Genomic DNA, 144,179 nt, shown 5'->3' with positions numbered 1-144,179 from the left:
ACTTTGTCCATGTCAATGTTTATGTCCAACTCACAATGCAACAAAGTTTGCCCTCATCCATGCATAAACACAAATAGCTCTTAATGAGTCTCAGATGGCTGAAACTTTGTTCAGCACTGACATTGCTGATGTGGATAGTTTTGTAGATGCTGTAAAGAATGGTCAGATGTGTGCTTGATCCATGTCATTGGCAATGATTAATGCCAGGACATCATCAGTGATAAGATCTGTGTCTAACTTAGGAAAGAGTAAAATTCAACCGTCATCTGAGCATTTTATCTTCAGCATCAGGGTGCTTAAAGCTGTAAACAGTTTGACCATGTCATGTCTTTGAAATGAAAACTCCTCTAGCTATCTCGACTCTGCCTCATCTTATCTGAGTCATAGTAGTGTCAATGAGATCCAAAGCAGTCTTGATATCTAGTCACTATTTTTGCAGATAATTAGACAGATTATCTGCTATCTGGTCAATGGCCTCAAAATATCAATTAACTCTGGTTGGGGTTTGGCAGTGGAGATCTCCCTATTGACCTCCGTTTCAACCTAAGCTAGTTCAGTGATTGGCTCTTTCAATCCACTGCATGTTGTGTTTAGAGTGCAGCATGAAAAAGCTCTGGTCCTCTATTTACTAAGCATCTTAGAGTAGGAAATTGCTTCTAACTGGCCAAAACCGGTAAAACCTTGGATTGCAAGCATAATTCGGTCTGGAAGCATTCTTGTAAATCAAAGCACTTGTATATCAAATTTCCCAATGTGAATTAATGAAAACTCTGATCATTCTTCAACAACATAAAAATATTCATATAAAAATAATTAAAACAAAAATATGAAGTAAAATTAAAACAAATTAAAAAGTTTGGTGGAAATTATTTAAAGAAATCGGAGACTCAGTCTTGGTCACAATAAGAGAAGAAGATTTTATTAGATGTTTAAAAATTTCTGTTGCAATTATTTCAAAAAAATTTAATGACCCCTCCTGAGGATATAAAGCTTTTTTGATGTGTTTGAATAAAACAGATTTACCACAGCAAATAATAAACTATGCTATGTAAATAACCGAAGCAAACACCATGATTATGCCTCGTTTCGTTCAATGGGAACGTGGTTCACTTGGCTGCGGTCTATTATAAACCTGTGAAATGTTTCACTGTTTATGCTCACATAAGAACCATGTAATAAAAGTGAGTGAAATGTGAAAGTGATGTGTGGCCACTCAATGAGAACTAAACCAAAGATTTCGGTAACTACACTGAGTGTAACATCTGCATAGTGACACTAAACAGATGAACAACTTCACTTTTCTGTTTACCTCTGAGAAATAAAAACCTGTATTTTGTTTGTTTATATTTAGAATTTTTATAACAGTACAAAAAGGGCGCGCGCGCACACAAACACACCTCCCCTGAGCCCTTGGTAAACATCCAATCACAGACGGTATGCAAATGAGTCAAGACGTAGCCTAACGTAGTGTTGTGTCGGATTTCAGCGGTTACAAAGTGGAAAGACTTTGAAGCAGTCGCAGCGTTTTTTTCCGTTACTACAAGCACATCGATGAGTCTACGTTGTTTCACTGTTTATGACATAGTGACACTAAACAGCTGAACAACTTCACTTTTCTGAGAAAAATAGCTGTATTTTGTTTGTTTATATGTAAAATTTTTATAAGAGTACAAGAGTACAAGAAGGTAAGTGTACAAGAAGGTCTGTGTAGTTAGCGCCCTTGTAGAGAATAAATAAATGAATAACACCTTCATATCCCCTCTCAAGAAAGTGCCATAGTCTATTGTTAGTTTTAATGATTTGGCTGAAAGTAATTATCACTACATAAGTACCCTAACACCATTGGTCATGAGTTTCAGCTGAAACTAATTCTATACATGCAACAGAAAATGTAGATGCAAATTCCAAATAGAATTTAAAAAGAATGAACAAATTAATACATTTTCTCAAAACGATTTAAAATTAAGTAGAGCTTTCCTTTTTGTTATAGTACAAAGCCCCTATATGGGCAAATTTGGAGGAGAAAAAACGGCAGAAAAAAGTCATGCCAAAAACTTTGGGTTATAATGCAAAACATGACGTTTTTTTTTTTCTTCTGCCATTTTTTTACTCTTTCTTTGTCACCTTAGAGACTCTATAGTAGGTTTTCTCAGGTTTTCTCAGTTGAATATAAAAAAATATATACCGCTCATTATCAACGAGGGAATGAATGGCACATTGTCCAAGTGCAAGTTTATCTTGGAGCTAAACTATATGCTCTTGGTAAAAGCGCCATCCAGCGATCATTGTGTGTCAGCAACAGCTTCCCATTCAAACAATAGGTGGTCAAATGACCGCTGAACCACGTTATACAGTAGTTACCCAATTGGAATGATGTTACCGTCACACTCATCGCCGTGTAAAAACGTCAGTGGCCAAAATAAATCAGTTGCATTTCAAAGTCATTCGTAAAATGGCCGCCAGGTGGCGCAAAGTGACATTTTTGCTCGTTGCAGTGAATACAATAGTGACTGTTATATAGCGTATCTCTGTATCTGTTTATTGTTTTTTAAGTTCTGGTTTATTTCAGGTATTTTAAACACATTGTTGGGTTGCTCATGTTGGGTCATATGAGATGTAGTGGGTCATTAAAAAATGAACACCTGGTTGGGTTATTTTGACCCAACAACTGGTTTATTCATTATTCTCTCGTTTCTCCAAATGGCAGCTTGCAAAATGTTCGAAATATTACTGTTACTGTGTCACAGGTGTGGTTTTAAGAGTTGTTTTACACCTATACATTCAGAGAAATTTAAATGCACCTCTCCCCACTTTAAAAACCTTTTGAATCTGAGGCTCTTCTGAAGACTTTCAGTGATTAAGGCCTCTTTTTTATTCTGTGTAAATTTTAAGATTCTTAAAAGATTTTTAAAATCTGTGTAATTCTTAATTCTCTAAAGTTGACATTGTTACCGTTTTAAATCCTTGAAATGGGGCTATCTTGGTTTATTAATCCTCGTGCCTGGGCCAGCAGAACAAATCGTCATTAGCACGTCCCTCCCCCAAACAGCGCAACCATTTACTTTCTAGAACAGTGGTAGCTGGAACACCTAAAACAGATGCAGGATTATTTTTTTATAATCTAAATAAAAATGCTTTTTTAAACGTGGGCTATTGTTATTTACATGCAATATTTGTTAATTTAATTTAAATGGGGTTTGGTCTCCGGAATGTTGAGCATCAGGATCCTCTTCTTTACTTTCCTACGTAGAATCAGCGCTTAATCGCACGCATTAAGTTTTGTAAATTCGTTTAATGTTAAATAGTAAATAATGACCCCCGTTGCGCTGTACCACCGCTCGGAAAACCTTATGAAATATAAGTTTAGGACAATTATGATGATCTGTCACGGTGTGCGCCTGTGTCTGCATCTACTATTGCTACTCACTCCCCCCGTAGGCTCCCTGAATAGGCGGCAAAGGGACGAAGCCGCCTACTCGTTAATATGATCTCGGGCTTGCTCCGCATTATAAAAGCAAGGCACGGAGTTTAGTCCGAGGTCCGGGAAGTACAGTAGTTGATCAATTGGAATGGTTATTACCGTCGCGCTCACCGCCGCGTAAAAACGTCAGCGGCCAAAATAAATCAGTTGCATTTCAAAGTCATTCGTAAAATGGCCGCCAGGTGGCGCAAAGTGACATTTTCGCTCGTTGCCGTAAATACAACAGTGACCGTTATACGGCGTATCTCTGTATCGGTTTATTGTTATTTAAGTTCTGGATTATTTCAGGTACTTTAAACACATTGTTGGGTTGCTCATGTTGGCTCATATGAGATGTAGTTTACAAATGAACACCTGGTTGGGTTATTTTGACCCAACAACTGGTTTATTCATTATTCTTTCCTTTCTCCAAATATCAGCCTGCAGAATGTTTGAAATATTACTGTTTATTGTGTTACAGGTGTAGTTTTAAGAGTTGTTTAGGCAGGAATGCGTGTGTATACAGCTCAAAACCTCCATCAGTTATTAAAGATAGCGGCTATTTAGAAAACATGCCCAGTGATTTCTGAGCTTCAGGAAATCTCCCGGCGCTCTGCGCATAACACCGGGCCAGCTCATGTCGGAAAGAATTTATAAACGGTTTCTAAACATGGGCTATTGTTTTTTTACTTATAATATTTGTTAATTTAATTTAAATGAGGTTTGGGCTCAGGACTTCGACTCGGCATCGTGATTCTCCTCTTTAATTTACTAGTTTTAATCAGCGCTCAGCCGCATGCATGAAGTTTTCCAGAGCGCACCGGCAGAAGTAGAATAATGATTATGAACGCGTCGGGAAAACAGCAAGCAGACTGACTCTGACCATTTAAAAAAACGTTTGCGTTCATTTTCTGACGCTCTCAAGTTCACCAAAAACAATACAGAGCAGCGCAGCTTACAACACTTACAAAATCACAACACTTACAAAATCACAACGTTTTTTCGTTATTGTGAGTGCGCTTAAATAAAAGTTGAGTCTTATAAAGGCATGTAGTCTTATATAGTTTTATTATATAGTTTTTGCACATTAATCTGACACAGTTTTTTCAGCCTGTCACGGCGTGCGCTATCGTTGCTATCGTTGCCCGGGCTTGCACCCCGTGCTATAAAATACTCGGGGTTTGTTGGGCTACAGTGGATTTTACTACGCGCTGTGTATGCAGCGCGCGTGCAACAACGCGGAAGTGCGGCATGCAAGCAGGGCAAATGGAACGCGCCCCAGGGACTTCAAAGGAGCGAGAGGTGGGAGGGGGGCGGTGCGGCCATCCGCGGAGAGCAGAGTCAGCGCGAGCAGACGGATGGCCATTGCACTCACACCTTACACTCACACCTGATCTGCCACGGCGTGCGCGTGTGATGGGTGTACGCCCAAATCTACTATAACTACTCCCTCACTCCGTAGGCTCCCTGAATAGGCGGCACGGGGCCGTCTATTTGTGCCGGCTGGCGATAATTAACGTTAATATGATCTCGGGCTTGCTCCGCATTATAAAAGCAAGGCGCGGAGTTTTGTCTGAGGTCTGGAAAGTACGTGATGTAATGGAGAATATAAAAAAAAGCATGTCAGTGGGGAGATGTGACGCGCCCCAGGGACTTTAAACAAGGACACTAGAATTCTGCCCTTTGATCTCCGCGCTGAGGACAGTGCGAGAAAGAGCTGCGCGAGCTCCCGCGGCATCTACACTCCCGCACCGTGCCCGCCCTCGCAGCCCCGCTGCCGAAGAGGAAAAGTGTGGTTAGGTTTTTGCGTCAGCGAGAACTCGCGCCGGCCATCAACAGCGGGAGAAGCGCCGTCACGAGGGAGCGTGCAGGAGCGCTGCCTCCGCGTGCTCAGTTCTGCCACTCGCACCAACACTTAGCATCAGCTGTGTGCCCTCATGCCAGTGTGGCACAGCCCCCGGAACTGCACATGCACAACCTTTATCCCATTCTTTCCATTCTCCCTCCTTCAACACTTTCCTTCCCCCGTGCAACATGGGTCGAATCCGTTACAGATCATAACAGTCTACTGCATTTCATTCTTATAATAACGCACAAATACAAGCGGGGCTGAATGACCAACATCAGCTGATGCAGTAGAACGTCCTGACAATGTTATAATTTTTATGGTCATTTATTTTAGTTATTAAATCTACTATAAATTTAAAGAATACAAGATATAAGACGACACAAAACCCTACACCTGTCTTTTCTAATTATACGTGATAAAATTTAAAGGCTCACTGTGTTAACATTTATTTTGTTTAAATTTGATCCTAATAAGATTTAATTTAATTTAAATTCTACATTTGTATCGTCATTTTAGTTCTGTGATTTTAAATTTGTTTAACTACAATGTTTTACTTGATTTTATCCGCTACTACGTGCAGTTCTAAAACTCTGTGTCTCATTAATCCAGCAGAGAATGAACTAAGGCATGAGGCGTCAGCCTGTAGTTATATAGCGCCACTCAGCGGTAAAAGCCAGCAAACGCACAAAGCCAAACGGTACCGCCGAGCGCGGCGACGGTAGGACCTACATTCCAATTGATTAACCACTGTACATGATGTGATGGAGAATAGGAAAGTGGCATGTGATGGGGTGATGTGACGTGCCCCAGGGACTTTAAACAAGGACACTAGAATTCCCTTTGATCTCCGCGTGAAAAAAAGAGCTGCGCGAGCTCCTGCAGCATCTTCACTTCCGCACTGTGCACGCCTTCCCAGCCCCGCTGCCGAAGAGGAAAAGGCTGCGAGGACGTTTGTGTTAAGTTTTTACGTTAGCGAGGACTCGCGCTGCTCATCGACAACGGGAGAAGAGCCGTCACGAGAGGTTGCAGGAGCGCTGCCTCCGTGTGCTCCGTTCTACTTCTCCACCCACCGCCACTTAATGTCAGCTGTGTGCCCCCATGCCAGTGTGACACAGCCCCCGGAACTGCACATGCACAACCTTTATCCTATTTTTTCCATTCTCCCTCCTTCAACCCTTACCTTCCCCATTTTACCTAAATAAAATACCCTTTTCCCATAAGACCTCACCTCGTGGCCATGCTTTATGGTGCTTTTATGGTCATTTATTTCAGTTAATAAATCTACTACAAATTAAAAAACAAAAGATATAAGATGACACAAAACCCTACACGCGTCTTTTCTAATTACACGTAATAAAATCTAAAGGCTCACTGTGTTAACATTTATTTTGTTTAAATTTGATCCTAATAAGATTGCATTTTATTTGAGTTCTAAATTTGTACTGTAATTTTAGTACTATATTTATGAATTTGTTTAATTACAATGTTTTACTTAATTTTATCCGCTACTACGTGCAGCTCTAAAGAAGCGCGTCTCATTAATCCTGCAGAGAATGAACTAAGGCATGAGGCGTCAGTCTATAGTTATATGGCGCCACTCAGCGGTAAAAGACTGCAAACGCACAAAGCCAAATGCCGGCGCCGAGCGCCGCGACGGTAGAACCAACATTCCGATTAGGTAACCAGTGTACATGTGAATTACACGATACTAACCCTAAACATACTTAAATGTGTGGACTTCCGGGTTGGAGTTCTGAGATAAGAATTCTGTCATTAATTACTCACCCTCATGTAGTTCCAAGCCCGTAAGACCTCCGTTCATCTTCAGAACACAAATTAAGATATTTTGGATTTAATCTGAGTCTCCCACAGACAGTCAACACACTTCATGTTCAAAGCACAAAAAGACCAAAGAACATTGTCAAATAAGTCCATGTGGTCAGTCAGTGGTTCAATCATAATTGTATGAAGCTAGGAGAATACTTTGTGTGCAAAGAAGACAAAACTAAATTTGTTCTTTGAAGATGAACAGAGGTCTTACAGGGTTGGAACCAAATAAGGGGAAAGTAACTAATGACAGAATTTTCATTTTTAAATAAACTACCCCTTTAAAGCCCTCTTTGGTATTACACTCAAAATGAGCAACACTACACACAACTAAACAAGTCTGAAGTATAAATACATATGTTGAGTTGTTTAACATGTTTCATATGGAAGCGGGAGATATATACAGCTGAACAAACCCTCAACATATAACAGCATATAAATTTCAACATATGCTTAACATATGTAACAGCATAAAGTATAAATGTAAAGAAGCCCTTACTGACTTTGTTGTCTTTTCAACGCAGTAATTCTGTTATTGACATAAAATTTTATAGCAAAACAGTCTTCCCAGTGCCTGAGGTTCAGCCAAAAGGCATGAGACACAGTCGGCCTTCCCACGCACTCAACAGGTGCGTTTGTACAGTGGTTAATCAATCGGAATGTAGGTCCTACCGTCGCCGTGCTCGGCGGTACCGTTTGGCTTTGTGCGTTTGCTGGCTTTTACCGTTGAGTGGCGCTATATAACTACAGGCTGACGCCTCATGCCTTAGTTCATTCTCTGCTGGATTAATGAGACACAGAGTTTTAGAACAGCACGTAGTAGCGGATAAAATCAAGTAAAACATTGTAGTTAAACAAATTTATAATCACAGAACTAAAATGACGATACAAATGTAGAATTTAAATTAAATTAAATCTTATTAGGATCAAATTTAAACAAAATAAATGTTAACACAGTGAGCCTTTAAATTTTATCACGTGTAATTAGAAAAGACGCGTGTAGGGTTTTGTGTCGTCTTATATCTTGTGTTCTTTAAATTTATAGTAGATTTATTAACTAAAATAAATGACCATAAAAATTATAACATTGTCAGGACGTTCTACTGCGTCAGCTGATGTTGGTCATTCAGCCCCGCTTGTGTTTGTGCGTTATTATAAGAATGAAATGCAGTAGACTGTTATGATCTGTAACGGATTCGACCCATGTTGCACGGGCGGCACCATAAAGCACGGACACGAGGCGAGGTCTTACGGGAAAAGGGTAATTTATTTAGGTAAAATGGGGAAGGAAAGTGTTGAAGGAGGGAGAAAGGAAAGAAAGGGATAAAGATTGTGCATGTGCAGTTCCGGGGGCTGTGCCACACTGGCATGCGGGCACACAGCTGACGATAAGTGTTGGTGCGAGTGGCAGAACTGAGCACGCGGAGGCAGCGCTCCTGCACGCTCCCTCGTGACGGCGCTTCTCCCGCTGTCGATGGCCAGCGCGAGTTCTCGCTGACGCAAAAACCTAACCACACTTTTCCTCTTCGGCAGCGGGGCTGCGAGGGCGGGCACGGTGCGGAAGTGTAGATGCCGCGGGAGCTCGCGCAGCTCTTTCTCGCGCTGTCCTCAGCGCGGAGATCAAAGGGCGGAATTCTAGTGCCCTTGTTTAAAGCGCCTGGGCCGCGTCACATCTCCCCACTGACATGCTTCTTTTATATTCTCCATTACATCACGTACTTCCCAGACCTCAGACAAACCTCCGCGCCTTGCTTTTATAATGCGGAGCAAGCCCGAGATCATATTAACGTTAATTATCGCCAGCCGGCACAAATAGGCGGCTCCCGTCCCTTTGCCGCCTATTCAGGGAGCCTACGGAGTGAGGGAGTAGTTATAGTAGATTTGGGCGTACACCCATCACACGCGCACGCCGTGGCAGATCATCATAATTGTCCTAAACTTGTATTTTATAAGGTTTTCCGAGCGGTGGTACAGCGCAACGGGGGTCATTATTTACTATTAAACATTAAACGAATTTACAAAAATTAATGCGTGCGATTAAGCGCTGATTCTACGCAGGAAAGTAAAGAAGAGGATCCTGATGCTCAACATTACGGAGACCAAACCCCATTTAAATTAAATTAACAAATATTGCATGTAAATAACAATAGCCCACGTTTAAAAAAGCATTTTTATTTAGATTATAAAAAAATAATCCTGCATCTGTTTTAGGTGTTCCAGCTGCCACTGTTCTAAAATTCAAATTAAATTAAATCTTATTAGGATCAAATTTAAGCACAATAAATGTTAACACAGTGAGCCTTTAGATTTTATCACTTGTAATTAGAAAAAAAAGAGTGTATGGATTTGTGTCATCTTATTTTTTTGTGTTCTTTAAATTTATAGTAGATTTATTAACTGAAATAAATTACCATAAAATTGAAACAGTGTCTGGACGTTCTACTGCGTCAGCAGATGTCGGTCTTTCAGCCCCGCTTGTGTTTTTGCGTTATTATAAGAATGAAATGCAGTAGACTGTTATGATTTGTAACGGGTTCGACCCATGTTACTCAAACAACTCAGTTCAGGTGTAAGTAAATGGATGGAAAGTAATTGTCTGTGCTGTTTGGGGGAGGGACGTGCTAATGATTTGGTCGGCTCTGTGTGTGTGTGTGTGTGAGAGAGAGGGGTGTCGCGGTCGTTTTCAGTGAAACAAAGGCTCAGCTGAAAAATATTAGGCACATCAGTCACTTAACCCCCAATAAAAGGTATTTGAGTGTTATGATAGTTGTAATATAACAGATGCGCACTGAATACTAAACCTAAACCAGGCACGGAGATTATTGAACCAAGATAGCCCCCATACCTGTTTAAAAAAAAAATACCAAAGAATATTATTGTGTATAGACTGATTAAAAACAATGCAATTTATGCTATCATAAGGAAAATAACAAGTTCTTCCATTCCAATGATTAAAAAAGGTAACAATGTCAACTTTAGAATCTAGAATCCAGGAGATTAAAATTACACAAATTGAAATCACTGAAAGTCAGCCTCAGATTCAAGAGGTTTTTAAAGTGGGGAGAAGTGCATTTTAGTTCCTCTGAATGTATAGGTGAGAACAGCCGATTCACACCTGGGGAGGGTGAATAATTTGTATTTGAATGTTGTCTGGCATTGTAAAGCACTATAATGACACTAAAAGAACAACCCAGGATTAATAGGAATTCTTATACTGCATAAACATTATTTAGCACAAAAAAATTCCTCGCGCTCGGGAAAACTATGCGTGCGGTTGAGCGCTTTTTAGACTATAGGAAATTCAATCGGAGCGTTTTTATTTAGACTATTAAAAAAATAACCTGCGTCTATTTTTAGGCGTGCCAGCTGCCACTTTTTAGTTAGAAGTTTTCAATACAAAGCTTATAATGCCCACATGACATGACGGAATAAGGCACGGCTGGTGATGATTGGGGTTTGTTGGGTTACAGTGGATTTTACTACGCGGTGTGAGTGCAATGGCCATCCGTCCGCTCGCGCTGACTCTGCTCTCCGCGAATGGCCAGACCGCCCCCTCCCTCCTCTCGCTCCTTTGAAGTCCGTGGGGCGCGTTCCATTTGCCCTGCTTGCATGCCGCACTTCCGCGTTGTTGCACGCGCGCTGCATACACAGCGCGTAGTAAAATCCACTTTAACCCAACAAACCCCGAGTATTTTAAAGCGCGGGGTGCAAGCCCGGGCAACGATAGCAACGATAGCTCACCAGTCATGTGTAATTCTGCGGTCCCGCTGCTTCGCATGTCTGAAGGGGAGGCCGCCTAACTAGTGAGCGAGGAGCGATATTGATTTGGGCGCACGCCGTGACAGGCTGAAAAAACTATGTCAGATTAATGTGCAAAAACTATATAATAAAACTATATAAGACTACATGCCTTTATAAGACTCAACTTTTATTTAAGCGCACTCACAATAACGAAAAAACGTTGTGATTTTGTAAGTGTTGTGATTTTGTAAGTGTTGTAAGCTGCGCTGTTCTGTATTGTTTTTGGTGAACTTGAGCGCGTCAGAAAATGAACGCAAACGTTTTTTTAAATGGTCAGAGTCAGTCTGCTTGCTGTTTTCCCGACGCGTTCATAATCATTAGTCTACTTCTGCCGGTGCGTTCTGGAAAACTCAATGCATGCGGCTGAGCGCTGATTAAAACTATGGAGTAAATTAAAGAGGAGAATTATGATGCCGAATCGAAGTCCTGAGCCCAAACCTCATTTAAATTAAATTAACAAATATTATAAGTAAAAAAACAATAGCCCATGTTTAGGAACCGTTTATAAATTCTTTCCGACATGAGTTGGCCCGGTGTTATGAGCAGAGCGCCGGGAGATTTCCTGAAGCTCCGAAATCACTGGGCATGTTTTCTAAATAGCCGCTATCTTTAATAACTGAAGGAGGTTTTGAGCTGTATACACACGCATTCCTGCCTAAACAACTCTAAAAACTACACCTGTAACACAATAAACAGTAATATTTCAAACATTCTGCAGGCTGATATTTGGAGAAAGGAAAGAATAATGAATAAACCAGTTGTTGGGTCAAAATAACCCAACCAGGTGTTCATTTGTAAACTACATCTCATATGATCCAACATGAGCAACCCAACAATGTGTTTAAAGTACCTGAAATAATCCAGAACTTAAATAACAATAAACCGATACAGAGATACGCTGTATAACGGTCAATGTTGTATTTACGGCAACGAGCGAAAATGTCACTTTGCGCCACCTGGCGGCCATTTTACGAATTACTTTGAAATGCAACTGATTTATTTTGGCCGCTGACGTTTTTACGCGGCGGTGAGCGCGACGGTAATAACCATTCCAATTGATCAACTACTGTAGTTCATTATGTGCTTCTAAACAGCTTCAACCTCGTCTTCTGACCACTTCCGCTTTACATTGATTTTTGTGCCTAAAAACAAACATTGAATTAAATGTTATTCCTAAAACACAAAGCAAATCAAAGAGAGAACATAAAATATTGTTACATACCAATGCTATATATTAACAATGTTTTTTATGGAGTACCATGTCTCAAAAGGGCTCAAGACACTATATACAGTGGTGTGAAAAACTATTTTCCTGATTTCTTATTCTTTTGCATGTTTGTCACACCTAAATGTTTCTGCTCATCAAAACTGTTAACTATTAGTCAAAGATAACATAATTGAACACAAAATGCAGTTTTTAAATAAAGGTTTACGTTATTAAGGGGGAAAAAAACTTAAAATCTACATGGCCCTGAGTGAAAAAGTGATTGCCCCACTTGTTAAAAAATAACCTAACTGTGGTTTATCACACCTGAGTTCAATTTCTGTAGTCACCCCGAGGCCTGATTACTGCCACACCTGTTTCAATCAAGAAATCACTTAAATAGGAGCTACCTGACACAGAGAAGTAAACCAAAAGCACCTCAAAATCTAGACATCATGCCAAGATCCAAAGAAATTCAGGAACAAATGAGAACAAAAGTAATTGAGATCTATCAGTCTGGTAAAGGTTATAAAGCCATTTTTAAAGCTTTGGGACTGCAGCGAACCACAGTGAGAGCCATTATCCACAAATGGCAAAAACATGGAACAGTGGTGGACCTTCCCAGGAGTGGCCGGCCGACCAAAATTACCCCAAGAGCGCAGAGACAACTCATCCGAGAGGCCACAAAAGACCTCAGGACAACATCTAAAGAACTGCAGGCCTCACAGTGTTCACGACTCCACCATAAGAAAGAGACTGGGCAAAAACGGCCTGCATGACAGATTTCCAAGGCGCAAACCACTTTTAAGCAAAAGGAACATTAAGGCTTGTCTTAATTTTGCTAAAAAACATCTTAATGATTGCCAAGACTTTTGGGAAAATACCTTGTGGACCGACGAGACAAAAGTTGAACTTTTTGGAAGGTGCGTGTCCCGTTACATCTGGCGTAAAAGTAACACAGAAAAAGAACATCATACCAACAGTAAAATATGGTGGTGGTAGTGTGATGGTCTGGGGTTGTTTTGCTGCTTCAGGACCTGGAAGGCTTGCTGTGATAGATGGAACCATGAATTCTACTGTCTACCAAAACATCCTGAAGGAGAATGTCCGGCCATCTGTTCGTCAACTTAAGCTGAAGCGATCTTGAGTGCTGCAGCAGGACAATGACCCAAAACACACCAGCAAATCCACCTCTGAATGGCTGAAGGAAAACAAAATGAAGACTTTGGAGTGGCCTAGTCAAAGTCCTGACCTGAATCCTATTGAGATGTTCTGGCATGACCTTAAAAAGGCGGTTCATGCTAGAAAACCCTCAAATAAAGCAGAATTACAACAATTCTGCAAAGATGAGTGGGCCAAAATTCCTCCAGAGCGCTGTAAAAGACTCATTGCAAGTTATCGCTGCTAAGGGTGGCCCAACCAGTTATTAGGTTCAGGGGGCAATTACTTTTTCACACAGGGCGATGTAGGTTTGGATTTTTTTTTCTCCCTAAATAATAAAAACCATTATTTAAAAACTGCATTTTGTTTACTTGTGTTATCTTTGACTAATAGTTAAATGTGTTTGATGATTAAAAACATTTTGTGTGACAAGCATGCAAAAGAATAAGAAATCAGGAAGAGGGCAAATAGTTTTTCACACCACTGTATTTATGTAATATGCATATGTAATGCATCTACAGCAAGCAAATTTAACAACAACTTCAACTACACACACACATTGATGTCTAGATCATAATGTGGAATTAAAATGTAAAAACATTAAAGATCCACTGATCCTACATCAGGCACAGTGAAGAGGTTAGCATTGTCACCTTGCACCTCCAGGTTCCAGGTTCAATTCCCGGCCAGACTCGATTCTTGCCTCCATGTGCAGATTGGGTTAATTGGTGTTCCCAAACGCCTCTAGCCCTAAGCTTCCTGAGATAGGCTCCAGAATGAATGAGTGAGTGATCCCACATCCCAAAATTCAAAAAACTAAAGTGTACATCACATTTTAGAGGAAGCTGAATGATTCAGAGTTTCAAATTAGAGGTTTCTGCTAGTTCCTGTTCTCCATATCACAAATGAGACAAGCCATGGTGAATACCAAGTCCTGAACTACACACACTAATGTCTAAATCATACATATTGGGACCATTGTGAATACCAAGTCCTGAACTAGACACACACACACAAACTTATGTCTAAATCAATCCTACATATTGGGACCATGGTGAAAAGTGAATCCTAAAATAATCTCCTAATAAAACATGGCTACCTACCTTGTTTACGATGAGCATTGTCCAGGTCCACCATGGAGGGGAGTTTAGTCCTACCCACACATGCTTTCTGGGAGCCTATGATGAAACATTCCAATAATAATTTGGAATGATAAGCAATAATAAGTCTTTACCTAAATATTAAGAACATGCCAATGCTTTACTTATACGACTTTGCAAAGCTACAGTATGTTAAATATCTTAATATTGCACTTAGGTCTCTTTGAAATTAGTGTTGTATTTTTATGACTTTAACTTAAAAAGCAGACAAAGATTAGCAGAGGCAAAGACTTTGGTTAAGTGAGTTATGTTCTCTTTTACTCATTTTGGCCTTTTTTTTTTAAAGATACTTTGAGTCCTTCCTCTCGAGGTCCCTTGTCTTGCAGGTTGCCTGCTAACAATGGAAAAGGGAAGCAACAATTTTAAAGTAGATCACAGTGACTCATGTAATCGCTGAAATGTACAATAACTTTTTCGGCAGTAAAGGCAGAGCTGGAGAAAGGAAAATGTATATGGTGTAATAAACCCATATACCATTCACATGCTCCTTACACTCTTGACTTCTACAGCAAGTTTCCGGATCTGCCTCATCATCGGAACTGTCACTGGACACATCTATTTCACCTGATTAAGACAAAAGTATAAAGTTTTGAATGCCACCATTACACCATTTCTACTTACCTTGTCTTGATGCGGCCTGTTACAAAAAGCTGTGAAGCTAAACTTTTATATTGCTGCTATATTAAAATCCTGTGAATGTTTGATATTTTAGAAAATATTGACAACACTTCACAAAATTAACGTTATTATGAAATACAACTAATCATGATTACCTATTGTGTTAAAAGTTATATTACACAATTATATTTACCTTGTGGGTCTATTGTTATAGCATTCAATCATTTACCCTGGAGTTCTGGCAGTTTCCCTTTCTCCATTGCAATCAGGAGTTTACTGATCTTTGCCAGCTTTAGCGTGTTTTCAGCAAGGTGGTAGAACTCCCGATGAACCCTGATTTCATGTTCAAGGAAGGTGGCTAATTGATCCATCTCATTGTCTTTAAGGTTTAATACTGTGGACAATGTAGCTACTTGCTTGCGCAGCTTTGTTGAACAACGGGCATCTGGATGCTTTGCTCCACTGGCTTGGGCATACAGTCTGCACCACGACAATAAGACAGAGCACCTGGACGGGCAAACAAATGCTGGTTTTTAACAGGAACTAGACACTTTTTTTCTTATATTTACAAGGAGATCTATGGCCACAACCATATCAGGGGTCAGCAACTCTGGTACCTTCCTTCCCCTCTTACCACGTATTTCCACCCTTTGGAAGTACCCACAAAGCTTTTTCTTAAAGTCACTGAGTCCCACAGCGATATCTTTGTGTATTTGTGTCTGATCTCTAGACATGTACAATTAAATATTCATCTTGAAAACTTCACTCTCACTTCATCTATTAAAAATAACAATCTTTGTTAACATGACTTTGCAAAGATTGGCAAAGTTTTTGCCATTTGGGTTTTCTGTAGGACATCCACATAATCCTGCTGTTTTAAGTTAAAAAATGAGTGCAGTGTTTTAACATCCTCTGTAAATGGTAGGACTTGTGGCTTATTCTATTTAGCTTCACACAGAGTAGTCAGAGCTGCTGCAGACACTACCTAATTCCATTTGCTTTCATACAAACGTCTGAAGTTTCGCGCAGACTCTGCAACCACTTCACGTCCTGACATCAGTGCATTGCATTCAACGAAGTTGGCAATCTTCAACAAGCTGTGGCCAAGCTTCAGTGCCAGTGATAGAATCTTGTAGGTGTTTGTCTCCTCATTGAATCCTGCCACTGCTCTTACTGCTTTTATAACGTGAGGAAAGTTGCAGGGTTGGATGAAGTCCTCCATATGATAAATAGGTGTCAGTGATCTGGCAGTAATGAGAAACCTTGCTACTTCCCTCATTTTCTGCTTAATATAGTTATTTTTTCCTTAATGTGACTTCAGCCTGTTGTACATCTGCTCCCCTAAAAGAAGAATATATCTATCATTTTTGACGACATCTGAAACTTCATCAGTCACAATCTCATAAGTAATGGTCCATACACTTTTGCTAATATCCACTGGAGGAGGAAGGGCCAAGCTGTTGACTGAAAGAACTCTCTCCTGACCAATTACGTGGTTTTCATTTGTGGTGTTCTGTGGGCATGTTCGAATGTGTCTCCATAGTGTCTTTCTGTTGTACAGACCTTGACAGTGGATACAGTGAATGAAGTCTGAGGTAGATTTTACTTCTTTTGGGCGCCTGCAAGCAATCATTTCCCCAATACCGATTAACAAATGCGATTAACAAACTCCAAGTGATGTGCGCTTTTAAAAAATGGCTTCTCACAAATAAACACAATATTTTTACTGTTGTTATTAGCATCAGATGAAGAGGAGTCTCTGTTCATATTAGCATCAGATGAAGAGGAGTCTCTGTTCATATTAGCATCAGACGAAGAGGAGTCTCTGTTCATATTAGCATCAGACAAAGAGGAGTCTCAGTTCTTAGCATCGGACAAAGAGGAGTCTCAGTTCTTAGCATCGGACGAAGAGGAGTCTCGGTTTCTAGCATCGGACGAAGTGGAGTCTCGGTTTCTAGCATCGGACGAAGAGTAGTCTCGGTTCTTCGCATCGGACGAAGAGGAGTCTCGGATTCTAGCATCAGACGAAGAGGAGTCTCGGTTCTTAGCATCAGATGAAGAGGAGTCTTGGTTCTTAGCATCAGATGAAGAGGAGTCTTGGTTCTTAGCATCAGATGAAGAGGAGTCTCAGGTCTTAGCATCAAATGAAGAGGAGTCTCAAGTCTGAGCATAGGATGAATATGCTCTGGTCCCATTCCCATGAGACGTGGCGACATAGCTTACAGCAAGTTATGGTCGCTGAACTGCTGGATGTCCAGGTGGTGCGTCAAAAACAATGTGGGCTTCATAGATAATTGGAAGATCTTTGCGGGCAAAGCTGGCCTGTTAGGGCGGGATGGTGTCCATCCCACTCGGGAAGGTGCTGCTCTCATTTCTTGTAGTATAGCTTATAGTCTCAGAAGAGGCCTAGTTAATCTGTGACAATCCATAGCCCAGGCCAGGGAGCAGACAGACAGGCTAAACCAACCATCTGCTAGCTGCATAGAGTCGTCACCCAGGGTTTATCATATTAAGACTGTGTCTATTCCCTGAGCTAAGCAAAAATGTAGAAAGACCCAGAAAGTCTGTTTTAGTAACTTAATTAACATAGATACCACAAACTCAGATCACACTGAATGCGCAGCCGGCACTTCTGATCTGAAGCTAGGACTGTTAAATATTAGATCTCTTGCATCTAAAGCAGTTATAGTTAATGAAATTATCACAGATCAGGAATTTGATAAACTCTGTTTACAGTAACAGAAACCTGGATTAACACTAGAAGCGCCGAGCACCGGTCATTTAACCGCAATGAGGTAAAAAAAAAAATACTTCACACTCGATCAAATTCCAGGACCCTCCTTTCATGACTTTTCCTAGATCTGTGAGCTTATGTATGCTTACATTTTCAAAATCGAACCAGTAAAAGCCAGTATAAAGCTATTTTGCTCTTATTTACGTGAAATCGCTGACAGCTGCGCACCGGTCATGCTGTTTCCTGCCTTTTCCAACCTGCGATTCTCATTTCCCTCAGCAGATGGTGCAAGGGATCGCGCCAACTATCTATGCGTCATTCAGTGCGGAATGAATATAGTCAAATTTACCTCGTGTATTCTACTATAAGATTACGGATTATCAGTTACAGATCATTTCGACACTGAAATCATTTTTGTCTTTTTAAAACCTAGAGAAGGTCATTCATGCTTTTATCACCTCTCGTCTTGATTACTGTAACTCATTATATTTGGGTCTTCCCCAGTCATTCATTGCACGTTTATAGTTGGTACAAAATGCTGCTGCAAGGCTTTTGACCAGGGCAAAGAAAACTGATCATGTTACATCAATTTTAGCTTCTCTTCATTGGCTTCCTGTCCATTTTAGAATTCAATTTAAAATGTTGTTGTTTGTTTTTAAAGCTCTTAATGGTCAAGCCCCTTCTTATCTCACAGATCTACTTACTCCTTTTTCATCTTCCAGATCTTTAAGATCTTCTGACAGGGCTTTTTTAGTTGTCCCTCGATCACGATTGAAAACAAAGGGTGATAGGGCTTTTTTAGTCGCCGCTCCCGATTTTTGGAATAAATTGCCACTGGACATCCGCCTTGCACCATCTATTACAACTTTTAAAACGATGTTGAAAACACACCTTTACTCCCAGGCTTTCTGATTGGATTTTATTTAGGTTTTACTGTTTTATTGTTTTATTATTTTGTTTTATTTGTTTGTTTTATGTTTTTATCTCTTGATTTTGTTAAGCACTTTGGTAGGCTTGCTAAAAGAAATGTGCTATATAAATAAACTTAACTTACTTACTTACTTACTATACGTATACAGTACGTATACATTTTTTTTAATCATATTGGCGTTTCGTCCACACGGATCCGGTGTTTTAGGAGACTGAAACCGCTATTTTTTTAAACCGGGTCCCAAAGTGGATAAATCTGAAAACGACACCCTTGCAGTTTGGTGTGTACAGCCAATCCGTATATTTTGTGAAACGATGATGTCATTACATCACGTGTCGGCTGCGTCACACGTAACAGCAACAACAATAATGGCGGACTACATGATTGTGTTTGTGTTGCTACAAAGCCTACTATCTTTATTACAGCAAAATCTATTGCTTCTATCCAACTGCTATGAGCAACAAGCGATAATGGACAACACCATATGCCACATGCTCTTAGATCCACCACAGAAAACAACCAGGAGAGCAATCAGGAGAAAATTTTTGATAAGACCAGGTAGAACTAGCAGTTAGTGGGACAACTTTATCAATGGCGTTGTTGTGAAAGATGAATGGAGGGAGAATTCCCGCATGTCCAAAGCATCTCTCATCGCCCTGAGCGAGAAACTTAGTACATATATTGAAGGGCAAACAACAAACATGAGGGCACCAATTACTACACTCAAAAGGGTTGCGTTAACTCTGTATTATTTGAGCGACGAGGGACGGCTAAGGAAGACTGCTAACGCCTTCAGCGTGTCGCGACAGGCTTTGTCTGTTGTTGTCAGGCAAACATGTAAAGCGATCGCTGTCCATCTGGGTCCAAAGTACATCAAGTTGCCTTTTACGGAGTCCGAGGCCAAGCATCTGGTTTTGCGTTTCCATCGTGCTCATGGCATGCCACAGTGTTTGGGAGCGGTCAATGGCACACATAGAAAACAACCAGCCGTCTACCAACTCGATGGACTACATCAACAGGAAAGGCAAACATTCGCTCAATGTACAGGCGGTCTGTGATTATAAGTACAGATTCATGGATGTTGTGGTAAAGTGGCCCGGTAGTGTACACGATGCACAGGTTTTTGCTAATTCAAAGCTCAACCTGTACTTTAAGACTGGCCAGGTCCCTCCTCTGAAAAAAGAAATTGTGGACAACGAAGAGGACATACCAATTTATCTTCTTGCTGACCCTGCCTACCCTCTGCTGCCTTACTTGATGAAGAAATATGCAAACGGTGGCTCCACACCTCAAGAACAGTACTTTGGGTTAAGTTACAGTACTTACAGTACTTTGTAGGCCTAGGATGGTCATTAAGTGTGCTTTTGGTCATCTCAAAGCCAGATTTGCTGCACTGAAAAGGCCTATGGACATCAACTTGCAGGACCTGCAAGTCATTGTCATTTACGCTTGCTTTGTTCTTCACAATTTTTGTGAAAACTGTAAGGAGACTGTGGCTGAACACACTGGTTCGGGTTTACGAAATTTATTTTAGAACGAGAAAAAAAAATTAGCGGATAGGGAACGCACCGGCTTCGTGTGGACTGAGTCTAAGCTGTTTATAAAGTAGACACTGTTTGTTTTTTCATTTTGTAATCTTTCTCGTGTTTACCTTGTACTGTACAATGTATATTCATTTTTTTAAAGAATTGCTGTAAGTAAACCACATATGCAGTTGATTTACCAGAACGGATGTTTCTGTTTTTTGTGTGCTAAACTAGACTTCAGGGTCAAGTAATAGTGATTTTATTTGATATATATATATATATATATATATATATATTTTGTGGCTCAGGTGAGGTGTGTGTGTGTGTGTGTGTGTGTGCACGCGTGCGCTGCAGCCTGTAGCTTTTTCAGCAGATTTTTCCGCTACTGTAAATCAGTTTATCAACTTTATATTACCAATATATTTAATATATAAATTTTAGGAATATATTTACTTGTGCAGACATTTATTTGAGGGTGCGCTGCCCCTCTTGCCCCTGCGCAGAGCCGGCCTCGATTATACAAACACACACACACATATATATATATATATATATATATATATATATATATATATATATATATATATTACATACATGTATACACACATATGTATATCTTTATACATTTGGAATTTGCATCTACATTTTCTGTTGCATGTATAGAATTAGTTTCAGCTGAAACTCATGATCAATGGTATTAGGGTACTTATGTAGTGATAATTACTTTCAGCCAAATTATTAAAACTAACAATAGACATGGCACTCTCTTGAGAGGGGATATGAAGGTGTTATTCCTTTATTTATTCTCTACAAGGACGCTAACTACACAGACCAAACTGTTACCTTCTTGTACTCTTATAAAGAAATTCTATATATAAACAAACAAAATACAGCTATTTTTTTTTTAGAAAAGTGAAGTTGTTCAGCTGTTTAGTGTCATTATGTCATAAAGAGTGAAACAATGTGGATTCATCGCTGTGCTTGTAGTAACTGAAAAAAAAAACGCTGCAACTGCTTCAAAGTCTTTCCACTCCGTGACCGCAGAAATCTGACACGACACTACGTTAGGCTACATCTTGACTCATTTGCATACTGACGGTGATTGGATGTTTACCGAGGGCTCAGGGGAGGTGTGTGTGTGTCTTCTTGTACTGTTATAAAAATTCTAAATATAAACAAACAAAATACAGTTTTTTTTTCTTTGGTTTAGTTCTCATTGAGTGGCCACACATCACTTCCACATTTCACTCGCTTTTATTACATGGTTCATATGTGAGCATAAACAGTAAAAACATTCTGCAGGTTTATAATACACCGCGGCCAAGTGAACCACGTTCCCGTCGAACAAAACGAGGCATAATCGTGGTGTTTGCTTTGGTAATGACATAGCATAGTTTATTATCTGCTGTGGTAGATCTGATTTATTTAAACACTATTGTTTTAGCGATAATTTCACAGAAGTGAGTTCAGAACTAAATCGCTGCTCCTGCTCCATCTGAGACGTTCAGAAGTTTCAAAAAGAATGAACAAACTAATAAATTTTCTCAAAACGATATAAAATTAAGTAGAGCTTTCCTTTTTGTTATAGTACGAAGCCCCTAGATGGACAAAGGAGGAGAAAAAATGGCAGAAAAAACATTACTTTTTTTTTTTTCTTCTGCCGTTTTTTACTCTTCCTTTGTCCCCTTAGAGACTCTATAATAGGTTTTCTCAGTTGAATATGAAAAAAAAAAATATCACTGATTATCACCGCAGGAATGAATGGCACATTGTCCAATTGCAAGTTTATCATGTAGCTAAACTATTTGCTCTTAGTGAAAGCGCCATCTAGCGATCATTGTGTGTCAGCAACAGCTTCCCATTCAAAACAATAGGCGGTCCGCGTTATAAGTAGGTGACACTGGCGCGGCGCTTCTAGTGTTAAACAGGACAAGTATGTAGCTCTAAATGAAGCTAGTCCTCCTGAATACAGCTACATACAGTGGTTACTCACGAGGAATGTCTCTGACTGCCACGCACTCTGTCGCGGCAAACGGCAACAGCCAAAATAAATTAATCGCAATTCAAAGTAATTTGTGAAATGACCGCCAGGTGGCGCAAGGGGACATTTTGCAAACGGCTGCAATTAATTTTGTTTAGACAGCCCAAGGGCTTGTAAAAACATTTTTATTTTTAATGGTAAAAATGTAAATTTTGGAGTCAGTGGTCCGAGCACAACGTAATGATCTTTGTATGATAAAATGACTTGTGGCATGAATCTACAAGAGGCGCTTCAGTTTCAAATAATCATTTAACGCTGAACCCAAACAGCAAAAGAACATGATAATAACAATCTAAAAAATAACATTCATCTTGATTTTAGCTGTTTATGTCCAGCATTGAATAATTATTTAATTATTCAAGGATTCAAGGAGCTTTATTGTCATACCAGCACACTTCCATGTTCTGGTATGAAATTAGGACCCAGGTCCCGTTTAAGCCACAGAGATAGCATAGTATTATAAATATGAGGGTGTAAATATGTATATACATGACTATAAATAGGAGCAGTCAGAGATATGTTATGCAGGAAATTAGACATAAACTATACATAGTGTATTGCACATTTTCAGCGGCTGTATTGCACACATTGTTTATTCAACTTATAGGGTTATATATATGTATTGCACCATAGAGTTATATATTACACTAAAAGTTTGATTGTGTTTAATGGGAAAGGACCTACAGAGCACAGCTAGAGTTAAGCAGTCCAATTGCTTCAGGATAAAAGCTGTTTTTGAGCCTGGTGGTCATGCACTAAAGGCTCCTCAGCCTTCTGCCCGAGGGAAGAGGTTGAAATAGAGCATGTGCAGGGTGGGTGGAGTCCTTAATAATGCGGAGGGCTCTTCCTCTGCATCTTGCAGTGTACAGTTCGATGATAGAGGGGAGCCTGCTACCCACTGTCCTCTGTGCAGCCTTAACTACTCTCTGCAGGGCTTTCCTCTCAGCTACGGTGCTATTGCCATGGCACACAGTGATGTAGGAGCTGATGATGCTTTCAACCGCTCCTCGATAGAAACTCTTCAGAACCAGGCTTCCAAGCCCAGCTCGTTTTAGCTTCCTGAGGAAGTAGAGGCGCTGGTGGGCCTTTTTAATCAGGCCAGAGGTGTTGACGCTCCAGTTTAAGTCCTTAGCTATATGGACGCCTAGATACTTAAAGCTGGAGACCACTTCCACAGCTGCTCCATCAATGTGTAGGGGGAGAGGAGTTCGCCAGTCCTTTCTGAAGTCCACCACCATCTCTTTGGTCTTTTTTACATTGATGCAGAGGTTATTTCCCCTACACTACTGTACCAGTTGTTCTACCTCCTCTCTGTAATAGGATTCATCCTTATCAGTGATGCATCCCACTACTGCTGTGTCATCTGCAAATTTGGATCCTGACAGTTTGAGATCTGTTGGTCAGGACCCAGTTCCCTACTGAAGGGCTTAAGCCAAGAGAGGAAAGCTTTAGAATTAATGTCTGTGGAGAGATGGTGTTGAAGGCAGAGGAAAAGTCCAGGAAAAGCAGGCGGACGTAGGAATACTTATTCTCTAGGTGTGTTAGGGGCGTCAACTGCAGAGCGATTTGTCTTGTACGCATACTGATGGGGTCTACAGTGGCATCGATGGAGGCTTTGAAGTGAGTCATGACCAGCCTCTCAAAGCACTTCATGACTACCGGGGTTAGAGCTATGGGGCGGTAATCATTCAGACAAGTCACTGTTGAACACTTTGGGACTGGAACAATGGTGGCAGTCTTCAGGCAGATAACAGTCGCAGTTGACAAAGAGGTGTTAAATATGTCAGTTAACACTTCTGACAGCTGGTGAGCACAGACCTTAAGTACTCTTCCTGGTATGTTATCAGGGCCTGCAGCTTTGCGGGGGTTAATTCTTTTTAGAATCCTCTCCATGTCGGCTGTTGTTACTTTAAGGGGCGTGTCATCAGAAAGTGATGGGAGCTTGACACAGGGAGGAGGATTGTCATGTTCCTCGAAGCGGGCATAGAATGAGTTTACTATATCAGGCAGGGAGGGGTCCCTAGGGCATTGTGCATCTTTGGTGTTGTAGTCTGTGATGCACTTAATGCCCTTCCACATACTTTGCGGAACGTTGGAAGTAAGGTGACCCTGAATTTTTTGGGCGTATGTGGATTTAGCCCTCCCAATGCCTGCCGTCAGTTGTTTCCTCGCCAACTTTAGCGCTGATGCATCACCTGCCCTAAATGCAGCATCCCTAGCTTTAAGCAGAGCCTTATTTCAGCATTCAGCCAGGGCTTCTGATTAAAAAAACAGGTAATTGTCTTGGTGGTGGTAACATCATCAGCACATTTAGATATAAAGGAGGGAAGAAGTGTATTCATCTAGGTCCAGCTGATCCCCGTAAGTGGCTGCTTCTTTAAAGATCTGCCAGTCAGTGAAGCAGTAAAAGCAGACTGAAAGCAGTCCTGGAGAAGAATGTCCGCATCACTGGGCCATACAGTGATCGTTTTCTTTGTGTGTATTGTCCTCCTCAACAGGGGGCAATAGGCTGGTGCCAGCAGTACGGCTATGTGATCGGAAGCGCCAAGATGGGGGCGGTGGAGAGCTCTGTATGCACCGCGGATGTTTGTATACACACAGTCCAGAATATTTTCTCCCCGTGTTGGAATTTCCACATGCTGGTAAAATTTGGGAAGACCACGTAAAATGTCTCCAGGTGTTTAGTCTGCAGCGAGCTGATGGTATCATGAAGCTCCTGCAACGCTACGCTAGCATTAGCACCCGGCGGGATGTAAACAATGGTGACGTACACAACATTAAACTCCAGCGGCAGATAGAATGGCTGAAACTTTGTTGTCATAAACTCTATCGACTCGGAGCAGTGACTTTTAACCAAATTACTGCTTGTACACCAACCTTCATTCACATACATACAGTACAGAGTCCGCTCCCTCTTTTTTTCCCCGACCGGTAATCGCGGTCCGTGATTATTAATAATTAAAGCTGCTCACATCGCGTGCTTTCACTTAAAAAAATCAGCAAGTATATGTCGCTTTCTTTTTATGATAGATGAATAATCTGATTTTTTGAAGCTGTTTGTGTCGGCTCATATCGGGAGCATTTTGAACAAAGTGGAGATGAAAAGTGAAAGTGTGTAACAACAACACAGCACAATGCATTTACATTACATTTACATTTAGGCATTTGGCAGACGCTCTTATCCAGAGCGACTTACAAAAAGTGCTTTAACGTTTACAACATTGGATAAATACTTACACTGGGTTAACTAGGTTAATAACTAAGTGCTATTAGTCCAACACATCTGAGAAGAGGGTTTTTTTTTTTTTTTTTTCGGGGTGGGGGGGGGGGGGGGGGGGGGTGTTAGTCCAAGTACTGGAGAAACAGATGCGTCTTGAGTCGTCATTTAAAGATAGTCAAAGTATGCATGTGTGTGAATGGCTGAAATGTGATTGTGAATAAGCCTTTTAGTGAAATATAACAAACACACATTTATACGTGTTAAATAAGAGCTGTCTTTGTGGCGCTGTGCGAAACGCACACCGATGTGAGCCGCCGTATCTCAGTCATACTATACAAATATGTTTCTGCTGTGTAGTGGACTGCGCGCGCACAACCTCTCGTATACAACCTCTATACAACCTCTGAAAATGGATGGGGGTAAGAAACACCGCACCGGCAGAACTAGACTAATGATTATGAATGCGTCAGGGAAAACAGCAAGGAAACTGACTGGCCAAACAAGCACTAACAACAGCTCAAGGGCTTGTAAAAAAATATTACTTAGACTAGCTAATTAAGTTCACTAGCTAATGATTTCATTTGTACAAAGAATAAACTGTTATATAGCTTCTGTTTGTATCGGTTTATTGTTATTATAAAAAAATACATTTAAGGACATCTAAATATAAAAAAAAACTGGGAAAATAGACCTACAGAATAGAACATTAAAATAACTTAAATATACACTATCATTTGTATAATATGGTTATAGTATAGTATATCGCGGCTGAAATTTAGTTTTACTAAATAATATTTACCCAGTATAATCAGGACCTTTTATTTCTATTTACTTTAGGTTGTTGTTCTTGCAGTGTGCGCTTTGCAATGTTAGACACATTTAAATGCAAATAATACACCCTCCCCAGGTGTGAATCACCTTTACACTCAGAAAAACTAAAATGCACCCCTCCTAACTGTGCATGGTTTCAGCAAAGTGGAGGTTCTTGAATCTTGCTTCAGGCCTTTTATTAAATTTGTGTAAATTTAAAATCTTCTAGATTCTACATTCTAAAATTGACATTGTTACCATTTTTAATCCCTGGAATGAGATTTTTCTTATCATAACATGCATGTTATTAATCACTCTACACTGTTTTTAATTACTCTACAATGTTTTAATTTTAGATTTTTATTAAAAAGATAAACCAAATAAATATATTTCATTTGTATTTTCCCTTTGTAAAAAAGCATTAAAAATGATGGGTTGTGTATCGAGCGATTAAAAACAATACAAGGCTGTTATGATAAGAAAACTTTCTATCTTTTCCATTCCAGTGATTAAAAAACGGTAAAAATATCAATTTTGGAATCCACAGACGCTTAGTGGTCTGAGCACAACGTAATAATCTTTGTATGATAAAATGACTCGTGGCATAAATCTACACGAAGGGCTTCAGTTTCAAATAATCATTCAATAACATTATAATAATCAAAAGTAAAATAATATTGTTCTTTTCGCTGTTTATGTCCACCATTTAATAATGATTTAATTATTAATAATTAAAGCTGCTCACATCACGCGCGCTTTCACTTAAAAAATGCAGTGTTTAATCAAGTATATGTCGCCTCTCTTTATGAAACGATATGAGCTCGTGACGGCTCATATCTAGAGCATTTTGATCAAAGGGGAGATTAGAAGGGGAATATTAAAAGTGTCTACAAACAACATAGCACAATGGCCGAAATTTGGTTGTAAATTAATCTTTTAGTGAAAGTAAAATGTTCGCGTGAACCCGCGGCGCGCGTGTGCGCTCTTTTACTTTGCCGAGTTTTGATGTCAGATGAACGCGCGCGCCGATATGAGAGATTTATAAGAGATTTGCCTTTTCCCAAAAATATAACAAACACACATTTATGCGTGTTAAATAAGCGCTGACAGTTTGAGATCTGTTGGTCAGGACCCAGTTCCCTACTGAAGGGCTTAAGCCAAGAGAGGAAAGCTTTAGAATTAATGTCTGTGGAGAGATGGTGTTGAAGGCAGAGGAAAAGTCCAGGAAAAGCAGGCGGACGTAGGAATACGAAACGCACACCGATGTGAGCGGCCTTTCTATCTCAGTCATAATATACAAATATGTTTTTGTAGTGGGCCGCGCGCGCACAACCTTTCGCGGGCGAGCCTCTGAATACGCCGTTTTAACGGTGGTGGGGATAAGAAACACCGCACCAGCAGAACTAGACTTATGATTATGAATGCGTCGGGGAAACAGCAAGGAAACTGACTGGCCAAACAAGCACTAACAACAGCTCAAGGGCTTGTAAAAAAAAGATTATTTAGACTAGCTAATTAAGTTCACTAGCTAACGATTGTTCTTGTACAAAGAATAAACTGTTATATAGCTTCTGTTTGTATCGGTTTATTGTTATTATTAAAAAAATACATTTAAAGACATCAAAATTTAAATATAAAAAAACTGGGAAAATAGACCTACAGAATAGAACATTCAAATAACTTAAATATACACTTCTATCATTTGTATAATATGGTTATAGAATAGTATATCGCAGATGGAATTTTGTTGTACTACATTCTAAATTGACATTCTAAATTACGATTTTTAATCCCTGGAATGAGATTTTTCCTATCATAACATGCATGTTATTAATCATTCTATACTGTTTTTAATTACTTTACAATGTTTTAATTTAAGATTTTATTAAAAAAAAAAAAAATAAACCAAACAAATATATAAAAAAATTTTTTCTTTGTAAAAAGCATTAAAAACGATGGGTTGTGTATCGAGCGATTAAAAAAATACAATGCGTGTTATGATAGGGAAACTTTCTATCTCTTCCATTCCAGTGATTCAAAAATGGTAAAAATGTACATTTTGGAATCCACAGATGCTTAGTGGTCTGAGCACAACGTAATAATCTTTGTATAATAAAATGACTCGTGGCATAAATCTACACGAAGGGCTTCAGTTTCAAACAATCATTCAATAACATGATAATAATCAAAAGTTAAATAATATTGTTCTTTTTGCTGTTTATGGCCACCATTTAATAATTATTTAATTATCAATAATTAAAGCTGCTCATATCGCGCGCTTTCACTTTTAAAAATGCAGTGTTAAGTATATGTCGCCTCTCTTTATAAAACGATATGAGCTCGTGTCGGCTCATATCGGGAGCATTTTGATTAAAGGGTAGATTAGAAGGGGAATAGTAAAAGTGTCTACAAACAACATAGCACAATGCATGTGTGTGAATGGCCGAAATGTGGTTGTGAATAAATCTTTTAGTGAATGTAAAATGTTCGCGTCAACCCGCGGCGCGCGCGTGTGCTCTTTCACTTTGCCGAGTTTTGATGTCAGATGAACGCGCCGAATATAACAATATGAGAAATTTATAAGAGATGTCTCTTTCCCATAAATATAACAAACACACATTTATACGTGTTAAATAACACATATTAACACGTAATAACACGTAAGCTTTGCGGCGCTGTGCGAAACGCACGCAGATGTGAGCCACCCTTCTATCACAGTCATAATATACAAATATGTTTTAGCTGTGTAGTGGACCACGCACAACCTCTCGCAGGCGAGCATTTGAATACATCGTTTTAACAGGGGTGGGGATAAGAAACACTGCACCGGCAGAACTAGACTAATGATTATGAATGAGTCGGCTCCTTACAGCCGACTCATTCATACATTACAGCTTATGTAATACGTTTCATACGAATTACATAAGCTGATTTTTTCCCCCATTAGTTTATATAAAAGCAGACATTTTGCTTTCTGTAAGTATATATTTTTTACGTCTGTGAGGCGAGTATACACAGAGTTTCGGTTTATTTTCTGATGCGCTCAAGTTCACAGAAACCGATACAGAATAGCGCTGTATCCCTGTTTGCTTTCATTATTTTACAACATCATAACGTTTTATCGTCATTGTGCGTGCACTTTTTAAAAAAAGTAAAGTCTTATAAAGGCTATGTAGCTTATATAGGTTTATTATATAGTTTTTGCCCATTAATCTGACAACACCTGTGACTCACCCACGTTTTCTGATACACACAGCCAGAGTTTTCTGGCTACGCAAGTGTTACACAGGATAAAATATAAAGGCTCACTGTGTTAACATTTACTTTGCTTAAATTCGATGGAACTAAGAAACCCCTATATTTAAGTTCTAAATTTTTACTGTAATTTTAGTACTGTGACGATAAATTCGTTTAATGTTTCACTTGTATTTTATAAGGTTTTTGCCGGCGGTGATACAGCACAACGGGGGTGCTGGGATGTAAAAATGTCATTTGTTGAAATGTTTTTATTATTTATTAAAGTACATTATGATGATCATAACAGCCTACTGCATTTAATTCTTATAATAACGCAAAAACACGCAGTAGCATGGCCTGACAATGTTTTAATTTTTATGGTAATTAATTTTCGTTTATTTCGGTTAATAAATCTACTACAAATTTAAAGAACACAAAATATAAGATGACGAAAAACATACATGCGTAGCTTTTCTAATTACACATGATAAAATCTAATGGCTCACTGTGCTAATGTTTACTTTGCTTAAATTTGATCCTAATAAAATTTAATTGAATTTAAATTCTACATTTGTATTGTAATTTTAGTACTGTGATTATGAATTCCTTTAACTACAACGTTTCACTTGATTTTATCCGCTACTATGTGCAGCTCTAACGGAGCGCGGCTTATTAATTCTTGAGAGAATGAACTGATGCCCGAGGCGTTAGTCTATAGTTATATAGCGCCACTTAGCGGTAGAAGCCAGCAAACACCTGTACACCAGCCTCGGTTAACTAGTAGAGAAGAAGGCGTCGCAGTTATTTACAATGATAATTTGACTATTATACAAAACACAGACACAAATTTAATTCATTTGAAGTTCTCTATAGTAACATAACAAGTGTAGCTACAAATATTAAGTCAGCTTAGTCGATTCCACTAATTGTCATTTACAGACCTCCAGGGCTGTACTCTGAATTTCTTAGTGAATTTGAAGATTTCCTCTTAAACCTAGTCGTTTCGGTAGACAAGGTATTAATTGCTGGAGATTTTAATATTCATTTTGAGAATCCAGAAGACCCTGTGCGTAAAGCATTTATGTCTGTACTGGACTCGGTAGGAGTAAATCAGTGTGTAGTAGGACCCACTCATAAAGCAGGTCACACTTTAGATTTAATAATATTCGCTGAATTAAGTATAAGAAATTTATTTACAAGTCCATTGTCTGAAGTTATATCAGATCACTATCTTGTCTCAATTCAAGTGTGTCATAGTAATAAAGTACGCACAGTGCCGCCCTATCGTACTAAATGTACATTCACATCAACTACCAACCAAAGTTTTATCAGTAATCTCCCAGAGTTACCAACTTTGATTAGATCACCGTCTGACCCCACAGAACTCGATCAGGCGACGTTCCGTTATACCTTAGATAATGTAGCTGCAGGTAAAAGGAAAATTATTAGAGATAAAAAAACTCGCTCCCTGGTATAACGATCATACACGCTCTTTAAAACATACCGCTCGTAAATTAGAACGTAAATAGCATCAAACTAAATTGTTAGTAGTTCAGTTCAGTTCAGTTTATTTCAGTTTAACAGTTAGTATTCAGTTAGTATTTCAAATAGCATGGAAGGAGAGCATCCTGAACTATACAAAAAGCTCTTATTGTAGCTAGATCAACGTATCTCTCCACTCTTATAGAAAATAACAAAAATAATCCTAGATTGTTATTTAATACCTTAGCCAAATTAACCAGAAATAAGACCACTGCAGAAATCTCCACAACAACATCGTGTAATAGTGAGGACTTCATGAACTTTTTTAATAATAAAATTATAAATATTAGGCATAAAATTGAGGCTTTAAAACCAAACAATGTAAGTTATGCAGATGTTAAACTGGCCATATCAGATCGTAACTTAGAATACTTTACTCCCCTTGAAGAGAATGGACTAATTTCACTCATCTCTTCTGCAAATTCATCAACCTGTATATTACATCCTGTACCGACACATTTAGTACAGATAGTACCAACAATAACAGAACCCCTGTTGAGAATAATTAATTCTTCACTCAGCATTGGGTATGTTCCAAAATCTTTTAAATTAGCAGTTATTAAACCGATTATTAAGAAACCTGACCTTGACCCCTGTCAACTGTCCAATTACAGGCCAATATCAAACCTCCCCTTTACCCTCTAAGATTCTAGAAAAGATAGTAGCGGAGCAGCTATGCTCATATCTACATAGAAATGGCATACATGAACTGTATCAGTCAGGATTTAGGCCTAATCAGAGCACAGAGACAGCACTCGGTAAAGTAGTAAATGACCTCCTATTGGCCTCTGATCAAGGTTATGTAACCATGCTTGTATTACTTGACCTCAGTGCAGCTTTTGACACCATTGATCATAGTATTCTTCTTCACAGATTAGAAAATAATGTAGGCATTAAGTGTACAGCCCTCTCCTGGCTCAGATCCTATTTGACCGATCGGTATCAGTATGTCGACCTAAATGGTGATTATTCTGCATGTTCTTTAGTGGAGTTCCACAGGGTTCAGTTTTAGACCCACTGCTTTTTTCCCTTTACATGCTTCCTCTGGGCGGCTTAATCCGTAAGCTTGGTATTAGTTTTCACTGTTATGCTGACGACACACAGTTATATGTCTCAGCAAAACCTGATGAGATAAACCAGCTTCCTGAAGTTGAGAATGTGTGCAGGACATTAGAAATTGGATGCTAATTAACTTCTTCTGCTTAATCAATAATATTACCAGGATAGCATTCTTTCACCTCAGAAATATTGCCAAGATAAGAAATATATTGTCGCTAAATGATGCAGAAAAACTAGTTCATGCTTTTATCACCTCTAGGTTGGACTATTGTAATGCCCTACTGTCTGGTTGTTTAACTAGGTGCATAAACATGCTTCAGTTAGTCCAGAATGCAGCAGCGAGAGTCCTCACTAGAACCAGAAGATACGAGCACATTATACCTATCTTATCTTCACTTCATTGGCTCCCTGTGAAATTTTGCAATGATTTTTAAATACTACTTTTGACATATAAAGCATTAAATGGTCTTGCACCGCAGTATCTAAGTGAACTGCTAGTGTCTTACGATCCGCCACACCTACTTCGATCAAAGGATGCAGGCTGCTTATCAGTACCGCGAATTATGAAAACTACAGCTGGGGGCAGAGCTTTTTCTTACAAAGCCCCGAAATTATGGAATAGTCTTCCAACTAGTGTTCGGGACTCAGACACAGTCTCAGTGTTTAAGTCCAGGCTAAAAACCTATTTATTTTATCAAGCATTTTTATAAATATAAAAATGATAAAGGAGCAGATCTGGGGGACTCATGGACGTAGAATAATATGGTGAATTGGTATGTTTATATGCTGTCTATCCCACTCTCATTGATCACACAGGTTTGTTGACGGTGAGGTGATTGGTTGCTTTACATCTCAGGGAGCCCTTACTGTATGTCTGTGTTTCCTTCTGGCTCTCCCTTTTAGTTATGCTGTCATAGTTAGTCCTGCCAGAGTCTCTGCTTGCACTCTACAGTAAATATACATTTACATTATACATTATATGACTGTGACCAGACCTAACTGTTATCTCTTCTCTTCTGCTCTCTCTCTCTTCCCTCTCTCCCCCTCTCTCTCTGTCGAGCTACACATGTCGTTCCTGAGCTGCCAGTGATCCAGACTCCCTCTGCCCTCCGGACCTGTCTGACCCATCCTGGTGCCCCGCTTCTGGTTGGAGATCTCGTCACATGGATGCCCCATGTGTCTCTTTGGGATGCATCTCGTGTTTGGGGATGGTTCTCTCTACCTAGAAGACAGTTCTGGCCTCTGGCCTCGAAGACAGTTCTGGCCTCGACTGTTATTTGCAGCTGTTTCTCTGAGGACTTGACTGTTCGATAGTTCAGGACTGGAAATTTATACAAGTCTACCTGAGTTTTCAATAACTAACTGGACTTCATATTAACATAAATTAACATCAACTGTTATGCTGAACTGCCTGCCAACTAACACACAGTATGAATGCAGATCAATTCCTGCTCTCTGTTTCACCCAAATGAGGGTGGGTTCCCTGTTGAGTCTCGTTCCTCTCAAGGTTTCTTCCTACTACCATCTCAGGGAGTTTTTTCTTGCCACTGTCGCTCTCGTCTTGCTCACCAGGGACTATCTGACCATTCTGATTCATACACATTCAAATTCCATACAAACTTAAATAATTCTTTTGATTGTGTAAAGCTGCTTTGGGACAATGCCAATTGTTAAAAGCGCTATACCTGTACAAATAAAAATAATTGAATTTAATGAAGAGGAGTTTCGGTTCAACTCGGAAACAAATAATCTGTTTTTATTCCGTTTTTTTTTTTTTCCCGCAGACCAAAGCGACAGACAGCGCACCCGGTTTGTTTTATATAAACGTGTTGTTTAATATAAACGTGCGATTAGGAATTATATAGAGACAGATGTACATAGAGAAGACGACATAACCATGTTCTATGAGAGTGCAAGTTAACTTACACTCCGCATTCATCGTGAATATGTAAGCATATTTTAATCAAATATGTATGCATGTTTTAATCAACGTATATTCATGTAAGCATGTTTTAATTAATATATATTTATGCAGGCAGAAATATAAAAGGCCTGTAAGTATACCATTATAGCAGAAAGAGAGGACAGGAGCAAGTCAGAAACAGCGTTACCAGGAGCTTGGGAAATACCTGAAAACTGCCCATGCAGATAAACAGAAACTAAGGTAATGAGAGAGACATAGAAGAAACGCAAGACCAGGTTATAGAAAAAAACAGACAATGAGAGAAGCTAGCGAGGTGCACAGAAACCTATGTAATAAATTATGTCCTCGAAACTAAACTTAAAAGGATCGGGAGTTTCCCTAAAACATATGTGCAAAGCGCCACGGGCACAGGCTGGTACGAGCAAACAAAGAGCAGGGAAAAATCTGAGACACAGAGCCAGTCTTATGAATAATATAGTTTAATAAGAGTAGATACAGAATAAAAATGTGTATCTACATGGTAATAATATAAAAATACAGAGTATAAAAGCCCAACATATAACACAAAAACATAAGGGGCCAGGGTGAAGCATCAACAAAAATAAAATTACATTATCAAACCTTCTTTGAGCTAAAACAACACCGAGAGGAAGGTCAGTGAGAGGAATAAAAGCAGAAATGCCACGATTTAACAAAGGAACAGGAGCTTGAGAAAAATCTGTTTGAGTACTAACAGTAGCTGTCTCGTTAGTCTGTGTACTAACAGACACTTTAAAATCAGTTTGGGTACCAATACTTACATACCATCTAGGCTTTCTGACAGATGGAGCTGGAGTACTAGACTCTGGCCTCACTGGCTGAAAAGAACAATGAGGACTCTCAAATCCAAACGCCGTCTTTTAGAAAGACCAGGTTTGGAATCACCTTTCTTAACATAGGTAAACCCTTTGTCTCGTAGATAATGCATCAAAGATCCAGATAACTCAGAATCAGCACGGACAGGACTCACGGAGGCCTGATCCATAACGGGTTAAGTCGGGTTGTAGTTCTCAGAAGGAACACGATCTAGAGTGGTTGTGTACACACTCTCCTAACACACATTTCAGCTCAAAAAGGTTGAAAGAGTGCATGTAGGACCATATGACCCCTTTAATATTGCACTTAAGTCTCTTTAGAATAAGTGTTGTATTCTTATGACTTTAACTTAAAAAGCAGACAAAGATTAGCAGAGGCAAAGACTTTGGTTAAGTGAGTTATGTTCTCTTTTACCCGTTTTGGCCTTTTTTTTTTAAAGATACTTTGAGTCCTTCCTCTCGAGGTCCCTTGTCTTGCAGGTTGCCTGCTAACAATGGAAAAGGGAAGCAACAATTTTAAAGTAGATCACAGTGACTCATGTAACCGCTGAAATGTACAATAACTTTTAAGGCAGTAAAGGCAGAGCTGGAGAAAGGAAAATGTATATGGTGTAATAAACCCACATACCATTCACATGCTCCTCACACTCTTGACTTCTACAGCAAGTTTCTGGATCTGCCTCATCATTGGAACTGTCACTGGACACATCTATTTCACCTGATTAAGACAAAAGTATAAAGTTTTGAATGTACACCATTTCTACTTACCTTGTCTTGATGCAGCCTGTTACAAAAATCTGTGCAGCTAAACTTATATATTGCTGCTATATTAAATTACCTGTGAATGTTTGATATTTTAGAAAATATTGACAACACTTCTAATACTTTACAAAATAAACATTATTATGAAATACAACTAATCATGATTACCTATTGTGTTAAAAGTTATATTACACAATTATATTTACCTTGAGGGTCTATTGTTATAGCATCCAATCCTTTACTTTGGAGTTCTGGCACTTTCCCTTTTAAAAGGCGTAATCTCACTCTTCTTTCCTTTGACCTTTTGTTGAAGCTAAATGCCTGAGCTACCTCAAGTTCGTTGTGATGAACAAACTCCAAGTGACGTGCGATTTTAAAGAAGGGCTTCTTACAATAAACACACTATTGTTTCTTCTTCTATCTATTCATTTGCTGGTTAGCAGGCATTGATGTCACTGATGTAGAACAGTTATATGAAGAGCTTGTACTCATGTCTGTTGTACTCTTAAACTCTACAGCATCTCTCGTCTCTGGCTCAGGATGGGATGTATTTAGTTCTTTACTTTGACGACTTTTGTCTGATGAGCTACAGCCTAAATCAGGGACATATTCTTCATCACTGTAGTCAGAAGCAGATTCCTCACAAGATATCTATAGGGAAAACATAACATTAAATGCCACTAGGACAAACATTAAGCATATGAATATGGAAAGGCATTTTGATGCCTCACCAACAAAAAATAATAGCGCTTACCTCAGATTCATCATTCTGTGTGTAACCAGTCACCCCTCTTTCAGTTTCATATGTCGTTGTTAACAATCGTTCATAGCGTTGAGCACATTTATCATGATGTTCTCTTAGTCTGTTTAAGCGGGAAACAAACCTGTGTACCTGTGGTTTATAAATAGGTAGTTAAAAATTAAAAAAATGGTGGGAAAAAAATCTATTATTTACTTGATTGCAGCTTGGTTAATGTAGCATGGCATTACCTGTTCAGTTGGCTTGGTAGGAGGGCGTGTCTCTTCCTCTGAGGGCGGGGTCTCACCACTGCGAGGGACTGCTCGGTTCATCTGTAAAGAGAGAACAGCAGCTCCTGTGAGGAACACACTATATTAACTTTATACTGGAGAAACATCAGGACATCCACACACACACACACACACACACACACACACACACACATGGCACGTTTCACACCACATCAATGTGAGTACAGTGGACAGGCTCTCATCACACACACACACACTTGAGGAATCCTCAAACACTTTGGTAAAGAGAGGAAGGGGAGAAGAAGAGAATTCACTTAGTAAAGTAAAAATGACAATCAGGGCTTGGATTTGAGTTTTTTTTTTAACTGGGGGCAAATTCCCCTCTTACTTGGGTCTCATGGGGGATTTAGGGATTCTGGGGGAGGGGGAAAACGATTTTGGCACATCCTACTACATCACTCATCTAACCTGAGAATGGTTCTCCATCTTGTCAGAAGCTGTGAATGCAGGGTCACTGTTGCAGTCGATGCATTGGTCACTCTTAGAAGGCCTGGATTCAGATACAATACTCCCGATCTGATTAAATAAGACCACACACACATTAAAACAGGGCAAAAAACAACCATAAACAAAGATAATCAAAGGCAATTGGATTTGTAACTCTCGTTACAATTGTAGCGTATGTGAAAGCATGCAAAACACACTCCATCGGATCCCACAGCACTCGCCCATAATTACAACAAACACTCTATTAACACTCTTAATTTCATAATGGAAAAACATCAGGACATCCACACACACACACGGCACGTTTCACACCACATCAATGTAAGTACTGTACAGTGGACAGGCTCTCATCACACACACACTCGTGGAATCCTCAAACGTCGTCACAGGAAAAAATCAGGAATTATTTTGGTAAAAATAAATCTATTAAACAATACTGAAATAGATTACATTTAAAATTTACTGGATTAATAGGCCTGTTGTGCCTTATCAGAAGATCAAGAGCTTGACCTAAACCAATGATATTTACCTGTTCAGTTGGCTTCTTGCTCATTTTGGTATCTTCCTCTGATGGTGTGCTCTCATCACTGCGAGGGACTGATCGGTTCATCTGTAAAGAGAGAACCTGCTCTGAAAATTGATAGGCCATTTCAACAAGAAAAAGTTTATGTCTGCACTATGTAACGCTGTGTCAATACTGCATCATTAATATTTAATAGACAGACTACAAACAAATTAAGTTGTTCTTTTCTGGTCACTAGGTATCACAACACAAAACAACTAACAAATCCAATACCAACCCAAATTAAATAGAGCCCTAATTACCAGAGTACGCCAAGGCCAGTTTGAGTCTCCATAATTGTATGATATTTCTTCTCCTGGAGCTAAGTCCTTAACTGAAAACAAGCACAAATGTGGTTTGCCTTTAACACCTATTATTTTCAGTTTACAATCAGGGGTTTTGTATTCATCATTTACTAGTCTGCCAAGTGAACCATCTTCTTTTGAGGCATCAATGCTAAAATTGGATAGAGGAAAAAACATAAAATTTCTTTCAATTAAGTAATAATAAAAAAAAGTCAGTCAAAATGATTCACAAAACTTACCACCATTGTCTTCCATTTCAATCAAAATCAAATAAGAAGGTATTTTCTGTTTCACTGTATCTATTCTGTCTTGTCCGGCTCTCCTCTTGGGAAAGTAACCCTTTACGGTATTCAAGAATGAAGCATCCTTTGTCAATAGACATGCTAGCAAACACAAGGGAGATAGAGATAGAGATGACATGGTGTTGAATATTAAGTGTCTCTGTAGACATTAAGAGGCTCTTTTTTAAATGACCCGGCCTTTTAAGGGACATACAGTCTTCTCCCAACATCTGGTAAGTTTAAACGTAGGTGAAAAGCTATGTGCTATGTGTGGCGTTTAAACCTATGTGAAAAGCTGTGTGCAGTTGCACAGCCCACAACAGAAACTCTACTAACAAAAATGAATCCTCTTAAAAATACCTGTACTTAATTAAATAAAATCATTTAATGTATTTAGGATTGGGTATTATAAGAAATGTTTGGTTCCAATTCTGGCTAATGACTCCTGCGTAATTTAATTTAATAAAATAAATATGAAAAGAAATATGAAAAATAATTCTTTATCATTCTGGACATCTGAAATGTAATGTTAATTGATATTTTCAGTCACTTTATCATTTATTCCTGTTGAAGTAGTCCTCAACTCTCCTACTTGGTGATGTGGATGTTCTGGGAGGAGTCCTCAAACACACAAAGACACTGAACGATTGTGTGTTCGACTGAAGTGTTTGTCAGTACTTGTACAGTCACCTATGCAGGATATCATCTTTTCACATTCGTTACACTTTGGACTCATTTCTAAAAAGACAATAATTAATCCAAACTCTTTGACCTGTTTGAGGTCAGCAGCGTGAGTGCTTTCTGTGTCAGGTGACCAGTGTGGGAATCTGGTTGTGTGAGTGTCACTGTGAATAGTGCCTTTACTTAATAGATATTCATGAGGTAATCAGCCTCCGCTCCCAGCACTGTACGCATGCAAACTGCTTTTACAACAGAAAGCTGAAATTTCAGAAACTGAGTGTTCCAGTTTCTTTTACAAAACAGAACCAGTTCTGAATATGTTCAATACCCAACTTTAAATGCAATATAGCTTTAAAGTACTTACATTTACACTCTATGTACGATTCCCTATCTTCTCCAGTATCTTCCTGTGGAATGGGATGGAGGAAGCAGTGAAATTCTCATACTAACCTTTGTGAGTGTTAATGAACTCTTCTCCAGGCATGGTTTGTCTCTGCCAGACAGATTGTGTGTAGTGGCATCCTCCACAGGACGAACTCTCTTCCTCTTGGACATTGTACGCAGATATGAATTTACATTCTGTGGGGGATAGTAAGAAGGCAAATAATTAAAAGTGCAGTGATTAATATTTCAATGTTAAATTTATGACGCAGCACATTGTTTATTGTGTCCAATCAACTTTACACCTGCCAACTTAGATCATGCTTGCTAGTAACACAAATTATGTATTTTTAAATAATAATAATAACAATAAAATAGACGAAAAAACCCATATTAACCTAATCTTGGTAGAGTAAGCGATTCTGAAATGCGCACACGGTTGTTCTGACGCCATCTTTATAAAATTCTCTGCAGCACGCGAGCATTAGGCCACGCGCGGCAAAATGGCCTTTTTAATTAACAGATGGGCCTAGTTTTATAATTATGCTTTTATATTCTGTGGCATAAAATGTCCTAAAATGACAGTAATATTGTTTCACAAAATTATTTTTGGGACGAGCTATGGCACAACAAAAAGTAGCAACATGCAGTAATTTACAGCCCTGTATGTAGCTATTAATGATTAGTTTAATTGGCCAATGTTTTGCAATTTAAAAAGATAACAGTTTTTAAAACAAGATAGTAAACTTACCTTTTTTTTATTGACAATCTGTCCTCTCGTGTATGATAACCGGGCTTCGTCGCGCCAAAAATGTTTTCTGATATTTCATTGAGGGTCTCCAACCCGAGTCTGACGTCACAAGCTGCACAGTGTTAATTATGGCTCGCTCATCTTTTTTATTCTTATGCTTTTGGGGTAGTTATTACATATTAACTCACGGAAACTTAATAAAAATGTGGTGGCAATGATATCCATGTATGTATGAATATGTAGGCCTATGTACAGTATGAACCCCTAACCCTAATAAAACCATGACTATTTGATGTCAGCGTTTCCACCAGAAGGTATATTTTAGAGCCCTCTATTGCGTCTAAGATGGTTCCTGTTAGGTGCTAAATAGACATTTATAAACCAAATAATAATATCATCATCATCATCATAGTAATAATAGTAATAATAATAATAAAAAATAAAATAATAATAATAATAATTGTTAATAAACAAACAACTTAAAATATTATGCTACAACACAATAAGTAAATGGAATAAAAATACTGAGGATGGATTTTTTTTTTTTTGTCAGGCTAAATATGACTACATATGCACTCTATGGGAATTTTATTGGAAGGCAGGGCTGGACTGGGACACGATTTCAGACTAGGAAATCCTACACCAACCCAGGCCATCCTATGCACCCAAATAAATTTAGAAACTACAGACAGCCTTATTGTCCCCTCCATACGTCTCTGGAAAAAAAAAATTTTTACAGATGCATGTGTTCGTGAGATTAACAGTTTTGTTTCATTTTTGTGTACTACTGACAATATTTCTCCTAAATTCTAAATATAACTATTGCTATTTAGTGTATATAGTTAAAAGAAATTACATCACAACACATTAAAATAACCCAAGATCATGCAGTATTTATTCTTCTTTGTCTTTTGGCTGTTCCCATTCAGGGGTCACCACAGCGAATCATCTGCTTCCATCTAACCCTATGCTCTGCATCCTCTTCTCTCACACCAACTAACTTCATGTCCTCTCTCACTGCATCCATAAATCTCCTCTTTGGTCTTCCTTTAGACCTCCTGCCTGGCAGTTCAAACCTCAGCATCCTCACCATCTCTCCTCTGAACATGTCCAAACCACCTCAATCTGGCCTCTCTGGCTTTATCTCCAAAACATCTAACAGGGGTTGTCCCTCTGATGAACTCATTTTTGATCCCATCCAGCCTTGTCACTCCCAAGGGGAACCTCAACATCTTCAGCTCTGCTACCTCCAACTCTGCCTCCTGTCTTTTCTTCAGTGCCACTGTCTCTAAGCTGTTGAGCATTGCTGGTCTCATCACTGTCCTGTACACCTTTCCTTTCATTCTTGCTGATACTCTTTTATCGCACAACACACCTAAAACTTTTCTCCACCCATTCCAACCTGCCTGTACCCGCCTCTTCACCTCCTTTCCACACTCTCCGTTGCTCAGGACCGTTGACTCTAAGTACTTAAAGCCCTGCACCTTCTTTACCTCTGCTCCCTGAAGCCTCACCGTTCCTCTTGGGTTCCTCTCATTTGCACACATGTATTCCATCTTACTGCATCTTACTTTTGCAGGTTAGTACTGCAAATGTACTAACCTTCATTCCTCTGCTTTCCAGAGCATACCTCCACCTCTCCAAATTTTCTTCCACCTGTTCCCTACTCTCGCTACAAAGCACAATGTCATCTGCAAACATCATGCAGTATTTGCACAGTCTTAATAACTCAAATAAAACAAAATGCTAATAATTTGTTTTTAATGCTTTGGCTAAATAACATTAATAAATCAGCATTTGATGGAATAATAACCCCGATTTGCAGTTACAGCTTCCAGGTGTTTTGTCTCTCCACCAGTTTTTCACATTGCTGTTGGGTAACTTTATACCACTCTTTCTGCAAAAAAGCAAACAGCTCAGCTTTGCTTGGTTTGTGACCCTCCATCCTCCTCTTGATGACATTCCAGTAAATTGCAGTGCTCTCTTATTTTTTCAGAGCTGTACATATTTAAAGTATTTTTCTTGTATCTGTCACTTCTTGTGCTCTAGTGTTACAAACAGCATCTTGCGTGTGCTTTTCCTTTCTGCTCCACCTGGCCGCTTCTCCTCCATCCTGGCCTGTCTGTTTAAACGCTTTTCCACTCCAGGAAGACGCGGAGTGAACCCAACGTAACGATGTCGAGACTAACACAATTAGATAAATGAACAGATCAATATGGTTATTAATATTTAATGAACTAATATTCAATGATAACTTCGCAAATCATCACTTTAGTACACAGAGTGGGCAATAATATAATATTTATTAATTATAATGAAAAAAACACGCTGGCTGGCAGGTTGTTTTGCACCAAGGTCGTGACAGTACTGTTTGTAACTAAAACAGAAGAAGTGACAAGAAAAGTACTACAGTGGAACCTCGGATTACGAGCATAATTCATTACGGAAGTGGGCTCATATTCCAAAACACTCGTAAACCAAATAAAAATTTCCCATAAGAAATAATGGAAACTTAAATTATTCGTTCTACAGCCCAAAGAAATAAATACATAAAAAGAATTAATACAAATTATTAAGTAAAAATAAAACAAATTAACCTGCACGTTACCTTTCAAAAAAGTAAAAAATAAATCCCGGCAGATTAGCTTTTTTTCTTTGTGCACGCAGTGCTGTGTATGTGTGCGTGTGTGTGTGAGGCTAAAAGGGGAGACAGCCCCTCCTGTCTCCCCCTCTTACACCTCTTACTCCTTATCTCCCAATCTTACACATTAAAACTTTCTTCTCTCGTTTAAACACACTCACACACACATTAACGCAAAAACTGCTGTTCAGTTTTAAATTATTAAAGCTTCTCTGCTTTTTTTTATGTTGCTCGCGACAGCGTAACAGCTCGTTAATTCATGCTCATGTAATGATGAGATGGACAAACTCGTCGATGCCCGTTCTTTTATTTTCTGCATTGTCAGGTTATAGTACAAACTTTTTGGTAAATCCTGCACTTAAATCCAATTAAAAAAACTACTTAAGAACAAAACTCAGGCTCTATATCCTAACTTTAATCTCACATCCGCGTTCACACACACTGGACTGCATTACCCACAATGCATCTCCCGCACTGGACTACACTTCTGTAAACAGCGGTCATAAATCAACGTCTCTCTCCCGCTACACTGTTTTATCTAAAAAAAAAAAAGCAATAAACATCGCTAATGACACTCGTGTGAGCGCAAACTAATAGAGTCACTGCTGTAAGGTAAAACAAACAAACGAACTACCCAGCACCTTACCTCTGAAAAGATTTGCGACAGAGTTTCTTCGGAGAGCAGAGTGTGTTTCTCTTGCCTTCATTTCTGTGCGCGCATGTGTGTGTTTGTGAATGAGGGTTTCACACACACACACACACACAGTTGGCACAGTGTCTAATTATGCTTACTGTACGCACACACACACACTTACAAACACACCGCGATGAGGAAGAAAATAGATTTTTAAACTCTGTATTGACAATTTCTTTTGCCTTATTCGCGCGCACACACATGTTATAAGAAATAGTACACGCACTGTAAACACGCGCTTCTGAACACATAATAAAATATGTTTCACACACACACGTAGTCCAGTGTTATAGTAAACAGTACACGCGTGCACAGATGTTGATTATACCAGTAAGAGACAAGCACTTGGACCCAGCAGAGGAGACGATTCTGCAGCGCAAGAGAGAGAAAAAACGTTGGCTCAGTTGTGATCACGTGACGCTCGGTGTCAAAACAAGAAGCGCATGCATGAAACATGATACTCGGTGCTTGTAAACCAAAAAAATGCTTGTTTTTCAAGTAAAAGTTTATAAAAAATCTTTGCTCGTCTTGTGGAACACTCGTAAACTGCGTTACTCGTAATCCGAGGTTCCACTGTGTGTGTGTATATATATATATATATATATATATATATAGTACTACGCTAATTTTCTCCATCTGTTCTGTACTTTTCTACCCATCCTGAGGCATCTGGAAACTGTGCCAGCTTCAGTAGACAAAGTCCAACCTTCAGGAGGACCAGCTATTTGACTATTGTACAAAAACACGGACACAAATTCAATTCATTTAAAATTCTTTATAGTAACATAAGTGTATAACTATATTAAGTCAGCTCAGTCGATTCCACTAATTGTCATTTATAGACCTCCAGGGCCTTGAATTTTTTTGTGAATTTGCAGATTTCCTCTCAAACCTAGTCGCTTCTGTAGACAAAGTGTTAATTGCTGGAGATTTTAATCTTCATTTTGAAAATTTGGAAGATCCATACTGGACTCGGTAGGAGTAAATCAGTGTGTAGTAGGACCCACTTATAAAGCAGGTCACACTTTAGATTTAATAATATTATTCGGATTAAGTATAAGAAATTTATTCACAATTCCACTATCTGAAGTTATCTCAGATCACTATCTTGTCTCAATTCAAATGTGTCACATTAATAATGTACGCACAGCGCCACGCTACCGTATGAAACGTACATTCACATGTAATCTCCCAGAGCTCCCAACCTCGATTAGATCACCGTCTGACCCCACAGAACTCGATCAGGCAACTGAATATTTAGAGTCGACATTTTGCTATACCTCAGATAATGTAGCTCCAGTTAAAAAAAAATTATTAGAGATAAGAAACTTGCTCCCTGGTATAACGATCACACGCGCACTTTAACACAGACCGCTCGGAAATTAGAACGTAAATGGCGTCAAACTAAATTGTAAGTATTTCAAATAGCATGGAAGGAGAGCATCCTGAACTATAGAAAAGCTCTTAGTGTAGCTAGATCAACATATCTCTCCACTCCTATAGAAAATAACAAAAATAATCCTAGATTTTTATTTAATGCTGTAGCCAAATTAACCAGAAATAAGACCACTGCAGAAATCTCCACAACAACATCATGCAATAGTGAGGACTTCATGAACTTTTTTAATAATAAAATTGTAAATATTAGGCATAAAATTGTGGTTTTGAAACCGAACAATGTAATTGATGCAGATGTTAATCTAGCCATGTCAGATCAGAACCTGGAATACTTTACTCCCCTTGAAGAGAATGAACTAATTTCACTCATCTCTTCTGCAAATTCATCAACCTGTATATTGGATCCTGTACCAACACATTTTCTTAAACAGATAGTACCAGCAATAACAGAACCCCTGTTGAGAATAATTAACTCTTCACTCAGCATTGGTTATGTTCCAAAATCTTTTAAATTAGCAGTTATCAAACCAATAATTAAGAAACCTGACCTCGACCCCTGTCAGCTGTCCAGTTACAGGCCAATATCAAACCTCCCCTTTATCTCTAAGATTCTGGAAAAGATTGTAGCGGAGCAGCTATGCTCATATCTACATAGAAATGGCATACATGAACTGTTTCAGTCAGGATTTAAACCTCATCACAGTACAGAGACAGCACTCGTTAAAGTAATAAATGACATCCTATTGGCCTCTGATCAGGGTTGTGTAACTATGCTTGTATTACTCGACCTCAGTGCAGCTTTTGACACCATTGATCACGCTATTCTTCTTCACAGATTGGAAAATGTAGTAGGAACTAAGGGTACAGCCCTCTCCTGGCTAAGATCCTATCTGACCCATCGTTATCAGTATGTAGACTTAAATGGTGATTATTCTGCATGTTCTCTGTTCTCAGTTTTAGGTCCACTGTTTTTTTCCCTTTACATGCTTCCTCTGGGCAACATAATCCGTAAGCATGGTATTAGTTTTCATTGTTATGCTGACGATACACAGTTACATGTCTCAGCGAAACCTGATGAGAAAAAAACAGCTTACTAAAATTGAGCAATGTGTGCAGGACATAAGAAATTGGATGCTAATTAACTTCCTTCTGCCTAATCCGGATAAGACAGAAGTTCTAGTCATGGGACCGCATACAGCTCGGAGTAAAATTTTAGATCACACCGTAACTTTAGATGGCCTTTCTGTTCCATCAAATGCAACAGTGAAAGACCTTGGTGTGATTATTGATTCCAGCTTTTCATTTGAAGCTCATGTAGATAATATTACCAGGATAGCATTCTTTCACCACAGAAATATTGCCAGGATAAGAAATTTATTGTCGCTGAACGATGCAGAAAAACTAGTTCATGCTTTTATCACCTCTAGGTTGGACTATTGTAATGCCATACTGTCTGGTTGTTCAGCTAGATGCATAAATAAGCTTCAGCTAGTCCAGAATGCAGCAGCGAGAGTCCTTACTAGAACCAGAAGATATGAGCACATCACCCCTATCTTATCTTCACTGCATTGGCTCCCTGTGAAATTTCACATTGATTTTAAAATACTACTCTTGACATATAAAGCATTAAATGGTCTCGCGCCGCAGTACCTGAGCGAAATGCTAGTGTTTTTTACGATCCGCCACGCCTACTTCGAACAAAGGATGCAGGCTGCTTGTCAGTACCGTGTATTATGAAAAATACAGCTGGGGGCAGAGCTTTTTCTTACAAAGCCCCAAAATTATGGAATAGTCTTCCAAATAGTGTTTGGGACTCAAACACAGTCTCAGTGTTTAAGTCCAGGCTAAAAACCTATTTATTTAGCCAAGCATTTTTATAAATAGATTTGCCTTAGGCAAAGGAGCAGATCTGGGGGACTCATGGACGTAGCGTAGTTTGTGTAACCTTCTGGCTCTCCCTTTTAGTTATGCTGTCATAGTTAGTCCTGCCGGAGTCTCTGCTTGCACTCTACAGTTAATATACATTCACATTATACATTGTGTGACTGTGACCATACCTAACTGCCATCTCTCCTCTTCTCCCCCCCCCCCCCTTTCTCTTTCCTGTATCCTCCTGTCTCCCCCTTTCACTTTTTCTTTCTCTCTGTCCAGCTACACATGTCGTTCCCGAGCTGCCAGTGATCCAGACTCCCTCTGCCCTCCGGACCTGTCTGACCCATCCTGGTGCCCCGCTTCTGGCTGAAGATCTCGTCACATGGATGCCCCGTGTGTCTCTCTGGGATGCGTCTGGTGACTGCTAATTTGGACTGTAATGATTCTCTCTACCTAGAAAATGGTTCTGGCCTTGACTGGTGTTTGGAACTTCTTACAAGTCTACCTGGGTCTTCAATAACTACCTGGACTCCATATTAACATCAATTAACATCAGCTATTATAGCTTAACTGCCCCCCACCCTCCACACTGTATGAATGCAGATCATTTACTGCTTTCTGTTTCACCCAAATGAGGATGGGTCCCCTGTTGAGTCTGGTTCCTCTCACGGTTTCTTCCTATTACCATCTCAGGGAGTTTTTCCTTGCCACTGTCGCCCTCGGCGTGCTCACCAGGGACAAACTGACCATTTTGATTTATACAAATTCACATTTCATACAAACTGAAATAATTCTTTTGATTGTGTAAAGCTGCTTTGCGGCAATGAAAATTGCTAAAAGCGCTATACAAATAAAATTTAATTGAATTGACCAGCTCCAGCTAGATTCTGCTTTATGATGACTGGAGCTACACATGCTGCTCCTGTGCTTCCAGTGATCCAGACCCCATCTGCCCTCTGTACCTACTGACTCATCCCTATGCTGAACTGGACTGGAATTTAAAGAATTTCTGTTATATTGTACTTTCAGCTGCATAACACACATGATGTTATATCATCTCTATCTGTTATCACCCAAATGAGGATGGGTTCCCTGTTGAGTATGGTTCCTCTGAAGGTTTTTTCCTATTGCCTCTCAGGGAGTTTTTCCTTGCCACTGTCACCGTCACCCTTGGCTTGCTCATCGGAGACATTTCATTCATTCATCTCATTATTATCTAGACATTTTTCTCACATGTACACAATTTTTTTCTTTTTTTTTGAATGAATTTCTTTTATTTTTGTGAAGCTGCTTTGAGACAATTGACCATTGTTAAAAGTGCTATATAAATATAAACATATAAATATAAATATATTAATATATCACCAAGCAAAGCTGAGCTGTTTGCTTTTTTGCAGAAACAGTGGTATAAAGTCACCCAACAGCAATGTGAAAATCTGGTGGAGAGACAGAACACATGAAAGCTGTAACTGCAAATCAGGGTTATTATTCCACCAGATACTGATTTATTAATGCTATTAAGCCAAAGCATTAACATATCTTGTGTACAAAGTATTAGCATTTTGTTAATTAGAATTATTAAAGCTCTGCAAATACTACATGATCTTGGGTTATTGTGATGTGTTGTTACACTCTAAATAACAATAGTTACATTGTGAATTTAGAAGAAATATTGCTAGCATTACAAACATTAAACAAAATAGCACACCAACACGTTTTTTTTAATATATATATATATATAACATTTTTGATATTCTTTTTTTCCAGAGATGTATAGAGGGAAACAAATAAGGCTCTCTGTGTTTTTTTTTATTTTTTTTATTTGGGTGCATAGGATGGTCTGGGTTGGTGTGGGATTTCTCAGTCTGAAATCGTGTCCCAGTCCAGCCTGCTTTCAAGTTATATTGAAAACACCCGTCACTGCGTGCGCCTATGATGGGCTGCGCCTCAACATTTTCTCGGTCCTCACTCACTCTTTAGGCTCCTTACGTAGGCGCCCCATTCTGCAGGTGCGCGCAGGCGCAAGGCCGCCAGATCGGGCCGGCTGGCGATAATTAATATTGACGGCTCTCGCACTTTCTCCGCGTTAAAAATCCTTAGCTTTCCCCTTCCTCCTTCCTTTAACCATCTCCTTTCCCGTTTGTTCTAAATAAAATTCCCCCTTCTCCCGTAAGACCAGTGTTGCCAACTTAGCGACTTTGTCGCTATATTTAGCGACTTTTCAAATCCCTCTAGCGACAATTTTTTTTTAAAAGCGACTAGCGACAAATCTGGCGACTTTTTCTTGTGTTACTGGAGACTTTTGGAGACTCTGATGTGTCCGTACTGACTCTCCTCAACTTGCCACAGCAGCTGCCGCCGCCGGCCCCTCCACCGTCCCAAAGCACTTACAGACAGGCCTGTCCTCTTGCAGGAGTCCCCCCCCCCCAGCTGCAGTTACAGCAGGAGATGCTCACTCCTACGACTCTCGACTGCAAATGAATTGCCCATGCGCGAATCCGCCGTTAAGTGATACCGCCCTGGCTTGTAAGCGATATGTAAATTAAAAATATCCTGTTCCGATGCATATTAAAAAATGTTCTTTGTCTAAAATAAATTGCTGCACAAGAATAAATCGCTGCATTCAGTGTTGCCAACTTAGCAACTTTGTTGCTAGATTTAGCAACTTGTCAGATTCCCTTGATGACTTTTTTTCAAAAAAGCGCCTAGCGATAAATCTAGCAACTTTTGGACAAACCTTAGCAAGTTTTCAAATGTCGCCAATACTGTCCTGTAAGCACGAGGTGTTGCTTTCCCGGGACAGTTACTCATCTTTCTGTGTCTGCTGTGATCAGTGAGCGCTAGCTCCGGCTGAAAGGAGCAGCAGATTCCCGTGACTGCACAGCAGCTAACATGGATGTAAATGAGCTGCCCATGTGCAAACGGTGTTGCAATGGACCTATCACTTACCTGCTTCTCCTTTGCTTGAAATAAAACTATTGAATTTTTTTCTTTCTTATTTATTTATTTTTTTTCCCGATGCACTTATATTACTCACTGTTACAAAGCTTAAATTCATTATTATATTGGACACATGAGGAAGGATTAGGGAAAACACGCAAAATGTAATTACGTCATCAATATGCAAATATACGCATGACGTCATCTAGCGACATTTGGCGACTTTTCGAGCAGACTTTAGCTACCTTCCGTTGAAAATAGTTGGCAACACTGCGTAAGACCTCTCGCCTCGTGTCCATGCACACAGTGAACCTGTTACAACATCAAAGGTAAAACTACACAACTCTCCGACCACTGATTCTCCTACCATTAACTTTGATTTTACAAACGTGATTTTTAAATGCGTTTTGATACATTTTTAAACACTACATTTGTAACGCCAGTAACATGTTATTGACATTGTTAACTGTAATCAAATTACATGCATTTAAAATGTAACGCGTTATATGCATTATCAGGAAAAGTGATTAGATTACAGTAACGCGTTACACAGTAACATTATACACAACTCTGCTTGTCAATGTATTGTAAAATTGTGAGGCATTTTCTCTCTGCAGATAGTGAAGTTATAATATTCCACAGCATCTGAAATGCACAAATGAGTTTAAGGTTACAGTGTAGTTTCATAAACAAGTATGTATGTATGTATGTATGTATGTATGTATGTCAAAAGTAGTAAAGATAGACAGTATGTAATCAATTTATGTGTTAAAAAGAGGGAAGAAACGATGTCATGGGATATCTTTCATATTTTTGTGACTGTTTATGCAAACCCAGGTAATAATTAAAAAAATCTTCATATGGATTATATTTCTGTTAATTACCCCATGGAGAAGGGGCATCTTAAGCTAAACAGAGCTGCTTCTGTTAAACTACAAACAGGGGGTAAAAATTGGTACACTGAAAAAAATAACCCATTGGTTGAACTCAAATTGTGGGCAGGATTTCCATCCAATAAATATATGTAGCCCCAACTCAAATGAAATATATCCATGCACTATAATTTAATTGAGTTAGTCCAACTAATTTTTATCAAATGCAGCTACAATAATAATTTATTTATAATAATTGCAATAAATACGTGAAAATTATTTGTTTGTCCAACTTAAACTAATACTATTAATAGGAAATGAAGTTATTAAGTTATGTTTTCCATTTTTATTTCCGATTAAGACATGAGACAAAACCCATTTGAGGTGTTATATTACCCGGAAAACAAAAGGTGCTGCTTACACTGTAATTTTAAATGTTAGAATAACCTGGAAAACACTTACAAGGCTGATAACAGTAACCCCTTAATTTAGCATCAATAATCAAATACACACACCGATATATTAACTTTTAGACTTGAAACCAGACTCCAAGTTTACCTTAAAAAAAAAAAAGGCTTTAAGAGCAGTAAATTGAAATAGTACTTATGTAAAAGCTTCATAACCGGTGAAAAATAAATTCCCAGCTATTCCGAATCCCTTGAGCAAAAGAAAAAAAAAAAAAAAAGGCTCTTTGTACTGTAGATGGAGAGCTTTGCACTGCTTTACAAACAGGGGATGCCAATGTCTGGTTTTGATAAAACAACCATCAATGATGCAAAACAACTTATATTAAATTTTCTTAATACTACTTGAAGAACAGTTTAAACATCAATTATAAAACATTGTTCTAAATATACAGCAACTGTATATGTAATAAAAGCTGAACAAGGCTGTAGAAAATATTTGCGGGAATTACTTTTACCCCTGAGAAATTTTAAATCTAACAGGCTTACATTTTATGTTAACATGAAGATAAGTGCAAATGAAAAAGAAAAATATTTTACTAATACTGAAAAATAAAAACTATAATAATAAAATAAAATAAAAAATAAAAAAACAGTAAAGCCAAACTCTTCCATGTAGGTCATTGTACAACCAATATGGCAAAAGCTAAATTCCCTCTACTTTGTTCAGTCCAGAGATATACAGTACTGCATTATTTTCTTCTCCATTGTACAAACAGTTCCATACTCATACACTGAAAAACAGTTTTTGGTGTATTATCCTAGGGGCTAACAGAAACTGGCTGCATTAACCACTAACCCATCTAATAACTAATATAGATACCCATATTCTTTTAAATGTAACAAACTGACAAGTTTGACTTGTTACACAAAAAAGGTTCTGGCCATTCACAATCAAAAGGATTAACAGTTTTGTTGAAATCTGTTTAGATTCATTTCAACTTGAGTTGAAAAAAATGGAAGTGTGAAAAAAATGGATGCACCAGCTGACACTGCCATCAGCTTTATGGCAAGTTGAAAAGGGTGGAGGGTAGAGTCACAATTGAGTTAGCATGTGGAGGCGAAGCAGGCAAACTTGAGGTGAAGACCATAGAATTCCAAACTTAAATCCCCATCAACCCTTAGTTTGTCTGGGAAGTGCAAAATCACTCTACTTCCCATGGTTGTAGATCCTTCATCATAACTGTTAAACAGCTTGCAGTCTGGATCCTCATTGAAGTAGATCACAAGGCTCCTCAGGATCCACTCCCTCTTGATGTCGATGATGTCACACTAAAGCAGCGGGAAGAATCAAGATAGAATTTAGCCAAATGTGGGTGCAACGGCTGAACAGGGAGGAGAGCAGGTTGTCTAAAGAATGCCATTGGTTGGCGTGCGAGTTGGGTGAATTAAATGTAAATGCAATGAAGTGCTTTGGATAAAAACATCATATAAACAGGCCATGTAACATTTCTTAAATGTGTTTAAATGAGCAGCTAAGGACTAAAACCTTACAATAAATCACCTTAATACAGTGAAAGCATTTCCCATGGGTTTTTACTTACAGAATCTTTGATGGCCAGGATGGCCTTAATCTTTTGCCCCTTCACTCTTCCACTCTTTCTTGTTAAAGATCTGTATTAGTTTTTTCTGAAAAATGGTCCAGCTGCGCCAGGAACTTCGATCGCAGTGGCTTAGTGGTGATCCGCAAAAACTCTGCATTTATCTGAAATATTTAAACAATATACAATATACTATAAAAAAAATTCTAATTGCAATCGGGCAGCCATTAAACAACATGAACAATAATTAACATTACTTACTTCACTCTCGAGAAACAGGGCCGGCCATCTGTTTTTGAACTCCTCCATCATAAGCCTTTGTTCCACAATCTCCCAGCGTCTGTAGGAGAAGGTTTTTTCCATTTTTGCCTTAATCACCAATGCATTGTCACGCTTTTTTAGTTCTGACAATAAAGCAATTCTCTCATTCTCCAAGCTTTCTGTGGATTCGCCTTTTGGGTGCAGAGGAATGTAGTTAACTTCCGCCTTCCTTGGTTCCTTAATATTAGCTGCAGCCTTTCCTTGGCCTTCTTGTTTGTGCTTCAAGCAGTTTACATGGATATCAGGATGTCCGAGTCGCCCAAGCTTTGTTCGATAGTTTTGCATTTTATACTTAAGTGACTGATTCCAACCCCCAAACCCTGTCTCAGATCCCAGCTGCCACAAACAAGGGTATGCCCTGGTCAAAGCTGCAGCTACCTCCTCACATTGATAGTGTATTTCATCATTTCTTAAACTAGGCCATCAAAAATGACTCCTTTCAGCTTAGGGCCAGGGTTGAAGTATGTTCCGTTGGTCTCAAACTCTATATTCTTTTGGTGTAGCTCAAACTCGGCATCATACGTGAACTTAGGTACCACAAAAAATTTTGGCCAGGAAGATAATCCTGAGAGCTGTGTTTCTGGGGATGAATGCGGGGTTGACATGTACAGTGTATCATCAATGCAGGATGAGGCTATTGATGAAGCTGGGGTTTGAGGGTCTGGGCACATGGTATTTGAGGTCTCAGCAGATGAGTCTACTGTGTCCAAAATGATGTAGGGCTCCACAGGTGACAGGATAGGAGAGTATATTACTTTTAGCATGCTTTTATTTTGAATTTTTGACACTGAGGTTTATGAACTTGTTAAAGTCAGCATCCATGTAATGCAATCGGAAGTCCTCTTGCATTTGAAAGAATGTCTTTATCAATGTTTCCAGTTCTTCCACTGTTGCTGGAATTCCAGAAGCCAGAGTCAATTTTTTTGAATCAGATTCATCACCAAATATTATCCGCAGAACAGCTTGCCTCGCCATTATGGAACACTTTTAGTCGGAGCATAAACAAGGGAGAAGGAGAATAATACATTAGCATTATGTAAAAATGTGTAAAATAATAACAGACTTAAAAATTTGAGGTACATAGGCTTAACAATGACACTAACCTTTAATGATGATGAACCTTTTCAACATTACCATGCGCAAACCTCCAACTGTGTACTCCACAAGGGGATAGGAGTCTTCCAATTTAGCAACCTCAATCAGAGCAACCTCTCTAGAGGGTGAGGCAGTTAGCTTAAATCCACCATAATGCTCCCTTTACCAAGGACATAAATCTTTGACTAGAAAAAACAGCTTCTCCTTAATAATGCACATTTGAATGATCTCGTTAAATTTAGGCAGTCTATCTACAGAGCCATGCACAATAAGCATCCCCTTACTGTAACGTATACCACTGCAAGACACATTTTTTTTTATCATATGAACCATCTGGGTATCTCTGCCTCAGTGCAGACACTACTCCCTCATTAGGAACATCAACAGGCATGATTGAAACATCTGTGACCTCTAATGATGACTTTTTGAGACTGGAGGAGTGTGTTTGGTAGGCAAGCATGAATTGGTGTTTAATAGCTAGTGAACGAGGTACAGTATATTTTGAAAGCAATTTGTATGACGAACAACCTTTTTGAAAAAGCTATGTTTAGCCTCAAATCTCATTGTTCACAGTGCTATCAGAGGTCCGAAGCAACGAATCATCTGCGGATAGTGCTCTAAATAGTGATGTTTTGGTGGGAGCTTGATTTGTGGAAAAAGTTCAAGATACCGCTGTCTGTGATCATAAATCTTGGCCTCAAGATATGCAATTGTCTCATCTGTATGCAAAGGAGCCACAACCAACTCAACTATATCCTTAAGGTCAAGAATCACCTGCCATGCTGGCTCACCTTCTGGAACAATTTACCCAATTATAAAAGGAAGCAATCTTAGCAAAGTCCAATTTTTATGTGCATTGGCACCAATACTGTTGCTTGATGTGAAAGTGCGTGGTATGGCATGGGGCCTATTGGTTTTGTCCGCCCATTTGTACGGAAATGTCTGGATTAAGCTGTTAAGATCAGTAAGAGTGAAGTATTTTTTGGAGATTAATAAACTAATGCAGCGTGCAAGCTCAGCTGGAACAACACCCTCAAAGAGATCATGCACAATGTCAGGAGGATAACCAGTGTTAACATGAAAATATGAAAGGTGTTCTGTTAAAACACACTGTTTTTTGACACCACAACAAATAGTTGCGTTCTCCTGAGCAGTCTGGGCATGAACATCATGGATGTTTCTGGTTCTAAGTTGGAAAGCACCTGACTTGACATCCTTAGTCTGAAATTCTGATTTATCACCGTACAAAATCTGCATATTGACCCAGCAGAAAAACTCTCAACAAATCCACTTATTCCATGAGCTGCAAGATTGTTAGCTATTACACACTGGACAGAACCTTTAGCAAACTGACCTAGCTGAGAAATAAATACACCATGGTTTTCTAAAATGCACAAGTCTTGCAAAAGTGGCTGCAACACTTTTTTTATAGCCATAAGCTTTTACATCATCAGACTTGCAGAGAACAGCTAATTAGATAGAGACTAGTGTTGAATGTGAACCTGGTGGAACATTACCTAAAACCCAATAGACACCACAGAGTTTGTGCTTCTTACGAGATGTCCCAAAAGGGTTACATATCTTAAAATCGTCAACATAAAGATTAATTGCTATTCTCAAACCTTTACCAGACAGAAAATTATTTTGTTAATAGTAGTCACCGTCTCTTACAGTTCTGTATTCACGGACACCAGTTGAAAACTGGTCTATTTTTGGAGTTTCAAGATGTTCAAGGACATCTTTATGAGAAAGCAACTGTTGCAAACATTGTAAAACAGGGATATACAGTATTAAAATGATCTATTTCTGTTGTTACGTCCTCTGACGTATTTATTTTATGCTGTGTAAACATGAACTGTTATACTACAGTATTTCGGTTTCTTTCTCTCCTTTTCCCTCGTCTAACACACAGCCAGCTTGATGTAGCTCAGCTGTGCCTAATTGCACCAATCACCGCTGGATCCACATTGGCTAACGAGGAGAGCTCTTTGGAGTTAAAGGCTGCAGACACCTGAAGGACGAGGAGGGCAGTACTGTGGATAGGTAGTGTAGAGCAGAGTAGCTTACAGTAGGAGTGGGTGCCCTCCTGTTTACTGACCAACTCACCAGAGACTATTGTGTTTTCTCCTGTCTTAGCCATTAGCTTGTGTGCCATTGCTAGTGCTAAGGTGTTAGCTTGTGCTAAGGTGTTAGCTTGTGCTAAGTGTAACTTCACCAGTTGTCATCTTTTTGTAGCTATTGCTACAACTCTGTTCCTACACTTGTCTTGAACTTAAGTGCTTTATGGTCTTTACTTACTTACTTTATTTGGAGCTGTAGGGAGGAGGATGACATTTATTTTTGTACCATCTTTTCTCATGTGTTAAGTTAGTAAGGGAGCTAGGTAAGACTTGTTGTTTATTTGGTATTTTCTTTTGTGAGGTTAACCAGCTTTCTTTAAAACTTAGTTAGAACTGTTATGTTTGTTATTTTGGCCTTGTTCCCTCCTGAAGTTTGTTTTGCTCCCTGGTTTGGATATTTGAGTTTGTAAATAAAATCTTTTTTTTTTTTTGGCATCTGAGATTAGTGTGTTCTCTTTTGTGAAGTTTAACATTGTATTCTTCATTTTAGATCAAAATCTGCTATTTCAATTTATTTTGTTACTTCCCTTCCACCCCTAGACTAGAGGGGAACGTAACACTGTGGACATCTAGTATGTACTCGACCGGCTCTATAACACCAAAATGAGAAGTAGTACTGTGTACGTTTATATGCAGTAGCAAGAGGCCCATCTTTTGCAATAGCTATGCCCAATGGATTAGATTTGCACAGAAGAGTAGAAAGTTCATTAACTACTGGCTCCTCAATTTGCAGTGTATGGATCTGGAATATACTGTATCCGATACAATACTTCTCGTCACAGGCAAAGATACTGTACTTAATATGTAGTGAAGTTCAGAAAGGATCTCGTCAATAACTGCCTTTGAAGTGTGAACAATATTTTCCAACTTCAATAAAAGGCAAGCAATTTTCTCTTCAGTTGAATTTGGCAGGTGTAATTCTACAGCATCACCACTACCTAGTGTTTCATTTTCATAATCTCTATTCGCAGACTCCATTGATCTATCTTTAATGTCTGACTGATGTAACTGATTGCTTGTCCTGATGATTTTGGCTTTAAAGTCTTTTAATGAATGTTGGTCGTGTTTCCTGTTTTTGTGAGTGTTAAACGTACTGTAGATATTAGTTTTAAATGTGCATCCTACAAACACACACTGAACTGTTTCATAATGCCCGAGATGTCTATTGATGTGTTGAAAAAAGTCCCTTTCTGTTGCTAGTTCTCTGCATGAGCACACATAGCACTGGAATGAAGATACTTCCACCTGCTTTGAAGTTTTTTGCTTAGCATGAGTTTTATGTGTGATTTAGTAGCTTATTCCATGTGTTAAACGTACACAGGCAATCTGTGTATGGACATGGATATCGATAACTGCCCCTAAAATGCCCATGAGTCTGCCTAAAATGCTGCAACAGTAAATATCTGCTAGCTAGTTCCAAATTGCATTCTTTGCACTGCCACATGTATTATTCTGAAAAGGAGAACAAAGACAATAAGCATATATCACACCAAACAAATGGCCATAATACAGTAGAAGTCTGCCCCAAGAAGCTTTCTAATGCTGATCAAACTGCAAAAGATGAAATAAATACATTAGAGGTGCAAGTTCACTTGCTGATATTCTGAAAAGGTGACAATGACAACTTTGCATATGACCACTCAGCAAAGCACTTTGTAAAAGACAAAACTAACATTTTTATTAGATAAGCAATGATTTTACAGCAGCACTGAAAGTATATATAATAAAACAAGCATGTAAAAAAAATAAACTGCCAATTTTATTTAAACAATACTATTAATAATAATAATACATTATAGTACACTTATTTCATTAAATGTTTGTTAGGGCACAGTGAGCATTTGTCTCTCCCTGGACAACTATAGAACATCAGAGGAGAATAAAACTCAGTCTGTCCTGCCTGCACATGAGGGGGGAGGGAAAAGCACAGTGGAGGTGCTGCTGTTGAGCCGCACGCATGAGAAAAGTTACAATACTGTACACTAGACTTGTGCGCATTCTTTCTTTCCTCTGGATAGTATAAATAAGTAACAGTACGATGATTTTCATTAGTTGCTTTTTAGAGGCGTTACACTAACTGTTAAAGTTAATACCAAAGCATAACCTACACTACCGTTCAACTTAAGGTAGCAATAGTTGCGACATGGATTTCGCGGTTGTAAAAGTTAGAAGAGTCAGAATATAACCCTGTTTAACGTAACCATAGTTCACTCCCACTCCTGCAACAAGCGGACCTCTGGCCTGCCTGAGATACTTAAGCACAGCAGCATGAGAGGCTAACGTAACCTTATAAGCAAAAAAATTAATAAAAACCTGCCAACTCCAGCTTTAATCACGTTATAACCAAGCAAAATTCACCTTGCTTAATATAAAACATACTTTGGTAAATAGCAAAGTAAAATACACAAAAATACTTACAGAGGAATGAACGTCAAGTTAAAGTAAGTAACGTAAATGTATCATCCTCCCCACAGGTGTTGCAGCCCTAATGAGAAAATGCCTTAGGGCAAAGATTAGTAAAGCGTGTTCTCGCACATGCTCAGTGGGCAGTTCCCTAAACAAACTAATTTACTTTATTAATGAATCTCATAGGTGAAACTTTTCAAACTTTTTGTGTTACAGCTATTAAATATACATGTATATTTTTAAAATTCATATATTAAAACAAAGCAAACTATATTTAAATATGTTATATTTAAAAGGGGCTTGAATCATTTTTTGAGTGTAGGAAACAAGTTACATTTTAAAATTTAATTCAATTAAATTTTATTTATATAGCGCTTTTAACAATGGTCATTGTCTCAAAGCAGCTTCACAAAAATTAAATAATTTTTTTTTTTTTGGAAAAGAAAAGAAAATGGAAGTGTGTATGTGTGAGAAAAATGTGTCTGGATAATAATTAGATAAATAAATGATGAATGAAATGTCTCTGATGAGCAAGCCAAGAGTGACGGCGACGGTGGCAAGGTAAAACTCCCTGAGATGGCAATAGGAAACCTTGAGAGGAACCAGACTCAATCAGGGAACCCATCCTCATCTGGGTGATAACAGATAGAAATAACATCATGTGTGTTGTGCAGGTGAAAGTTCAATACACCAAAAGTTGTGTAGATTAACATGAAGTCCAGTTCAGCACAGGGAGTCAGTAGGTGCAGAGGGCAGATGGGGTCTGGGTCACTGGAAGCACAGGAGCAGGATGTGTAGCTCCAGCCATCATAAAGCAGAATCCAGCTGGAGCTGGTCCTTCTCTGGATGCCTCAGAAACCTCGCAGGGTTGGCCTTTGTCTACTAAAGCTGGCACAATCTCCAGATGCCTCGGGATGGGTAGAAAAATACAGAAAAGATGGAGAGAATTAGCGTAGTTGCCATTCAGGATAGGTGTACTGGAGTATGATGTTATGAGTTACGCGTATGCCAGATTAAAGAGATGCGTCTTGAGTCTACTTTTGAATTGGGAAACCGTGTCTGCTCCCTGAACACTGTCTGGAAGGCTATTCCAAAGTTTTGGAGCTAAATATGAAAATGCCCTGCCCCCTTTTGTAGATTTTAAAATTCTGAGAATTACCAGAAGTCCAGAGTTTTGTGATCTTAGTACGTGGTGGATTATAGCGTATCAGAAGACTGGTTAGATATGTGGGAGCTAAACCATTTAAAGCCTTGTATGTAAGTAGTACTATTTTGTAATTAATTCTAAACTGAACAGGTAGCCAGTGCAGGGATGATAATATAGGTGTTATATGATCAAATTTTCTGGACCTAGTGAGAACCCTGGTGGCTGCATTTTGGACTAACTGTAGCTTGTTTATTGAGGATGCAGGACAACCACCTAGTAATGCATTACAATAGTCCAGTCTGGAGGTCATGAATGCATGAACTAGCTTTTCTGCATCAGATACGGATAGGATACTCCTAAGTTTGGCAATATTTCTAAGATGGAAAAAGGCTGTTTTTGTGATATTGGAAATATGATTTTCAAAAGACAAGTTACTGTCTAATATTACGCCCAGGTCTTTTACTGTCTTTTACATCCTTCTAAACGCAGGCTAAATTGTGAAAGCTGTTGTGTGCTGGTTTTTGGGCCGATGAGTAATATCTCTGTCTTATCTGAATTTAGTAAAAAAAAGTTATTGGTCATCCAATCTTTTATGTCCTGGACACACTCGGTTAATCCAGACAACTTGTGTATTTCATCTGGTTTTGTTGAGATATATAATTGGGTATCATCAGCATAACAATGGAAACTACTGTAATCCCATGCCTTCTAATGATGTTTCCCAAGGGAAGCATGTATATTGAGAACAGCAGAGGTCCTAAAACTGACCCTTGTGGGACCCCATATTTCACTGGCATTACATGAGACGGTACTCCATTTAGATCTACAAAATGGTATCGATCAGACAGGTATGATCTAAACCATTTTAGTGTCTGCCCCTGAATACCTATATGATTTTGTAGACGATCTATAAGAATATTATGATCTATGGTGTCGAATGCAGCACTAAGATCAAGTAAGACTAGTATTGAGATGCAGCCTTGGTCTGAAGCTAAAAACAAGTCGTTCGCAATCTTAACTAGTGCAGTTTCTGTACTATGATGGGGCCTGAAACCTGACTAAAATTCTTCTAGGATGTTGTTTTCCTGCAAGAATGTGCATATTTGAGCTGATACTACTTTTTCTAATGTTTTTGATATGAACGGAAGGTTTGAAATCGGTCTGTAATTTGTTATTTCATTTGCGTCCAAATTAGATTTTTTAAGGAGCGGCTTAATAACTGCCAACTTGACAGGTTTAGGGACGTGACCTAGACATAATGAAAAATTAATAATGTTTAGAAGTGGCTCTCCAACTGTAAGCATTCTTTTAAAAATCTGGTTGGTATTGGGTCTAACAGGCACGTTGTTGATTTAGCTGAGGCGATAAGTTTATACAGCTCTTCCTGTCCTATACCTGTAAAGCACTGAAAATCTATAGTGAAGCTATAGGCTGAACTTGATCGTGAGATACTATTAGAGGTTGAACCTCTGTTATTTTCTTCCTGATACTATTGATTTTTTCATTATTCGAAGTCCATAAAGTCTTCACTTCTAAACTGTGATGGGATACTCTCTAAAAGTTCATATGCACTGTACAGACCTTTTAATAAATAATGAATGTACCTGTTTAGAGTGATGACAGTCTGTGTAGTTGATGCTTGAGCTCCAGAAACCAGTAATGAGATGTAGGTGTTTTGTCAGTTACAGATTTGAAAAACAAAAAGGCAGGAAATACAGAACCCTAAAGTCACACAAAGAACCTGTTCAGCATAAAAGGGTTCTTCAGGACAATACGGTTCTAAATATAATTGTTGCTATGTAGAAACATTGTTTAAAAAAACGCCTTTTTTAAAGTGTAAATGAACCGCACAAGTCCCCTTCTGGACAAGTACTTGCAGAAGAAACTCTTGGTTCCTTCAACAAGTGTAGAATAATGCTGAGTTTGAGTTGTTGCAGTTGTGTGTGCTCAGTCAGCAGGATGTAATGAGCCAAAGCCAACAGATCGGAAAGAACGTGCTCTGACCTGGGGGTCAAGACTATTGCTCTTCAAACCACCTTCATGGACAAAGCCCTCCATATATGTAAGTTAACACTTGTGGGTTAGTTGGGTTTGCTTTCAGTCCTGGAAGTCACACTTTAATTTTGTGTTACATTTAGATAGTGATATAGCCTACTGTATATACTTGTTGTGTGATCAAACGTTTGGTTGAGTAGATAAGACTGGGGTAGGAGAAGGCTATTTGTTTTTCCATTTTATTATTATTATTATACCAAAGTGTCCACGTATTGTATTGACAAGACTGGCTCATCACTGAACCCTCAAGCATACCTGACTAAATGTAAGGGCCATATTTCATTCTTGTGATTTGTTGTTGTGTTTATTTCATTTCAATTTACTGGTTAAGCATTAAGCATTAAGTCTGTTAGTTAAGCATTAAGTCTGTTAGTTAAGCATCATACATTAAGTCCATTAAGTTTATTAGTTTAGGCATTTAGTATTATACTCGTAAGTTGTATTGTGACATCATTTCATAAGTTGTTCTGTGACATCATCCCACAGTTGTGTAGCTGCATGTCTATCACGCACATTAGTTGTTCAGTTGTTGTTAAGACACGGAAGGATACAGAAAGGTGTGGAGAACACAAGCTTTTGACCGTGATACTGTAAGCTAAATAATACAGTAAAATGAGTTGTTGTAACTGTAATCTACCAAAGCTACAGAACACAGCAAACGACGTTGATGTTGAAAATAAAACAAGGGACAAAGAAATCAACGGACGTCTGGAGTCGTGAGTAACACTGTAACAAGAAAGATATGCGTCAGAACTTGTGAATAACATGCACGCACACTTAATATGATTCTATAAGGACCCAAATAAACTCAACCAAATGACACATGGTGCGTATGCATGATGCCATGTAAGCCCAGATCAGTGAGACTTGCTAGCCGTAGTGGTAAGCAGGGTGAATGGAGGCCTAAAACAAAATTAGTGCCAGCCCTTTAAGGGTTTCTTGAACGAGGATGTGAATCAGATCATAAGAGCTTTAAGTACTTAGGGTCAATGGTCCTGAGCAACAGAGAGTGTGGAAAGGAGGTGAAGAGGTGGGTACAGGTAGGTTGGAATGGGTGGAGAAAAGTTTCAGGTGTGTTGTGCGATAAAAGAGTATCAGCGAGAAAGAAAAGGTGTACAGGACAGTGTTGAGACCAGCGATGCTCTACAGCTTAGAGACAGTGGCGCTGAAGACAGGAGGCAGAGTTGGAGGTAGCAGAGCTGAAGATGTTGAGGTTCTCCTTGAGAGTGACAAGGATGGATAGGATCAAGAATGAGTTCATCAGAGGGACAACCCCTGTTAGATGTTCTGGAGATAAAGTCAGAAAGGCCAGATTGAGGTGGTTTGGACATGTTCAGAGGAGAGATGGTGAATATATATGTAGAAGGATGCTGAGGTTTAAACTGCCAGGCAGGAGGTCTAGAGGAAGACCAAAGAGGAGATTTATGGATGCAGTGAGAGAGGAAATAAAGTTAGTTGGTGTGAGAGAAGAGGATGCAGAGCATAGAGTTAGATGGAGACAGATGATTCGCTGTGGTGACCCCTGAAAGGGAACAGCCGAAAGACAAAGAAGTTAAAATTCAGTTCTTAATATTTAGCCTATTTTGTGCTGGAAAAAGAATATGCCACTCTATACTGCACTGCTAATAGCTAAAATGCTCTGAGCTTTAAAAGCTAGAACTCATATTGAATGCATAAATGCAAATTTGAAACTTTGTCTACAATTGCTAAAGCTACAAATAGCAATACAGCATGTCAGAAAGCATGAAAATATATAAGAATCAATAAAATAATTCACAATGCCACAGTGGAATGATGAACTAAGTCATGTTAAGCCACAAAGGAAATAGTGTTTATGTATCTATCCCATTGAGGGGTCCCTCTTTGCAGGGACACTATTGTTCCATTTCTATTAAAAAGATGACAGCCATTTGTGTGTAAAGACAAAGGTTGATTGATTGCCTAGTGATTTTTTTTGTCATTATTCTACAAATATTTTGCACAATATACTGGGTAACCTTCAGCTGACTACACTTAGCAATAAAACCCTTGTCACTTCAGACAAAATTAATGAAGTGCTAGCCGATGGAAGAGCCCTTTCCCAATATCTTTACCAAAGATGTCTGTGTCTCCAGATAAAATAATATAATATATTTGATAAAAACAAATATACTTTTACAGAAGGTAGCATAATCATTATTAGTCAAGTTAAACATGTTCTTAAAAAAATTCTGAATGACCACTCAAGGTTTTAATATAATGCAAGATTGATATGCTACAATATTCACTAAGCAAAGACTAATGCTAAATGCTAGTATATCCTTTGCCTTCCTAGAAAACACAAACTCTATCCAATCAATTCAGTAATTTTCTCACATTAACTGGCTTTTTAACCAGGTTATTTTCTTGTTTTCTCCGTTAATGAGAGGATGCTGGGATTAGTTTCAATAGCTAACAAAACTATCATGTTAAATTGCTAACAAAACTATTAAGTTATTGTTATGTCATAGAGACTGCAGACACAGATGCAGGGTCAAACAAGGAAGATTTATTCAAGTAAATTATAAACACAATAAACAAAACGAAAACCAAAGATAATGCCGGCTATGTTGAGGCTTTAAGTACTATTATTTATACTTAGAACTCAGTTGTTTTCTGACTGAGACAACTCATTGTCCTTTAGTCCATGTACAGATCTGCCCGTAGGCCTTGGCGGTACCGACTGCCTTTTGCCCTGTCCTGCAGACACCTTTACTCCTGGGGGAAGGGAACAAAGTCATAAGCACGTATACACATCAACAAACACACAGGTGCACAACAGTGAACAGACAAAGGGCTACGGGCTCAGCTGGTATATATAGAGACACACAGGGGTAGGCACAGGTGAACTTGATTTGGTGATAATATAGATACTGGGGAACAAGTACACATGTAGACACACTAGGGGGAGACAAAGCAGCGGTTCAGTAATCTGGTGACCCAGATCTTTTTTCCCCCGGACTGAGGTGGTACAGATGTTACAGTTATATTTTTTTGAAAGGTTCAGAATTGAAAAAAAAAAAGGTCAGATCACATATACGGCCCTCATCAAGGAAAGAAAACTAAAATACTACTCATTGATCTGAGACTCCCGATAATTTGTCTATACTACAATATACAAAATTAAAACAAAGGACCGTGTACTATCTAAAAAAGACAAAGTGGGTAAGTAAAATTGTATCTCATGATATATATTGCATTGCATTGGCTTATTAAAATTGAATGTTATCAGACACAGTGGCTTAGTTTCTTTAAAACAAAGTTTAGAAAAGTTTTCTAACAAATATGAATTTGTAATGAAATAAATAAAAACATAAAAAATGTGAGATTAACTCAATATAATTAGCTAAAACTTAACACTTAAAGTGTTTGTACTTTTTTGTGCTTTGTCCCTTCCTAAATGTTTTTAACAAATTATTACAGGCTATTGGCATAATTTGTACTCAGAAGTGTTACAAATAGTCAAAAGTATGAGTCTGAGGCTAACACTACCCAGATAGCACACACACGTTGCGGAGACGTCTATCTTTTTCATCTCGCAGATGTCTGGCAGAGGGCGTTTGCTCACCCGGCAGATGTCGCCAAGACCTCCATGCCAGATGTTAAAACGACGCTTAGCCTACGAATTTAAGACGTAAATTAATTCAAACGTCCCTGATCCACTCTTTTGACGATGCTAATCAGATGTTCACGCATCTGCCAAATGTCTGATTCATGTCGGATAGATGTTGTTTTATTAAAACACCCCCCTCCCATTATTTTAAATAAATACCCTCGGTTAATTATAATTAACCATGGTCAACAGAATTCTGTGAAGGAAGGAAGCATAAGACAAACGGGATAAAACTGAGATTTTTTTTTTATATTTAATAAAAACCCTGTTTTACACAAGCAGCAACTTACAAATGAGGTCTCAATTTGAAAAGATGTACAAAACACCACAAATAAGTATTAATCATTAAAGAAAAAATTAAACACCAACAGAAACGTTTTGTACTTTAACTGTACGTTATGACTTTTAAATATGACTGTTAGATACGGTTGGTCAGGAAACTCTTGAAGTCAGATGCAGGCAGGACACTTTTCAGTCACAAACTGCTGTGAAAAAATATCGAGATAGATATTTAATTAAAATTCATGATACTTAATTTAGCAAATGAACAATATTTATACTTTGTTCCTCTTGCTTCACAACTCATGAGAACAGACCGAAACCAGAACCGAACCGCAAATTAAGCGCACGCATATAACCGTCAATATTTTAAGTGTAATTAAAAATACAAGAAAAAGCTTAAACCAAAATAATGTAACTAAACATAGCTAAACAGCAGGTGACATTTATTTTTAGTATTTAATTTATATTTAGAAAGATTGGAATTAATTCCTGCTTACCTTTTCCTCACGCCCGCCAAACGTTTGTCTTCTCAACAAACTGTGTTCTCTTCTCGCGATATCCTCTCGCGATGTTTGCTCTGATATTTCCAGTTTTCATAGTGACAAGATCTCTTTGGTTTATCTCAACATTTTTTTATCTAATACAGTGGAACCTCGGATTATGAGTAACACGGTTTACAAGTGTTCTGCAAGACGAGCAAAGATTTTTAATAAAATTTAACTTAAAAAACTAGCATTCTCTTGGTTTACGAGCACCGAGTATCATGTTTCACGCATGCGCTTCTTGTTTAGACGCCGAGCGTCACGTGATCACAACTGACGCACAACGGTTTTTCTCTCTCTTGCGCTGCGGAATCGTCTCCCCTGCTGGGTCTTAGTGCTCGTCTCTTACTGGTATAATCAACATCTGTGCACGCGTGTACTGTTTACTATAACACTGTGACTACGTGTGGGTGAAACATTTTTTATTATGTGTTCGGAAGCGCGTGTGTACAGCGCGTGTACTGTTTCTTATAACACACATGTGTGCGCTCGAGTAAGGCAAAAGAAATTCTCAATACAGAGGTAAAAAATCTATTTTCTTCCTCATCGCGGTGTGTGTGTGTGCGCGCGAGCATAATTAGACACTGTGTCGGCTGTGTGTGTGTGTGTGTGTGAAACCCTCAATCACAAACACAGACACGTGCACAGAAATGAAGGCAAGAGACACACACTCTGCTCTCCGAAGAAACTCTGTCGCGAATCTTTTCAGAGGTAAGGTGCTGGGTCATTTGTTTGTTTGTTTTACTTTACAGCAATGATTCTGTTAGTTTGCGCTCACACGAGTGTCTTTAGCGATGTTTATTGCTTTTTTTAGATAAAACAGTGTAGCGGGAGAGAGACGTTGATTTATGACCTCTGTTTACGGAAGTGTAGTCCAGTGTGGGAGATGCATTGTGGGTAATGCATTCCGGTGTGTGTGATATTTAAGTTAGGATATTGAGCCTGAGTTTTGTTCTTCAGTAGTTTTTTTAGTTGGATTTAAGTGTAGGATCCACCAGAAAGTTTGTCCTATAACCTGACAATGCAGAAAATAAAAGAACGGGCATCGACGAGTTTGTCAATCTCATCATTACACGAGCATGGATTAACGAGCTGTTACGCTGTCGCGAGCAACACAAAAAGAAAAGCTTAGAAGCTTTAATAATTTTGAACAAAACAACAGTCTTTCCGTTAATGTGTAAGTGTGTTTAAACGAGAGAAGAAAGTTTTAATATGTAAGATGAGAAGGGGGAGACAGGAGGGGCTGAAAGCAAGAGTCTCCACTTACTCTAGCCTCACACACACACACACACACATACACAGCACCTGCATGCACAAAGGGAAACGCTTATCTGCCGTTTTTTTTTTTTTTTTTTTTTTTTTAAAGGTAACATGCAGGTTAATTTGTTTTATTTTTACTTAATTTTTGTATGAATTATTTTTATGTATTTATTTTTTTGGGCTGTAGAACGAATAATTTAAGTTTCCATTTTTTCCTATGGGAAAAGAAAAAAAATTGGTTTACGAGTGTTTTGGAATACGACCCCACTTTCGGAACGAATTATGCTCGTAATCCGAGGTTCCACTGTACATGATAAGTTGTTGAATTTCATGCAAATACAACATGATTTATTCATGTTTATCTTGGAAACATGAAATTATGTACAAAACACATTTTAGTACATGTAACAGGTAGCCAACTTCCTTTTTTTGAGTGTATAAGAAAGAAAATGTACAAATTAATGTAGTGTTCATCTTTAAACGTGCTATACGTTCTAGTAAAATATCTACCAGCAAATTTCGAATGATAAAGATACGTCGTATAGATGTAAAGACGATGTATCATTTAACAGCTCAAACAGGTGATCTACATATTAAAATATGACTATAAAAAAAAACGAACGCGATGTTTACTAGATGATACGCTCTTTAGCAGATGTCTCCACGACGTACCTGTGCTATCTGGGTAATTCACACTAGCATTTGACCCCCAAAGTCTTTTTAAGTAGTCTTAACCATGTACTATGTACTGTGCCCAGGTCAACTGGTAACCCAGATGGTCTTAAGAATGGTATAGTGTACTCAAGCCAGAGGTAAAAAAAAAACAATCATTTAAAATTCAATTTAGACTGTGACATAATCATTGAAGATTCTTGATCATATCAGTATGCGTAGGCAAAGGCTGAAGAATATGAGTCTGATGAGTGGATCACAAACCAACTAGGTGTATACTGCCCCCTACTTTATCAGTGTGTGTGGATATTTAAGTGTACTCAGGTATGGAACAACATTCAAAAGTTATAATTCCATGGTATTTCACTCACTCACTGTCTATACCGCTTTATCCTGTATTCAGGGTTGCAGGGGCCTACTGTATTTCATGGTATTTCCTGATTTTTTATTTCTCTCATTTCTCAAATCTTATTTAAACAGTTGATATTAAGATATGTCTGCTACCTATGCTCTATAAAGCGTTCATAACTGGTCTAATCTGAATTGCTGTAAATTGGTGATCTTTGAGGCTAATAACCATAAATAAACTTCTAATTTGCAGCAGCGGTAAGTTTTGGTTTTCTGGCATGGTGCTTGGAAGGTTTTGCACATCAAATTGACAATACTGTTCTTGCAATAACTATTTCAAAACAACTCACTGTTGTTATTATTTAATTACCTAATGCCATGTGTTATTTCTTAGTTTAAAAAAAAGAAAGAAAAACAGTATTGTTCTAGAATGTAGAGAATAAATTCAACCCTGTGTCCAAACTTTTAACTGGTATTTTATCTGTTCTTATCCTGTATGTTTATATTAATTAAAATATTAAAAGATAAACTTTACAAAAATAATATCTTACAATAAAAGTTTAACTGTCATGAACGGGGTGTAATGGCGGGTGTCGATCGCCATGGGCGGAGAGAGTAACCAAAAAAGTCCTTTAATAATAGTTGTCACAGAAATAATAAGGACACAAAACAAACAAAGGAACAAACAAACTCAAACAATACTTAACATGGGGGTTAAACATGGGCTCTCTGGCAGGACACAGACTAAGAGACACCAACAGGCTCTAATACCTGTTACACTACGTTTAAGCTCTGTAGCAAACACAAACTGAAGGATGCCTAGCAAACGCCCTGTTGCGAAACACAGGCTGAAGGACTCCTAGCAAACGCCCTGTGGCGAAACACAGGCTTAGGGACGTCTAGCAAACGCCCTGTGGCGAAACACAGGCTGAAGAACGAAACACGTGACAGGAGACACAAACTACGGGTGGAGCGAAAACAGGACACAACATGACAAGACTAGACACCCGGCGAGACGGGAGAGACGAGAGACAAGTAGAGACGAGGGACAAGTAGAGACAAGGAGAGACGGGATACAGGAGAAAAAAAGAGGGAGACGGGAGACAAAAGAGAGAGACGGGAGACAAGAGAGAGAGAGAGACAAGAGAGAGAGAGAGACGGGAGACAAGAGAGAAAGACGGGACTAGGGCTAAAGACATGGCAATCAGCTAGACATGGCTTAGAGCACTTAACCATGGCAGTTAACTACACATTCATCTAGCTAAGCATGTCTTTAGCCCGACATGCACTAAGCTACACTTACCTAATAACTCAACATAACACTAGGGAATTGGGGTACAGAAACACAGAGACGAGGGATACCCAGTGGCTAGGCTAGGGGACACTCAGTGGCTAAGCTAGGGGACACTCAAAGGCTAGGCTCACTAGGAAACTAGGGAGGCAGGAAACGCAGAAAGGCTAGAGATACAAAGTAGCTATGGCTAGAAGCATAATAGTTAGCTCAACATAGAGTTTAGCTAAGCACACTCCTAGCCAAACACACACCTATCTACTTACCTACTCTAGCTAAACACACCAGAAAACAGAGGGACAAGAACCACAATACTCACATACACATGAAATACACCATACTTGACATGACTGAATCAGCTCAACAAACACAGACACACACAGAACATGTACAGAAAAAATTGCCAAACTGAGAGCCCAAGTCAACACAACTTAAATCAAAAACAAAACAAAACACCCACCCACACAAATGACAGTAGTATTAACTAATAATACTTAACCCAGTTTTTTCTTCTTCTTCTTCTTCTTCTTGGTCTTTATCGGTGGCTGACACCAACTTTAATAGGTGCATTACTGCCACCTTCTGCTCCGGAGTGTGGAACAGAGTCTCACATTCTATTGATCAGACCCGTTTCTTTAATAAAATTGAAGAAGATTTTACTATTTACTTCACTCGCCCATTTTATTAAAACCTTAAAATCCACCTCCTGGTTTATGTTCTTTCATCATTGTTTCTCTTTCTTGCTCATACTTCCTACAAACAAGAAATACATGAGTTATTGTTTCTTCGACCTTGCAGTGATCACATAGTCCATTTGGGTGTTTCCCTAGTATTTTAAGTGTGCTATTTAAATTTGAGTGGCCTAATACTGTTCTGTAATATACTTTATGTTTTGATTTACCTTGCTTATTAAACTGTAAAGGAATCTACCTTTTGTTTCATTATTCCACTTTACTTGCCATTCTTCAACCACTTTACTCCATATTAAAAGCTTAATCTCTGATTTGCTTAATGGCATTTTTATCTCAATTGTTTGTTTCTGTAAAGCTTGTTTTGCTAATTTGTCCACTTCGTCATTTCCCCTTATCCCTACGTGTGCTGGAACCCACATGAAACTGATTGATGTGCCTCGACCCAGTTTCCCAGACTAAAAAGCTATTTATAGTTGGATTAATGGCTACCTCGGTGTGCACTCGCATCACCTGACGGAGGTGCCTTCTGGGAAACTGAGTCAGCCAACAAAAACTACAAGTAACAGTGACCTCTAGTGGTGGTCCCTTACATTAACTAAAAATATAAGTTTAGACTACAGATCTTTCTTTTTACTTTATTTCCAATGGTTTGTCTGTCTGTCTGTCAGTCTTTTTTTAACCAACCTGCACAGTTTTTTGAAGCCTGTGCAACCTGATAAATGGTTTAATTTAAAATATATAAAACGAAACATTTCAAGCTGACTACATGAAAAAAACTAAAAGACAATATGAAATTAGTGTGCAATACATTTTAATATACATAATATTTACAATTAAAATTCTGCCCTGAAACAGTGAGTGAACCAAACCTGCCAAATGAAAACTGTTATGTATTGAAGTGCTGCATTTTTGAAATTGCAAGTGACCCTGACCAGGGCCTTCTGCACCACATTAAATGCAAATGGAAGAGCTTGTCTAAATCTTTCACCTCATTTATGCTTCTAATTCTGAGCTGAAAATTACAATAAAATCTTTGAACTGCAAATAATTATGAATGCTTTCTTTCGTGAAATAGTAAGAAGAGTCATATAAAAGGAGTGGCAGTTGGCATGAAAGATTTTTTTTTTTTTTACTTTTACTTTAAAAGGTCACTCATTCTGGAGATAGTAAAACATTTTGACAAAACTATGCGGACACCTGTCTATCACACTTCGCTGGCTATGCTTAAATTGTTTCCACATAAACTGGAGGCCAAAATTGATATGGAATATGCTTGGATATTCATACACTAGATTTGAGGGGCCCAGTCCAAATCTGTTTCAGCGCCTGTGTGCATAATCCGTTGTAGTGCAGCCACATAAGGGGGTTGTTTTTAAAGGCCAAATAAGATGGTAAATAAAAATAAAACCACCGGGTCTTATTAGCAACCCTGCTATGGGTTATTTTGTTCCCCAAAAAGACTGTGTTTGGTTCCGGGGTTAAGCTCCCGCGCGCATGTGCAGTTGTGCCGCGAGGGAACCCCGATGACCTATCGGATCATGTGTATAAAGCCGGAACCGACTCAGGATGGAGAGATGAAGATTGCAACGCTGTGTGAAACAGAGAGAAAGAGCTAGTTTGTGGCAACCAGCGGATTACTTTCCCCAGTGGATTAATATTTTCCTGGGGTCCATTCTTCATACGTCGCTAACTCAGTTAGCTGGATTTAATTGTTGTGGATTTGTCAACTCGGGAGCAGGTTTATTTTATGTCCCCGACTATCTACTATCTATTTTCAAGACCCCGTTTTGGTGGAATTAGCTCAAAAATAAAATCTGAGCGTTACACCGTAGCCCATAAAGACATTGTGTTCTTCCACACTAAGCCGCCAAACAAACTGCCAAGGGAGAACCATACTTTTGGCTATACAGCGAAACTGTACCTGTTTCCTGTAGTCTTTTTCATTCATAATAAAGTGTATATCAACCATGTGACAGCAGAACATTATAACTGCTTTTTTTGGAACAGATTGTGACAAAATTATTTATTTGAAAACTGCTATTTAACCTTATTTTTTAAGCTTTATTCTTCCATGTTTTGAGCAAAGCAGAAGCAGAATGATTTTTGAGCTTCATCACTTATTTCTGTCACGTAAAGATACTTTTTGTGCAACACAGAGGCTGCAATTGTTTGAATAGTTTAATGGCTTTTCACAAAATCTTGAAGTTGAGACAAAGTTAACTTTTTTTTACTGGCATAAAAGTCACTCCAGCAGTACTAAAGTATTTGTTGATTGACATTTGTTATACGTTCTGTAAAAAAGGACCAAGCTATATGGGATAAGGTAGTCCTGTGCTGAAACATTGTTAGTTCTTGGTGTACCTTAAGTTTTTGCATTCCGGGTGTTTCCTTTTAGGGGTCGCCACAGCGAATCATCTGCCTCCATCAACCCTATCCTCCGTCTCCTCTTCTCTCACACCAACAGACTTCATCAGCCAAGGTTTCGCTTGTACGAGTCAGTCAACCGTTCAATGTTCAGGCGCTCTATGGAAGCAAACTTTTACAGATCACTCACCGCACTTTCCCTGTTACATTATGCTTTTCTGGCAACCACACAGAAACCATCACCTTCCTCATCAGTATAAATGCACACGCCCCAATCATTTTGGGCCTTCCATGGTTAAGACTACATAACCCCCACATCGATTGGGTAAGAATGAGTATTCTCGATTGGCACTCAACTTGCCACTCTTTGTGTCTACGCTCCGTGGCCATAACTCAGCCCCTTTCCAGGTCACAGGAGGAGATCCACAGTTTATTCAAGGTTTTGGGAGATTACCACGATCTGCAAAATCGCTTGTGGCTGTCACATCTGGGCCACCTCAGTCCTGGGGAGTAAGATCGGGCTCACCGGATTACTGAGCCGTGGCTTCTGTCTCCCCCTAGTGTGTCTATGTCGGTATTGTTCCCCATTAAGTTAATCAAACACTAAACAGAAGTCACCTGTGTCTACCTCCTGTGTCACACTATTTAACCCAGCCGAACCCATACCACCTCGTCTGGTCACTGATGTGCACATTGTCTTGTCTCTCACCCCTTTGTGTGTTTCTCTCTCTCTCTCCCAGGACTGAGTGGCGTCTGCAGGAAGTGGCGGTGGAAAAAAGGGGCCTTCATTAAGGTTATACTTATTTTTGGAAAGTCATTCAGCTTTGTGGTTCATCTCCCGTGAAAGAAGGGAGTACACGCATTCTTAAGTGCACTTTCGACAGCCCCCTGCAGACCAAGCCTGGGAAAGCGGCTACTGAGCCGTCTCAGTTTTCCTTAAACCTGCACCTGCGTTTGTCTCCTCCCTATGGAAGTCATGACAGCAGGAGGGATCACCGCCCCTTCTCCTCCCCTGCTGGTGCAGGATTCTTTTTTGTGGAAAAGAAAGGCAAGTCCCTCAGACACTGCATCGATTACAGAGGATTGAATGAAATCACCATTAAGAACCGCTACCCACTTCCTTTAATGTCTACTGCCTTTAAGCTACTCCAGGATGCCTGCATTTTCACCAAGCTAGACCTGAGAAATGCTTACCACCTGATCAGGATAAGGGAAGGTGATGAGTGGAAGACCGCCTTTAACACCCCCACTGGTCACTATGAATACCTGGTGGTTCCATTCGGTTTAACGAACGCACCAGCAGTTTTCCAGGCACTCATTAATCAGAGACTTTCTCAACATCTTCGTGTTTGCATATCTTGATGATATCTTGATCTTTTCTTGTTTACTAAGCGAACTCAAGATGCATGTATGTCAGGTTCTACAACGCTATTGGAAAACAAACTCTATGTTAAGGCTAAAAAATGCGAGTTTCACATTGACTCCATCTCCTTCCTGGGGTTCTTGATTTCACCTGAAGGCATCCAAATGGACCCGACCAAGGTCAAGGCAGTCACAGACTGGCCAGTGCCATCCTCTAGATGAGAGCTTCAATGTTTTCTGGGGTTCTTCAACTTTTATCACCGTTTCATTAGGAACTACAGCGTGGTGGCATACCCGCTTACAACACTCATTCAAATGGAATCCCCTGGCGGCAAAGGCCCTAACTGAATTTAAGCACCGATTTACCATGGCACCCATCCTTACCTTCCCGGACCCCTCCCTTTAGTTCGCTGTTAAAGTTGACACTTCTGGAACAGTTGTCAGGGCCGTTCTTTCTTGGAGGTCACCCAAAGATAACAAGCTCCACCCCTGATCCTTCTTTTCTTGTCGACTCACGGTCCCGGAGCGCAACTATGACATCGTAGACCGTGAATTATTTGCAGTCAAGCTCGCCCTTCAGGAATGGAGACACTGGCTGGAGGGGGTGGAACACCCGTATTTAATATGGACTGACCAAAAAACCTTGAATACTTAAGATCTGCCATAAGACTCAACCCACGCGAAGCGCGCAGGTCGCTTTTCTTCTCACGCTTTCCCTTCACGCTGTCCTATCACCCAGGTTCCAACAATGTCAAGCCCGATGCCCTCTCCCGGCAGTTCTCCACTCCTCAGGACACACCTACTGAAGCTGCACTTTAGACAGCCCTCTGCAGACCCAGCCTGGGAAAGCGGCTACTGAGCCGTCCAGTGTTTGTTTTGTTTGTTTCAGTTTAATTTTTTTGCCTTGTGTTATTCCTTTCAAAATAAACCTCAGTTTTCCTTAAACCTGCACCTGCGTTCGTCTCCTCCCTATGGAAGTCATGACAGCAGCAGGGATCACCGCCAGTGGATTCTCCACTCCTCAGGACACACCTACTTAAGCTGGCACAATCCCCAGATGCCTGGAAATGGGTAGAAGAATAAAGAACAGATGGAAAGAATTAGCGTAGTTGCCATTTCAGGATAGATGTACTGGAGTATGAGGTTATGGGATGAGTTTCATGTTTGTCAGATTAAAGAGATGCGTCTTGAGTATACTTTCAAACTAGGAAACTGTGTCCTGAACATTGTCTGGAAGGCTATTTTAAAGCTCTGGAGGTAAATATGAAAATGCCCTACCCCCTTTTGTAGATTTTGAAATTCTGGGAACTAGCAGGAGTCCGGAGTTTTGTGATCTTGGATCGTGAACGTGGTGGATTGTAGCGTATCAGAAGACTGGTAGATATGTAGGAGCTAAACCATTTAAAGCCTTGTACATAAGTAGTATTATTTTAGTTTTAATTCTAAACTGAGCAGGTAGCCAGTGCAGGGATGATAGTAATGCATTAAAATAGTCCAGTCTGGAGGTGATGAATGTATGAACTAGCTTTTCTGCATCTGATACAGATAAGATGCTCCTAAGCCTGGCAATATATTTTTAAGATGGAAAAAGGCTGTTTTTGTGATATTGGAGATATGATTTTTAAAGGACCAGTTACTGTATAATATTACGCCCAGGTCTTTTACTGTTGAGCTGGTAGTAACAGTACATCCTTCTAAACGCAAGCTGAATTGTGAAAGCTGTTGTGTACTGTTTTGGGCCAATAAGTAATATCTGTCTTACCTGAATTTAGTAAAAGAAAGTTATTGGTCATCCAATCTTTTAATCCTGGACACACTCAGTTAGTCTAGACAGCTTAGGTATTTTGTCAGGTTTAGTTGAGATATATAATTGAGTATCATCAGCATAACAATGGAAACTAATCCCATATCTTCTTATGATGTTACTCAAGGAAAGCATGTACAGTATATTGAGAACAGCAGAGGTCCTAAAACTGACCCTTGTGGGATCCCATATCTGGATATATATATATATATATATATCTGGCATTACACCAGACGGTTCTCCATTTAGATCTACAAATGGTATCGATCAGACAGGTATAATCTAAAGCATTTTAATGCCTGTCCCTGAATATCTATGTGATTTTGTATTCGATCTATAAGAATATTATGACCTATAGTGTCGAATGCAGCACTAAGATTAAGTAAGACTAGTATTCAAAAGCAGCCTTAGTCCAAAGCTAAAAACAAGTCATTTGCAATCTTAACTAGTGCAGTTTCTGTACTACACTGTAATCCTGAATAAGTTGACAAAACTTAAAAAATTTGAGGTAATCAGTTACGTCAAATTTTTTAAGTTATAAAATTTCCAATTTTAAGTAAGCAGAAACATCTAGTTTTGAGTTTGTTGTACTCATGCAAAATAATTTCTTCTAACTTAAAATACCCAAGTTACCCTGCTTATACATTATGATAGCAATGAACTTAATTTTTTTAATTTCTCCTAACTTTTAATACTAAGTCACCCAGCTTATACATTTTGATAGCATTTTTTTTTCCATTTTGAGTTTCATTAATGAAATTAACCAAATTCTAAATCTGTAAACACTACAAATATATGAAAATGCATCTGCAATTTCAAGCAAACACACAATACCATTTTTGACATTTATTTTTTAACAAAAACTGTCCAAAAGGTAATACAAACATGGATGTTTACAGTAAACATGCATACATACAAATTTCTTAAATCCTTTAAAACAGTTTGACAGTAACAGATTTGCAATAAACACTATTTTAAAATGAATAAAGTATGCCCAGAATGCTAATACAAAAAAAAGAATAACAATACCGTCTTTCTACGGTGTTCTATTTGATATAACAAATTAACATGGCACCTGTAAAGTAACCCTTTAAAAGGGTGAAAAGGCTTAGGAAAAAAAACAACACATTCAGGAACAAGTAATGCACAAAACTCAGCATGACTTATAACAAAACAAAAATATTTTTTTAAGAATTATTTTGTAAAATATTTTTTAACAGAATTTTACATTTACAAGAGCTTCAGGAAAAATAAACTTAATTTGACAAAATTAAATATCCTAATAAATAAAAACACATTAAGATAAATAAAACTTTGTCTTGAGGCATTCATAAAAAGACAAAACAACAACAAAAAAAATACATTCTTGTAAGTGACTCCTGTATAGTTTAAACTACACTTAGAGGAGGGAAAAAATCAGTCTGGGACAGTAACTATCAAATCGTAATATATATGAATTCAGTGTGGATAGTTTACCGATTAAAGGTACTGACATGTTTTTAAGTTACTGCCCCAATGCCGGCATTCATTAAAAAAAAAAAAGAAAAAAAAGCTCTACATCAAGTCATTCTTTAATGTTTGCACGCTAGGAGACAGTTTTCCATCATCCATGCCAAGTAAAACTTTTTGCACAAATTCAAAAGTTTTGGCAAGTCCTTTAGGATATTTTAAGTGAAGAGCATAAATGAATCCAAACAAGACAAGAAAGGCCTCTGGAAGTTGGCTATGGGTGGTGACCACTTCATTCTCCAGAAGAACTGAGACTCTCACTGGATCGTAATGGATTGGAGCAGCAGCATTTTCATGAACAACTGTAAGAAGGGCCACTGGTGCATCCTCAGTCAATACCTCAGGGTTATCAACCTAAAAAATATAATTCAGGGACATGTTATATTTATGTTAGGACATTACCAATATGACTGAGCCAATATTACATGATTAATCAACTAGTGGTAATTACAAATATGTTAGTAAGTAAAGGTTACCCCTCAAAATTCATCTTTGCAATAGAACATGCATAAATTTGAAAACAATGAATGAAGGCTTACCAGGGTGGTCCTAAAAAATCCTAAGTCTTTGTCACGCAGCAAAACCGGAAGACCTCTGATAACAGTAGTCCGTCGTGAATTTACATCATGCAGTTCCTGCAAAGATGAAAAACAAGAAGAAAAAAAATGACAACATCTAAATATCTGAAATAAAGAAAAATCTAATTATATTTTAAAGAATACTTTAACATATGATGCCAACCATACCTGCTCATCATGAACTTTCAAAAGATTAGCCAGGGTATCTGCTGTCTTGCCCGTCTTGGATGCTTTTTGCCTTAAAATGGTCATCAACCGAGGTAGGAGGTAGTCCAGTTGTGCATAGAATTTGTTGGGCAAATTCTCATTTTTAACACGTTGGTACTCTGCAAACAGCTAAATCACACAAAAGAAAATTTTATAAAACAAACCCACATCAGAAAATATATAATAATCACTAGAAAACAATTTTTTTTTTTTTTTACCTCAGATGTCATACGCAGTGCAGGCCAGAGATTCAGAAACTCATTCACAGATGGGCTTCCGCTAACAATGTTCTGTCGTCGCAGAGCAAACGTTTTCTCCATGTTCTTGTGGATGAGACTAGTATTTTTTTCTGTCTTCTGGACTTCAACAGCAATTTCCTGTCTAACTGTTTCAAGAGATGTCTCATCCTCACCTTGAGGAAAGTTTGGCAAATAATTAACCTCAGAACGTCTTGGTTTCTTGATTTTAGAATGTGATGGTTCATTCTCAGGATGGCCTTGGCTTCTTTTCCCAGCATTAACAGCTACCTCAAGACATCCAATTTTCCTCATTTTGTTTCTCAAGTTGCCCATCTTGAACTTTAAACTGGTTTTCCACCCATTCCAACCAGTGTCAGAGCCTTGCTCTTTCAAACAAGGATGCTTTGTGACCAGGGCCTCTGCTACTTTTCCTATCTGTTTGTCATCTGGGTATGCCTTAAAATCATACATAGTTGAGCCAAGTTTCTCCAAAATGTCATGCTTTTGGTCTCTTGTCAACTTTACACCCTTTCCGCTCTTCTCAAATTCATCATTTCCTTGTCTAAGTCTTAGCTCAACATCATAGGAAAACTGTGGAATTGGAAAATCACCACGAGGCCACATCTTAGAACGTTCAGAATTCGACACATCTGATAGAATTTCAGTAGATGTAGTGGAGCCCTCTGATTCCACTGGCAGGATATGGACCACTGCCTTTTGAGGCAACTCATTTATATCATCCAAGGAAGTCAGCTGATTATTAAAATCAGGGTCCTCATATTGTAAACTGAACTCAAGGTCCAGCTGAAGTTGGTCTTTTAAAATTTGAATAAGGGCACCTTTTACATGCCTCCATTGTTTGTAACTGGTAAGAACCTTTTTATAGTCAGCAATAACCATCCTTCAATTCTGTATGCACACAAAGTCACAGTGTCATTTAGTCGAGAGTGTAAATAGAAGGACTGACTGGGCCCTGATACAGGAGGACACAGTTCGTAGCAACGAAGATGTTCCATATACCAACAGTCATAGTCAGTACAGAAGAAAGAAACCTTATTATTTACCAAGTAGATCTGCAATATTTTTGCAAACTTTGGCAATCCTCCACTTTCTCCCACTGATACAAACATGCCATTGGCATACTCCATACCATCAACTGTGACCTTCAAAGTGCTAAAAACTGAATCACTGTCTGTCTGCTTTTTGATGCACATCTGAGCAATGTCTGGTAGGGATGACACTGAAATGGAGTTAACAGCACTTGTTTGAATTTTAGGTCTGAAGAAAGAGCCAGAACTAAGATGATATGCAATCATGTATTGGTGTCTGACTGCCATAGTCTTGAGAATGTTTTTAAAATTCTGAGCATCATGCACTACTCTTTTAAAGAAGCGATGCTTCCCCTCAAACCGCATTGTCCAAAGATGAACCAAGGGTCCAAAGCACTTAATAAGATCAGCATAATGCTCTACGTAATGGTGTTTGGGTCGTAGTCTGCATTCAGGAAATACTTCTTTCAGTGTTTGTCTATGATCGTCAATTTTGCATCGCAGATAATCTAACATTTCCTCTGTGAACAACGGACACATTGCCAATTCAACCAAATCCTTTAGCTCCATTAGCACTGCCCATGGACCACTTGTCTCAGGAACTGCATTTCCTATAAGTAAAGGAAGCAATCTCAGTAAGGTGGCGTTTTCATGCCCATTGCCTCCTATGGTACCTTTAGACATGAATGTTTTTGGTAAGGGCTTAGGTTTATCTACCTTATCTGAGAACTGATAAGGGAATGACATTATCTTTTGATTCAACCATTCTAGTGTAAAGTGTTTTAGTTGAATCATCTCTTTAATGCACAGACATAACTCAGTTGGTACAATACCCTCCAATAGATCGTGAAGTATGTCTGGCGGGAAACCAGTAATTGGATGGAAATGTGTTAGTGACTGACGGAGAACACAGTTTCTCTTCACTCCATAGAGACTGTCAACTGAGTCATTGTGCATTACACTTTGAACATGAAGATCATGCTCGGTTTTAGTTCTTTGGACAAATGTCCCATCACTGACCGCACTAACCTGCACTTCCTCAGAGGTAGCCAAACAAAATCTGCAAATATTTCCTGCTCTGAAGGACTCAACAAAGCCTGCTAATCTGTGAGCAGCCAAATTGTCTGCTGAAACACAAAATACTGTTCCTTTGATGTTATGACCGACTGAGTCAATAAACACACCATCTGATTCAAGAGTTTGGAGATCATGCAACAGTGGTGCTAGTATAGTAGGGTATCCATATGTCTGGATGTCTGTCACTTTACAAAGCACAGCTAACTGAATGGAATGTAGTGCTGAGCGATACTTAGGGTGTAAATTGGCTAGAGTCCAATACACAGCACACAACTTGTGAATTTTGCGAGCTGTCCCTAAAGGATTGGCGATTTCTAAATCATCGACATATAGCTGCAACGATAGTCTTAGTTCTTCAACAGACAGCAACTCATTTTCACGGTAATAAGTTCCATCAACGTAAGATTTATAACAACCAACCTCAGACTTTTCTGCAGTGATCTTGGTGAGGATGTCAGAATTTCGAAACAGCGATTGAATCATTGATAGGACTGGAACATATGTACTAAAATTTCCAGACTGCTGCAAGTCATATTGCAATGGCATTACAACTGGATAGTTTTGCTCAATGAATGTCTTTCTGCGTTTAAAAGAAGACAATTCTGCACCTTCAGAGGTCACACTGAACAGAACATTGCAATCCATGACAGCACTGACCAGTTCATCCATTGTAACTGCACTGATATTGCAGCCATGTTTCTGCAAAACATCACTAACCGTTTTCCTGATCAATGGCTGTGATAATACATATATATCACTGAGGTCTTCAATGATTTCATTCGTAGCCATGTTAGAAATATGAAGAATCGCCTGCATCTTTAAAAATAAAGAGGCAACATTATGTTTTAGCTGGTTTCTGAATGCATTAACATCATCTATGTCCTCTATGTCTCCATTATCATCATTTGTGTTACTTTCAGGTTCCTCTGAAACATCACATGTATCAGAAGTAAAAAAGAGAGGCTGGGTATCTGAATAGCCAACACCCTCTTGTAAATCGGACAGACAACCACCATGGTGTACCCTACTTTTGTGTGCGTTGAAAGAAGAATAGACATTGGTGCTGTAATTGCAACTTTTATATGGGCAAACAACAGTCTCATGACTTTTTAAATGGGCTCTGAGGTGATTAAACAGAGCATCTTCAGAAATGGATTGTTCTAGTGTACACAGACTGCATTTAAATGAAATGTTTGTCTGACTTTGACATGTACCAGTATCTACTACATGGTTTCTATGAAAGTGAGTTTTGAGTGCACTGTGTGTTGGAAATGTGCAGGGACAATCAGGATAGACACATGGCAGTGGATTTACTTTAGAGCAGATGCTGTGCTTTACTCTGTAGTGTCTGAGGAGGTGGACTCTGGAACGATAGACGTTTATACACAATTTGCACTTCCAGTCCATTATTTCACTTGAAATCTATAATAGAAAAAAAAAACACATGTGAATGAAGATAGTATTAGTATGCAGTATTTAACAAGTTTTTTTCCCCCTGAAGTATATAAAATATTTATATACACTGACAAAGGATTATATTTGATTTGATACAAATAGTATTAGCATGCAGTATGTTCAAAAATAGTTATGCTGTAAATAACAAAATATTATACACAGACAAAATATTCTATTTAGATTAGACAATAATAAGTCTAATTTAAAAAGTGCCCTGGCACCGTCACTGTAAAATCAAATATAAAATAATCGTACATTTAATTTCTACAGACAACCTCACTGACACGATTACAATACAATTTTTTTTTTATCTTATTGGCCAGCAAGCTTCTGTGCAGGTTGACAGTTAGTTCATGATTCAAACCCTTCCTCTAGCCGAATTTATATATAAAAAATAAATTGCTGATTTCAAAACACTGCAGAACATGTATGCCTTTAACGTTATCTATTAGAAACATATATATTAACACGTTGCAAATGCATGATATTTAACGTTAACCTCCTAAAGTGGAGCTAAATGCGTTTTCTGCCATGCGACGTATAAGTTATATCTAACGTTAATGTTAAACGCAGTCTGATGACGAATAACGTTACTGACTTACATCATATTTAATGGTTGCTGAGAATGTGATTCGGATTAAACATTAACTACTTACTGAACAGCGTGTAACGAGTCCGATCCGCCATTGAAATTAATAATTTTGCAATATAACGTTATAAATAATATTACACCTTTCACCTGAGAAGCCGCACAAACGAAGTATTTCAAACTAAAAACACATTCTGTGGATAACGCAGTTTAAAAAAAAATAAGTGCGGCATAAATGTTTTAATTTCAATTTTGCCTGAATTCACAAACATTGTGCTGGTCAGTAACAGCTCCCAACCCTGAACTAACGTTAAAAGTTTATCTTACTGACCAACAAGCTAAGGTTACAACGCGGGCTGAGGAGGAGCTTCCTCGCGTCAAGATTTAAACAGGGCTAAACGCGTAGTCTGTAATGCAACACATCTAAACGCATTCTGACCAACTCTACATGTTTTTTTTAATGTAACTTTGATTATATGAATTCGTATATTTGGATATTTTACTTACTGTAGTGTGAAGCGAGGCGAATCCGCCATCTCAAAATTAACGAACGAGGCATAAGCGCGGGCAAGACAGTTTACGTGAACCTGGATGACGTCATACGCAAAATCACAAAGCTGAAAGATTATGAGTTAATAAAACTTTAAAGAGACAATTTTGCCTGAATTAAACCAACAAAATTTTTCAGCTTACTTAAAAGGTTTAATTTTTACAAACTTATAAATAAGAAAAAGTGCTAAATACTCATAAAGGTTAATTAATACAAACGAATTGTAATCATTTAAGTTAATACAACTCAGTTCAATTAATTAGTTACAGCATTAGGGTTTACAGTGTATGATGGGGCCTGAAACCTGACTGAAATTCTTTGAGGATGTTGTTTTCCTGCAAGAATGTGCATATTCGAGCTGATACTACCTTTTATAATATTTTTTATATAAACGGAAGGTTTGAAATCGGTCTGTAATTTATTTAAATTTAAATTAGATTTTTTTTAAAGAGGCTTAATAACTGCCAACTTGAAAGGTTAAGGGATGTGACCTAGATATGTGTAATTAAGAATTAATAATGTTTAGATGCAGCTCTCCAACCGTATGTCTCACTTCTTTGGTTCTGGTTAAGATTGGGTCTAATAAGCACGTTGTTGATTTAGGCGAGGTAATAAGATTATACAGCTCTTCCTGCTCTATACCTGTAAAGCACTGAAAATCTAAATGTACTGTAAAGCTTTAGACTGAACTGGATCATGAGATGCTATTGGAGGTTGAACCGCTGTTATTTTTTTCCTGATAATATCGATTTTTTTCATTGAAGGAGTCCATAAAGTTTTCACTTCTAAACTGTGATGGGATACTCTCTGCAGGCATCATAGGTTTTGTTAGACGAGCCACTGTACTAAATAAGAACCTGGGATTGATTTGTATTCTTGCTATCAGTTGGCTCAGATGCTTAGCCCTAGCAGCTTTTAGAGCCTGTCTATAGCTGCACATACTGTCTTTATAAGCAATTCTAAAAACTTTTAATTTAGTTTTTTCGCCATTTTTGCTTAAGGTAACGGGTTGCTCTCTTTAGGGCGCGAGCATAAATATTGTACAATGGTGCAAGTGTTTTATTTCTGATTTTTTTTTATCTGATGGAAGCAACAGTGTCTAATGTACTGGTAAAAATAGTGCCCATGCTGTTAGCCACTTTATCTAGAGCATCTGCATTTGGGGTTCTAATAAAAAATTGGGACAGATCTGGCAGATTACTTCCAACTATTTAGTAGTTGGATTCATATTTCTACCAAATCGATAACGTGGGGAGACAGCTAATCTGTTCTACAGAGTATATACTTAGAGGTGATGATTTGTGATATCATTACTTTGAAGTAAAATCTCTATATAAGAGACATCTATACCATGGGATAAAATTAAATCTAGCGTATGATTAAAGTGGCGAGTTGCTCCATGTTTTATATTTTGTTTAACCCCGAAGAAATTTAGTAAATCCATAAATGCGAGTGCTAAAGCGTCGTTAGCATCATCTACATTAATGTTAATGTCTCCTACTATCAACACTTTGTCAGAGTTGATAAATAGGTCTAATAGCGGTCTAATATGGCCCCGGGGTCTGTACACAGGGGCCATTGTAAAATATAACAAGGGTTTATTATTTATCTTACTGAGTGCAACATTTATGTTAAGCACTTAAAATAAGTTAAACCCGGGGTTTTGTTTTCTGAGTAATAGTGAGTACATCATTGTAGATAGTTGCGACACCACCACCACGATCAGTTAGACAGGGCACGTGCTTATAGAAATATCCTGACAGAGTAGACTCATTTAGACCAATATATTCATTTGTTCTAAGCAAGGTTTCAGTGAGATAGAGTGCGTCAAGGCAATAATCTGAGATTATTTAATTACCAATAAGTGCTTTAAGCACAAGGGATCTGATGTTGAGAAGTCCAAACTTTGGAGGTAGATATCGATTACTTATTTGGCCTTTTTCTGTTTTTTTTTTGGTTAAATGATTGTTTCGGGCAAATTTAACGAATTTATACTTTTTTCTTACTATTCGGGGAACAGACAGTTTCTATAGGACAGGCTTTGTGTGCCCGTCTATCAGTATGGTGAGTTGTAATGTGGCTAATATGATTGGAATCTAAGGTATGACTTACCGCCAGTCAGATGGTTCGTAGTGTCCTGAAGATGTTGTCAAAGAGGACTGCTGCTCCAGCTCTGCTAGGGTGCAGGCCATCGGTGTAGTAGATCCTAGGACGCTCACAGAAAACATTTTAGTTATCAAACTCTGTTGTTGACACCAAGATTGTAACCATTCATTAAAAGCAAATAATCTACTGAACCTCTCGATTCCCCGCTGGAATGTGGGGAGCAGTCCAGATACTATGATCCTTGTTGTGGGTGATGTGCTGCGGACCTTCTCAACCAGGCTCCTGAAGTCCTTCTTTAGAAGCTTTGTCTGCCTCAGCCTAGTGTCGTTCGTGCTAGCATGAAGGTTCTTCCTTAGGGCCGCAGACACCTGTGCAGCGACATCAAGAACACGAGCACCAGGTAAACAGCGAGTGTGCACCTTACCGTTAGCCGTGGTAGCATGGACGTGCTGGACGATTGAGTCTCCGATGATCAGCGCGTCGTGTACCGTCTCGCGAAGAGGTTTAGGGTTGAGATCTTAAAGATGGTTGGCAGCGGTGGGGGGGAGGTCCTCACCCAGGGCTTGGCGCACGTCTTCCGCTGCTGCTGTATCCAGGCTTTGTGGTATGAAAGAAGGGGTGAAAGAAACCTAGGCGGGGTAATTTGGACCTGGGCAGAGAGACACACGGGGTTGAGGTTGTCGGAGAATTTAACTTCTCTGCGGCCTCCAGCTCCAAATCCACCGAGTGCAGCTCCAATGTATCCTCATCTGCACTCAGAGGCAGATAAGCAACCGACATGGTATTTAAAAACGGAAATAATCGGTGTAAAAAATCGTAGGCATTCTTGTGATAGCCGGGCTAACGGGCTAGCGATGCTAATGAGATAGCCAGCTAAAAGCAGTGTGCTGTAAAACAATTAAAACTTAACGATATAACAGGGTTTCGAGGAAATATATTATAAAATACTATAAAACACTTTTGCTGTTATATGTTTACTCTTTGTAAGAGGACGAAAAAGTTAGAAAATTTGTCGGTCTGGCGGAACTCGTAAAAAAGCAGCGTCTCAGTATGTGACATAAAGCAATAAATTTATTATTAAAATATTTATACAAGTTTTTCTTTTTACTGTAATGTGAATACTTTTTTTGGGGCTGACACTGTATTTATAGGTACTAGTCAAAAAGTTTGAAAGTGTGAAGTTTCTTTCTACGTTCTAGAATACAGAATTCTTTCAAAACTATGAAATAACACATATGGCATTAGCTAATTTAGTAACAACAAAAACAACAACAGTCAGTTGTCAATATAACACAAGAAGTTTGCCTGTTGTGGAATAGTTCTTGCAAGAACAGTATTGTCAAGTGCATAAAGACCATCCCAGGAAAGGAAGACCAAAACTTCCCTCTGCTGCAAAGTTGTTTATTTATGGTTACCAATCAAAAGTTCTAACTCCAAGGTCTTTCCTGGTTTATTTTCTTTCTTGCTTCATTGTAACACAATGCTGAAGGCATCCAAAATATGCAATTACCTCTTTTGAAAAGTTGATATTGAGATGTATGTGCTGTAAATCTGTGATTATTTAAGGCTGATAACATCTACATGAACTTTTCCTCTGCATCAAAAGTTTTGGTCTTGATTTCAGGGGATGTCTTCATGACAGCCAGTTTCATCATGGCGCTTGATGATTTTTGCGAGAGGCACTTAACAATACTGTTCTTGCAAGAACTGTTCCACAACAACTGATTGTTTTTTTTTCCTAAACTGACATTTTGTGAGTAATAGTTTATATGTAGTATTATAAATTACCTGTGGTTCATTCAAAAGCATTTTATAATTGATGATTGATGGTACTAAGATAAGATCAATCAGATTCTAGGAGTACATGTTAGATCAATCAGGTATCTGATCAATCAGGTTCCTTCCTTGTGCAGTCCCCTACTTAACCAATAAGGTTAATTGACTATTATATTGACACCCCCACCCCTTCCTCTGTCCAAACAGTAGGTAAAATTAAACAAATGGCTTTTAATGATTTTTAAGTAGATTGCTAAAAATGCACAGATGCTTCAAGCAAACATACCATAAGACAATGCACATTTGCATTATTAGTTACTAAAAAAAAAGTAAGATATTACTATTACTGCATTATTATACATAAAAGTAAAGTCCAATAGTACTAGTTAATACTAAACATTATATGTATGTATGTATGTATATATATATATATATATATATATATATATATATATATATATACACTATATACAGTATGGGGCATGAGTTTTCTATAATATAAACACCCAAGGAGCATAGTTTCCATGTTTTAAGATGCAATTTTCTGTCAACTGTTCTGACATGCATATTTGTCACTGTGCAGCAGTAAAAATACATCATAAAGTGGGCGTAATTGTGGACCTAGTCACATAACTTCACCTTTGAACTTTCCTCACTTTTTGACAAAAGTTGAGCGAGTTGAGTTAAAATTTCACTTGCCACAACCAAGCTTGACAACTGCCAGACCTGTTGAAATTGGTAAAATAGAACCTGTCTAATGAAGTGAAGCACACTAAAAGATCTAACAAAGCAACACAATCTAAAGAAATTCAAGAAACAATGTAATTGACATGCGTTGACATGTTTTGGGACTCTAGCCAACCATGGTGAGAGCCATTATCCACAAACTTGAACAGTGGTTGATCTTCCTAGGAGTGTCCAGCCTACCAAAATTACTCCAAAAGAACAATGATGACCCATCCATGATCTCATAAAGGAGCCAAGAACAACATCTAAAGAACTGAAGGCATTACTTTCTTCAGTTAAGGTCATTGTTCATAATTCGACAATAAGAAAGAGAGTGGGCAAAATGGCATCCATGGGTTCCAAATGGAACGCCACAGCTGACCAAAAAAACACAAAGGCTAATCTTACATTTGCCAAAAATATCGAAATTATACCAAGATGATTGGGGAAATATTTTATGGACTGAAGGTGTGTGTCCGGTTACATCTGATGTAAAACTAACAGTGTTTCATAAAAAGAACATAATACAGACAGTTAGTCAAATGAACATTAGCTTTAGAACATGGAAGACTTTCCATAACTTATTGAACCATGAATTCTGTATTCTACAAGAAATCGTGAATGGAAATCAGTTGTGACCCCAAACTCAAGTGTAATTGGGTTATGCAGCAGGACAATGATCTGAAACACACAAGCAAACCCTCCTCTGAATGGCTTAAGAAAAACTAAATTAAGATCTTGGAGTAAAAGTATAGACAATTTAAAATAAGATGACCTTGAACAGACAATTCATGCTTGAAAAGCCTCCTAAATTAAAACAATTCTGCAAAGAAAAGTTGGCCAAAAATCCTCCACAGCGATGTGAAATTCCTCTACAATTTATTATGTGAATAATCAAATAAAAGATATTTTCAAATGTGTGACAAATATCCAACAAAAAAATGGCACATGCTTTTTTGAAGATTTAAGATGGCTGTATCATTAGAATTAACATTGGAAGACCTTTTCAGATGATACAAATAAATTGTTGATCGACATTGTTAAAAATTAAAGGGTTCTAACAGCCAGTGCTGTGTTGGTTGGCAATATGTCTTGATAATTGTATTTATATACAGATATTGTATATATTATTTAAAGAATTGCTGACCATGTTAGCTAAATGACTTAATTTTTAGTGAAATTTTAAGCTTGAAAAATGAGCTAAGATTCCACAGCCCAGAGACAAGTGTGTGGGATCTGTTCCCCAGGTAACCATCTATCACTTTGCTGCAATAACCAATTAACAAATTGGTAATTACATTTCCTTTGATTATAAATGATTAATCCAGTGCATGGTGTGTGGTTGCCTGCAGAGCAAGCTTGTTATTACTTATATATTTTATGTAAATTATTTGTGGACGGGGGCATTTAAAGACTTTATGCATTGAGGGGACTGCCCTCCCCAAATAAAGAATTGATGGTAATTGGTGGGGCTAGTCTGTCTGATGTCTTATGCCAACCCTGAGGTAGTAGCTGTATACCACATTACATAAAATCTTGAGGAATTACATTTTATAAAGCGTTTGCAATTTTTCGCTGTGTCCATTTAACTACATAGTTATTGCCGCAGTTAACAATGCCCCACGCCATAAGCACCCCATTTGCTTTCCAATAAGATGGTTTCAACGCTGTATAATCCCGCCAGAAGGAGCACTGACTGCTTTAATTAACTGCAGTGTCCAGGCAGCCTTATACAGTATGTTCATATATGGGCGGTTCTTACATTATCAACATAGTTACATAAATAGATTATATGATAACAAATAATAATAATAATAACAAACCGATAAAATAAAACAGATTTTTTAAATCACTCAATACACAACCCATGATGCTAATGCTATTTAAAATAAATAAATTAATTAATAAATAAAACTAGTTATTGCAATATTTTTCAAGACATCCTTAATAATCCTTAAAGACACGGTAACATCTGTAATTTACTTATACTGATAGTTGTAGGTACGGAATACACAGGCTATGAATTTTACATTACAATGTATTTTATCTAGTTCTGTTTGATACACTGGTAGATAATATTTTGCTGCTAAATAAAGCTCAAAAAGTAACTTCTGCTTGGGTTTGTTTTTATTATATTTTGATGATGTTTTCGCTATTGTGTTTTTTTTTTTGCTGATATTCAAAACTTGGCAAAACAAATCGAGTTACACCACATAATATCTGGAACAAATATCTGCCCATTTGGATCAGTATTTCTTTAGTCATTTAACCATACATAACGTTCCAACATCAAAAATCTGATAGGGCGTTAATCATTTATCACAATGGTGAATAGATGCGGCAGCAGAGACAGATCCCCATAAACATTCACACTTGAAAACAATACTAAAACAACAAAATGTTCCAGAGGGTTACCGCCTGTTATCGCAGGACAGGAATCACCTACAATCTACTACTGTAGTTTTATGGATTTTCCACAATTTTATGTGCTATTTGTGTGTGTGTGTGTGTGTGTGTGTATAAGAGAGAAAGGGCGCATGCGCGAGAGAGGGGACTTATATTGTGATTTATACAAGTTACTAAAGCCTGGCTTACAGATTTCCAAACTGCTCCAGGTAGGCTGTCTGGTCGTTGTCAGAGATCAGGCCCACCATGACAGTGTCGTCAGCAAACTTAATGATTGTGGTGGGGTCCGTAGTGGCTATGCAGTCATAGGTGTACAATGAGTACAGCAGGGGGCTTAGAACGCAACCCTGTGGGGCTCCAGGGCTGAGAGTGAGTGGGGCTGAGACATGTCTGCCCATCCTTACTGCCTGTGATCTGCCAGTTAGGAAGTTGGAAATCCACTGACACAGTGATGAGCTGAGTCCGAGGTGCTCCAGCTTGGTGGTGAGTGTGGAGGGAATTATGTTATTAAATGCAGAGCTGTAGTCGATGAAGACCATTTTAACACAATTCTCTTTCCAAGTGAGTGATGTGTGGAGGAGATGAGAGATTGCATTGTCTGTGGAACAGCACGGGCGGTATGCAATCTGTAGTGGAGATCTCAGAGCGTTGCAGATGGTTTTATCCACCCACGGCTTCTGGTTGGGAAACGTTCTATTAGTCTTTTTCTTCACGGTATAATCTGCTAGTTTCCCGATGAAACCCACAAACGCTTCTGTAAACACGCTGATGTCATCATCAGAGCTGTTTCGGAACATGTCCCAGTCTGCTGGTGGGGCAGGTGATGTGCTGATAAAAGTTCGGTGCTGTGCGTCGGGGTTGGCACTATTAAAGTCCCCCGCCACAATGAGCGCAGCGTCCCGGTGTTGTGTCTTACAGTATAAGCATATTTAACTACTTCAGTAGTGAATGAGAAATTTGGTCAGTCTGGCTTTTAAATAACGTTCTTATTTGATATAATTTTATTATTTAATTAATTATCTTATTATAAACGATTCTTATTCTCTATATTCTTGTCGAGTATAGTCCTTTATGTCTACATTTTTTCACACGCGTTTATCATCCTTTTGATCAAAACGCTGCCTTTTGTTAAGGCTGCGGGTTTATACACTCCAGTGAATGAATTTTAGATAAATTTGAAAGCATCTTTTTAGGATCCAACACACTTTGTGTGTATGTGTGTGTGTGTGTGTGTGTGTGTGTAAACTATACTATATATAAAATATACTATATTAACTATATTTTTTTTGTACATAATATTTTCTTTATATACTTTTACTACGTTGAAGTACCATTTACTGTAAAGCTATTTATTCATTTATCTTTTATTTGCTTACTTACTTACTAACTAGCGAATGCTTTTTTAGGGCTCTAAAACTACAGCAGTATAAATGATAATGGAATTGTCAAATTGGCTTGCTCACCAGGGACAAACTGAGCATTTTGATTCATACACATTCACATTTCATACAAACTTAAATAATTCTTTTGATTGTGTAAGGCTGCTTTGCGGCAATGACAATTGCTAAAAGCGCTATACAAATAAAATTGAATTGAATATCGCAGCACGTGTGAGTTGACGCCCTTGACTAACCATTAAAATGTTGGATTTGAATTAAAATGCCACTTATAAATATATATATGTGTTTAATTAAATTCTTAAATCATCGTTTTTACCCATGGGTTTACTGCATAAACACCAGAACAAAAGGGTCTGAGGACAAAATGGAGAAGTTTCTTTTTTCTTTTTTTTTTTGGTTTGTGTTTAATCATGCAGCACTTTTAGTATTCATAGCAAAAGCAACCCAACAGTGTGATTAAAGTACCCGAAATAACACAGAATTTTGACCCAGCATAAACAACCCAACAATGTGTTTACAGAAACCCAGCATTTTTTTATTTTTTTTAGTGTACTACTACAGTACTAACGAATGGAGAAAGCGCAGTCAAAGCCCGGGGATTCTGCGTGCTGTCATGTTGTATTCAGCGAGTAGCACATATTTTTGTGTTTTTTTTTATTTCATGCCTGTTGTTTTATCGATAAATCTGCTAATATCTGCTCACGCATTTATCAGCCTTTTGATCAAAAAGCCGCACACACAACTCACTTTCACTTTGCACAAGACAGTGTTTATTGGTTAGTGTATATTTAAAGCGCATAAACACAATAAAACAATATTGTTTTAGGCTAACATATCATACATTTTTGTAGTCTTTTTGCACACGCGCGGGTGCGTTACAATAATATTAAGAATAATAATAACAATAATAAATTCGGAGCACTACTAATAATAATAATTATAATACTGAATGGAGCAGTTAAAGAAGATACTGAAAGCGCAGGTAAAGAAGTACCATCATCGAAGAAGAGAAGAAAATTAAGAATAAATACATATCAGTTTTTACAGTTTGAGCTTGACACGTTTATGAGCTTTGTCGCTTGCTGTCAATGGGTGCCTAAGAAAGAGGACACATTTTCAGCTTTAGTAGACACACAATACTTCAGACTAAAGCACGACTGCCCCTTACAGGTAATAAAGGGCATTTCCACAGCTTGCCGTGCGAAGCCGCGGCAAGTCGTGGGATCCCTTTTCTCGAAACATGCGTTTTTAATGGCGACATCTGTAATTTATATTTAACAATATACTTCATAATATATTGAATTTGATTCAATATATACTTTTTTAAATAATATGCTTATGCAATATACTTATGGCTCATTTGCTTATGCATGAAACATAAGAGGAACATGGGAAATATTATAGTTTTATTGAACAAAATTTTTTTTTTAATTTATCAAAAATTTAGAAATTATCAAAAATTTAGAATTTATCAAAAATCCTTAATTAACAGCATACAGTGATGAGCCACAACAAACACCACCTGAGACCAGTCAGTGTCCATACTGACCTTTGTCCACCACAACAATAAAACCAGCAGGTTAATAATATTAAAAATATTACAGTTTACTATTACCACTAATTTGTAAATCAAGCCCATGCAATAAACTTAAAAAGTGCAAACTACAATATACAGTTTTTATTGTGTAATAAATTTTCAATTTACACAATATAACAGACACCAGCAAAATCTGGCAAATCAAGACACTAAATGATACAAAATCTGACAAAGATATTTAGTGTCACACTGCTCAACTTAAAGTATGATTTATACAGGAGTCAATACGATTGTGACAATCTTCTAGTGAAAAGAATCAGTCAAAAAGGAGATGAAAATTGTTTTTTTTCAATATGTAAGGGGTACAGGAACAGGGCTGGGAAAATTCTTTCATCAGCTACATCAATCTTCTCTTGTGGTGAGTAAGCTTTCCTCTCCCCATCTTGTCCTACGCAATTACCCTGCCCCCCTTCTTTTCACACACACGTGTACACACAACGGAAACATTGGTTTATGGGAAAAATGAACAAGAAATCCCTCTAATGACACTCAATTGAGCAAACCACAAAGGAATTACTGCTGTAAAGTAAAAAAATTAAACAAATAAGCCTGCACTTTACCTTTGAAGAGAATTGCGAGAAAGCAGTGTTTCTGTGTAAAGCAGAGATAAAGAGTGTGTGTCTCTGTGAATGCGAAAGTAGGAGGGGTCTGTGTGTGGCACGGTGTCCAATGATGCGCGCGCGCACACACAGACACACACGAGGCAAAGAGCAGGCTAAGCCTTGAGCAGAAAGACAAAATGGATTTAAAATCTTTCTAATGAGATTGCTTCTGCTTTACACGAGCGCTGTCAAAACAAGAAGCGCATGCATAATACATGATACTCGGTACTCGTGAACTAAGACTTGTTCATTTCCCAAGTCAAAATGTATTTAAAATCTTTGCTTGTCTTGCGGAACGCTTGCAAACCGCGTTACTCGCAATCTGAGGTTTCACTGTGTACAGAAATCACTGAACACAAATATTATCTTGTTGCTTTAATTCTTGATAAAAAATATTATGTATATTGTATTTTAGTTTTTATTTTAGTTCTATTGGTAATGTCATTTTTACAGAATGTAAAGTAAGTGTAAAGTTTTTCTAAAGTTACGTAGTAGAAGAGGCGAGTTGCTCGGTCTGTCCGCTGTGCTTGGTAAGCTTCTCTGGCGCCAGGAGAGCCTTAGTCAAACACACACACACACACACACACACACACACGTTGTCTGTCAGAAAGGTCTCTGTTTATTAACAGCAAAAGATGGGGTTTATATATGTTTAACAAACACCTGTGCCATAGACATATGTTACAACAAAGAACATGAACCATTGTAAATGTCCTGGTGAGATCCTGAAGAATCAAAGGAGAGGAAGATAGAGAGGTGTCTGTCCAGAGACAGATCACAAGATGTTGGCTCGAGTTAGGGGGAGGGGGGTAGGGAGACAGAGGGGGAGAGGGAGAGGGAGGGGGAGAGAGACATAAAGAGAGAATGGGAAGGTAAGCGTGGGAGCGTTCACACCTTAAGGAGCAGATGCAAGATGAGACAGGAAGATAGCAGCAGGAAAGATTTATCACGTTAATATCAGATCTATGAGGAAGAGAGCAAGAGAGTAGAAATAACTCCTTTATATATAAAATAATTCTAACATTATGGTTAATTGAACATGCATGGAAAACATTGTTTAAACCCTTTACAATAAAGATCTGTAAAGGTTTTTGGATTTTTACAACATTATTGTTGAAATACACAGTCCTGAAAAAGGGACGTTCCTTTTTTTGCTGCGTATATATTGTTCATTTATGTCTTCTAATGATGGCGACACATTTTTAAGTTTTAAATAAGATATGTTGGCATATTCACGAATCAGGACATTCACATAGATCAGATAGCCTACTATTTGTAACATCCTTGCCAACTCAGTCCGGGAGGGCAAGATCTGGGTCACCGGATTACTGAGCCGCTCCTTTGTCTCCCCCTAGTGTGTCTGTGTGTACATGTCTCCCTGGTTTGTGATAAGCACCAAATTAAGATCACCTGTCCATCCTTACGTGTGTTTCTATTTATAGCCCAGCCGAACTCTTATCACGTTGTCTGTTCACTGACGTGCACCTCTGTCTGTCGTGGTTTTAAATGATCTTATGTGTGTATGTGCTTTCCCAGGACTGAGCGGAGTCTGCAGGGAGGGGTCAAAGTTGAGGGTTTATTGCTGCCGCCGTCACGGTCAAGGTCAAGGCTGAGTGACTCTCAGTACGGCGGGGTTTCCGGCCTCGCCGCTGCTGCCTGTTTTTTTGTTATGTTTTGTTCGTTTCTATTTTCAAACCCGACCCACCTGCAGACCCCCAGCCTTCCATGTTTCTGTTGCTTCGCTTCTTGTTTTTCATATACAGTAGTTGATCAATCGGAATGGTTATTACCGTCGCGCTCACCGCCGCGTAAAAACGTCAGCGGCCAAAATAAATTAGTTGCATTTCAAAGTCATTCGTAAAATGGCCGCCAGGTGGCGCAAAGTGACATTTTCGCTCGTTGCCGTAAATACAACAGTGACCGTTATACAGCGTATCTCTGTATCTGTTTATTGTTATTTAAGTTCTGGATTATTTCAGGTACTTTAAACACATTGTTGGGTTGCTCATGTTGGCTCATATGAGATGTAGTTTACGAATGAACACCTGGTTGGGTTATTTTGACCCAACAACTGGTTTATTCATTATTCTTTCCTTTCTCCAAATATCAGCCTGCAGAATGTTTGAAATATTACTGTTATTGTGTCACAGGTGTAGTTTTAAGAGTTGTTTAGGCAGGAATGCGTGTGTATACAGCTCAAAACCTCCATAAGTTATTAAAGATAGCGGCTATTTAGAAAAAATGCCCAGTGATTTCTGAGCTTCAGGAAATCTCCCGGCGCTCTGCGCATAACACCGGGCCAACTCATGTCGGAAATAATTTATAAACGGTTTCTAAACGTGGGCTATTGTTTTTTTTACTTATAGTATTTGTTAATTTAATTTAAATGAGGTTTGGGCTCAGGACTTCAGAATCGTGATTCTACTCTTTAATTTACTCCATAGTTTTAATCAGCGCTCAGCCGCATGCATTAAGTTTTCCAGAGCGCACCGGCAGAAGTAGACTAATGATTATGAACGCGTCGGGAAAACAGCAAGCAGACTTTAAATAAACGTTTGCGTTCATTTTCTGACGCGCTCAAGGTTACCAAAAACAATACAGAGCAGCACAGCTTACAACACTTACAAAATCACAATGTTTTTTCGTTATTGTGAGTGCGCTTAAATAAAAGTTAAGTCTTATAAAGGCATGTAGTCTTATATAGTTTTATTATATAGTTTTTACACATTAATCTGACACAGTTTTTTCAGCCTGTCACGGCGTGCGCCCAAATCAATATCGCTCCTCGCTCACTAGTTAGGCGGCCTCCCCTTCAGACATGCGAAGCAGCGGGACCGCAGAATTACACATGACTGGTGAGCTATCGTTACTATCGTTGCCCGGGCTTGCACTCCGCGCTAGAAAATACTCGGGGTTTGTTGGGCTACAGTGGATTTTACTACGCGCTGTGTATGCAGCGCGCGTGCAACAACGCGGAAGTGCGGCATGCAAGCAAGGCAAATGGAACGCGCCCCAGTAACTTCAAAGGAGCGAGAGGTGGGAGGGGGGGAGCAGAGTCAGCGCGAGCAGACGGATGGCCATTGCACTCACACCGTGTAGTAAAATCCACTGTAACCCAACAAACCCCAATCATCACCAGCCGTGCCTTATTCCGTCATGTCATGTGGGCATTATAAGCTTTGTATTGAAAACTTCTAACTAAAAAGTGGCAGCTGGCACGCCTTATTTTGTTAATAGTCTAAATAAAAACCCTCCGATTTAATTTCCTATAGTCTAACCAGCGCTCAACCGCACGCATAGTTTTCCCAAACGCGAGGAAGTTTTTGGTGCTAAATAATGTTTATGCAGTATAAGAATTCCCATTAATCCTGGGTTGTTCTTTTAGTGTCACTATAGTGCTTTACAATGCCAGACAACATTCAAATACAAATGATTCACCATCCCCAGGTGTGAATCGGCTGTTCTCACCTATACATTCAGAGGAACTGAAATGCATTTCTCCCCACTTTAAAAACCTCTTGAATCTGAGGCTCTTCTGGAGACTTTCAGTGATTTCAATTTGTGTAATTTTAATCTCCTGGATTCTAGATTCTAAAGTTGACATTGTTACCTTTTTTAATCATTGGAATGGAAGAACTTATTTTCCTTATGATAGCATAAATTGCATTGTTTTAATCAGTCTATACACAATAATATTATTATTATTATTATTATTTTTTTTTTTTTAACGGGTATGGGGGCTATCTTGGTTCATTAATCTCCGTGCCTGGTTTAGGTTTAGTATTCAGTTCGCATCTGTTATATTACAACTATCATAACACTCAATAAAGAATTTCACTGTGCAGTAATGTATGTGTGACGAATAAAGGCTTAACTTAACTTAACTTAAATACCTTTTATTGGGGGTTAAGTGACTGATGTGCCTAACATTTTTCAGCTGAGCCTTTGTTTCACTGAAAACGACCGCGACACCCCCCTCTCTCTCACACACACACACACACACACACACACACACAGAGCCGAACAAATCATTAGCACGTCCCTCCCCCAAACAGCACAGACATTTACTTACACCTGAACTGAGTTGTTTGAGTAACATGGGTCGAACCCGTTACAAATCATAACAGTCTACTGCATTTCATTCTTATAATAATGCAAAAACACAAGCGGGGCTGAAAGACCGACATCTGCTGACGCAGTAGAACGTCCTAACACTGTTTTAATTTTATGGTCATTTATTTCAGTTAATAAATCTACTATAAATTTAAAGAACACAAGAAATAAGATGACACAAATCCATACACGCTTTTTTTCTAATTACAAGTGATAAAATCAAAAGGCTCACTGGCTCACACATTTATTGTGCTTAAATTTGATCCTAATAAGATTTGATTTAATTTGAATTTTAGAACAGTGGCAGCTGGAACACCTAAAACAGATGCAGGATTATTTTTTTATAATCTAAATAAAAATGCTTTTTTAAACGTGGGCTATTGTTATTTACATGCAATATTTGTTAATTTAATTTAAATGGGGTTTGGTCTCTGGAATGTTGAGCATCAGGATCCTCTTCTTTACTTTCCTATGTAGAATCAGCGCTTAATCGCACGTATAAAGTTTTGTAAATTCGTTTAATGTTTAATAGTAAATAATGACCCCCGTTGCCCTGTACCACCGCTCGGAAAACCTTATGAAATACAAGTTTAGGACAATTATGATGATCTGCCACGGCGTGCGCGTGTGATGGGTGTACGCCCAAATCTACTATAACTACTCCCTCACTCCGTAGGCTCCCTGAATAGGCACCAAAGGGACGGGGCCGCTTATTTGTGCCGGCTGGCGATAATTAACGTTAATATGATCTCGGGCTTGCTCCGCATTATAAAAGCAAGGCGCGGAGGTTTGTCTGAGGTCTGGGAAGTACGTGATGTAATGGAGAATATGAAAGAAGCATGTCAGTGGGGAGATGTGACGCGGCCAGGCACTTTAAACAAGGACACTAGAATTCCGCCCTTTGATCTCCGCGCTGAGGACAGCGCGAGAAAGAGCTGCGCGAGCTCCCGCGGCATCTTCACTCCCGCACCGTGCCCGCCCTCGCAGCCCCGCTGCCGAAGAGGAAAAGGCTGCGAGGACGTTTGTGTTAAGTTTTTTTTACGTCAGCGAGGACTCGCGCCGGCCATCGACAGCGGGAGAAGCGCTGCCTCCGCGTGCTCAGTTCTGCCACTCCGCGCACCAACACTTATTGTCAGCTGTGTGCCCGCATGCCAGTGTGGCACAGCCCCCGGAACTGCACATGCACAACCTTTATCCCTTTCTTTCCTTTCTCCCTCCTTCCACACTACCTTCCCCATTTTACCTAAATAAATGACCCTTTTCCCGTAAGACCTCGCCTCGTGTCCGTGCTTTATGGTGCCGCCCGTGCAACATGGGTCGAATCCGTTACAGATCATATCAGTCTACTGCATTTCATTCTTATAATAAACGCAAAAACACAAGCGGGGCTGAATGACCAACATCAGCTGACGCAGTAGAACGTCCTGACAATGTTATAATTTTTATGGTCATTTATTTTAGTTAATAAATCTACTATAAATTTAAAGAACACAAGATATAAGACGACACAAAACCCTACACGCGTCTTTTCTAATTACACGTGATAAAATTTAAAGGCTCACTGTGTTAACATTTATTTTGTTTAAATTTGATCCTAATAAGATTTAATTTAATTTGAATTTTACATTTGTACTGTGATTTTAGTTCTGTGATTATGAATTTGTTTAACTACAATGTTTTACTTGATTTTATCCGCTACTACGTGCAGTTCTAAAACTCCGTGTCTCATTAATCCAGCAGAGAATGAACTAAGGCACGAGGCGTCAGTCTGTAGTTATATAGCGCCACTCAACGGTAAAAGCCAGCAAACGCACAAAGCCAAACGGTACCGCCGAGCGCCGCGACGGTAGGACCTACAGTCCGATTGATTAACCACTGTAGTGTACTGAGTTAACAATCTCAAAGAAAAGAAGGAATAAAACTTGTCACGAACTAATCCTGCTTTTGCGTCCGCTTCCTTCACCAGAAGTCATGACAGATGAACAGACCATCCAGGACGCAGCAGGAATACCGCTGCCGGATGAGACCACCCCAGCACTTGACTACATAATCCGGCAGCAGGGACAAATTGACGGCTTGGCACGAGCCGTCAATGATATGGCCACCAGCCTAGAGAGGCTGGCGTTTAAGTGGGCCCAATCCCCACCTCCTAGGCCACGCTCCGCACACTCACCACCACGCGCCGCCCCACCAGAACGCTATGCGGGGAATCCCGAGGGTTGTAAGAGGTTTCTTCTGGCCTGTGAGCTGTACCTGGCGGAATATCCGGAGCTGACGGATGCCAAGAAAGTCAGCTTCATAACACTGTGACGACCGACTATGACATCTTTCTCAGGAACTTTCGCGCGGTGTTCGACCACCCAGATCACGGGAAATCGGGGGAACAACAGCTGCTGAGGCTAAAACAGGGAAGTCGGACAGTCTCGGACTATGCGGTGAAATTCCGCATTCTAGCCACGGAGAGTGGCTGGTGCGATAAAAGCTTGCTGGCCAGGTTCCGCGACGGCCTCCAACCCAAACTACAACTCGAACTAGCGTGTCGTGATGCTGGGCTGTCGCTGGATGACAGTATCAACCTGGCCATCAAGTTGGATCAGCACCTCCGCGGCCAGCGCCGGCACCTCCCACCCCCAAGTGCAGCAGGAAGGTCCGAGCAAAGCCACCGCGATAGCCTCAGCAAACCCCCCAACGAACCGCGTGAAAGCAATCAACCTACAAGTACAAACATAACCCCGCCGTTAGTCTTCGTCGGCGCTCCTGGGCCGATAGGCGGGACGTGCCAATCTCCATCGGCCCAGGAGCGCCGACGAAGACTAACGGCGGGGTTATGTTTGTACTGTGGGGGGGGGATCCCATCAAGTCAACACCTGTCCGCTGTTAAACGTAACCACTTACACACCACCTCGTACTCATCACTCTTTTTGTTTACATGCTAACCTGTAATACAATAATCACACTGTGTCTGTCTTTCCCCTTATAGATTCGGGTTCGGCTGGGAATTTCGTATCGTCTACTCTTCTTTCCCGTGTCGAAGCTTCCCTACCCGATCCCAGTAAAGGCTCTAGATGGTCAAAATCTAAAACAATCGCCCCTTGAACATCTTTCCGTGCCACTTTGATTAACTTTCCCAGGTCACACCAAGGAGCTAAAATTTTTTGTGCTCCCGCAGGTGGATCAGTCGGTTGTGCTAGGTCTCCCCTGGCTTAGCTATCACAATCAGAATTTTAATTGGGCACAATCTCGCATCATATCCTGGGCTCCAAGATGCGCGAAATTTTGTAAACCATCCTCATTGTTGGTCCAAACCACAACCATTGAAAGTCCTCGCGCCCAACTATCAACCACTATACCATCTGAGTACCGAGCATATCAAGATGTGTTAAGTGTTAAGGCTGCAGCACGACTTCCCCCCCCCATCGACTGTGGGACTGCACGATTGAGCTCCTGCCGGCGAAAACACCGCCTTGCGCGCGGATTTATCCATTGTCTGTGGTGGAAACACAGGCCATGGAGGAATACGTGAGTGAGGCTCTCCAGCAGGGGCTCATCAGCAGGTCCACGTCCCCAGCGTCAGCAGGATTTTTTTTATTGAAAAAAAAGGCGAGGGTCTTAGACCCTGCATAGATTATCGTGGTCTAAACGCTATTACAGTAAAGTATAAGCACCCACTGCCCCTGGTTCCGGCCGCGATCGACCAACTCCGAGGCGCTTCTATCTTTACTAAACTCGATCTCCGTAGCGCATACAATCTGGTACGTGTTCGCAAGGGCGATGAATGGAAAACGGCGTTTAGCACCACATCAGGACATTACCAGTATAACGTGATGGCGTATGGGCTGGTAAACGCACCTGCGGTGTTTCAGGGGTTCATGAACGACGTGTTTTGACATATGTTAAACCGTTATGTTATAGTATACTTAGATGATATTCTGGTGTACTCGCGGTCATATGCGGAACACGTCGTGCATGTAACCGGAGTCCTTCGTCGTCTACGCGAGCATGGACTCTATGCGAAGGCAGAGAAATGCGAATTTCATCAAAAGGAAATAGCATTTCTCGGTTATCGCATAGGACCTCAGGGAGTCGAGATGGAAGCGACCAAGGTCGAGGCGGTACAACAATGGCCGGAACCCAAGTCAGTTAAGGCGCTACAGAGCTTCCTTGGGTTTGCCAATTTCCATAGGCGGTTTATTCGGGGCTTCAGCACAGTGGCGGCACCGCTCACAAGTTTATTAAGGGGCAAACCACAGCGCCTGCGCGAGTTCTCGCTGGAAGCGCGCGCAGCTTTCCAGCGACTCAAACATGCTTTCACTTCTGCGCCCATTCTTAAACTGCCGGACCCGGAGAAGCCATTCATAGTTGAGGTCGATGCGTCGGAAGTGGGGCTGGGGGCGGTGCTGTCACAACGCCATGGCAACCCAGCGAAACTCCACCCTTGTGCTTTCTTTTCACGAAAACTAAGTCCTGCCGAACGCAACTATGATATTGGTAATAGAGAACTGCTAGCAGTAAAAGCGGCATTAGAGGAGTGGCGACACTGGCTGGAGGGAGCTAAACATCCCTTTACTGTACTCACCGACCATCGGAATCTTGAGTACATCCAACAAGCAAAAAGATTAAACTCTCGCCAAGCCCGATGGGTGCTGTTCTTCACGCGTTTCCATTTTATCACGTATCGCCCCGGCTCTCGCAATAAAAAAGCAGACGCGCTATCTCGATGTTATCCGACGCCGGATCACAACAAAGATCCGAAATCCATCTTGCCATCGTCACTCGTAGTGGCTCAGATCGTGTGGGACATCGATTCGGAGATAGCCCAGCTGGCGCGATCCCACCCCGCGCCCAAGGGCTGTGCTCCGAATCGAACGTACGTTCCGGAGCCTCTACGCGAGCGAGTGGCGATCGCGGCGCATACGAGCCTCTCATCAGGTCACCCCGGCGTTTCACGAACCATCCACCTATTAGAACCTAAGTTCTGGTGGCCAAAACTGCGGGAAACCGTGAGAACAGTCGTTTTATCTTGTGCAACATGTGCCGCAACCAAAAACCCCCATAGGTTGCCAGTTGGTAAATTAATGCCCCTGCCTACACCTAACAGACCGTGGTCCCATATCGCCGTGGATTTTGTCACGGATCTGCCGGTGTCAAAGGGGTACACAACTATTCTCGTGGTGGTGGATCGATTCTCGAAGGGAAGTTGTTTCCTTCCATTTAGTTCTCTCCCATCTGCCTTCCAGGTGGCAGAAAGCTTATTCGATTCCGTGTTTCGTTACTACGGTATCCCGGAGGATATTGTTTCGGATCGTGGTCCCCAATTCATCGCACAGGTCTGGAAAGCTTTTTTCCAGAAATTGGGAACCACAGTTAGCCTGACGTCAGGCTACCACCCTGAGTCAAATGGGCAAGCAGAGCGGACTGTCCAAGAACTCGGAAAATTCCTCCAAGCATATTGTAGTAGTCGACAACATGAATCGGCATGACACCGTTTCAGTGTGTGCTAGGGCATCAACCACCGCTCTGTCCCTGGGATGCCACTCCCACCAATATCCCTATGGTGGATCAGTGGTTTCAACGAGCGGAAAAAGTATGGGAGGAAGCACACACCAAGATCTCCCAAGCAGTTCGTAGATTTAAAAGAACTGCCGATAGACAGCGGAGGAAAAGTCCGCCGCTCCAGGTAGGGGATCGAGTATGGCTCTCAACACGGGACCTCCACCTGCACCTCCCGTGTCGAAAACTCACTCCCAGATACATCGGTCCATTTCCCATCCTTGAAATAGCGGGCGGCCCGGCGTATCGAGTAAAAGAGTTGTTGGACTCCCTCCAGTATCTGGTGGATTGGGAGGGGTACGGCCCGGAGGAAAGGAGCTGGGTCATTATGAGAAGAGAACTCATAACCGATTTCCATCAAGCCCGGCCGGATCGCCCAGCACCACGACCCCCGGGTCGACCCGCCTGCTGGCAATTCCATCAGGCCGGTAGGTCCTCACTCCCTCCGATTACACGGAAAGGGCGCTCGCACCCCCCTGGGAATGCCGGTCCTAAGGGGGGGGGGGGGTACTGTAACATCCTTGCCAACTCAGTCCGGGAGGGTAAGATCTGGGTCACCGGATTACTGAGCCGCTCCTTTGTCTCCCCCTAGTGTGTCTGTGTGTACATGTCTCCCTGGTTTGTGATAAGCACCAAATTAAGATCACCTGTCCATCCTTACGTGTGTCTCTATTTATAGCCCAGCCAAACTCTCATCCTGTTGTCTGTTCACTGACGTGCACCTCTGTCTGTCGTGGTTTTAAATGATCTTATGTGTGTATGTGCTTTCCCAGGACTGAGCGGAGTCTGCAGGGAGGGGTCAAAGTTAAGGATTTATTGATGCCGCCGTCACGGTCAAGGTCAAGGCTGAGTGACTCTCAGTACGCCGGGGTTTTCGGCCTCGCCGCTGCTGCCTGTTTTTTTGTTATGTTTTGTTCGTTTCTATTTTCAAACCCGACCCACCTGCAGACCCCCAGCCTTCCATGTTTCTGTTGCTTCGCTTCTTGTTTTTCATATAGTGTACTGAGTTAACAATCTCAAAGAAAAGAAGGAATAAAACTTGTCACGAACTAATCCTGCTTTTGCATCCGCTTCATGACACTATTAGAAAATTAAATTAATTTCAATATCATTTAAACCGAGGCATTGCCATGTCTTTCATTATTTTGCCCCTGTTAAGACTTTACAAAAACTATATAAGAAACTTTTAAAGCACAAATTTGGGCATCTCATTTCATCATTGTAAAAATAATATGAAGCACATATACACACATTCATCATGAAAGATCTGTTGTAAAACAAAATAAAATTCATGTTTGCTTCAGCATTGGAAACAATATTGTTTTAGGCTAAGTAATTATATACAATTCTTCGTTGTACAGTACTTGGTCCGGCTTTTAGATAAAGTCCTTCCATGTGCCATCTGGCGGATATTCAGTGAAGCACAACACATTTATTTAAATTCCCTGCGCGCTAAATTGCAGCGTCTCGCAGGAAAACACGCACAGTCTTAATGGCCACATCTGTAGCAACAAGTCCTGAAGCAACAAAGACAATCTAAGTATGGACAAAGATTTGAGTGGTTTCGTGTGCTGTGCCAGTGTTACAGTCTGTAATGTTTTAGTAGTTATGATCTTTTTGATGCAGTAAAGTTACATTTTTTGCATAGCCACATACTAAACAAAGTTCGGTCATCTTAAAAAGCTCGGTTAATTAATAAACTGTACTCCAGTGAGGACTGAAGACAACAACTAATTGTCTTTTCTGTTTCCCTCCCTACTGGTCTGTAGCAAAGATAATACAGCTGACAGAATCCACATAAGAAATATATTCTGCAATATAGAAAACATAAAAAGTAGTACTGTAATTAGTAATCTGCAAAATACCATTTACAAATACATTTACAATACTTTCATTCATCTGTTGATGAAACAAACTAGGCTAAACATAAGAATCTCTGTGTTTTACATTATTTGCTGCACCCAGAATAAGATGAAAAGTGAAAGAGTTCCTGAACGAAACAGTAATCACAGATGATTTTATGATCTGAACGGACGTCCGGTCACGTGGGCAGTGCGGCATTGGGACGCAGCATCTCGTTCCCGCCTTTTCAGGGAAACAGGGTTACAACAAAGTAACCCGAGCCGTTCCCTTTCAAAGGCTACACTCGATGCTGTGTGAAAACGCTATGGGAAAGAGAGTACCAACGTCGCCGCACTGCGAGTGTCTGGACCCCGCATTGTGTAGCGTGTGCGCACAAGGCTGAGAGGACTCAGAACTATGACTGGGAAGCTGACTTGAGGACTCGTGAGGCGGAGTGACAGGAACATCCAGACTATAAAATCTAATAAATGTGTGCGGAGAGGACCAGCCCGCCGCGGAGGACAGAAGGCTTCAAGAACAACAGGGTGCATGTTTGAAAATGGAACTTTCGGAAGATAGTTCAGGTGAGGATGCAGAATGGCCTTGACTAGCCCAGGGGCAAAGTCCAGGCAGGATGGGGAGACTGACAAGGCGCGCAGATCCCCAATCCTCTTGAGAGAGGTAATGGCCATAAGAAAATCCATCTTAAGAGTCAGAAGCCTGTCCGGCGCTGACTCTAGTGGTTCGAAAGGAGTGTCAATTAGACCTTCGAGCACGATAGATAAATCCCATGAAGGGGTCGTGGCTCTAGTGGGTGGCCTCAACCGTTTAGCTCCACGAATAAAACGGGCAACTAAAGGGTGTTTTCCCACAGTAATCCCCTCGATTGGAACGTGGCAGGCTGAGATAGCGGCCACGTACGTTCTAAGGGTACTAGGGCACAAGCCCGAGGACAACTTATCTTGCAGGAACTTCAGCACTGAAACAATTTGGCAGTGGACTGGGTCTACCTGCTTCGTCATGCACCAACTTTCAAAAACATTCCATTTGAGGGCATAAGCTTTTCTAGTGGAGGGAGCTCTAGCGGCTAGAATAGTGTCAATAACGCTGGCTGGGAGACCAGCTTGACTTAGTTGGTCCCGTTCAGGGGCCAAACGTGAAGGTTCCAAAGCTCCGGTCGGGGATGAAATATTGTCCCCTGCGCCTGAGACAGAAGATCCCTCCTCACTGGAATCATCCAAGGTGAGCCATCGAGGAGAGATATTAGATCCGAGAACCATACTCTGGCCGGCCAACGGGGCGCTATCAGTAAGAGGCGCAAACCGTGTTGACGGACCCTCGCCAGGACTCCCGGGAGCAGAGATATTGGTGGACGGACCCTCGCCAGGACTCCCGGGAGCAGAGATATTGGTGGATAAAGGCGTAAATTGGGCCACGTATGGGCCATCGCGTCCAGACCCAGGGGAGCTGCATGAGTCAGAGAGTAGTAGAGAGAACATTGTACTGTCTCTTGGGAGGCAAAGAGGTCCACCTCTGCTGTAAAGAATCTTTCCCAGATTTGGCTGACTATGTCGGGGTGGAGTTTCCATTTCCCGTTTGTCACAGCTTGTCTGGACAGTAAATCTGCTCCCACATTCATGTGCCCTGGAATGTAAATCGCCCTGAGGGACAGGGACTTGTCCTGTGCCCAGAGCAGAACCTGATGCGCTAGCTCGTTCAAGCGGCGCGAGTGCAGTCCGCCCTGGCGATTTATGTAGGAGACTACCGATGTATTGTCCACCCGCACTAGAACATGGTAGCCTCTCAGCTGCTGGAGGAAGTGCTGTAGGGCCAAAAAATAAAGCCATCATTTCGAGGCAATTGATGTGCCATGCGAGAAGATGACCTCTCCAGCGCCCTTGAGCTGGACGGCCATCCAAGACCGCACCCCAGCCGGTAAGGGAAGCGTCTGTCGTTAGCATTTTGCGACGACAAGACGGACCTAGAGTGGGACCCAAGGTGAGAAACTGGGGTCTGAACCACATAGAAAGGGTACGACGTCCTTCGAGCGTAACCCTTATTCGCCTTCGGGGATTGGCCCTTGTATGAAATCCCTCTCTTAGCTCTTAGCCACAACTGAAAAGCTCTCATGTGCAGAAGGCCCAAAGGTATCACCGTGGATGCAGCTGCCATGAGGCCTAAACATTTTTGAAAGTGATAAATAGTCACTTCCTGGTCTAGTCTGATTTCCTTGAGGGCGCTGAGGATGGATTTGACATGAGCGGGAGACAATTGTGCCCGCATAGTGATCGAATTCCATCTGACACCCAAGTATGTTGTCCTCTGAGCCAAAACGAGAACGCTTTTGGTAGCGTTGAGTCTCAATCCCAGCGAATGAAGATGAGCTAGCTGCTGAGACTGGGCCAGGATTAGCCAGTCGTCTATGTAATTGAGAATACGGATGCCCTGGAGTCGCAAGGGAGCCAGGACAGCATCCATACATTTTGTATATGTGGGGGGGGGGGGGCAGAGCTAGACCGAATGGAAGGACCTGATACTGGTAAGCTTCTCCCCCGAAAGCGAACCTCAGGAACTTCCTGTGTTGTGGCAAAACTTTTATGTGGAAGTATGTGTCCTTTAAATCTATCGTCACGAACCAATCTTCTGGTTGGATTTGCGAGACAATCATATTGATGGTTAACATCTTGAATCTGTACTTTTTGAGATAGCGGTTCAACCCGCGAAGATCCAAAATCAGACGCAGCCCCCCGCCTTTCTTGGGAACCAGAAAGTAGCGACTGTAGTAGCCTGACTCCCTGTCTGGAGGAGGAACCTGTTCTATGGCTCCCTTCTCCAACAACACCTGGAGTACGGAGTTTAGCAGATGCGCTCTCTCTGGTATCACGGAAGTGTAGACCACGCCGTTGAAACGCGGAGGGCGATGAGCAAACTGAATCCTGTAGCCTTTCTCTACAGTCTTTAGCACCCAGGGAGATATGCCTGGCAGTAGCTTCCACGCTGCCAGTTTCTCCGAAAGGGGTACAAGTTTTAGTGCGTGGGGGGGTGTTAGGGGTTCGGCATCCCGGAATATAGCAGGATAAAACCGAGGCACTAACATATCTCTGGAGGTCGGTGAGGTCCGAAACACCGGAAACGAGGCGTCGGAAACTGAACACCGACCCCCTGGGGGTGTCCGGGGGGGCATGCTCTTATGGGAAAGAGAGTTGAGTGCCGTTCCCCGGGGGGGGGATCACCCCCACAGTCCTGGGCACGTAGGCTTCAGGACTTAGTCTTTGAAAAGAAGACAGTGCGGCGATCTGCTCTTTTGGAGGCAGCCTGTGGGGGGCGACGAGCCGTACCCCAGTCCTTACGGGGGGGTGCCCGGCTGCTGACGCTCTCTTTCTGTGCTTCTCGCCTGGTGAGATTCAGATCTGGCCGAGGCTGGGTGGCCGAGGGCCTCGACTCTTGAGCACGGCAGGGGAGAAATTTCCCAAAAGCCTGTTCATACAATTTAGCTTCTCGGAACCTAGTGGCGACGGTATTTACAGCGTCGCCAAATAGGCCAGAAGGTGAGACAGGGGCATCAAGGAGGAATCTTCTATCCTTGTCCTTGATGCCTGTCAGGTTTAACCACAGGTGCCTTTCAGCGGTCACCAAGGAGGCCATGGAACGGCCGATTGCACGGGCTGTCTGTTTAGTCGCACGCAGGGATAAATCAGTAGCCCGGCGTAATTCATTGAATGCGTCATGATTCAGTGTGCCGCTCGTGCTCAAATCTTTCAGCAGATCAGCCTGATACGCCTGCAAAACCGCCATGGTGTGCAAGGAAGCGCCGGCCTGACCTGCTGCTTGGAATGCTTTCCCTACCAGGGTAGAAGAAGTTCTACACGGCTTGGAGGGAAGTGTTGGTTTCTTTAATGAAGATGATGTTCCAGGAGAGAGATAGCCCGCAAGCGTCTCTTCTATCTGGGGCATCACCACATAACCTCGTGCTTTTGCATCAACGATGTTCGAATAAAACGAAGTCGATTGTACAAAAATACGGGAAGAAAAAGGATTTCTCCAAGAACGAGATAACTCGTTGTGGAGGTCATCAAAAAATGGGAAAGAGCGGTGTTTTGGTGTTTTTTATCTCCTGGCCACCCGACAGAAATCTGTCATCTAATTTAGATTGTTTTGGGTGAACCTGCTCCTGTGGCCAGTCAATATGCAGTCGTTCGACTGCACACGTTATAACTTCGAGCAATTCCTCATATTCTCTTTCATCTTTTGAGGAGCGTTCTGAGGAAGCAACTTCCATTTCCACAGAAGCAGGAGAACGAGTCTCTTCAACACACCCGCGAGAAGCACCGGAGTGCGCTCGTGAAGTGGAAGGAGAGACATCGGGATCGGGTGAGAGGGCGAGAGAAAGGAGGGACTCCGTCTCTCGCTCCTCGGCCAGATCTGCTTGTGATCCCCATGAGTGCAGCGCGGCTCGTGGTTCCCTAAAGAACGCGAGGCGCGCGTGAAGCAGCTTCATGGGGAGAAGATCACAGTGCTCACACTCTCCATTAAGCCCTTCGAGAGCGTGCTTTTCACCCAAACATTCGAAGCAGAATGTGTGCATATCGCCCTCCGAAAGGAAATTTTCACAAGGAGGGGGACATCTAGTTCTAAACTCCGCCATAATAACTGGTGAGTTTTATAGATTTAATTCTGCTTATTTTTGTTATGCTTGCTGACACACACGCGCACAATGCGGTGAAAGAAAAAGATCTGAGGAATGTTGCCGGCTCACTCCTATTTATAACCTGCAGGTGCATCTAATCAGATGACGTCACCTGACCGAGGTTATATATATATATATATTTGGCGTGTTTGGTACACACATGCTTCACAACCGGCAACACGAAAAGATATTCCCATAGCGTTTTTACGCAGCATCGAGTATAGCCTTTGAAAGGGAACTTTTTTTTCGCCATGCACAGATTACCTAAAGTCAGCTTAAATTCTACTTGATTTTCCAAAGGTACATAAGTACTTTATTATTTCATTTAAATTGGTCAAAGAATCGTAAGTAACATTTACTTCTCTGTTAAATGTTTATAGATTAAAAAGATATAGATTTTACTTTAAAGTTTTCACTTTAACAAAATGATTATTTGTAAAAAAAAAAAAAAAATACCCTTTTTTTTGTTTTATATACATAGCATTACAATAATTATTTACAGGGTGGGTTCTTTCCTGAACTGCTAGATGTGTTGTAGTTGTGCTCTTCAAGTCATTTTGGTAGGCCGCCCACTCTTGGGAAGGTTCACCACTGTTCCAAGTTTTCTCCATTTATTATGGCTCTCCCTGTGGTTCACTGGACTCCCGTAGCATTAGAAATAGCTCTGTAATTGTTTCTCCATACATGTCAATTAATTTGTTTCTCATCTGTTCTTGAATTTGTTTGCTTTTTGAGACATGTTTACTTTTTTACCAGGGCTAGGTAGGTTTAGACAGCTTTTTCCCTTAATAAAAAAAGGTCATCATTCAAAAAATGCATTTTATATTGACTCAAGTTGTCTGTCTTGTATTAAAATTTGTTAATTTATCTAAATCATTTAAATGTGACAAATATGGAAAAAAGTAATAGAAAAAATAGAGATAGAAAATCAAATACTTTTCACAGCACTATATGGAAAAATTTAAGGGAATACTTCTTTCTGATGGAAACCACACAGGTATAAACCTCCCTTCCACTCCGTATAAAACACAATTGGGTAACCTACACAAAAAAATGTAACACCAGTTATTATTTATGTTCTAATATAATATTTGATAGTGATTATGTGGGGGAGCAATCCATGGCAGGGGGGCATTTCAGCGCATAACACGTGTTACCAAAAAATTAAGCTTGCTCTTTTGTCATTTCGTCAATCAATCAAAGCGGTTGGGATCGGTGTTTCTACTGTCGATGCATGTCGTCTTTTAAATCAACGCACGAACGCGCAATAATCCTAGACATCTTAATCCAGCTATGCTAATCATCAACAACAGGTGTGCTCGAAGAACCACCTCAGCCAGATCGTGACGACATCCTAAATGTGTCAATTCATCTCGGATTGTCAAGCCACGTTTGAAGAACGGACCCCTGGGTGTCTCCTAGCCTGTTTTGTTTACTAACCTGTTTAGTTCTTAGTCTGTATAGTCCTCTTGTCTGATTTGTCTACCAGTCTGTTTAGCTACTAACCTGCATAGCTTTTGGTCTGTTTAATCTGTTTTAGTCGCATTGTCTGTTTTGTACCTAGTCTGTTTTAGTCTTTTCGTCTGTTTAAGCACCTAGTTTGTTTAGTTTATTATTTGTGAATATTTTGTTTGAAACATGCTCCAATGTAAAGCCAACTGCCTTTGTTGATGTTTTATTATTAAAAGACTTGTACATCCTCACCTCGGCAACTATGCCTCACACACAAGCCCACAGCCCAACACACCAATCATGAGTCATTAAACTTAAATGAGCATTTAACATTTCATTACTCACGACTGCATTTTTGGTGGTGATCGTGATATATACAACTAAGTTAAAATTTTCCAGAGGCAAATGCTAACATAACTAAGCCACATAGCCAAATAAAGAAACATTTGTGAATCATCCTCTACCAAAAAAAACTATTTTTTGCCATCAATTTCATATTTTAACCTATAAATGTATCTAAAACAGTCAATGCAGCCTGCATGTTAGCATATCGATTTTCCTTTACATTTGCTCCATATACCATTTGCTTCATGTTAGCATGTCATGAACTAGGTTCTAAATGCTAAGAATTTTTTTGCATTGTGTGATGTGTTTTGAGTCAGTCTAAAGAATGCATACCCTAGGGTCCATGTTCAAACTGAGGAACTTAATGAACCATGCCCATAGCCTCTGCAATCTTATATATTTTAGCATTAGCCATAGGCAAGGCCAATCTCCACATATAGGCTACTGCTTGACAGGCAGGCCAAGGGAAAACAAAAGCCTCTTAAAAAACGAGAGAGAGACTTGTTTTCTGGTTCTGCCTTTTTCCCTTAGATTTTTTTTTACGTTTTTTTTTCTTGTTGTTCTTAAGCTATTTCTAGATCTTTTATATTATGTTATGAGCATTAGTAGCCCCATAACAGTAACAGTGACCCATGGTGGAACACCATCTGTTCTTAAATTTCTTTAGATTGTGTTGCTTCTTTTAAAGATCTTAGTGTGCTTCACTTTGTTAGACAGGTTATATTTAACATATTTTTTATTACAGATCTGTTAGTAATTTGGCCTGGGTGTTGCAAGTGAAAACCTTTCCAAAAATCATAGTTCTTTTAGCAAGGGGGGAATTACTTTTTCACATGGAAAAAGGACTAGTTAGGTTTGGACAGCTTTTGTCCCTTATTACATAAAATTATAATTTAAAACCTGCATTTTGTATTAAGGTTTTCTTTTTGTAATATTAAAATTAGTTTGATGATCTGAATCATTTAAGTGTGACAAATGTGCAAAAAAGGGCAAATACTTTTTCACAGCACTGTATGAGACTTTCTTTCATTCATTCATTTATTCATTCAATTTCTATATCGCTTACCATGGGTAGCAGGGTCACGAAGGCCCAGGGGACTGTGGTGGAAATTAAAGTAGCAACACTGGAGACTTTATAGAATTACAAGAAAATGAGAGGTTATTTAAACAGCACTGGATATCTCTGTTACACACATGGCGTATTTAAATAACTAACACACTTGTAACGGTCCACCTCGCACACCAAACCATGAGTCTGCTTTTTTCACTTGAATACTTTAAGGGGAAAACGCAGACCAAACCAATTCTGAATAGTAAGGCTCCAGCATTGTTTAGTCACAGAGCATGTCGCAGGACCTGTGCAGCTCTGTTGTGGTCTTCCTCATGGCTCTCTTTGTTTGCTGCTCACTGCGTTCAGTCTCAAGGCCCAGCACACTCACTTACTGTTTATATAGCATGGGTAGTTCTAACAACACTAAAAACACTGTGCAGGCAGTAGCTAACAACTGTTTGAAAAACGTTTATTTGCGTTAAAATTTAATTAGCAGTATAGTGTTGCATAGCTTTATTCTCTTTCAACCTAATTATTGGATTGAGGATTGTATCCTTACATGAGGCTGACATTGATATTGAGCTGTCTACAGATTGCCTGCCATACTTTGAATCTAAAACTGGGTTCTCTGTCAGAGACAATGTCTTCTAAATTTAGAACAATTGGTGAAATAAGGTCTCTTGTTACCTCTGTAGCTGTGGGCAGACCCTTTAACATTTGACCGCAGGGGGGGCTGGGGGGGACTTCACACTTGATTAAATTCCAGGACCCTCCTTTCATGACTTTTCCTAGATCTGTGAGCTTAATCACCCTGCATGCTTACATTTTCCAAATCGCACCAGTAAAAGCCAGTATAAAGGTATTTTGCTCTTATTGGTGAAATTGCTGACGTACCAGTCATGCCATTCCTGCCTTTTTCAACCTGCGATTCTCATTTCTCTCAGCAGATGGCGCATACAGTGGGAGCCACGTCAAACAGCCGCTTGGAGCATGATAGGTCCATGACAGGACCGTGACAGGACCATGATCGATCCGTGCACGGAATGTGATCCCCCGCGATGACGTAGTTAAAGATGCCCCGCCCCATAAACGCCCCCATGCGCTTTCTAAAAAGATGGTTGCAATGCTGTATAATTCCGCCAGATGGGGCATTGACTGCTTCAATTAACTGCAGTGTCCAAGCAGCCGGTTACTATGTATATATAACATAACTTACGTCAACATAATTTCATAAATAGATGATGTGGTAAAAAAGAGGGATAAAAAACGATTCATAAAACAGATTTAAATCACTCAATACACAACCCATGATGCTTATGCTATTTTTAATTAATTAATTAATAAAACTACTTATTGCAATATTTTTCACGACATCCTTAATAATACTTAAAGACACGGTAACATTTGTAATTTATTTATACCAGTCGTTGTAGGTACGGAATACAAATGCGGGCTATGTACAGTATTTTATCTATTTTCGTTTAATACACCGGTAGATAATATTTTGCTGCAAAGTAAAGCTTAAAATTTAACTCCTGCTTAAGTTTGTTTTCGTTATATTTTTTATATATGTTTTCGCTGATGTTTTTTTCACTGATAGTCAAAAATTGGCATAACAAATCAATTAATGACGCATAATATCTGAAACAAATATCTGTTCATACGGATCAGTATGTCTTTAGTCATTTAACCAGCATAACGTCTCCCCCATCAAAGATCTGATGGGACATTTATCACTTATCACTACGGTGAATAGATGCGGCAGCAGAGACAGATTAAATCCCCATAAACATTCACACTTGAACACAATACTAACAGAACTAAACAGTTCCAGAGGGTCAGCGCCTGTTATCGCAGGATCACCTACAGGATACTACTGTAATTTTTACTGCTTATATATTTTTGCCATAGTTTCATTTGGTTTTCATGTTTTACTTGTTTGTGTGTGTACGTGTGTTTGTGTGTGTGTGAGAGAAAGAGAGAAAGAGAGAGAGCGTGTGCGCGAGAGAGGGCTTATATCCAAGATTTATCCAAGGTTACTAAAGCCTGGCTTACTACTACTAATAAAAATATTATAATGTAACCCATGGGTCTCAATCACAAAATCAGCCAACGCTGTAAACAGATGACAAGACAAATTATATAGGCTACTCTGAAACGTTAATTTGAACATTAAAAAAAAAAAAATATATATATATATATATATATATATATATATATATAAACAATTGACTATTATTGTCAGGGTCAAGTTTACGGGGCTTCTCAGTCTTTCGTTAATTTTACTTCTAACTCGAAACCAATGTGGCTTATTAAAGATGCACTGTTTTATTGGACATGGCTGTTTTTGTAATGTTCTGCAAAATAAACACTGTCTAGGGTTTGAATATACTGTGAACGTCTCAAAGTCACATCTCTAGATCCTTCTGCAGTAATGTTATCGTGGTGTAAATTATTAACGTATCAATGTATTTCACTTGCAGACAAAATAGTCTAGTAACGAAAGTAACAAATTTGTCACTACTCTTCTCTTACACAGCACGGCTAAAAAGATAATAAAAATGACACCAATCCTGCCATGATGCTACCCTGTCCATACACAACACTGACTGGGGAGATGAACTCAGACTTTCCAAAACTTACTATTATTTTATGAGATGAAATTAAACTAGGATGAAGAGAACAGAAGTGAACTCTCCTCTGTGCAATATCTAAGTAGAGTGTAACTGGAGCAGCCACAAAATGCCCCCGTGTAACTCTGATTAGGAAAAGCTCACAGACACCAAACCTGCAGCACTTTGGTGTAATTTTTATTATCTTTTTAGCCGTGCTGCATAAGAGAAGAATAGTGACAAATTCGTTACTTTCAATAACGTGATGTTTGATTGGATATTATATCATTTCCAAGTTTGATAGTGTCGATTTTAGAGTGCATTACGTGCGATGCGAAAAGGAAGTAAATAAACACGTAGCAATGCAAAGAGGACAGAGCTGCGAAATATTTAAGCAATATAAATTTAACAAAGTGTGATCATAATGGTTGTAGTTGCTGCTGTTTAGGTAATTGGTTCCATCGCGTTACTGAACGCAACTGTGTTCACAAAACCGAGCGTAAGGGAAGAAAAACACTCGCTAACGCGTTTGAATGAAAAGGGGCGGCGGCTTTTCTTTGAAGATAGCGATTGTGTAATGGGGGGCAATCCGTGGCGGGGGGGGGGGTTTGGGCATAACACACCTCTGAACGTCTTTTGTCTTGTAAATGATTATCTTCGTTCACCTTCCAATCCCTCACAGCGCACACACTCTCTACACTGTTGCTATGTCTGTTGGGGCACTTGGTTATACAATGCACTTTAATGTATGAAACACTTACTTACTGGTTTGTTTTATTTTAAATATTGCTTATTATCTTATTCCGCCAAATAAACAATGTTATCATTGTGTCAATTATTAACGTCTTTGATGTCTTTTAATTAAGGACAAAAACAGACCCTGCGCTTGTGTTTAGGACTGATGCTGAACAGCTGTGTTCATAGGTTTAATCAACGATTTACAAGACAACAGTTAAAGCGTTTGTGGATGAGAGGTGTGTGTGTGTGTGTGTGCGCGCATTTAACACAAACATTTGCGCACAGACAAGTAAGTCTGATGTATCCCTCCCCCCGCCAAAAACACACACACACACACACACACAGAGCAATTAGCACCATGTCACAGTCAGTATTCTCCACTGAGGTTTCTTACCTTCCACTCCTTCTAAGTTTGTCTTTGCTCTTTTGATGGAGTTCTTAAAACCCCCCAAAAATTTTATACTGAGAAAAAAAATGTTTATGGGTCACAGAATCACAAACTAGCACAGATAAATATGATCAAGTGTTTAACTGTTTTCATTTGTTTCTATAACCAGTAATAATAATAATTATTATTATTAACCCAACTCTTTGACTATTTAAAACAACGTCGGGTCCCATTTTTTGCACATTGAAGTTGTTGGTTTAAGTAAATGTATTTTTAAATACACGAACAATCCCCCAACAATTAAAACACGCACACATGACTTTAAAAATAAAATTTATTCTTCCAAAACTAGTCAAAGGTAAAACAATAATTTGTATAAAACAGGTGAAAACATGTTTAGTTTTTGCTTAAAAGTCATTAAAATACCCGGATAACATCAGCTGCTTATCAGTCTCTATCTGGTTCTTTTATATCAAAATATCAATTTTAAAAAATATTAAAAATGGAACTGTTTAATTCTTTGTTTCCCCCCTAAAGTATTAGACGTTTTGCAATTCTATGTTCGGAATATACAGTAGACCTGAGCAAACATCATTCTAAAGCTGTTGCACTGTGACGTCATCCCGCCTACAGCTCCCTCAACAGCTTGTTCAGGCTCCTCCAGTAGCTCCAAAACGCCAACTGGCATCCGTCTGACCCCCCAATCCTCCACAGCGGAGCTCTGCTTAAAGAAAAAATTAGAATTTAGTGAAGACAAAGATAAATAAACTTTACAGAATATCTAGTTGTAATAAATATAAAAAATATTAGTAAACCTACACCACAGAGTGTGTAAAATACTGTTTTGGGGAATTCTGGAATGTAAATAAACTGGGCTAACTTTAATCATTAAACTTTGTTAGTGTTAATCCCGGTCTGTCTGTATTATCGTCTGCATTAAATTAACAGAGAATTTACTTAATGCGCTTTTCATACAAATAAGTTAAGCGAACAGGTGAACACATCATAACCCCTCCCGCAAAGCATGATGTGGGACCCACGCCACACTGCCCCCACCCGAGCTGTGACCGTCCCCGGTCACCATGGCGAACTCAGTCCTGGAGGCGTGACGGTGGCCGGCGCTGGCGTTGTGAACGCCGGAGTCCTTCCGCGGGGGAAGGAGGGGTGCAGCCTCCCTCCCGAGGCGGACCGGCCTCCACAGAGTTTAATGTTTCACTGGCGTTGGGCCGATAGGAAGCGAGACGGTCTCGGTGGAGCACGACCACTCGCGACCGCCCCGTCAACCGCACCCGGTAGACTACATCGGAGAGCTGGGCAATGACCGTGCAGGGGCCCACCCAGTGAGACATAAGCTTAGGCGAGAGCCCCCTTTTTCTTCCGGGGGAATACACCCACACCTGCTCCCCAGCAGCAAAGTCTCGCCCCTGGTTGCGAGTGTTATACACGCGGCGCTGCTTAACACCGGCGTCCGCCAAGTGTCTACGTGCCAACTCATGGACACGGAACAGTTTGTCTTTCAGTACAAAAAAATAATCCAACCCCGGCTTTGTGGGTAAATCCACCTGTGGGGGGGAACCGAACACAAGGTCCATGGGCGTGCGCAACTCGCGACCGAACATTAACGCAGCTGGTGTCCAAGCCCAAAGCACGAGAGGCAAATGTCCGTCCCAATCCTTTTGACGGTCGCTGGTAAGCACGGCGAGTTGGGTGGTGAGCGTGCGATTGAAGCGTTCCACGAGGCCGTCACTCTGCGGATGAAGGGGCGTGGTGCGGGTCTTTTTCACCCCGAGGCGCTCGCACACCGCCGCAAACACCTCCGCCTTGAAGTTACGCCCCTGATCGCTGTGCAACTGCTCCGGGGCGCCGAATCGGCAGAACACCTCATCCACCAGCACTCGAGCCGTCGTGGAAGCGCTCTGGTCAGGGACAGCAAACGCCTCCGGCCACTTGGTGAAATAATCCATGGCCACTAGCACATACCGGTTTCCACGATCGGAGATAGGAAACGGCCCAAGAATGTCCACGCCCATACGCTCCATAGGTGCCCCCACCCGAAAGTCTTGCAGAGGTGCCCGCGAGCGCTGGGTAGGTCCCTTCTTTGCCGTGCAGACGTCGCATCTGTGCACAAAGAGTTCACTATCCGTGTGGCAGCCCGGCCAGTAGAAGCGAGCGCGCAACCGCCGCAGCGTTTTAGTGACTCCGAAGTGTCCCGCACCCGCATGCCCGTGTACCATTCCCAACACTCGTGACCGCAGATTCCGCGGCACCAGCAGCTGAAAAGATTCGCCAGCGCCGCATGGTCGTTCCCAGTGACGGTAGAGTAAACCTCCCCGCAACACTAGTCGGTTGAACTGGGAGTGGAGAGCTTTTTCCTCGGGCCCCAGGTGAGCAAACAGCGGCATAATCCGGTCTCTGGCCCACGTTAACCCACCTCAGCACCCGCTGCAGCGCCGGATCCTTCTCCTGCTCGGCAGTTAGCTGATCACAGTCCATCTGGGGCACAGGCAAAACGGCTACAGGCGATAGTTTACGCGACGCGATAACTCGGCTGCACACCGGATCGGACGGCTGGTTACCGACAGGGGCTCCGGAGGACTGCGCAGGGAGAACATTCGGCTTAACGGGGGTCGGAGAGTGTTCGATGTCGCGATCACCCACGCGCTCCTCCACCCGCTCGCAGTGCTGACAACGCTCTTTGCTGCACGGCCGGCGGGATAAAGCATCGGCGTTGGCATGCAGTTTTCCCGCTCGGTGCTGAACGGTAAAATGGTAGTCCTGCAACCGCTCGAGCCATCGCGCTAACTGCCCCTCGGGCTCTTTAAAACTAAGCAGCCACAACAGCGAAGCGTGATCGGTCCGCAGCAGGAAGGATTGCCCATATAAATACGGCCTAAACTGTTTAAGTGCCGTGACGACCGCTAGCAGCTCGCGCCGGGTGACGCAGTAGTTCCTCTCCGGTCCTGACAACGCGCGGCTGAAGTAAGCTATAGCATGCTCTTTACCCTCGGAAACCTGAGACAGGACGGCCCCCAGCCCTACATCGCTTGCGTCCGTGTCGAGGATAAACATACGAGATGTATCAGGATATCCGAGAACGGGCGACGTGACTAAAGCTTCCCGTAACTGAGTAAAAGCACGCGCGTGCACCCTGTCCCAGCGAAACGGCTGATTCTTTCTTGTGAGCCCGTGCAGCGGATTGGCGATTGTGGCAAAATCCTTCACAAACCGGCGATAGTAAGAGTTAAGAGCACTAATTACGTGTCCTAGAAAACCCGTCTCCCGCCGCAATAGCTGGCACTTTTTGGGGTTGAGCCGCAAATACGCCCGCCGGATAGCCAAAAATACTTCATGTAAGTTAGCTAGCGCGACCTCAAACTCCTTGCCGTGCACCAATAAATCGTCCAGGTAAACGACACAACGGTTGCGAGGAATATCCGTCAACACTTTCTCCATCAACCGTTCGAACGTCGCTGGCGCGTTACAGAGGCCGAACGGCATGCGCTGAAATTGCCATAGCCCTTGGCCGATCGAGAACGCGGTTTTTGGTCGTGCTTCCGGGGCGAGCTCTACTTGCCAATACCCGCTACGCAAATCCAACGAGCTAAACCACGCCGAGCCCGCAACGTGCTCCAGCGCGTCATCTATCCGCGGTAACGGATAAGAATCTTTACGCGTCACCTCGTTTAACCGCCGGTAGTCCACACAAAACCGCCACGATTCGTCCTTTTTACGCACGAGCACAACGGGTGAAGACCACGGTCCGGACGCTGGCTCTATGACGCCCGAGTCGGCCATCTCGCGCAGCTTTTGCTCGGCGATAGCTTGTTTAGCTAATGGGAGGCGTCTCGGATGTAGCCGAACAGGCGCTGCGTTACCCGTATCGATCGTGTACTGCACCAGATTGGTATGTGTGCACTCGCGCTCATCTACCGCGAAAATATCCGCGAACTCGTGCAAAAGGGACTTCATGGTGTCGATCTGTGACTGGCTAAGCCCTACAATGCTACGCTGCATTAGCTCGGCCATTATCCTAGCTCGGTCGGCTACCGGATGTTTACATGGCGCGTCCACCGGAAGTTCCGCCCCCCTGGAGCGTGCTTCTAACCCGTCCGGCTGCGCTTTGGGCACTAGCAACCTGGCTAACCCGAAATTACCGCGCAGAGTTCCGTCCACGAGATTCAGTACCGCACCCCACCTTTCCAAAATGTCTAAACCCAAGATACAATCATCCTCGATGTCTGCCACAAAGAACGGATGGGAAAGAATGATTGCACCTACTTGTATTAGCACCGTGCGACAGGCCCGTATCTTCAAATAACTTCCCGATACGGTGCGAATGCTCAAAGCCGGGTCCGGCAGCATTCAACCGCGCTCGCCTTGATCTAATACTCCCCAGCGCAGCAGCGAAACCGTAGAGGAAGTGTCCACGAGCGCCCGTAACGAAACGTTGTCCAGGCCACAGTTCACGTAGACACCCGCGCGATTTTCTACGCGTCCTGACCGGAAGTTGAACCCGGCCGTTGGGGAAGCAAAGATGGCTGTAGGAGGCGGCTTCTTCTTGGCTAGTTCTAACGGCTGCTGGAGTACGTTGTCCTCAGGCCTGAGAACGTCACAGCGGTAATCCGTCAGTCCCTGGCCTCGGCGTGGTCGCGGAATCTCGGAGGCTGAGTCGAGGCCTAGCCGCGACGGGTAGCCCTGTCCCCGGCTAGGTTCACCTACCGAGCGGCCCCGAGCCACGGGAAAACGTTCGGCTCTTTCGCCGTGGTGGTCTGCCATGATGGGCTCTGCGCGCTCGACTTCGCACAGCGCCTCAAACAGGGAAGCCGGTGCCGCCAACCGGATGTGCTCGCGAAGCCGCGACGGCCTAATTCCCCGCAGGAACGCAAGCCGTGCTAGCTCTTCCTGCTGGACGGGCCCGAATTCCGGGTAGCCCCGGCGTGCGAGAGATCTCAGGTCCATGGCGAACGCCCCTAGTGGCTCGGAGGCGCTCCGCACGCGGGTTGCCAGCTCCTCGAACGCGGCCTCGTTACGGTCATTCGCGCCGAACCGGAAGTGGAGCGAGTCCCGCAACTTCGCCCAGTTCTTCCGCTCATCCGGACGGAGGTCTTCCAACGCCCGGAGTGCTTCGCCCTCCAGCGAGAGGGCCACCCGGACGGCTGTTTCCGCCGGGGACACACACACACAACCTGGCCGAAGCCACTACCCCAAACACCTTTCCCCAACACGGTGAACACATCATAACCCCTCCCGCAAAGCATGATGGTCGTCTGTCAAACCCCACCCACGCCACAATATGTATGCACTGTACGCACATGTAGCAGAATTGACAATAAAGTTGACTTTGACATTGCCCTTTAAGGACAAATATGGTTCATAAAACACCACAATAAAGAGGAGAAGAAGTACAGTTTAGTAACCTTTTGAAGTGGCACTAATTTAGTAAATAGACACAATTTTAGCCAATAAAACATTTTATTTAGAGACAGAGCTGCTCCGTTTAAGAGTGTACTTTACCCAACCTGCACACTCAATCTGCTCATTCATTCATTTATGCTGTGGTAGCAGTCCATGGAACAGAATCCTTCAAACTGTCGGTCAGAATAAATTGCCGAGGCCTAAAGCATTTAACGAGGCCTAAAAACATCTGTAGCGCAAAACGGACACCGATACAAACTGCCAACCCTTACTTCGAGGGAAAACCTGTCCGTGTTTCGTCTCACAGTAATATGTGTGTCGACAATAATTAAACAAACAATTAAATGACAAAAATAGTTGAACAGGCTGAACAGCACGTTTTATGGATGTGGTGGCACAAGATGTAAGTTTAATCATGATGAGCTGTTTATAAACCCCAGTGTCATTGCTCATTAAAAACTTAAATACAATTTTCATTTGCTAGTTGTGATTAAAGAGAAAATACAAAAAAGGCACATTGAAGTACTTTTATGTGGAATGTGAACAATGGCTTACTAGCTACGTTGGAAAAAATAGATTTTATTGAAAACACTTATTTTATTCACAACTTATAAGCTATTTCAATGGGTTTTAAGTTCATGGTTTATCATTAATGATGTGTAAAACATGAGGCCTTCATGAACATTCTTTCTAGAATGTTCGATCCGCACGTGTCGTTTATATTTTAAATAAAATTAAAAACACGATGCCTGAATGAGAATATCTTAATTAACAAGCAGCTAATATGCAAGTCAGTGGAAGTGTAAGTTCTGCTTGTTTTCGTGTGAAAAGAGGGCTCGGCTGTTAAAACACTATAGATTAAAACATGGAAGCTACACTAGAAGTACTCCAATTCCATGTCTTTACACAGATTGTCTGTGCTCATTCAAATCATTTAATGCACTAAGGGTGCATTTAACAAAAAATCATTCATATCAGGCACATGGCGGCCAGTCCAGTCCATGTGATAACATCCCTTTGATATTTTAATGCCCACTTTGCAGTTTTGAGGAGCCCTGCACAGAGTCTTTTTTTTTTCTCATTTGCGGCAGCATCTCAAAAATCACGAAACTGTGCAGTGTCCATACAACAACTGCAATTTTGAGAGCAATGTCTACTCTACATTAATTCCCATAAATGTAGAGAGCATGGAGCATTTGATCAGAGGCAGTTGAAATCTGACGTTCTTTTGTATGTTGCTACACACAGTGTAGATAATGTGCAAAAAGAACAGCCTCTGACCACTGATCCTGTAGATGAACCTTTGGAGGAAAATGATATAGAGAATGAAAACTTTTTTTTTTTATTATATTAATTATATATATTATTTAAATATATTTAAAATTGTAATATCAGTTGGAGCATAATTTTGCCTTACTCTTTCTCAAAATGCAGGCGATTTTGCATGTTTCAGATTTAGCTGCGCAGGTAATAATTCAACAAATAAATCAAATTCAACTTCTTTCAGAGCCCCTTGTTTACCATTCTGTTCAGCAAATTCTCCTTAAACATGGACTGAATGATTGTGATTCATTAGTGAGAAAAATAGTGAATGCTGTAAAAGATAGTAACCCAATTTTGACGATGACCAGAGATGGTGAGTTTCTTTCCACAATAAGCAGAAGATCATGCCAGTTGAATACAAGCTTGATTCACAGTCAGTCTCTTATGTGCCAGTTCACACAACATGGATCCTGAAGAGAAAATGATCTGAGGGTGTTTCCGGTTCATGCCTATTTATAACCTCCAGGTGCACCTCATCGGTTGACGTCACCTGCCTGAGGTTATAGATGCCAAAATATTTGGCGTGTTTGACACAAACGTGCTTCACAACCGGTCACGAGGAATCGTTTCCCATAGCCCTTTCGCGCAGCATCTCGTTCCCGCTTTTTCAGGGAACAGGGTTACAGCAAAGTAACCCGAGACGGTTTCTTGAGAAACTTAAATGTAATTCTTTTTTTGTCACATCCTGCATGCTACAAATGGAACAGCAGTTAAATTCTATTGTGTGAAGGGTTGTTCCAGTGAAATAGGTTATATATTGAAGTTGATTTTTCAACAAACCCATTTATTTGCCTTAAATGCTCGGACTGTATGGCACAATTCACGTGAAATTATAAATGATTGTGTGTACTTTTTAAAAGTATGTTTAAACAAGGATGAGTTTTATTTTTTTAAAGGATTGATTTAAAATGATGTAATTTATACAATTGTTTTTTCTGTTAAAGCTATCCCTTTTCCACGATTCACAAAAACTAACTCGATTCTTTAACCTTTGTAGAGAGAACAAATATGGAGACAAGGACTATACTCCCTGAGTTATAGTTTGTGAAAACAACATCAGAAAAATCGTACTTCCTGTGAAACCACAGTCAGTTAATTACCTGATGGAGCAACTTGAAGGAGAGCTGGGACTTTAGCACAAGTTCACACTTCAGTATAAAGATACAGACTTCAACAATTCTCTTGTGGATCTTACCGACATTGCTGACTTGCCAGATAAGCCCACACTGAAGATTGTCTCCCTTGTGAGAACACCAACCCCTAGCACAGCTGACAGTGAAGTCTTGTCTGTGGCTTCTGATGATCATTCACTTCATTGTCTATGGACTGCATGGCCAGAAACTTTTGAGATCCCTACTTTTCCTGTTGACGTTGAATACAGATTACGTCAGGGAAATCTTCAGTACATGCGAGATCAAACATATCTACAAGTGTCAGGAGAACTTAAGCATGAGATCCTTGAAAAACTCCCAGACAATATACAGTTACAAAGCTTACCCAGATAAGTAAGATTTTGAGGCTGTTGCTGCTGCTTTGATAAAAAACATCCCTGCCTTATCCAGCCTGGCTCATCTACGGGGTGGAATGGGTGATATGATAGCCTCAGATGGAAAATGGGTAACTACCGCTCAAAACTGCGTTGAGCTGAATGTTTGGAGGTATCCATAAATGGTGGGAAAAAAAGAGGACAGCAGCCTCAGAGGAACATCAAAAGAGGTTTGAAATCAATTTTCTACCTAACTTCCCCAGTGGTGAAGATTAAGCCAGCATGAAGTCCAAAAGGAAGAAGATGGTGGAAGACATGAAGAAACGTCATGTTAATTCTGCACTGCTAGCCCAGAACATGAATTCTACATTTGCCTTGTGTAGAAAAGAACAGATAGAAAAGGAGCCTGCAATGAAGAATACAGTGGAAAGGTGGCCAGCCCTTTTCACACAGAGTCAGGATTGTCTGCATTGGTTTTATGATCATTAAAGAATAATTCACCCAAAAAAGTTGATTGATTTACTCGGGTAGTTCCAAACCTGTATAAATGTCTTTGTTCTGCCGAACACAAAAGAAGATATTTGTAAGAATGTCAGTAACCAAACAGATCACATCCCCTATTTACTTCCTACTGTGGTAGTAAATCAGTGGCGATTTCTTTAAGACTGCAAGGGAAGCTCAGCTTCCCCTATAATGTCACAAAATTATTGGTCAAAATATGTACTATTGTATTAACATTTTATTGACTAAAAATGCGTTAGAAAACGTTCATTTCAAAGACGAGTTCGTTCAGAATCAGTTAGACATAGCAGGTCGGCTGACTTCAATGCGGCTGCTTTTAACGTTTTTTTTTTCAGTGCTTTGAAACTAGACGGTCATTGGATAAACGCTGCGATTATGTCCTGCCCACGGACGCTTACCGTCTCTGGGGGTGAATGAGGAGCAAATGAGGAGTGGGCTGGCCTGGACTTCGAGCTTCTGCGTGATGATTGGAGGGTCTGTCGAAAGTTTGCATCTCCTTTTGACTGACAGCGATTTTGTACTTTGTACGGATTTCTCAAGTTCAGTCGAAATAAAAACTGCTGCAACCTATTTCTTTATATTTGCTTGGCGAAATTGCTTGATTTTCATCATACATTTCACACAATTATACACCACATTCCTTGTTTCACTTTTACAGAGTTTAATATTTTTTTTAGATCGTTCATTCATTCATTTATATAGTAGGCTAGGCTAGCGTCGTGGGTGAAACTGCACATGATGGCAGACAGTGCTAATATTGTCGAACTGATTTTGGCAAAGACATTTGAAAGTGTTCCTTATGAGGAAAAACTTAGAATTAAACAGCAGGGCAGATCAACACCTAAGATTGATTTAGTGCAAAAGATAGGGAAAAATAACAGGTCTTTTCAGCTCTCCTGGTATGACAAAGTTAGCTGGCTGACTGGAAGTGCTGTAAGAAATAAAATGTACTGCTGGCCATGCTTCTTGATGAAACCATCTCACGGATGTGTTGTTTGGTCAAAGGTGGGGTTTGGAGATCTGTCTAACTTTGACAGGGCATATAAAAGACTTGAAAAGAGCAATGAAGATGTAAGTGCATGTGCAAGATTAAGTTGCATGGGAAGGATCAGGGTTGAGCATGCAATAAATGAAGGTTCTCAGATTCAAGTGTCTAAACATAATGAAACAGTCAAACAAAACAGGGCCTTCCTAAACCGCCTTATTGATGTGACATCCTTGCTAGGACGGCAGGAGCTGTCATTTAGGGGACATGATAAGAGTAGTGAATCATCCAACAAGGGGAATTACACGGAGTTCCTAGAAACATTAGCTAAATATGACTCTTTCTTGTCCACACAATTCGAGTCCTCAACTGTGTTTTCTGGTATGTCCCATACTATTCAAAATGACTTGATCTCTGCTCTTGCAGCCACTATTTCTGATCAGATCAGAGATGAAATTCAGGATGCTCCCTTTTTTGGATGGCAGGTGGATGAAACAACTGATATATCCTGCCGTGCCCAACTCTCTGTCATTGTTCGCTATGTGGATAGCGCAGGTAAAATTCAGGAGCGCTTTATTGGATTTTTTTATGTTTCTGGGGGGGCGAGATGCCAAGTCCTTTTTGAAATATTAAATGAGAACATGCAGGGCTACAATTTTAAGGATAAGCTTGTGGCACAGACCTATGATGGGGCTGCTGTCATGGCTTCAGATCACAATGGTCTGAAGGCCAAAGTGAAAGCAATAGCCCCCAGTGCAATGTTTGTGCATTGCTATGCACACAGACTGAATCTGGTGATGTCACAGTGGGCTAAATGCTTGCCTGAGTGCAGAATCTTTTTTGCATCACTCAGGACATCTTTTCTGGAGTCTGCAAGCTGTTCAAGGTTGCCCAGAAACGCTCCTACTCGATGGAAATTTCACATCACGGATAGAGAGCACTGTGGCTAACAATTATGATGGCCTCCTGCAGACATTTGAGAACATCATTGCAGATACAACAATGGATGATGATACACTGGATTGTGCCAAAAGCTTTGTGAGGAAACTGGAAGATTTTGCATTTGTGTTCATGTTGTACACATATGAACAAATCTTCTCTGAGACTGATGTGGTCTTTGATATTGTCCAGCAGAGGGCGATGGATGTTCTTTACTGCAAGAAAAGAATTGAATCTCTTCTTGCATTTGTGAAAGAGAAGAGGTCAGAGGGGGCTTTCCAAGCCGTTTATGCCAAAACAGCAGATCTCACATCAGACCCACGAGATGAGCCCATGAGAAAGTGCCGTCTGACCCAATAACAGGATCCCCAAGAGTGATACAGAAATCTGTACATGGCCATCCTTGATAACATCTTGGAGCAGATTCCTCAACGTTTTTCAAATTTGGAAAGCATGCTCTTCTTAGAATTAGCCAATCCAGAGAAATTTGATGACATGAGACAAGTATTTCCAGAAGAGGCCTTCGAAAGTGTCTTGAAAAGTTATGGCGATCACTTTGATTCAGGGAGACTGAGGTCAGAACTTCAAGTCCTGTATTCAGATCAGAACTTGCAGGGTAACAGGGGAAGACATGGAGTTGGACAGTGCAATGCCTCAGCTTTACAAACTGTTTTCATTAGTGGCAACAATTGGAGCTACATCTGCAGGTGTAGAAAGGAGCTTCTCCTGTTTAAAGCGGCTCAAGTCCTACACCCGAAACACAATGGGCAAAGGCCATTTAAGCAGCCTAGCTTTGCTGCCCATTGGGAGGACACTGGTCAAGTCACTGGAAAAGACGCCTAGTTGGTACGACAGTTTCACAGACCATTTTCTTGAAAAGGAACGTAGGGCAGAATTTACTTTTAAATGATGTAGGCCGAAAATGAGCTTCCCCTATTTGACAGACCAGTAGCCGCCATTGTAGTAAATGGAGGATGAGATCTGTTTTGTTACTGGCAAACATCATCTTTTGTGTTCAGCAGAGCTAATACATACACTTTTGGAACTACCTGAGGGCAAGTAAATTATAATTTTTGGATAATTTATCCCTTTAACCACTTTTTATATATATATTTAATTTATACTTGCACATATTAGTGAAAAGTGATTGCATAATGTCAGTTTGTCACATTTTTTTTTTTAGATTTTTACAGAGTTTAGTCGCATAGCTGGCAAAAACTTGGAATCAGAATATTTTCAAGAACTGGATAAATTCACTCAACGTTTCATCGATATCTTCAGGACTAAAGGTGGAGACATTGATGCAATTCTGCATCAGATTGAAAATGATGTAAGCTACTTACATAAAAAAATTATATTAAAACAACTGTTTCTTTTGCTGTTGTTCTTTGCTCTGTTTTGTGTTAGTGTCATGAACTCTATTAACTAGTAATTTTTTATTATAACTTTGCAGAAATCCAACATCAACGCGAGACGAATCGCCGTTCTTCATGGACTATCATTCCTTCTCGGGGAGGAACCCACAGATTTTTACAAGACCTGTTTTGTAAGTAGTTTTGTCTGATGTGATTCTTATTTAACATTTAAATTGCTTTTTTAAAAAAAAAAATCTGAACAGTCAGGAAACTGAAACAAAGAAAGGGGTAGGCAAAAAAAGACCGAGAAAAAAAAAAAAAAAGAACCTGGGACTGAATTTGTCTACCCCTGGGGGAGAGAAAAGAAAGTTAAGATGAATTAAAGGTCCTACACATCATATTTTTCATTAAATGTTAATATGATCTTTAGGGTCCTAATGAAAAGTTTGTATTATACGTTAATTAAAAATTCAAAAGGATTGTGTAAAAAAAAAACTACTTTTACCTGGTAAAAACTAGCTCTGTTCTCAGCAACCTGTTTCAGTACATGCTAATTTAAATGCTCATGACCTCAGCTGAAAACGCCCCCCCCCCGTTCTGCGGGGCGTGACACGTAGGGTATAGCGACAGAAATGTAGTCTAGTGCGGGCAATGCTTTGGACTGCATTACCCACAAAGCATTGCCACAACGCAGTGCTTTGTGGGTAATGCAGTCCAAACTGGAAAACTATGGAATATGGAGCCCGAGTCTGTTTTCTTCAGTCGTTTTTGGTTTGATTTAAGTACGGAACCTACGCGGAAGTTTGTAATATTGCTTGACAACGCAGAAATTAAAAGAATGGACATGCATCGACTCGATTTGTCTTTCTCATCACTACATGGGCATGAATTAACGGGCTGTTGCGCTGCCGCAAGCAACAACGGAGAAGCTTACTGAGAGAGATACGGACGCGATGTGTTTACTGATGTGTTTACATGACTTCTTAATCTTCGACAGACATCGTTATAAACCATCTAACGTTACAGAGGTAAGCATAATATAGTTTTCCGACTATGTACACAGTTTGCAACTAGACAATCACCTTAATGCATTGTTTATTATAAATGGGCGATTAGGGATTATATAGAGACGGATGTACACAGAGAAAAAGCCATAACCATGTTCTATGAGAGTATAAGTTAACTTACACTCCGCATTCATCGTGATTATTAGAAAAGGCGATCTGCAAAGAGTCATAGTAAAATAAATTACACTCACCGAGCCTGGTGAAGATGAAGCAGAAACACGAAGCGTTAGTACAGATCCATTTTTTAGGAGCAGCTTCCTAGTAAAACCTGCTTTATATTGACCCGCATTTATAAAGCAGTCTGGTGAAAAATGATTATCGCAAACATGAACGCATTTAGGTAAATCGGCGGGGACGTTAGCTTTAAAAACTAAATTCAGCCACTGCCTCCTCAGTGGCTCAGATACCTAACCCTAGGTAGGTAGCCTAGGTCACTAACCCTAGGTAGTGAATGACGACTGCTGTGTTCGCTATTACACCCAACAACTGTACACCACCCTCGCTTAGGCGACATTTTGCTCCAGCGGCGAAAAACAATGGCCGACAGCTTCTTCTCACTCGGGGCGGGTCTTTGCTAAAACACCAGTGTCAATCAACTTGTGTAGGAGCGGCCTCTGTCGGTTTGGCGTCACATCGACAGGCATTTGTGATTGGCCTGATTTCAGAAGGGGGATGTTACTGTAATAAACGAAAAGAAAACCACTGGGCGGCTCTTTATCATCGTAGAGTGGTTGTGTACGCACTCTCCTAAAACACAGTTCAGTCCAAACAGCTTAAAATAGTGCATGTAGTGCTGTATGACCCCTTTAAGAAATACAGACAGTAAGAATTTATATTACATTATATATTACATAAAGAAGTTAAAAAAAATAGTAAAAAGGACAATACCTGTAGACAGAAGGTTGGAAATTTAGACTGGTAGAAAGAATAAAGGACAGACACAAGAGATGGTAAGTAAAAAAGGTAAGAAAGTCTTCTTCTTTGTCTTTCAGCTGTTCCTTTCAGGGGTCGCCACAGCGAATCATCTGCCTCCATCTAACCCTATCCTCTGCATCCTCTTCTCTCACACCAACTAACTTCATGTCCTCTCTCACTGTATCCATAAATCTCCTCTTTGGTCTTCCTCTAGACCTCCTGCCTGGCAGTTCCAACCTCAGCATCCTTCTACCGATATATTCACAATCTCTCCTCTGAACATGTCCAAACCACCTCAATCTGGCCTCTCTGACTTTATCTCCAAAGCATCTAACGTGGGTTGTCCCTCTGATAAACTCATTCTTAATCCTATCCATCCTTGTCACTCCCAAAGAGAACCTCAACATCTTCAGCTCTGCTACCTCCAACTCTGCCTCCTGTCTTTTCTTCAGCGCCACTGTCTCTAAGCCGTAGAGCATCGCTGGTCTCACCACTGTCCTGTACACCTTTCCTTTCATTCTCGCTGATACTCTTTTATCGCACAACACACCTGACACTTTTCTCCACCCATTCCAACCTGCCTGTACCCGCCTCTTTACCTCCTTTCCACACTCTCCGTTGCTCTGGGCCGTTGACCCCAAGTATTTAAAATTCTGCACCTTCTTTACCTCTGCTCCCTGTAGCCTCACCGATCCTTCTGGGTCCCTCTCATTTACACACATGTATTCCATCTTGCTGCGGCTAACCTTCATTCCTCTGCTTTCCAGAGCATACCTCCACCTCTCCAAATTTTCCTCCACCTGTTCCCTGCTCTCGCTACAAAGCACAATGTCATCTGCAAACATCATAATCCATGGGGACTCCTGTCTTACCTCATCTGTCAACCTGTCCATCACCAGAGCAAACAAAAAGGGGCTTAGAGCCGATCCTTGATGCAGACCCACCTCCACCTTGAACTCTTCTGTCACACCTACAGCACATCTTACCACTGTCTTACAGCTCTCATACATGTCCTGCACCACTCTAACATACTTCTCTGCCACTCCAGACTTCCTCATACAATACCACAGCTCCTCCCCTGGCACCCTGTCATACAGTTTCTCTAAATCTAAAAAGACACAATGCAACTCCCTGTTACCTTCTCTGTACTTCTCCGCCAGCATCCTCAAAGCAAATACTGCATCTGATGTACTCTTTCTAGGCATAAAACCATATTGCTGCTCACAAATGCTCACCTCTGCCCTTAACCTAGCTTCCACTACTCTTTCCCACAGCTTCATTGTCTGGCTCATTAGCTTTATACCTCTATAATTGCCACAGCTTTGCACATCTCCCTTGTTCTTAAAAATTGGCACCAATACACTTCTCCTCCATTCCTCTGGAATCCTCTCACTCTCCAAGATCTTGTTAAACAAACTTGTCAAAAACTCTACTGCCACCACTCCTAAGCACTTCCATACCTCCACAGGTATGTCATCAGGACCAACAGCCTTTCCACTCTTCATCCTCTTCAACGCCCTTCTCACCTTACTTCTACCAATATTTGCTACTTCCTGTTCCACAACAGTCACCTCTTCTACTCTTTGTTCTCTTTCGTTTTCAACTCCTTAAAGTACTCCTTCCATCTTCCCATCACCCTCCTGGCATCTGTCAGTACATTTCCATCTCTATCTTTAATCACTCTAACCTGCTGCACCTCCTTCCCATCTCTATCTCTCTGCCTTGCCAACCTGTACAGATCTCCTCTACAGTACAACTCTCCCTCCTTACTGTCTAGCCTAGCATACAAGTCCTCTTATGCTCTTTGTTTGGCCTTTGCAACCTCTACCTGCATCTCCCTGTACTCCTGTCTACTCTCTTCAGTCCTCTCAGTGTCCCACTTCTTCTTAGCTAGCCTCTTTCCCTGTATACACTCCTGGACTTCCTCATTCCACCACCAAGTCTCCTTGTCCACTTTCCCCTTACCTGATGATACACCAAGTACCCTCCTACCTGTCTCCCTGATCACATTGGCTGTAGTTGTCCAGTCAACTGAAAGCACCTCCTGATCACCTATAGCCTGTCTCAACTCCTCCCTAAAGACTTCACAACATTCATCCTTTCTCAGCTTCCACCACTTTGTCCTCTGCTCTGCCTTTGTCCTCTTCGCCTTCCTCACCACCAGGGTTATTTTACACACCACCATTCTGTGTTGTCTGGCTACACTCTCCCCTACCAACACTTTGCAGTCACTGATCTCTTTCAGGTTACAACGTCGACACAAGATGTAGTCGACCTGAGTGCTTCTGCCTCCACTCTTATATGTCACCCTATGTTCCTGCCTCTTCTGGAAGAAAGTATTTACTACTGCCATTTCCATCCTCTTTGCAAAGTCCACCACTATCTGTCCTTCTACATTCCTGTCCTGAAGACCAAACCTTCCCATCACATTTTCATCACCTCTGTTCCCTTTTCCAACATGTCCATTGAAGTCTGCACCAATCACCACTCTCTCACCTCTGGGGATGCTCTGCATCACTTCATCTAACTCATTCCAGAATTTCTCCTTCTCTTTTAACTCACATTCTACCTGTGGGGCATAACCACTAACAACATTGAACATTATCCCTTCAATTTCCAGCTTCAGACTCATCACCCTATCTGATACTCTCTTCAACTCTAGAACATTCCTTACAAACTTCTCTTTTAGGATAACTCCTACTCCATTTCTTTTCCTATCCACACCATGGTAAAACAATTTGAAACCTGATCCTATGCTTCTAGCCTTGCTACCTTTTCACCTGGTCTCCTGGACACACAGTATATCCACCTTTCTTCTCTGCATCATATCAACTAACTCTCTTCCCTTCCCTGTCATGGTCCCAACATTCAAAGTCCCTACTATCACTCCTAAACTCTTGCCTTTCCTCTTCTCTCTCTGCTTACGAACACGCCTTCCTCCTCTCCTTCTTCGACCAACAGTAGCCCAATTTCCACCAGCACCCTGTAGGTCAACAGCACCAGTGGCGGTCGTTGTTAACCCGGGCCACGACCGATCCGGTATGGGAATTATATTCTTGATTCGCATCATTGATTTGGCAAATGTTTTACGTCGGATGCCCTTCCTGACACAACCCTCTGCATTTATCCAGACTTGGGACTGGCACAAGAAGACACTGGATTGCGCCCCCCCGCAACCCCCCCCCCCCCCCCCCCCCGTGGTTGCATTAAAAAACCAAAAAGGTAAGAAAGTACAGTAAAATAAATATAAAATACAGAAAGAAGATTAAATTGAAAGAAGGAAAAATAGATATTTATATTTATGACATTTATAGGTTTTTTTCTATTTATTTATTTTAAATCAATCAATTATTCTCCATAATTATGTGTTTTGATAATTTTTTGAATATTAAATTATTGGTTTTAGAATAGGTCTAAATTTCTATAGCTGGTCTTCAGTTTGATTTATTGTCTTTTTATTTAGTGGTTTGAATGTCTGTATTCTTTCCTGTATCAACTAATGTGTCCTGATTAAAAAGGCCTGTATATTTAAACATATTATGGTGTTATTAATTTAGTTTCACATTTTAATGTGTGTATCTGCTCTTAAAGACGTTGTGTGGCTTACTTTGACCTCATTAAAAAATTCAAATTCAAATTCAAATTTTATTTGTCACATACACAGTCATACACAGTACGAAATGTAGTGAAATGCTTACACGACCGCCAGTGACCTTAAAAAGAGAATTAAAACTTGTAATTAATAAATATCAATAGAAGAAATATGATAGAAAATTTAAATAAAAATTTAGCTAAAAAAAATAGAACCTGAAAATAGAAATATATTGTACACATAGAACTATAATTTTGTGCAAGTATGCATAGAAAAAGTGACTTTGTGCAATGGTTATTAAAGTGACTTTGTGTAATGGTCCAGAATGTAAACGTGAACATGTAGTGTAGATGTGATGTGCGTGGAGTTGTCCATAGTGTCCATGGATGTATAAAGATTGATTGATTGATTGTGAGAATTGTGAAAATATTGTGTTAGTTTTGCCTAGTGGTGTGGTTGAGAGACCTTATCGCCTGTGGGAAGAAGCTCCTCCTTAGTCTCTCTGTGTTGGCCCTCAGGGAGCGGAATCGCCTCCCAGACCGCAACAGAGTAAACAGTCCATTGTTGGGATGGCTGAGGTCCTTCACGACCTTCCTGGCCTTGGTCCAGCACCGCTTGGTGTAGATTGAGTGCAGGTCAGGGAGCTCGATGCGGATGATGCGCTCAGCTGATCGCACCACCCTCTGTAGAGCTCGTCTGTCCTGCGTGGTGCTGTTCCCGAACCAGGTCGTGATGTTTCCCATCAGGATGCTCTCTATGGTGCAGGAGTAGAAATTCCTGAGCACCTTGGAGGGCAGTCTAAAGTCTCTCAAGCGTCTGAGGTGGTACAGACGCTGCCGGGCCTTTTTTACCACGGTGTTGATGTGACAGGACCATGTCAGGTCCTGCGTGATGTGAACACCGAGGTATCTGAAACTGTCCACTCTCTCCACTGGGCTCCTGTTGATGATGGGGGTCTGGTAGTTCCTCTCCTGCTTTGTACTGAAGTCCACTATCAGCTCCTTTGTCTTGCTGACGTTCAGGAGGAGATTGTTTCTCTGGCACCAGTTCTCCAGATTTCCAACCTCCTCCAGGTAGGCCGTCTCATCGTTGTTGGTGATCAGGCCCACCACGACAGTGTCGTCAGCAAACTTGATGACGGTGGTGGAGTTGGTAGTGGCCACGCAGTCAGAGGTGTACAGAGAGTACAGCAGGGGGCTCAGAACACAACCCTGGGGGGCTCCAGTACTGAGAGTGATGGAGGCTGAGACATGGCCGCCCATCCTTACTGCCTGTGGTCTGCCAGTCAGAAAATTGGAGATCCACTGACACATGGATGAGCTGAGTCCCAGGTGCTCCAGCTTGGTGGTGAGTGTGGAGGGAATTATGGTATTAAATGCAGAGCTGTAGTCGATGAAGAGCATTTTCACATAATTCCCCCTCCGAGTGTCCAGGTGAGTGAGAGATGTATGGAGGAGATGTGAGATTGCATCGTCCGTGGAACGGTTTGGACGGTATGCAAACTGTAGTGGGTCCAGTGTGTCTGGTAGTGAAGAAATGATGAAGTCTCTGACCAGGCGTTCAAAGCACTTCATCACTACTGAGGTGAGGGCTACAGGGCGATAGTCATTGAGGGAAGCAGGATGAGGTTTCTTTGGGACAGGAACAATAATGGACTCTTTGAAGCATGTGGGGATCACCGACTGAGATAAAGAGATGTTAAATATCTCAGTGAACACAGGTGCTAGCTGGTCTGCGCAGGCTTTGAGAATACGGCCTGAGATGCCGTCTGGTCCTGCTGCTTTCCTGGTGTTCACTCTCTTGAAGGCTCTCCTCACGTCGTGCTCGGTGATGATGAACGCGCTTCCGGTGCTGGCAGTGACTTCCTGTCTGCAGCCATTAGCGCCGCTAGCATTAGCATCGCTAGCATCTTTAGCTGCAGCCTCGAAGCGAGCATAGAAAGTGTTCAGCTCATCTGCCAGAGTCACGTCTGCGTTTATCATACCGGATGTTGGTGCTTTATAATCCGTTATTGTCCTTAATCCCTGCCACAGGCTCCTAGAGTCACTCTGTTGGAGTTGTGACTCTAGTTTCCTCCCGTAGCGCTGCTTCACCTCTTTTACCGCCTTCCGGACGCTGTATGACGCAGCCTTGTACGGTTCCATGTCCCCCGACGCGAGTCCCGTGTTGTAAGCAGCGGTGCGAGATTTCAGAGCGTCGCGGATGGTTTTATCCACCCACGGCTTCTGGTTGGAAAACGTTTTAATAGTCTTTTTCTCCACGGTATCATCCGCTAGTTTCCCGATGAATCCCACAACCGCTTCCGTAAACACGCTGACGTCACCATCGGAGCTGTTTCTGAACATGTCCCAGTCTGCGTCATCGAGTGCGTCCTGTAACGCGGCCACCGATTGGTCCGTCCAGCGCGCGACCTCCCTCTGAACCGGAACTTCCTGTTTCAGCCTTTGTTTGTATTTTGGCATGAGGAAGATGGCGGCGTGGTCGGATTATTGCTATTTGCCATGTTTTTAGGATTGTCGCGACATTGAAAACCTGTCCGACATTACAATTGGAATTCTGACGGTGATTCCCGAGCACTCTGCAACCGCAACACATCACATCATAACACATCATTTTGGAAGGTACCATGATTGTGGATAACGTGGAAAATCTTCCATAAGCAATGTGTCTGCTCTTTGGACTGATTTATGCTCTAAACTTAGAGTATCCTGCAACTCTGAAGAGTTAATTTCATAGAGAGTGATAAGTCTCCATAAGTCACTTAAACCTAAAATCCAATCACTAAAAAATCGCTTGATGCAGCAGTAGGTCATTGCCATAATGTAAATTTTTTTTCTATGGTAATTACAGGTTCATTACTAAGTTGAGTTTGAGTGAATAAAATTGTCTTTAAGAGAACTCCAATTGTTGAGTACCACACTGAGTGTTTTCTAGTTGTTGAAAAGGAAAAATATTCCTATTTTTAATATAAGTTTACTTAATGTTAAAGTTAGTTTTAAAAGTTTTATTAGAAGACTATATTGAAGAGAACTGTATTAGGAAAGCTTTACTAAATTTAGACTGTTTGGTGTTTGCAAGCTCTGCTTTTGACCACTTTGTAAAGATGCTAAAAAGAGAGAGAAGAATTTTATTGTCCTTTATTTCAAAGGCAGTATGTGCTTTTATTTATTTATTTATTTATTTATCTATTTATTTTTTTATTTTTTATTTTGGTCTAAAATGTTTTTTGGCAGCCCTTGTTGACAGGCATGCCTTTAGTAGTGTCTGAAATTAATTTTGTTTTATAGAGCAAATAAACATTCTAGTGTTGTGCCAAATCTATCTTTGTATTCTTAGATCACCAGTACATTCTTAAATGTGTACTTAGAACTTTAAGTACACCTTGCTTGAAAAATTTAAGGCAATCAGTTTCCACAGATTCTTCTAGTAAAATGAACAAGCAGGCATGTTAAAATAATTGTTTTGTTTGAGTTCCGCTTATAAAGCTCAACTTAAAACTGTTAGCTTAGCTTTTAAAATTTAGTTACGGGTACTGAAGTTTTAGTAGTATCAAGTCAAAAAGTATGACCTAATTTGCTTGAGAATTTTGAGGCATTCAGTTTTCATGGCTTTTCTAAGTCAACTTATTACTTTTTACAGCGTATACAAAGTGAGGTCAATAAGTATTTAATCACCTTGTGATTTTGCAATTTCTCTTACATAGAAATCATGGAGGGGTCTACAATTTACAGCATAGGTGCATTTCCACTGTGAGAGACAAAATCTAAAAAGAAAAATCTGGAAATCACATTCTATGATTTTTCAACAATTTATTTGTAAATTACTGTGTCAAATAAGTAGAGCTGGACCAGAATATTCTAATTTTCGTTTGAAGGGGTTTTGAGATTCGAATATTCGGAAAAAGAAAAAAACAAAAACAAATTTAACCCATGACATCAATCCCTGCGAAACAGTTCTCATTCGTGCTTAAATGACTAGCCCTTGCGGCAAACTTGTGTCATGCATACTCGGTCCGCGACCGGCACTAGGACCCAAAAATAATACGAACCACGAAGCATAAAAGGAGACAAGATGGCGCGGCACATTGCTCAGTCATTGAGTTTGCCCATGTCACTTCAGACGCTTTCTCTGGAGCAATATCCCAGACAATATTCAAATGGAATTGCAAATTATATTTGCAATTGCGTTTCCCATATGTGGACACACAAAGTGTGCCATAATTCAAATGCAATTGCAAACTTTGCATTACCGTTTGCTTTTTCGCCTTCGCGAGCGCACACTAACTGCCAAATTTTAAATGAAAAAGAAAAGTTCATTTGTATTTGCCATATCTTACAAGTCATTAACCTGCCATATTTAAATAGCAAAATCAATGACCACGTTTGCTTTTTCACTTTCTCTGCATCGCGCGTCAAGCCAGCCAAAATTCAAACGCAATCGCTAATCCATTTGCAATTGCATTTCCCATGTCTTACGAATCATGAACCTGCCATATTTAAATAGCAAAATCATTGGCCACGTTTGCTTTCTCACTTTCTCTGCGTCGCGCGTCAAGCCGGCCAAAATTCAAACGCAATCGCTAATCCATTTGCAATTGCATTTCCAACGTGTTACACGAAAACCTGTCAATCAACGTCATGAACAACAAGATCAGTAATGTTGTCTTCGCCAATGAAGTGCTGCGTGAAGTGGCTGACAGGTTTTTTGTAAGGGACAGAACAAATAAAGGACCAGGACGTCCTTTGATAGACATACTGTACCACTACAGATGATTGAGTACTACATTGTGTGTGGTTACTCATGTGTCCAGCCGTAGAAGACTGGAACAGCATGGATTAAGGTATGTTGGGAACTTTTTCAGAGACCAGGAGACGTTGGGATATCATTCAAGCAGAAGTTACTCTTTATTGAGAACTCGCCGAGCGTCGCTGTAGTCATCCAAGTCTGACCGAAAACTTAGCTCGGAAGAGTTTATACTTTACAAGAGGGAGGGATACAAAGAGGTGGAGACAATCTAAACAAAGCATAGTCTAGTACAGGAGTCAGCCTGGTAACGGAAGTTCCCCAGCCCTGATCTCATCAGCATAACAGTGGCTTTCAAATGCATAGGTGCTAATCTAATCAGCCTGACAGTATCCCCCAAACCTTTACATTCTCATAGAGACAAAAGGCATAGCCTGGCCTTGAGATTAGCATTCACATCGACTTTGGGACCCTACCCAGTGGTCAGGAAGTACATAAAGACAAAAGGTTAATGTCTCTGACACCTGGGGTACAAGACTTGATCTTCTTAGAATGTCACCAACTTTACCTTAAAATGTAAAACCCAATGTACATAACTTGTTCAGTTTATATACTATTACGTTGGAAGCTAGATTTAACATTTTATAAATTTGTAATCCTACAGGTACATACAATTTTCCTGAATGCATTTGGAATATATGACCCTTTATATATAACAAATATGAATACATACAATATAAAGCATACGTATGGCACCTACATTTGGCGCTCCAGGCAAAAAGAGTTATCCAAGAAAATTAACCATGGGTTTATTATTTGGGGAAAAACATGGCTATTGCCATGGTAATCACAACCATGATTTTTCTGCAAAAATCATACTTTAAGGTATTTGTGTGGTTATAAAAATGGTGATCAGAACACCAAAAAACATGGTTTTACTATAATAAAACCGTCGTTGTTTTTCGTAAGTGTGATTGTTTTTAAAGGAATGATTTAATTGTTTGGGTATTTATGCTTTTATTTTTGCCTTATACAAAAATATATGCAGCTAGTTGAAATATCTTGACCTTTAATAAATATCTTTTTCCCCCCAAAGAACCAAAGATTTGTACTCCAATGTCAGTGATGATGTATTGGACAACATTGTGGCTGAAATACAAAGAAATTGCCCAAACGCTGGATACAGGATTTTACATGGTCATCTTCAGTCACAAGGTCTTTATATTCAAAGTAAGAACAACTTTATAATATTTAGAGTTTAATCTCTGAAAAATTATTTTTTGTCCAAAAAAAAAACAATATGTTGAGTTTTTTTTTTATCTTGTATTGACTTTTTTATTGTTTTATAGTATAGGTTTTGTTTATGATGACAAAATATGCTGAAATACTAGAATGTGTAATTACTAACATAAAAATCAAGTTCTAATTGATGCCTACAGTAATTTTTATAAAAATTTTGTATCTTATTTTTCTTTATAGGTTCAAGGGTGCGTGAGATCCACTGGGAACTCAACTGAGAGCGTTATCAATATAAGCACACGCCATCGCCGTCAATACTTTGTCTCTGGACCAAATGCAATATGGCACATAGATGGAAACCATAAGTTAATAAGGTATTGGGAGTGATGCATTGCATTTCTTGATTTTGGTCATTCACATCTGCAAAGCTGGTTCAATATATAATCACATATTTTCAATTAAACTTAATCCATTTGGTGTTTACATCAAAAACAAATAAAACAAGGCTTAAAGGACACGTTCATGACGTACAGACCTTTAAATGTTAATTTAAAATATTTTTTCATGCTATCTGTAGGAAAATAACCAGGCCTTTTTTTTTTACTATAAGTAAACATGTTTTTCTGAAGTATGACTTTTCTTAAGTTGTTGAGGGCAGAGAAATTTAACAGTCATAATTTGTTAATACAGTGCTGTTAGATGTTCAGGGTTAAGTAAATAGTTGCTTCCATAAAGGTTATGCATCTTTTTTTTTTTTATTTGAAGATCCCCACCATGCTGTCTAGCACAAACTTTTGGAGCGCTTAATTTTGTAGGTGTACAATGAAATATATCAACAATTATATTGAGAGAAAAATAGCTTTGAAGGGCATTTTAAAAGAAAGTTGTTGGCTGAATTAGCTCAGGTAACAAAAAATTTAATTTGGATGGCCACTGAATAAATTGAATTGTGGAAAAAATCCAGACATGGGAGAATAGATGTGGAATATAGGGAATCATATTTTTTTTCTTTTATTTGTCATTTATTTAGGTGGAGGTTTGTTATTCATGGAGGCATCGCTGGCTTTAGCCGCTTAATTGTTTACCTGAGTGCAGCAACAAACAACTGGGCATTGAGAGTTCTTGACAGTTTTATTGGAGCAGTTTAGAAATTTGGACTCCCCTCTCGAGTGCGCTCAGACAAGGGCTTGGAGAACATTGAAGTGGCACACTTCATGGTGGCACATAGGGGTGAGAACCGCAACTCCCACATAACTGGGAGAAGCGTCCACAATCAAAGGTACTTTGTGTGGGTGGGAGCAAATTTTAAATAGATGTAATGAAGTTTGATAATAGTTGTAATGTTGTCTTTGTAGAATTGAATGATTATGGAGGGATGTCTACGAACAGGTCTTAGAGATGTTTTACTGCCTGTTCTATGGAATGGAATCTGAGAGTTTCCTGGATCCAGATAATGAAGTGCACCTATACGCACTACACTGGATTTTCCTGCCTCAGTTGAAAAGACATCTTGATCTGTTCCTGGGGCTTGAAATAACCACAAATTCCACGGGAAACATCACAACCTGGTTCGGGAACAGCACCATGCAGGACAGACGAGCTCTACAGAGGGTGGTGCGTTCAGCTGAACGAATCATCTGCACCGAGCTCCCTGACCTGCACTCTATCTACAGCAAACGGTGCTGGACTAAGGCCAGGAAGATGGTGAAGGACCTCAGCCATCCCAACAATGGACTGTTCTCTCTGTTGCGGTTTGGGCAGCGATTCCGCTCTCTGAAGACCAATATAGAGAGATTGGGGAGGAGCTTCTTCCCGCAGGCCATAAGGTCTCTCAACCACAACACAATACAGGACTAATATCATCTCTTTTACATCCAACACTGACTGGACATTCATGGACACTGGACACATTCATGCACACTTTTTGCACTATATACTTATACTTTCATTATGGACCACTGCACAAATCACTTTAATAATAAGACACTTTAAGAAGTCACTTTATGCATATTTGCACACCTCAGCCATTTTTACATTACTTATATGGACAAATTTCTATTTTCTTCTTTTATATTTCTATATTATACATATTTTGTTCTTACTTGTACAGTATATTTTTATTTTATTTTACTTGCACAGTATATTTTACTAGTTAATTTCATTTTCTGCAATATTTATTTTACTGCAATATATCTTTATTTTTACTTGTACAGTATATTTTACCAGTTAACTTTATTTTCTACCGTATTACCTTTATTCATATTTATTTCTTATGTTTAAGCTTTTATTTTAAGGTCAATGGTAGTTGAAAAAGCATTTTACTGCATATCGTACTGTGTATGACTGTGTACGTGGCAAATAAAATTTGAATTTGAATTTGAAATTGAGGACCACAGGTAGCCAATCTCCTCTACAGCTGTGGACAACATTTTAAAATGCTGATGGTCCAGAACAGGTCCAAGCCCAACTGCAGAGGGAGTTGACTCCTGCAGAGATTGACACCTTGCCCAATCCAAATATTCTTTTTACAGAAACGGTGGATGCTTACTGTGAAACAGTGCAACAGTTAACTCATTTATTGGGATAGATGAACTGACATAAACTCAAAGAATATGCTTGAACAATGAATATTAATAGATGTAAACAATGGCATACTGTATATTTTGTGAATTAATTAACAATTGGAACTGCTAGATTCCCTTTGCCTAGAAAGCAAGTAAAAAAAATGTAGGAACAATATTACAATAAATTGTAATACTAAGATTTCTTAATGATTTCACAGTTTTTCTTACACTTGAACAACTCAGCAAACAACAGTTCAAAGACAGGTGCCTTCCTTTTAAACTAAACCAAATCCAAAACTGTTGCAAGACACAGCTGCTTTTAGATCAGAGCTGAATTCTCCATAATGGCTGTAACGTAATGGGAGTTTAAGCGTCTCGCTGCATGTTGAGACAGTTGGTATTCTGACATCTGATGTCACTTCCACATACGGTTCTTGGGGTAGGCTTGTCCAGCCAACCCAAAATTCAACAAGGTTTTTCAGTTCCCGTGGTGTACCTGTTTTTTTAAATGTAGAAAGTGGGTTAGAGTTTATACTACTTAAATGAATGCACCTTTAATGTACAATTTTCACATGGTACAGCACATATCCAAGTCTTGCAATGAGAGAACCACACAAAATGCTACATTATATTGTAGTGTTTTACCGCCGAGAAGCATGTTGGAGAGACGAGTGAGCTTACTTGCTACCCAATGCAATGGCTGGGAGTACTTTATTTCATACACGCAGTCACACAAAAGCATAAGCAGCACATTCACACGAAACCTACCTCCAATTCAGCCTAAGCATGAACCGGAGCACATTCCACACGTCACAATATGTAGAAATAGAAAATCTTTTTTTTTTAACCTTCTTCAATGTATTGCCAGAAAAAGGATGTTATTTTGCAGTTGTCCTCATCATCAGTGTCAGGGTTCGGCCATATTACTCTTTCCAGGATCATCTAGTATAATGTCTCATAACGTAATTTTTTTAAACACATTTTAGCGGTTCTGTAAGACTACACCTAGTATTAATGTTTCAAAAGTATTTAGCATAACACTGTGAACACTCTTAAATACAGCAAGTAAAACTTATGGGATGATTCACCAAAAACACTAAACCTTTTCTAAACACTAAACTGCAATTTAGTCTCACGTTACAGCTTTCATGCTGCCTCAGATATTTTTGCCTTTCTTTCAGCAGCTAAAGACTAAAGTTTAAGGATGTTCCATTTTAGGCTCATACAATGCAAGTGAAAAACTTAAAGGTTACATTAAAAAATTAATTGGAGGTTACATTATGAATAAAATTAATCTACAATACTTCAGTTGTTCAGTAATTAATGTAGAGCTGTTAAATGATTAATCACATTCAAAATAAGGGTTTTTGTTCACATTATATATGTGTAATCTGTATA

At 40.2% G+C, this 144,179-nt stretch overlaps 2 protein-coding genes across 2 annotated transcripts; both read right to left on the bottom strand.

The window, feature by feature from the left end:
• Window positions 1-35,134: 35,134 nt before the first annotated feature.
• On the bottom strand, window positions 35,135-79,354 carry LOC128526425 (uncharacterized). Its single transcript, XM_053498252.1, has 7 exons — window positions 78,505-79,354; window positions 78,248-78,415; window positions 52,214-52,331; window positions 37,747-37,847; window positions 37,179-37,286; window positions 36,711-36,791; window positions 35,135-35,194 (listed from the first exon to the last, which is right to left on the bottom strand). Exons 1-7 carry the CDS (start codon window positions 79,147-79,149, stop codon window positions 35,135-35,137), a joined length of 1,281 nt encoding a protein of 426 aa, XP_053354227.1. The 5' UTR covers window positions 79,150-79,354.
• Window positions 79,355-79,367: 13 nt separating this feature from the next.
• On the bottom strand, window positions 79,368-83,252 carry LOC128526424 (uncharacterized). Its single transcript, XM_053498251.1, has 2 exons — window positions 83,203-83,252; window positions 79,368-82,073 (listed from the first exon to the last, which is right to left on the bottom strand). Exon 2 carries the CDS (start codon window positions 82,056-82,058, stop codon window positions 79,368-79,370), a length of 2,691 nt encoding a protein of 896 aa, XP_053354226.1. The 5' UTR covers window positions 82,059-82,073; window positions 83,203-83,252.
• Between the last annotated feature and the right edge of the window lie 60,927 nt (window positions 83,253-144,179).

Source organism: Clarias gariepinus, chromosome 6 (assembly GCF_024256425.1).
Source record: "Clarias gariepinus isolate MV-2021 ecotype Netherlands chromosome 6, CGAR_prim_01v2, whole genome shotgun sequence".
In the NCBI taxonomy this organism is placed as follows: domain Eukaryota; kingdom Metazoa; phylum Chordata; class Actinopteri; order Siluriformes; family Clariidae; genus Clarias; species Clarias gariepinus.
This window is presented reverse-complemented; position numbering and strand designations above follow the sequence as displayed.

Bases quoted from the DNA above. Each gene is read 5' to 3' on its own strand.
- LOC128526425 (XM_053498252.1), bottom strand. From the start codon at position 79,149: ATGTGGCCTCGTGGTGATTTTCCAATTCCACAGTTTTCCTATGATGTT. The intron at 37,848-52,213 runs GTAGAGTGATTT...ATCAATTTTCAG, and splicing joins AGGATCTACAACCATGGGAA to AGCAGGTTCTCTCTTTACAG. The intron at 36,792-37,178 runs GTTAGATGAGTG...CTCTCTTTACAG, and splicing joins AGATGGAGAACCATTCTCAG to ATGAACCGAGCAGTCCCTCG.
- LOC128526424 (XM_053498251.1), bottom strand. From the start codon at position 82,058: ATGGACTGGAAGTGCAAATTGTGTATAAACGTCTATCGTTCCAGAGTC.